Source organism: Dunckerocampus dactyliophorus, chromosome 12 (assembly GCF_027744805.1).
Source record: "Dunckerocampus dactyliophorus isolate RoL2022-P2 chromosome 12, RoL_Ddac_1.1, whole genome shotgun sequence".
NCBI lineage: Eukaryota > Metazoa > Chordata > Actinopteri > Syngnathiformes > Syngnathidae > Dunckerocampus > Dunckerocampus dactyliophorus.
In genome coordinates, this window is record NC_072830.1 from 20,940,199 (window position 1) to 21,084,377 (window position 144,179).

Genomic DNA, 144,179 nt, shown 5'->3' on the forward strand with positions numbered 1-144,179 from the left:
TAATGTGAACAGCAGATCCTTTCCTGGCCTGTTGCTGCGTATCCTCCGAGTTGGCACCTATGATCCCGCCAAAGTGAGAATCCTCCTGGAGGACGAAGCGAGCCTGTAACTTCTGTTATCATCTGGATTCCCAGTGCTCGTCTCTGGACTTGCTCAACTGGTGCCCTGGACCAGGCACCTGGGGGGGGGGAGAAATAGCTGGGAGAAGAGGAGGCAGACAGATAGAGCAGTAGTGTGATGGAGAGAGGCAAAAACAGAGGAAGTGATACAGACAGAAACATGAACCCAGACACAAAAGAGCAGGACAAGATGCTTACAAACATGCATGTACACACACAAACACACAGTCTTATGCTCTTTTATGGTTACAAAAAAAGGGCCTGGTGGTGGTGGTGGTGGTGGGGTTTGCAGATAAGACTTGGACAGGCGACCCGAAGACAGAGCCACACTCGCCTCTGCGATGTGTTCCCTGGATTGAGTGACGGAAGGAGCAGGGCTGGCTGTCGTCAGCCTGGCCCAGAGCAGGAAGTGTGCTGGGGATAAGGCGGCCATGTGGCAGGATGTTATGGATTTCTAATTAGAGTAATTCATCTGTCAGCAGGAGCGCGCTTTCACTTGAGCTCGCTGCGGCCCCACTGTTGCCGGACCTCCACACTTCACGCTTCCACCAACTTGATCTGCACACATTCCTCAGCCGGGTTGAACATGAACACGAGCATGCATGTGCTCAGAGAGCGCACACTCACAGTTGGTCCAGGCTTGTAAACGGCTCCCAAAGGGATTGAGATGATGCCCAAAGAGGGCTCCCTCTAATGTGTTGTAAAAGGTGAAGAAAATGATTTTTCAGTGTCATGTTACAGTTGCTGTGTTTTAGTCAAAAGTGAACATAAGAAAAGGGTGGCTGATGAAGTGGGTCATCTAGCATCTAGTCATTCTAAGAGGCTAGTCAACATTGGCTGGTCATTAAATTTTGGGATTTTGACACAATTCTCCCAATCCTCAAACCTTAACCTGAACTGTAGAGCAAGTAGCATTTTAACAGCCTTACCAAGCAAATGTAAAAAATAGACACAATAAAACACTACAATCAAATGTTTAAATCTGCGCAGAGGCGCATTTTCTAAAAATTCTTTATTGTACGACCTTAGGGGCATTCAACGTTTGAGATTCCACGGTTTCCTTTGCAGCTGTTGTGTAAATGAACTATCCTGTGGATTGCATATACGTCTTTAAATTTGCCCTAGCAGCAATAGCAGCAATATAGCAACATATGCAGAACAATAAATAATTGGTGATATCTAGTTTAAGGCGGAGAGTTTTCGGAGATCGAACAGTTCTTTCCCTGCTTGCAAGGGTTTTCTCCGCATATTCCGACTTTCTACCACAATCCACATGCATACATGTTATTTGGAGACTCAGTTGTCCATAGCGGTGAATGTGAGTGTGAATGGCTGGTGACCAGTCCAGCGCCTTTCACATAACGTCAGCTCATCACCTGTGACTCTAATGAGGACAAGCAGTATAGAAATTGGATGGGATGCATGGATCTACCTTAATCAATATATAGAGATGAACATAGTATATAAAATCCTGATGTTTAATCAGTAGGAATCAGTACGAACAAATTTCCCAGTTTTCTTGAATGCAGCATTTGCAGATATACACCCAACCTGCTGCAGACATGCTGAACTAGAGGCTCGACAGGTCGCACAATGCAACAATAGGCCCTGCTATTGTGTTACGCCAGACATCCTGCTGCTGCTATTTTAGAGAGTGTCTCATAATAATACATAGAAACAAACAAATACGAGGTGTCAGTCTTACATGTGGACAAGTGCCGCTGAGTGGTATCATCAGTGCCTCACCATGAAGTCACGACTGGAGTCTTCTCAGGAGTTGTCTTCTAATCGCTCATAGGGTGTGGTTCAAGGGATGACTGAGGTCAGCCTCTCCTCCACTTTGGCTGAAATATGACCTGAAAAGGAAATATGGAGTACAGTTCTCCATAAACCACTTGACTGATTGCCATCATACTTCATACCGTTATTCATGGTCCCCTGAGGTTGACATCAGCATGTAGATGTGTGGTAAAAACACTTTTTTTTTTGACTGCTTGCAGGTGCTCATTTGTGATTTGGAGCAGAGGGCCAACATCAAATTTAGAGAGAAATCAGGAAGCCCACTTGGGAGGTGCTTTGAGATGTCAAAAAAGGCAGCAGTAACCCTCCACAAGCGTAACGTCCAAATATTGTATTCATCCTTCTGGCATAATGGGTTCCATTGCACCACTGTGAACCGTGGAGTGATGCATCATATCAGAAGATGCTTACACAACAATAAATTCCTACAAGTTTTTAGGGCGACACCAACATTACTGTCACTTCCCTTCCAACAATTCTGGAATCAAAAAGTCCTGGTTGACATAAATTCCATCATCACAGTGCCAGCATGCATGTCCTCGCAAACTTCTGATCTTGCGTTAACCAACAATAAAGTTGGTTTGTGGCTTAACAAGGAATGTGAAGCAGCAAAAACAATGGGAAAGGAAGAATCCATGATAAACTATAGAAGCTTGACATTTTATCGTAGAGCAGCAGTTCAATTAATCAATTTTACACAAAAAAAACTTTTTGAGCAAGCGAGTATAAACAAAAATGTAGATAAACAACATTTATTTTCCAGATCATGTCACATGTTGTATGGCCACTTGTTACTCGGCAATATTCATAGGGTTCAATCATAACTGCCCAATATGTTAATGCAAAAACGGTACGTGGCAGCCAGTCCCACTAGGCTGTTTTAATGTTATTCTCAGCTATGTAATTAGTATGAAATGTCAGAAAACATGAAAACTGGCTTCCTGGCAGTGATGAAAGCAATGTAAGCCCCTTTGACACTGCCCTTAAAATCCTTCTGTTTTTTTATGTCACATTAGAAGCAGACACCATCCTGTGTCACTTGGTTCTGTGTGAAATTCTCAGGGAAATCCATGTGAGACCAACTGCTATGTTTCATGCGGCAACTTTGTGGCATCTTTGTGTGAAAGAGGCTCTATACTCATGTCATGGTCATATGAAAAGAGGTCATAAATACAAATAACAACCAATCAATAAATCTGTTGTAACGCGGCAATTACATACCACAACAGCACATCTTATATGTTGCATCATCTCCTCCCGAAAGGAGTGGAAGATCCAAAACAAGTAGGGCCCTATGATTTCCGCGTTAACGGCCAATAAAAACGTAATTTACCGTTAAACATGGAATCTTGCGGAAAGTGAAATAATGTGAACAAAATGGTCTCATTGTGATGAGAAGGAACGTGCTTGTGGGGAAGTATTTACCGCTCAATCGTGGCAGGATCTCGTCACAATCACTAACTCGCCCCCTCTCGAACTAAACATGTCAAAACGGCGGTGAAAAAATTAGGAAAGTCCTCTCTTACGGCGCGTGAATGGAAGGTAGCGGGATTACCTTAGCAGAGCAAACTAGTGCAGCTGTGTGTGTGCGACTCAGGCTGGGTGAGTGTTTACACCGTGTTGTGTTTCACCACTTTAATGTAAGCTAGCATTTTACAATGGTCGCTAATGACGTGCAGGTTCTGCGATAAAAATACAAGAGGCACGTTTATTCTTGCACCCAGGTTGTCTTGGCTGTAAAGACACTTTCCCAACACACACAACACACTTCCGGCTTTGAAAATAAGACCACTGTTTGCCACATCTTGTCTAATTGTGTAAACAAAATAAGGGTGTCATAAAGATATCTTACATTGATAACGCAATTGAAATTACATTGGTAATTCCGGGCCGCACAGTGGCCGAATGGTTAGCATGTTGGCCACACAGTCAGGAGATCTGGAAGATCTGGGTTCAAATCTCCGTTGGACATCTCTGTGTGGAGTTTGCACGTTCTCCCCAAGTGTTTCCTCCCACATTCCAAAAACATGCATGTTAGTTTAATTGGAGACTCTAAATTGTCCATAGGTATGAATGTGAGTGTGAATGGTTGTTTGTCTATATATGCCCTGCAATTGGCTGGCGACCAGTCCAGGGTGTACCCCGCCTCTCGCCCAAAGTCAGCTGGGATAGCATACCAGCATACCCGTGACCCTAGTGAGGATAAACGGCATAGAAGATGGATAGATAATAATAACAAGCACGGACATTCCAGTTTGTTGAAGACTTTGTAGCAGTGTGTGCAGAGGTTGACATCCCATTTATTTATTTATTTGTATTATTTACTTGTATTAATGTCTCTTCTGTTGTTGTTGCTTAATTTATTGGTATATATGTTTATGTGTTTATGTTTCTTTTGTTCTTATTCTTTCATTTGTTTTCTTTCTTTTCTTGGGAGAATGAACAGAATAAGATTTTCATTGCATGGTATAACTGCTGTTTTACTATGCACATGACAATAAAACTCTCTTGAATCTTGAATCTCTTGAATCTTGAATCTTGAATTAGAAAAGTTAGCCAGGCTACAACCATTTCTCTTTTTCTCGGCAAAATTAGCCAATGATGTATTGTATCAATAAATGTAAGGATTTTTAAAATTTAATTAATGGACATTTTATTCAGTAACCCAAAACGTACAAACTCCATGCGGGTAAAATAAGTGTAAAAGGTAAAAAATGGAATTCAAAAAAATTTCAATAGAAAAAACGGAATTTGGGGAAAAAAATAAAATGGAATTTGGGAAAAAATAAAACAGATTTCATAGGGCCCTTGACAAGGTCAAATTAACGCAGCACAAATCAGTGAGACTAAGGTTAATGTACCTTCAAACATAGCATTAGCCATGTGTAAGGCTAGCTTCTCTTAATTATGACGACTGTCGAATGTGTGGCAGTCTATTACGATGGTAACGTGACTTCAGACAGGGTTGATTTCATCTGCAAAAGTACAGTGCTGTGATTTAAGAAGATGGAAAATAAAAACATTTTAGCTCACTAATCAGTAGTTGCTCATTTATATCAGACAATACTGTGAAATGAAACAAGGAAGTGCGTGTCTCACTCACTTAGTTGAGAGTAATGTGTTCCACTACAGAAGGTGTCTTCATTTTACTTTGAACACTGCAAAAACTCGATATGTAATAAAAAATATTTGTCTTATTTCTAGTCAGCCTGTCTAAGTTGAGGATTTATAAATGTACAGCCATCAGCATGACGTAATATGTAATTTAGTCTTAGTAATGTCTCAGTAAAGTAACTATTATTTCTCTCATTTGCCAGGAAATAGTTACAGTCTGGGATGGGTAAATTCATCCACAAAAGCACCATCATGTAGTCCATCAGACCCAAGAAAATACAGTTTGTTCCTATGAATAATGTGAATTTAAGTAATAAAACGGTCGAAAAATGAAGCCAATTGGTCATTCATTATTTAGTGAAATGTTTTCTTTTCTCTTGTGTATTTATTTATAATTGCCCTTTAATCAAGCAAAAATGTTTTTTCTGATTACTCGATTAATCAAAAACATTTTCAGTAGAATACTAGATTACTAAAATATTCGATAGCTGTAGCCCCGATGACATATTTGTCCTTCATTCTTTCTTCCTATTTTGAGGGTGAAAGGCGTAAAGAAACATCAACGGCGGCAACAGATGACAGTGATGGAAGAAGTCATAACAAGATAGAACACAATCAAACATAAGGAAGAAAAAGACAGTGGGACGGAGGAGAAGGAAGAGCGATGAAGCATGAGACCGACCATCGAGGGGGGTGGGGGTGGGGGGGTGGGGGGTAATGAAGGAGGAAGGGGGAGTGGGTGCAGTGTGAGGCCGGGAACATAGAGCAGCGGCCGGGGGGATGTTTAGATAGGTGCAGGCTGCCACTAGGAAGTCCACGCTCCAGTATAAACAGGCCGCCACACAAGCCAGCGCTCCCAACTGTGGGAGAAATCTGCCTCGAGTGGCGCTGGTCAAATGGAGCAGAGAAGGATGGAGGGAGTGGATGGTGGGAGGTGAGGGAAGATGGGTACATGGCCACTTTCAGATCCCCACTGAATATATACACAGCTGAGCCTGGCCTCTCTGGAACCATTTCCTCCTGCTTGCCTCTGAGAGATCCACATAAGGCTGGACTCCTGAGGCCGTTTTGGCTGTTTCTTATCTCGATGTGTACCACACATAACTCCCACTACCAAAATGGACGCCATTGCAATGTTTGGGACTGTTGTGGAACATTTAGGAAAAGGTGACTAAGAAGTCAGCCAAAGTGACTGAGAGCTGTGCTAATCTTGTTTGGAGTAACGTGGACTGAGCTCCATGGATTGCACAGGGCAGCATATCTGACTCGGGTGGGCTACGCTAAATGAGGTCAAATATTCTGGTTCTCTCCCGATTGGGCCCTTTTTTATACTGAAGAAGCATATACATACACATACTTCATGCTGGTTAGAGGGTTTTCAGGGGAATTTCCTTTGAACATGAAACCCCATGCAGCAAAGGAAGAGAAACATTCCACGAGCACCAACACACTGGCACACCCCTCAGTAACATGCAACCTCCCACAGACACGGGGTGCGGAAAATTCCCCCCTCAGAGTCACTTGTAAGAAGTGCAGGTGTGCACCAACAAGCATCACGTACTGTACATGCAACGCTGTAACTTCTGCACCTTGGCCACACAACATAAACAAAGCCAACTCAGCCATGTTTAATCTCATACATGACACCAGCAGACACCAAACGTAGTCATTAGACCAGGGGTTTGGATTGGCGGCACAGTGAGCCTCGCCTCAGAGGACATGCAGTTGTTGCCTCCCCTCCTCCTGCCACCATAGGAACTTAAAACCAATTCATTTTGCCTTCAAACATTAAACAACAACAGAGATGTGGGGTCTGTTGAAAAAAATACTCAACCTAAAAAATATTTTACAATTTTCTACATTCATCTTGTATAAGTAAGTAATTCAATAATATTCACAGTGGAGCCATAACTCCAATGTCTTAAAGGTAGTAAAATGTTAATAAATAATACGAATTTTACAAGTTTTGCACTGTCGATCACAGCTTTTGTCTTAAAGTGTGAAACAATGGGGTGCGACAACTTAAAGAGACTGTTTGCAAGTCACTCCAATTTACATTTTCCATCCATCCATGCCGCTTATCCTAATTAGGGTCGCGGGGGTATGTTGGAGCCTATCCCAGCTGACCTCATCAGTTACACATCAGTTGCTATACATTTGTTCAATGTACAACCGACTTTATCATAAGAAATTGATAACAGCTGATGAAATAGTTGACAGAGACTCAGTTTGACCTCTGCCTGATGCTTGCCTCTTTAGGCACACCCAAACAAGCATTTCCTGGGAGCCATTGCTCGACGTGCTAAAACCGTGAACAGAACAAAGCGGAGTGGGGATGCTCGGCATGCCAATATAAGGAAGTCCCGGTTGCATTGACGTCAATGGAACTCTGTGTTAAAAAAACTCTGTAAAACACAGCGTGCAGGGCCGTCCAAAACTACTTTCATGGCTCTCTTCCAAATGCACAAAATTATCTGACACATTGGCATCGTTTAACAAAAGAATACAACATTGTAACAACATTTATAGGACAGAAAAGAGGAAAAGCATAATAGGCCCTCTTTAAAATGCAGCAGATGGTGATTATCACTACAATGCTGTGAAGTGTACTTTATTTTATTGGACATTTTAGACAGAACTCCATCTGTTGTGGCACTATCATTGCTGAAATAATTGTGTGTATGGCAAATTGTCCTTGTTTAATTGCCTCCAAGACATGCATATATAGCAAAGAAGCTTTCAATGTGCGGGCGAAGCAGCTCAGTCAAACGCTATCACAATGTCCTTGCCATGTGAACATTCCCATGCCATTCTTCCAAATAACGGCATACTTGTGAAAGTTCTCTCACCAGCTTAAGGTCCGATCGGGTCTTGTCCCAAACTGCCATCACTGGCGGGAGCATAATAGCAGCAGTAGCGTCCTCCGAAACCCATAATGGCGCCTTAGTTCGTCAATGTAAAGCAAAAGTAGCCGTTTGTTTACTCTTAAACAAAGAAAAAGTCATTTCCGTATGCTTCAAAGCAGAAATGTAATGTGTGCCATTGCAAAAGTTCAGTTAAGTTTTTAAGGACAGAAACCTACCATTGCGTGTGGGTGACAGGCCAAAACGCGAAAAGAAAAGTACACGCTTTTAAAAAATCCGTATTTGCGTGGACATGGTCAAGAGGCAATTTACATTCATGTTGTGACTATGTATTCAATGATAGCTAACGTAAGTAGCTAAACTTAGCCAAATCGCTATCATTAGTTGACAACACATATTACTAGTGTGCATGTGTGTTTTTCGTTGGAAAGGTGAGGCGGGATATAATGGTTGCAGGGTGTTCAAATGTTGACACCTTCTGGCAGCTGGAGTAATCCACTGCATATAGCCCCTTTAATATCTCAACAAAAGTTACCGTAACTTCCTTAATATTGAAGTTACGGAAGTGAATTAGGTACCAAAATATTTATATTTAGTATTTTGGTGTTTTATCTGATTATGATCGATTAAATGCATGATACACAGCACACAATTTGTAATATACCAACAAAATGTGTTATTATTTAATTAGCACATCATACATACCTCACTAAACCTACCTCTGTGTGCACGTTTTGCGTATTCCTTGGCGTACAATATGTGGCTTTTTTGGCGACACATGCTCCAAAAGAAGGACAAGCCTCACTGAAATCTGTTACAAGAAGTACAACATTAGAAGGGAATAATGCGACTGATTAGCAGCTAATGTTATCCGCTAACAAGCTCAACAAAGTACAGTGTAGGAGGCTAATGCTAACTTGAGTGCTAACCTGGCAAGTCTAAATAAACTTACTGAATTCACTTTCTATCAGTGTTTAGTTCTGCACAAAAATCTCTTTCTGAATATTCTAAATCATCTGTTTCCATGCCAGTGTCACATTAAGCAGAATAATGCTCCTTAAAAGAGGCGTTGTCCTCTTGTTATCAGGCTCAAATCATGTTTTTCAGGCCATAAACTAGCTGAGACTGAATCAACAGCGCCATTGCTGGTTGTGGACAGTACTGCACCACATTTTACCTCTCTTCAAGACGCAATTAATTCACAATCAAGTCCACACAATCAAAATACGCTCAACCAGTAATTACTTGATGAATGTGTCTATCTCTAGGAACTGTAGAAAGAGTAGCGAGTGAAGATTTTGAAGCTGAAGGCACAGAACTACAGTAATGGTAAAAGTAGTATTAGAATGTGGCATCCTGATGAGCTGTAATGGTTTCTGAGAGCCTATCATCTCCCACATGCAAGGCAAATTCTCTGATAGAATCAGGCCACAGCCTTCAGCTCTGTGAGAGCTTCATGGCTCAGCACCACAATTTTGTAAATCTCCAAGTGTAAACTACGAGGGCAGCTAAGAAGGACGGCGTGAGTGGTCTAAGTGGAGCAACATCCAGGCCAGCACTCTGACGTAGGTCTACACACAAAATGACCTGCCAGTAAACAGCAACAAGCCGTGCATCTCGTCCTGGAACAGGCCCACGAAGCAGCTGTGAGTCCCAGCAGAGCCTGACACTCCCACTCAAGAAGGCCTCTCTCTCTCTGTCAGGCAAACACACCCACCTTTGCCCGTGCATACTCATGTCTAAATCACATACACACCCACACCCAAAAACCTCACTTACAAGCACTTTTCATGTCATACGTCACTTTGAGTTCCAGTTAAGGTCAAAGGATTACACAAAAAGCACATGAGGCTTTTTGGTGAAGCATTATCTATTAAAATCTTCTACACCTAAATAGTTGTAAGTGTTAAAACCAGAGTTTGACGGCATAATACACTCAATTTCACAGCAGCCCAAGTACACAGAAACCTCCAAAAATATGTAATATATGCTGGCTGCTCAGTACAATATGACTACCATAATAATGCAAGAATGTATCCTATTCCACGACTTGTCCCTATTCTAATGTTTTTGTTTTTAAGATCAGAGCTAATGACAAATAAACAGATCTCATTTGTGACTTTTTCCACCTCATCAAAACAGGCTAAAACACTCAGATAAACAAATAAACATGGCAGGTGTAAACCAACAGCACCTTCATTTATTTAGTGACACTTAAAGCAAAACAAACAAAGACTGGAATACGGTCGCTGTCAGCACATAACAGAAAAGTGCACCAAGAGTAGGAACAACATGGCTTGAAAAACAGCTGGCCAAAACTCCCAGTTAACAGTGGGGCTAAGAATCTCAGGGCACCTCACAATACGATATGATTTGCGATACATGGATCACGATAACGATAAATATCTCGATACGATGATAGGGTGAAACAAAACCCCAAAAATTTTTTTCATATTCATGAGTCATGATTTCATTCGGTTTATATTTTCCAGCCTTCCGCGGGGAAAGAGAGGTATAGAAAACGGATGGATGTTTTGCAGCATATTTGAACCAGAATACACTGTAGACACTGTAAGACAGGATTTTATTTTAGGTGTCTGACAAACAGTGACACTATTTTAAGCTCATTCCGAAAACCATGTCTCTCAAGTAGATCAAATCGATTAAGTAGAAGCACAACAAAATAGTAGTAATATAGTAGTAGAGACGTAATCACTGGAGAGAGACAGACATTGACCAGGGTAAGGTTGAGCAGAACGACAATGTTGACAATAAACAACGTAAACTAAACACACGTCTCTTGATTGAATAACATAACATTTAGCATTTGAATAGAAAAAACATTTATTTTACGAGGCACAATTTTATCCGCAAGCATGGTGGCGAATGAGGTGGCTGTGGGTGTCTGTTGTGCGGTCCGTGTGTCGTATTTTCATGAGACACTTACTGCATTGTATAAAATCAGCGTTGTCTCAGACATGCTCTAAAAGCCAGACAATTTGGATTTCAGCTATGCTGGTGCATCTTTCCGTAAAATGTTCACTTTCTGGTGTCATTTTTAACCTTTTCCCATTATGAACCAATAGGTCCTTTGATGATGATGGCCTTCCTAGCGTTTAAAGCTAGCGCTCACCTCAGCTACTTTGGATTGTGCCAGTGAAGCAGGTTATTTTGTTAATGCATAGTGAGTCTAGGTCTTCTATTGAACATACACGACATTTTCATTTCCTTATTAGCACAAATTAGGCTTTTTGTATCAAAAGAGGCTATGTAAAACAAAAACAAAGACATTCTTTGTAAAAATGTATGCTCAGCAGCAGCCACATTTTATATGACTCGACAGTGAGCTTGATAGTCGAAACAGACTCCCCCGAATCAAATTGTCCAATATTCACCCTTACAGTAAAGCACAGTAAAGGGAAAAACAGTGTTCAAAGTTCCTCCGGTACAGTATGTACTTTCATTATTCGGTTTAAATGACCCAAATTGCATAACTGTAATTTCACCTTGTGAGTTTTTTATTTTGCACAATATTGCAAGAGTACCAGCCTCCCCTTCCTGTAACCTTCAATCTCGTAGCATAATGACTTCATCATTTTGACCTATAGCAGAACACATCATTCACATTTCGGTACTTTTCAGTAACTTGATGTGAATTGGCCAAAATATAAAAAAGACAGCTTGGAATGTGAGCAGTTTCAACATACAGTAGAACTGAATGAACCTAACTCAGAAGTGCAGATCTCAGTCAAAATCAGTGTAACAAATGCACACACACACACAAAGCATTTTCTTACACTAGACCTCCTTAAAAAACTGAAAGTCTTCTTACTTTACCAAAGGTCTAGTTTGGTGAAAATGATCCTTGTAGTTTTTATTCTAAAACAACCAGGCACCAAAACATCCTTGGTAGAGATAGTTAGAGAGGCACAATGACTCTCTATGACCAACTCAGTTATTCTGGGGGCCACATTTTCAGAAAGCTAAGAAAGGTATGTTAGACAGCTTACTATACTGTCAGTAAAAGGATCTGTCATATTTACGTCAGTGCTGGTATTCATAAATAAAGTAATAAAGTTGTCAATTAAAACAGAAACCCTATGTTAAGGCTAGCAGAGATCCTCTACTTTATTACCTCTGACAACTACTTTAAAAAGCTAGTCGATGATACTTTATATGAACTATACCTACTGCAAAGACATGAGTAAATGATCCTCTATGGGACCCGTAGAAATAGTGTTGGTGGACAACATTGGGGTCGTGAGTTAATAGATAACATCCCTGCTCGCTAATCATGTACACTTTATTTTGTACCCTTATTGTGAATATGTTTATTTCCTAAAACCAAAGCAATATATCAGTGGCTAATTGACAAAGTCTTCTGCAGCGATTGTGTTTTGATCTGACAAATCTTAAGTAAGTTTGATGAAGTGTAGAATTACTACAGCTTCTGTTTGGACTGCTTGGACCGCGGCAGATGTCACATTCATCACCTGAGCTAATGAGTAATGCTGGGAACATCAAGTGTAGGTGGGACTGCAGGGTTTAAAGTGTGTTTTTCTTCATAGTGTGTCAAGAAATCCACTATCACCAGCCGGTTTCGAAAGGCTGGATTGCTACGTGATGCTCACGATGCTCAAGCTAAAGGCCTAAGGCCTCGAGATGAAAGCGACAGAGAGCGACATCGAAAGAGAAAGAGAGACTGACAAAGTGTGTGATGAAGGAATTATGAGGCTGTTCCATTCTGATGCTGAAAAGGACAACTTTAGTGGTTTTAGTTCCCAGGACGAGGATGAAGACGACGGTGAATGACTTTTCTAGTAGGCCACTGTTTAACTAGTCGTATTACACGCACTGTTCGCCAGTGTTTAAGTAGCTGTGTTACACGCAGTGTTCAGTGCTGTTTAGAAAAAAAGCATTTATTTAATCAGAAGTTTTTAAAAATTTCATTCCTGTAACATATTTCTGTGTACTATATATCCCATGTTATGACATGGACACCTGCATCTTATAGACTGGTGCAACCTATACATACATATACATATATATATATACAAATATTTTAGTGGGTGCGCTCTATAACTCGGAAATTACGGTACTGTCTAAAGTCGTCCCTTGCCACTTCATGGTTCGAATTTCGCAGCTTGACAAACATAAACATGGCTAAATGACTTAAAATACACATATAAGGTAATCAGCAGACGCATTCAATGGCACTGCGAATGATATGTAGTATTCTACACTGGCCACTAGCTGTCAGTAATGTAACTGCAATGTTCGGTGAGACACACAAACACAAGACTTGATTGGCACAATAGGCTTTCATGTTAATGATACATAACGTTGCATCAAGTGAATACAAGTAATGCTGGCCGACATATCCCATGCCATGCTCCCTAAGATTCCTTTAGCATGAGTGACAGCCCGCACTGACGCTGGACCACATTACCTGCCTTCCTGAAAAAACTGACACAATCCATACAGATTCATTTTGTGCAGAAGCTCTCTAAATTCCAAGCAGAATTGAACAAGTGCGCCCACTGAGCTGTGAAAACACTTCACTCTGAGCACATAAACTTAACAAACACAACGGCACTCAAGTCACCAGATTCTATGGTGTGATGGTGTCCTGTCTCTTTGAGCGTTCATGCAGCATTCTTCTTCTTATTATATTTTACACGTCAGCGGCAGTGAACTATTACATCTGTGTATATCACAGAGGCAGTGTAAGTAAAACAAAAGTTTAATCCAATATAAATTTTATAGACCAATATTATTAATCCAGTATTTATACTAATAATATTCAAATAAACTGCAAATGTTCTATTGTTAATGAGATTACCCTTTTTTTTAAGTTGGAGGAGACATTATTGCAGATTTAATTAAAATTAAACAATTAATTCTAATCAGTACTAAGCAGAGAGAGGGGACTTCCACCAAGTATTAATATTTGCTGCTAACAATAAATATCAATCAATAAGTGATAAATGGCTAAAACATTTTCTGAATCCAAGGGAACAAAACGTAATAATATATGACTCAAAAATCTGATTAAATGTGTTGCATAAAGAAGATCTAGACAACTATTGTATATTTAAATGTTTTGTTCATTATGAAAGGCTTTTTGCTTTTTTTTTAATATCTGGATTATCAGCAAAATGGGATAGAAACCCATCGTCCACGTTAATATGTCAAAAGCTGTAAACAGGATGTTGCACACAAACAAACCCATGTTATAGGTCATTAAAGTAATTAATTATATATGCATAAAAATACATGGGCGGGATTGCTGATAATATTGAACAAAGACGTCCAAATGTGTCTTTACGTCCTAAAATAACAGTCGTGTGGAGGAAGTGGACTAGGCTGCACTTTCAGTGACACACTTTTCCCAGGCTTCTCTGCAGCGTACGTCTTGTGTCACAACTTCTGGTCTCATGTGGTTTGGCTGTGGTTGCAAACTGCTCCATTTCACAGAGCAAGCAAGAGTGGAGCTTCTACAACAGCTCTCATGATCACAGATTCATCCTTACATGCTGTAATACACACAATGACAAGAAGAAGCAGTATAAAAACAGCAACAAAAAAAAAGATCCCTGAAAATTTCCTCAATGAAATCTTGGGCCACACAGAAGCATTGACTTCCATCTCAGTCAATGAGTGTTTAACAGCAGGGATGCTGGAATCACATTGATAATGTCTTATGGTGTCCAAACTGATGAGCAGCTGTAAGCCATTTCAGTGAATTATTCCTAAGGCCTGCCGTACAGCACCATAGTAAACCTCCATGGAGCTTTGCAAATCCCCACCTGGCTAGCATCGAAACAATGGTGTTGTGACCATGGACACAAGACAGAGAGGAAACTAAAATAGTGGAGCCTGCAGGATCTCAAGCATCTCCATTGGGTTTTAAAAAGCCTTACAGCTGCATGGCAGTGATGTCTTCTAGTCTATTTCTAATTGGTCTCACTGTGTTGGACGCGGCAGTAGGTTTGGAAAAACAGAACTTGTCTAAACAAGTCATTTGGCCGCAAGGAAATTGTGATGCATCGCTGAAGCAATTGCATCAAGGCTGTCCAAAGTCTGGCCATTCGTGATCATCAGTATGTTTTATATTGACCCATTGGATATTCTAAAAAAACAATACTATCAGTGTACAGCTTATATAGAATAGCGCAGTGGTCACCAGCCTTGTTGTGTCCAAGATCCCTTAGTCTCGGTTGTGAACCTTGGCCAGATCTACCCCCCGCCCCACTCTGATATTTATATATCAGACTATAAGCCGGACTATAAGCCGCTACTTTTTTCACACTCTTTTAAACCTGTGGCTTAAACAGTGATATGGATAATTTATGGCTCAAAGAGCTACAGTTCCCATGATGCTTAGCGTGCCAAAAAAGAAAGTAGTGCATTTCCGCAATAGAATTTAATATCACAAGATTTGAATTTTTGAGCTGACAAATCTTAAGTAAGTTTGATCAAGTTAAGAATCACTACAGCTTCTGCTTGGACTGTGAGCATCTCATGTCTCACCTGAGCTAATCAGTGACACTGGGATCAAAGAGTGTAGGTAGGACTGCAAGGTTTAAAGTGTGTCTTTCTGTATACATAACCATGTTATACTGTGGACATCTGTTGTTTACAGACATTTGCGCCCTTAAACATGTAAAAAAAGTGCTACATTTTTAAAGACAAAGGTTTGTGTTATTATTGGTTGTTGGTGTCAATATTGCAGCCCTTTCTCATTGTGCCTTTTGTTCTATTGGTGTATGCTGGCACCTCTGCCCGGGCTTTGGGGACCAAGTTCAAGGCTGGATGCGTGCCTGGAGAGCAGTAAGCCGTACAGGCGTGTTCATTAGTCAAAATGCGTTGGTCACTCTCCGGGAGGGGAGGGCACTTATGTGATAATGCATTCCTAATATTTCGCAATCGTAGTGGACAGTTAGGACTGTATGTGAGTTAAGCAAATTCGCTGGAGCACCTCATCCACATCGCTGCTCCAGTCAGAAATTACATTTGACGGGCTTTATTAATGCACAGTTCAGGTTTTCATCCAGCTGGCTGATTTTACATAATGCCTGATGTATTGTCTGATACCTTTTATCACCAACACAGACAGACATAAACATACATGTGCATCTCAACAGCAGCTGCCCGAATAGCTCGAATGTGCCATTGGTCCTAGGAAGGACCCTTAGCTGTCCTGCAAGGTTCCAGTGCCTACACTAAATACAAACGTATAATTAGGGAATTTACAACTGTGATCAAACAGGCAAGTCCAAAAGATCGACTGGTCGATCGCGATCGACAGGTTGACGACCCCTGGTATTGAGTAAAAATCAAATTGTGTCCAAAGTGTTTATCTAGGACAGGTGGGCCTCAATTTAAGGCATTCCGTGCTATGTCGTTTAATGGTTTTGCACTTTCGAGTGGCCGGCCAACCAAAATTAACCCAAGAGCGCAGACGACTCATCCAAGAGGTCACAAAAGATTTAAGAGTTTTATTGTCATATGCACAGTAAAACAGGTAGTTATACGACGCAATGAAATTCAAAACAACATCCAAAAAACTGCAGGCCTCACTTGCCTCAGTTAAGGTCAGTGTTCATGACTCCATCATAAGAAAGACACTAGGCAAAAACAACCTGAATGGCAAAGTTCCAAGACGAAAACCACTGCTGAACAAAAAGAACATTAAGGCTCGTCTTAATTTTGCCAGAAAACATCTTGATGATCCCCAAGACCTTTGGGAAAATACTCTGTGGTCTGACGAGACAAAAGTTGAACTTTTTGGAAAGTGTGTGTCCCATTACATCTGGCGTAAAAATAACGCCGCATTTCAGAAGAAGAACATCATACTAACAGTAAAATATGGTGGTGGTAGTGTGATGGTCTGGGGCTGTTTTGCTGCTTCAGGACCTGGAAGACTTGCTGTGATAAATGGAACCATAAATTCGGCTGTCTACCAAAAAATCCTGAAGGAGAATGTCCGGCCATCTGTTCGAAACCTCCAGCTGAAATGAAAACTTGCAGCAGGACAATGATCCAAAACACACCAGCAAGTCCACTTCTGAATGGCTGAAGAAAAACAAAATGAAGATTTTTGAGTGGCATTGTCAAAGTCCTGACCTGAATCTTATTGAGATGCTGTGGCATGACCTTCATAAGGCGCTTCATGATGGAAAGCCACAGCACTTTACGAGACTCACTGCAAGTTATCGCAAACACGAGATTGCAGTTGTTGCTGCTAAGGGTGGCCCAACCAGTTATTAGGTTTGGGGGATAATTACTCTTCCACACAGGGCCATGTAGGTTTGGATTTTTTTGCTCCTTTAAGAATAAAAAGTTTAAATTAAAAAATGTATTTTGTGTTCAGTTGTGTTGTCATTAACTATTTTTTGTATTTGTTTGATGATCTGAAACACTTAACAAGCAACATTTGACAAACATGCAAAAAATAAGAAATCAGGAAGGGGAAACACTTTCACACCACTGTAAATGCCAGGTCGCTAATCGTAAAGTGAGTAATAACAAAGCAGTGCAGTGGTCTTGAATTTGAAGGGTTGTTGGTGCTTTGGGTTTTATTATTTACTACCGTTTCATTTAATTGTACTTCATGTTTTATTATTGTATTTTATGTCCTAAATGGGTTCTGTGTCCAGTTTCAGTGACGTAGGAGGTAAATTAGGTAGAATTTAGGTGTAAGATGGAACTTAAACCAACTCGGAACTTGTATGGAACCCGAAGACCACCTATGCTGCCTTAATCCTCTTGGGCATGGAATTGACCAGAGCTGCACAGGTAGTTACTGGAATCCTCTCCACCTTCCTTTCATTTGAGGATGCCCCACAGTACGTCGGCAGCACTCATGTAGTGCCAGACCATGGCACTACCACCACCATGCTTGACTGTGGGCAGGACACAAATTTATTTTCTAGTTGCAAGTTTCATTTCTATAGTGCTGTCCATTGAAAAGAAACAATAAAATCATTGCTGAAATGTGAGGATTGTGCTCACTTGTGTGAAGGTCGGGAGTATGCATACTTGGTCTTCAATTAATTTCCTGCATTTAAAATGCCTCAGTAGACAAGTGGCTGCAGTGAGGCATTAGCTTGTCTCTCAAGGAGACAGGTTGAATAATAAAGCTAGCCAGTCATGCACAGTCACAGTCAAGCACCATCTGCTCAGACGGTCCAAACACTCTTGGAGGGTTCGTAAACTCTCCACTTGATGACTCCTCTGCTATACCTGCGTGTGCATGACACACACTTGAGATGAACCAAGAGGGAGTAAATGAACGTTGCACCTCTGTCTTCTGTAAACACGTCCTCCAAAGAGGGCGCCCGGTCAGCCAGGATGAGCTATAGCAGGCCCATCCACTAAACCCAGTGTCTGTCCCGAGTTGTAAAGGCAGCAGTGAGCCTGGCCAGTGACTGCTGGTTTATAATCAGTCAAACAGCAGCATGTCAGCGCTGCACCCCGCTACTCGTTGCAGTGCACTCAGCTCACCGTGCTCCTTTCCTTCGTCTAAATTGAGTGAGTTCTCTGTCCCGACCGGTGGCAAATCAACGTGACCCATTTTATGAGGCGGCTCTTGTCAGGGAGCCACTTCTGGTGCATCAGGTGGGAACACAGGCCCGGAGGACAGATGACGGGTTGGAATTTAAACATGTCAAACCATGGAACACAAAGAGTGTTCATTTTTCTCACAAGCAGAGGCTCATGGGACTGTGCACATTCATCATGGGGACAGAAGGCCGGCAGGACTCATGCGGCAGTGGCGAGGAGCTCATCAGCACTTTGGGATGACAGTCGGCAGACAAAATGCTGGAATGTTTGACTGCTTCTCACGTTTGTAGTACAAATCTTGTATTGGATGTTAAAAAAAAACAATCAACAGTCTTACGAGGTACACGATGTGCTACAGACAGCTGCAGCCAAAGACACTCGCATACTTTGTGCTGTAGATGATAACTTTTACTCTATTTTGACAGCTTCCGGCCCAATTCAAACACACAAATACGTGTTAAGCGGGCCAAGTTGCAAGAAATAGGGAAAGCTACAAATGTGCGGAAAGCAATTATTACTAGTACTTAGTACTAATACTACAAAATTACATTAAACGTCCTGTATTCATTACGGTAAACCTGTATTCCATGTTGTTGCAGATAGTGTGTGTGTGTTTGAATGTGGGGGCTTATTTCACAGGAATGGGTGGAAAAAAAAAAGTACCATACAGCGTGACTGTGATATTCTTATAAAAGCATACACATCTTGGAAGCTGCAGTAGTTACTCAAGTGGGAAGGAAATGTGCACGGAGACACATGCACACACATGTTGCAATGTGTGTGTATGTGTGTCTGTGTTCTGTGTCTGATTGATAGTATGGGTTGTGTTGTGCATCCATGTGTGCACTATGAAGAGAAAGGAAAGGTTTTTGCAGGTGGTTTGCTGCGGTGTTCTGCCAAGAAAAGAGAATACCCTGGAGGAGGGTGGAATAAATGAGGAGAGGGGAGCAAAGGGGAAGTAGGGGAGCTTGATTTAAAATGGTGCTTATCATAATCGATAAAAAAGTGTTTTCTCTTCTCTTTCTCTCAGCGCCCCACGTCTCTGGCCCTGGACTCGGGTGGGGCTTCCAGAGAAGGGCCAGGCCAGATGACTTCATTGCCATATGGTATCTAACCTCTCAGTCACACTCATTTACAACAATACTGCACATAGCCAGTCTCCAAACACTCCCTTTGTTATGCAGCCTTGAGTCATTGTGATAAAGCCGTGGCGATACACAGACAGAGACACACACACTCATCCTGCAGCCAGTATGATGGAACCGCAGCGAGCCTCTTTGGTGCACACATTTGGCTTTACTCTGACGGAAGACACAAGAATACTCACTTTCGATTCAAAAGAAGGCCATAATTTTGGTATCTTAAGTGACTGGGAGCGTTGAGAGACAATGAGAGCGCTATTTATCATTTAGGTCAAGCCCATAGTTTGTTAACATATTCAGGGCAAGGTTGGGCTTCATTGTATGGCTGCACTTTAGAGAAGGTGATGCCAACAATGATCACTGTGATCAAAGTGCAAAGCTGGCAGTGGCAACACCTCTAAATAGAGACAAAACTTGAAAAGTATATAAATATAACTTTGTGAAGGTCACCCTTAGCAGCCAGTGCATTGCAACATTTGAACCCTCGTTGAATTGTGACTCCTTAATAAGTTATGTATTGTAATCTTAATTCAAAGAGGCTGCATTTATTCTTACATCGGACACTTCATTTCCACCTGCAGAATATTACTGTACACCACAGGTGTCAAACACAAGGCCCGGGGGCCAGATGTGGCCCGCCACATCATTTTATGCGGCCCGCGAAACCCTTGGAATAATGCATGTCAATAATGCACTTCACCTCTGCCCTTCTAAATGTATTTGATCTGTCATTTTGACATGAAAATTGTACTGCATGCGGTTCTTCTAAACGTCAGTATTATCTAATCATGCAGCAAGATATTCCAAGCTTTTTTCACAAACAAATACTTGAATGTCTGCTTGTCACCATGACATTCTCACTTCACGTCTCATTTCGAAGCAAGTTATCCATCAATTTGTTAGTAAAAATATAATAATCTAATGCATGGGCAACTGTGTAATAATATTATGAGGTTATATTCATATTTAGATTCATATATACTGACAGTTACAAGTGGCCCTCTGAGGGCAGCCGTAACTGCAATGTGGCCCTCAATGAAAATGAGTTTGACACCCCTGCTGTACACCATTGCAAACCACAATCAAAGTACTAAATAAATGAATACGTCTTTGACCGTGCCAGTCAAAACTGACCAATTAGGCAGCGATATGCGGTCAGGGGAGGCAACTTCAATTCTAGTATTTGTTCTATGAAATCATATTCATTTATTCCAGTCTATTAACTTCATTTAGTAATGTGTTTCTTGGCTGCACTGCTTCCAGTAGCGTCTGTATATGTTAGATGTTTTTTCCCAATCAGATTTCACTTTCTGTGTTGCCATATCAATGAAGTCTGCCCAAGGCCTTCAGAATCAGGAGTCCTGGTCCATGTCATACACACGATTAGCAATGGGGCTAGTTTTTTTTTTTTTTTTTTTAGCCAATCAGACTTCAGATTTCCGTCTCAGGGCCAGCAGGCTGGCCCACAGTGACAGCAGCAATTTTCTGTCGTCTGATTGGTTGGTCAGAGCAAAACTGTTCTACAAGCCAAGTTACGCCCACAATGGCTGACTGAGGAGGAAAACTTGAAAACTCTGATGAGTAGATGTCTGAAACTTGTTGTCTCAACCTTTAATCAACAAGTTGACATTTGGCTGAGCGCCAGCTTTACAAGCACCGGTATACTGCTGATTACGGGGGGAAATTAGTCACTAACTCAAAGTAATGGTAATGGAAGTCAGGCGTATTGCTGGCAGTGTATTTGAAGATAAGGGGATTTATATTATTATTAATAGAAAATTGGTGTTGCGGCGGTCGTGGCTTATTTTTTGGTACTGGCTCTCATGGTGTTTGGCAAAAAAAATTCTGGCCGGCCCACTGAAGGCCCAGGTACCAAATGCACTGCCTGCCACTGTGTTATCTAATATCACGCCACAGGAAAAATCACTCTGAGTTACACGCAGCGCTGTAAAGCAAAAATAATCCTGAAAAGCGGCCCAAAAAAACCCTGACAAAATACCCAGCTACAACCAGTTAATAATTTGCACTTTTGCATTTCTCATAGAAATGTGACGCTTTCCAAATGGTATCTTTGCTGTTGATAGAAGGCGGACATGTTACAGTAGTTGACAGTTGGTGATGACTTTTTCACTATTTTGTTGGGGCAAAATGTTGAAAATGTGTCTTTATGAATGCATCCAGTTCCATCCATCTATCCATTTCATATGCCGCTTCTCCTCATTAGGGTCGCGGGGCCTGCTGGAGCCTATCCCAGCTCACTTTGGGCGACAGGCGGGGTACACCCTGGACCCAGCCAATCGCAGGGCACATATAGACAAACAAACAAACATTCATACCTATGAACAATTTAGAGTCGCCAATTAATCTAACATGCGTGTTTTTGGAATGTTGGACCAAACCGGAGTACCCGGAGAAAACCCAGGCACACACGCACGGGGAGAACATGCAAACTCCACACAGAAAATGCCCAATGGAGATTTGAACCCAGATCTTCCTGATCTCCAGACTGTGACTGTGTGGCCAACATGCTAACCACTAGACCACCGTGCGGCCTTACATCCTGTTCCATCCCAATAAAAGAAGTGTTCATTCTTTATACAACATTAGTTTGAGAGAAGCAGTGGCGGAGCTACGAGGTGGCCACCCTTGGTCACTCTCCGGCCACCCCACTGGTCATCTAGACAATTCAGGTATCAACTTATTGCCACTCTTACAGTATGTGAGTAATGGTCTCACCTTGGTCACCCCAATGAAATATTTCTGGCTCTGCCACTGGACAGAAGAAAAGCCGACAATATCGGTATTGATTGGTACTGTTATCATTAATGGAGTGCTTGACAATATTGGTATATTAATGCCTTAAAGAAAATCCTTTCCATTAAAGCAAATGTGTAATGTGTCATCATAGAATTTGAGGTCCCAGTGGGTCACAAGCTCACTGAGGGGAGGAGAAAAACAAAAGAAGACAGTACAGTACAGCAGGGAGGCAGTAAACGCTTGCTGATAGTGGCACAAGATATGGAATGCATTACGGAAGTGACAGAGTGGAAGACTGAAATAAACACATAAATCCGCCTGGAAAAGACACACAGACAATTGCGGGGACGGTCGGGCCTCTTTTGCCAGCGCTATCTCTGCTTGTGCTCTGACTCATCCTTCTTTTCTCTGCCTCACAATATTCACCCTCACTTCCATGGCACCCTTTGAGCCCAAAATCATCCATCAAGCTGTCCTCTAGGTTCCAGTGCCCAGTACCCTTATCCGTCGTCATCCTCTTGTTTTCCAGGCTGTGGGGAATATTTTGATAGTATTCCAGCCTTGAGTCTCTCTCTTTCTGGCAGCGCTACAAAGGTTAGTGTGAGTGTAGTGTGGCTCTTGGTGCTTGGGGGTGAGTTATGGGCACTCGAGCCAGGGGGACCCAGAAAGAACATAATGAGCGTACTTTTGGGAGAGGGATGAAAGAGTGAGGAGGGGGAAAGGGAGGGATGGAGGGAGGGCAATGTTCAGTGCTCCAAATGCCAAATGCTGATGTGTTTGTTTTCCATCATGACTCTTTTGGGCAATGACAAAGAGCCAAAGCAAAAAAAGGCTAATGTTGATAAATCACAAGCAGACTTTGAACTCTTGAACGACTATCCCACTAAGGAAGTGCCGTTATCTCCTCTCTGCATTGGGGGCTGTGCCTAACCAGATGGCGCTGTTTTCTTTAATACACAGCAAGGCTATGATTGCAAAATAATAATAATAATAATTATTATTATTATTATAATAGGATGGTAATTTGGAAAAAGATGCAGCAGGTTTTCTCCACATGAGAGCTTTTCTTCCTTTCACACACACAGACATGCACATACTGCTGGAAAAACCAGCATAGACCAGCTACCAGTATGACCAGCATAGACCAGCATATGTTGTGTTTTCATCATAGACCAGCATGGTGCACCAGCGTAGACCAGCGTAGACCAGCACTGACCAGCAAGGTCCACCAGCTAAACCAGCACCAAACCAGCATAGACCAGCATATGTTGTGTTTTCATCCTAGACCAGCATGGTGCACCAGCGTAGACCAGCGTAGACCAGCATTGACCAGCATTGACCAGCACTGACCAGCAAGGTCCACCAGCTAAACCAGCACCAAACCAGCATAGACCAGCATGGTGCACCAGCGTAGACCAGCGTAGACCAGCATTGACCAGCACTGACCAGCAAGGTCCACCAGCTAAACCAGCACCAAACCAGCATAGACCAGCTTCCAGTATGACCATCATAGACCAGCATGGTGCACCAGCGTAGACCAGCATTGACCAGCACTGACCAGCAAGGTCCACCAGCTAAACCAGCACCAAACCAGCATAGACCAGCACGGAAATTATGCTGGTCTATGCTGTTTTTTTTCAGCAGGGCACACCAGTGACCCTGATAAATGCAGCCGTGACACAAAGACCGTGTGGATAAAAGTGTCTCGAAGGCTGTTAGCAAGCAACAGAGGAGGTGCTGTGATGCAGATTTTAAGATAATGGTGATCAATGAAACAAAATCGTCAAACAACTCTTGAGCACCTAAGAAATATGTCAAAAATATAGGCAGTGGAACTTCGATTCGATAGCATATGATAGCATATGTTTCGGTTTACACCAAAAATGTACCTAAAAACTTTGCCTCGGTTTGTGTTCTGATTCGTGGGCAGTATGGCAAGCATCTTGTCATGTTACTAATACACTGTATGAGTCCAACTATGTTCAGAAAGTATCTTATCACAAAACGCCCCTCTTGGCATTACTATTAGCATGGAACCGGAACCGGAAGTCATTGTCCACCAGCTTTGTTGCCCGTTGATGTCAACAGCATTTAACTCTTTGGTTCTTTGCTAACTAATACAGTTACGCCACAATTGTCTGTGCTTCTTATTGATCACGGCTGCAAAATAACCCACGATGGACCCAAACAAAGTTGCAAGTGCCAGCATTTTGGTAAAGAAGCTGAGAAACACTATTGAATTCAAGAAATAACTCGGCAAAACAGGAAGATGGCGTTCATGTGGATCATGCTGCCTCATAGCCGTCTTTGGCCATAAAGGTAAAAGCGACGTTAAATGGTCATTTATTCCTTTCATTCTTCATTTATATGCATTTCGATTTGTTTTCTGCATGTAAACCTAGAATTGTAAAACTATATTTTGTGTTAACATTTTTGGGTGTCCGGAAGTCGACTATTCAACAATTCGGGTCTGATTTGACTACCCAACTTGCCGTTGAATCCTATAAAAATGTCATGTGATCAAGACTTTTGCATTCTGGCTACATGGGGGTTGGACACGGCTACTGCTGAGCATATATTTTTTACAAAGAACACCTTTGTTTTTGTTATGAATAGCCTATTTTGAACACAGAATACTTTGTGCTGATAAAGAACTGAAAATGATGATGTGTTTAACAGAAGACCTGTACTTACCATGTATTAATAAAAATCACCCGCTTCAGGGGCACAAACCAACGAAACTGAAGTGAGCACTAGCTCTGAACTCTAGGAAGATCGACCAACTGATTGGCTCATAACGGCTACTAAAAAGTCATCCAAATTGTGGAAGTATTTTGAAAAGGTTAAAGACGACTCCGGAAAGTGAAGTGCAAGTTGTGTTGGCAGCTTCTTATATATCACACAACCAGCAACATCACTGGATCATCACTCAACATGATTTAATATCATTAAAGTAAGCCTGTCACACCAACTATATTTTATATCCCGACAGTAAATTTTAAGGCAAGAAATTAAACTGCAAACTTGTTGTTTTTTAAGCCATGTTGTCCCTATTCTCTGTGTACTTTTCTGATGTGTGCCAACTGCGACCGTTCGTCTTGCTTGCAGTGTCACTAAATAAATGACTATGTTTACTTTTTATCTGAGTGTTTTAGCCTGTTTCAGTCACTAATGAGACCTGTTTATTTATAAAGATCTCCATTAGCCTTGCTCTTGGAAAAAAAAAAAAGAACATTTGAATATTAGTCGAGTATGGACAAAATCTAATGACTCAGATTCGACTATGAAAATCGTTAGTCAAAGACAGCCCAAGTGACCGGAACGAATTAATTGGACTGACATGATTTCGTATGGGAAAAATGGATTTCACTTTGAGTTGGACCTTCTGGAATGGATTAATGACACTAACTGAGTTCCAATGTACTGTATATTCATATTGTAAGATACCTTATTGCAATCTACCAGTTATTTTTTGTGTCTTGCGGTAACTGAAATCTTGTTTCATTAGTCTTCCACAGCAGTGGTTCGCACACCACAATTATAAAAAAGACAATTGATTTACAAAACTCCACAAAGGATGCACTTCACTCATAACAGTGGGCCTCAGATGGGGGTACTTGAAGGCACTCCAGGGGGTACTTGAGGTTTAAATATATATATATATATATACAGTAGGGAAAATAAGTACTGATAGTTGTAAACAGTGCAGAAAGTTTACAATCGCGGTTATTGTAAATGTATTTTTATTTCTAATTCTTTCGAACAACACCACTACAGATGAGCACTGTTTTGGATACTGATGCTACAGGTTTTATCTTAACATTGGTTAGGGGATGAGAAATAAGGAAATATTCCACAGGGGGTACTTCCCTGAAAAAAGGATTGAGAGCCACTGCTCTATAACTAACGGTCACAAGTATTTACTTTCTAGCTGACGAGACGCAACCCAAACGGAAAAAGTTTCTCCCTTTCATGGCGAGTGTTCAAATGTACGACTTTTCACTGCATCATTTCAGTGGCGTCTGTCTACTTTTACACTGTGCAGCACTTTGCACTAAGTGTGAATACCTGTCTTTATAAGGCAGTGTGTTGCCGCTTGTGGCTTGCAGGGACAGGTTGAGGCATGCCGATCGTCGAAGCCCATCACGGCGAGGTTACAAATGGGACACATCGGAGGACAGTAAGGAGGGACCGGCGGTGTTAGGACTGGGGGTAAAGTAACGGCGGCTACCCTCCATCTTGGCCTGACAAGCTTGTGGAGATACGCAACATGCCGCTGGAAGAAAGAAAGGTAGAAGAAAATCAGCAATATTTTGGAGAAGTTATCTATCCAGTTAAACCCATCACATTTCACCAACCACATTATTATATCTTCTCCAAAGATAATGCTATAGAAATTGAACTGAGATATAATTTAGAGTAGTCAATGTACAGCTTGTATGGCAGTGTAGATTTGCTATCCTCTGAAAATAAGCCAACACTGCCATTATTGTCTAAATAGTTGATAATAAAAGAGAGTACACCTCATAGTAAACATGTGAAAATTGTGTCTAACCTATCAATATGGTCTGGCGCTGCCTTAATCCTCTTGAGTATGAAATTCACCAGCACTGCACAGGTTGTTACAGTGGGGCACAGCTCTTCCACTCCTTAAAGAAAAGCTGCACTTTTTAATAATATTTTGCCCATCATCCACAATCCTTACGTGAGACATGAACACGTCTTTCTCTTTTCTGTGCGTTCTAAAGATATAAAAACAGATAAAAAAGGGACTGCTGAGCTGTCTCTTTTACTCCATGTAATAGGATCCACCAATGCCGTCTATACAGCCCGCTATTAAAACACCTCCAAAATGTTTTTTTTAATGATTTTATGTATCTGCTTTGACCATGTAGCAACAGGTACATTCATGATCACATGTAATACAGTATTTTGCATATTTTGTTCATTACCGTAACTTCCTTTGTCGGTGCATTGATTTCACATAGCAGCATAGAAACGAACACCTACAGCTAGCGTTAACTTAACAAACTCAAAAAGAAAAACACAACAGCACGGGCGGCATCTCGAATATGTAGCCTTACCTTTTGGTAGTAGTCTGAGGCCTTGTGAGCTTGGCGCTGACGTGCTGCGGGCGAGTCTGTTGTGAAGTTCGTCGCTACTCGGTGTGGTATGGCGACGTGTCAATGCGCCATTAACATAGTTCGATCTCAACAATGTTAATAATAATAATAATAATAATAACAATGTCGCTGTAGCTTGGTTAATGTGCATGTCACATTATATGTAAATGGAGCGTTGTTGGCGCTTTTTGGAGACTTTTTCAGACAACTTTATTGGCAGAATAAGTAAGTCCCATATGTGCAGATATGAGCTGTCTCTTTTTATCTGTGTTTATATCGTTCACAGAAAAGGGAAAGCCATACAGTCATGGAAAAAGTGATTAGACCACCCTTGTTTCTTCAGTTTACTGATCCATTTTAATGCCTGGTACAACTAGAGGTACATTTGTTTGGACAAATATAATGATGACAACAAATATAGCTCATAAGAGTTTCATTTAAGAGCTGATATCTAGCAAATTCCATGGTTTTCTTGATAAAAAACAAAATCGCTTAAGTTCTTCGATGAATAGTTATAGCATTGTACTGCCAAAAACTTTAACTCCTATGAGCTATTTTCGTTTTCATCATTATATTTGCCCAAACAAAGGTACCTTTAGTTGTACCAGGCATTAAAATCAACAAGAAACTGAACAAACAAGGGTGGTCTAATCACTTTTTCCATGACTGTATGTGTTCATGTCTCACATAAGGATTGTGGATGATGGGCCAAATTGCAAAAAAAGTGCAGTTTTCCTTTAATGATGATATCACTGGCGGAGCAGGCAGATGTAAGACACCTTACACTCCCACCTTCCTTCCATTTGAGGATGCTCAATTGAGTTGACGTCTGGATCTTGGAGATGTGACTGGTTCATTATCATGTTGGAACACTGCAATATGACCCAGTTTCCCAAGGGAGGAGATCATGTGGTGCTTCACAGTGTCACAGTACATGCTGGAATTCATGTTCCCCTCAATGAACCGCAACTCCCCAATGCCGGCAGCACTTATGCAGGCCCAGACAATGACACTGCCACCGCCATGCTCGAATAAGTAAGTAAGCAGTATCACAATATGTGTGAACTTGTCTGACATGGCAGAATGAGATGATTGGATGATTATGGGATGTACGGGGATAAAGACTCAAGAAACAGAGGAAGGGGAAGACCCCCACAGCCCACACAGACCCATTCTATGTGGTGCCTGACCCAGCCGGCTTCTTATGAATGGAAGGAAATTGTCTCTGTCAAAAAGAAAAAAAAAACACTTACAAAATCGGAGTCATAATAATAGAATCGGCTTGTGAACACACAAAATTAAACAGAGCAGCGAGAGGAGATAATATGAGAGACAGAAAAGGTAGAAAGACAAGTAAGTTTATTTTATTAACCTTTAATAAATATCGGACAGATTTCCTGAGGAAATATCTGGGATCACATGTAAAATAGTTTAAGACTGATGTCAACTGCAGCAACATATGAAATCTATTAGTGAGGAGCCACAGCAGACATGGAGAGAGAGAAAGGGAGTGAGGGAGGAATCAGGAGAAAGTGAGAGACAAAGGCAGCGCTGCTCTAAGTCAAGCAGGAGGAGAGGAAGAAGATGAAAAAAAAACTGCTCACTGCCTTTCCAAATTCTTAGAGAGGTAAAAAAGTCAGCCAAGACGCAAAATCAGAATAAGGGGAGGGAAAAAAGAAAAAAAAATCAGAAACACACACACGCACACACACACACATGAACGGTGATCTCCACATCCTGCTGGGTTCAGGGCCAAGCGGTGAAATGAGTGCCCAGACGGCGCTGCCAGCCCCGGGGAGGGATGGAGACAAACTCCCTCGCAGAAAAACACAGAGAAGCAGAAAGAAAAGAAAAACGTTGGCAAGAAGGGTCGACTGCCATCTGCACAACAAAACACTTTTTTATGAAACACTATTGTGAAAAAGTCTTAGGCCAATACTAGCGTCGTTTTTTTGATGACCTTTTCCGTTGCAGTCATTTTGACATGATAAAACGGTACGACCGATTAAGATCAGGATTACTCAAAAAAATTCAAAAATGATTTCAACAAAATACTGTAGAGAGGCCAAGAATGAAGCCATTGCATTTGGCCAAATATTTGGATAAAAGTGCACGTACAGGAATTTATTTTCGTTATTTCACATTAGTATGCCGTCAATGGAACTGTTTACCCAGAAAAACATCAGAAGTTTCCGTCTGTTTATCTCCCTTGAAGCAAGGAGCCTGCTAACAAACACAGATACAAAATGCTGACACTTTTGATTCTTCATAGAATCGATGCACTGTAATTGTGCGACACAAGTAGACTGTGTGCAATTTTTTTTCACTGAGTAAAACAGTTCTGAGGTGTCTTAAATGGCACCCTTTTTTGCCCAGCATCCGCAATCCGTATGTGAAACATCAACACGTATTTCTTTCCCTTTTCTGTGCGTTCTAACGAGAAAAGAAGTTAGCGTGAGCCAGCTAACACTGCACGTCATGGGAGCAATTTTCCTGCACATTTTTCAAGTGTCTGAGCATACACACAAACCACCTGAGCATTCCTTGGACCTCTGTGAGCGCCATCAGACATGCACACTTGTAGCATCACACCTGTCCAGAACCTGAGAACCTAAGGCAGTCCAACTTCCACTCTGTGGTATTTTGTATATGAGTGGGTTCACAAGGTCAGCAAGGAGAATTTCACAATGCAGCTTTCTTTTTTTGTCCACCGTGGAATATGAATCTTGTAGAAAACACCGAGTTTATCATCTCCATTTCTTTTCTTTTTTACCATTTATTTTATTAACTATGTATACTTTTATTTCCTTATTTCCATTTGTTTTACAGCAGCCGGTTCTGGCACTGTTTGATTCTGGAAATGTACTTGAAAGTGATGCCACATTTGCTGTAACTGTTTACTTATGTCTAAATAAAAACTTAACATTCAAAAATCTCAACAGAAGAACACAATCACCGGCATCACTCGGGCAAGCTCTGCGTAACACTTCCTGTATTTGGTCATCAAGTCCGGCGATCAAAATAAAAGCCAGCCCGACTGCCACATCCCAGCTAGCCATTTTTGGTTCCCAAAAGCATTATGAAAACGTAGCATTTTTGTTGCAGATATGTTTTTTTGGTTTGGATCTGTTGGTTTGCTCCTTTGCTGCAGTGAAAAGATTTTGTTACGTTTTTTTGAGCATTGCGCGGTGGTTACATGGTTGGTTCCCTCAATGTTCCTCAATGCACGATCAAGCCACTCATTTAGTCCACACTTTTCAGAAAATTGCCTCAGAGCAGCGCTTTCTCATTCGAAAAAGAAAAAAAATCTCACCCATACTCAACTCTTGTTCTCATTTCTGTTCCCACATACTCCGACAGCCAGCCCACCTTAAAAGACCTTTTTTTAACTTTAGCTTGGTGAGTGGATGTAGCGCTTCCCGTTCGTTTCGCCATAATACGGGTTTGTCAAGCAGCCTTAAGCTCTGTTAACTCTGCTGCACAGCTATGAACTAACCTGCAAAACGCGATGTTAATGAATTGATTGGCTGCGTAAGTAAATACGAGCAAACAGGCTTTATCATTGGCTGGACAGGGTTCGTCATTGTGTTACATGTCTTTACCGCTGGTTGTTGCCTGGCACTCGCGGAGTTGCATTGCAAAATTGTACAGAATAAATTATGTTTATTTTATTTACAGTTCAGGTTGGATTTTATGTTTTTGCTCAGCAAGGATTTCCTCTGCGCAGAGAACACAAGAGCAGGGCGCGATTGCGCACGCGCGCAGCTTAGAGGGAACATTGCATGGGAAGCAGCTATTTTGACTTTAAAACCCTAAAAAAATAAAAAAAAAATTAAAAAAATGGCAACAGTGTTCCATTTACACAACTGACCTGTATATTAACCAAGCTAGAGCGATATCGTTATTGTAGCAGCTAACACGAAGAATTATATTTCTGGCGGAGTAACACATCGCCAAACTATGACGCCTCAAGCCACTCTCGGGAGGTGCTGGTGCTGCTACTGTGTTGTTAGTTTTGAAAAGTTAACGCTAGGCTATAAGTCATGCCTCGCACGTGTATTGTTGAAGGCAATATGCTGAAAAGTACTGACTGGGAAACAAGAACAAGCACATGAACAGCTACGAATAGACAACTGACGTGTAAAGTATGAGCCCACATTCCATGTTTTGTGTGTACACGGCTATATGGACTGTGATATCAATCCCTATGTGCTCCATGTATCACAATCAGTATGGTGACTTACTTGGTGGACAGTTGTCTGTCTGGTCCAGCTGGTCTGGGGCGTCTTTTCCAGTTGATTTTGGGTAGGTGGAAAAAAGTTTCGATCACTGCAGGGTTTGTTAGCGCTAACAATTTTTCCTTCGTTGTGATGCAATGTCTTGGAGCGATGCTCTCCTCACCATATACACAAAGCCCAAGATCCACATTTACACCACCATTTTTTAGAGGGCGTCAGTCAAAATATGTACCTCCCTTGACGTGCAAAGTTAGCTGGCGATCATGCTAACTCTTTTTCTCTTTTTAGAACACAAATAAAAGGGAAAGAAATATGTGTTCATGTTTCACATAAGGATTGTGGATGATGGGCAATTTTTTTTTTTTTAAAGTGCAGTTTTCCTTTTAAAAACAGCCCTGTTGAGAGGAGCTGGTTTAGGGGGACTGTCCTGTCTCATGCAAATTATCCACTCACAACTAAAGTCTGGATCCCCAACAGGAAGGACTAACAATCGTAAATAAAATGTATTCACTTTGCTGTGATGTCCTTATGTGTGACAATCTGTGCATCCAACAACACTGCAGCTCTGCTTAGCCTATGGCTTTTACATAAGTTCGGTTCTGTGCAGACGCTTGTCATTGTTGTAAGTCCTGGGTGGAAAAACTCGATGTGAGGGCGGTCTTATGTGATTTATGTCACAATAGAGCCTAAATCTGAACGGATTTTTGAAAGACACATTCTCTGACATAGGCAGCTAATATAAAAATGACTTGGCTTCGTACTCCAGAGACGCAAATATGTGTATGCGAACAACTAACAAGTCAGTTTTTCATAATACATCCCCTTTATATACTTTCCAGGAAAGGCTTGATGTAACATTCTATCATAGCTTCGTCGTCCAGTGAAAAGCATGTGTTTGTTGTTGTGTTAAGTTAGAAGCATGCTGTTAGAAAAACACTTTCATTGGTTGTTTTGATACATTAACAGGACATGCAGGACTGCTAAAAATGTCAAGATCATCATAAAGTGGAGATAGAGGATTTTTTAACGGACAGTGAAGTATACACTGTATTTACAGTGTATACACTGAAATGTGTTCTCTTCCCTGAGGACTAGATCCAAATCTTGAGTCAGAGTGTCAGAGAAACATCTATTGCACAAGTCAGACAGACATACTAAAAATGTGATTACATGTGTGAGAAAACTCATTAGTTACACACACACACACACGCACGCACACACCCACACACACAGTAGTGGTGGTTCTTTATTTTGAAAAGGGGAACTAGCATTGGCTCTGTGGTGCCAGTATGTCTGTGGCAGTGTGGCAGCCATAGTGTTCCGCCACCCTCACCCTCACCCTCCACCAAGAGACCCAAACCACAAACCATAGAGCCCTGGATGACTATACCCACCACACACACACGCGCATGCACACACACACACGCACACACACACACACACACAGAGTCAAGCAACCAACCACAAATACCAAGTAAAGAGGTACTGTTCTGGAAAATAAGAACGAGTGAGGTTTCGGTCTTCTCTCTGTCCTCCCACCCTCCCGCTTTTTTTTTTTTTTTTTTAAATCATCGGGGCCTGAGAGGGCACTCAGAGTTCAGCAACAGAGATGAGCAACACACAACCCATAGCGTCTGTATAACCCCAGGTGACACAGGCAATGACGTCTGGGAAATATGAGGGTACTGCAAGTTACAGGTTGGAGGAAATGGGGACATGCACGCACAGCGTTTTCAAGTTCAGCATTTTGAGAGATCTATTGAGGCTTGAATTTATGATGACATACATCTGTGATTGTTTCGATGCCACACTCAGCCTGGCACAACACATCTACTGTACTATATGTAGTTTAGATACAATACCATTATGAAGTTATTAAACGGAACATTTATATTAATTTTCCACTATTTTCCACTAATCATTCTGCTATAAAAAGGAAGTTTGATAGTTCATGAGTGTACATAAAGTCATCGGCCATGTCATTAGATAGATAACAGAGCCGTATCAACAAGCCTTCCTTTAAAAAGATGCTCACTTTTAGGTACGAGGTATTCATTTCTACTACCGCTGTCATGCAGCTAATTAATATAACCATTCTATACATCACCATAGTTGCCGATCTACACTAAACCATTTTTTAACTTTAAGTTATTAACATCATTTATTGTCACACAAGTGTAAAAGCAAAGAAAATATTCTTACCGTACATTTGATGACTTCTGGTGTATATTCCTCCTGTTTTCCCCACATTCTTCTTCTCTTGATATCCCGTGTTGAGGTTGGTAACGAAAAGTCAAAGAAAATCTAAAAAAAAAAAAAAAATTGCAGAATGAATGAGCTGCTGCTCGCTGAACTAATATTTTGTGACTTGTACTTGCAATGAATGTAATACTAGTAGTTACACAATAGAGCGGCTCGATACTGTTTATGCTCTAAAATCGATTCGCAATACTTTTGATACTTCTGTCATTTGAGGTGATGTTTGTCTGAAACGTTTGTTGAAACGGCTGATCGTAAACGGAGCCATGTGTGAATTGTGAATAAAGTTTTCATTCTTACAGTAGTTCTTAATAATTAATCATTTATTTAAGTTTTTAAATTTTACTCATTTTCTTTATTATTCTTTAAAATACCATTTTCACGTATTCTGTATGATTTTGTCCTCCGTTTTTTTCTGTTGTTGTATATTAGCTCGGCCCCCGCCGTCTCGATATGCTTCAAGGTTTAAAATAAAAAAACTAACTAATTATTATAACTGATTATTAAATGTATTTAATCAATAATTTAATTAAATGTCTTGTATCATTTATGGTATGATACGAAATACACAACTCTACACATTAAGTGAGTTTCCACAAAGTATTGGTATTGGATCGGTATGGCCTATACCAACCTGAATTTGACTCAGTATCATATCGGAAACGAAATGAGTGGTATCGCACATCACTAGTTACAAAGGATAAATATAGCACTACTGCACACCAAAAAGAATACAACACAATGTGTAAAATATATATTCAATATATAATAAGAGAAAAAAATACATGAATAAACCTAAATAAATTAATATTAATGAAGATTCGCTAGAAAAGATTACGAGCATGTTTATGTTCTTGTGGAAATTTTGACATTCACTCATTAAGATTTTGCATTATTTTCACACTATTATGACTTTTTGATTAGATTTTTTTTTCTTGTAACACAACAACATTATTTTGTATTATTGTCTACTATGATTTTATTCATTTTAACGTGCTTTTATCCCCTTAAAAATCATTTTCCTTGTAATATTCCGTTATGACGTTTTTAGGATAAAATGTAACTTTCTTCTTGTAATGGTCCAACTTTATTGTTGTAACATTGTGACTTTTTTGTTGAAAAAAAAAATTATTTGTTGTAAAATTGGGACTTTTTTTAAACTAACATTTTTTTTGCAATATTACAACTTTGTTTATGTTTCTCAAAATAGTCTCAGAACGTCTTGCTAGTGTAGCCCTAACACTTCTTACATCTCTTAAAATAGTATTGAAGATTTACATGTAAAAATGTTGTAAGTCTAAATATTGCTACCTTATAGTCAGTGTGTTAAATGGTAGTCCAATTAGATGAATTATTGAATCTACTACGGCTTATCTACTACTAGTAACGTAATGATCATCCCTGGCGCTTGTTAAATGACAGTAGACACCGTAACAGCATCATTTCACTGTGTGAGTGTGGATCAAGAGTGTACATTGGCCTGGGTGTCCATTGAAATCCCACACCCAGAGCGCCACATCTCACCGCCTGGATGTGTGTGTGTCCAAGTGTTGGAGCTCAGGGTTCCTGCGTATGTTCCCCTGCTCGTGTAATGGCCCAGCGGAGTCGAAAGTGATGAGAAGCTGGTGCTGGAGCCCAACTCCAGCCCTTATATGGAGCTCTGGAGCTGTTTTCTCTCCTGGCTGCTGTCTCGCCTCCTCTCCCAAAGTGCTACAAGGTCGAAGAGGAGAGGACATCATTGCAAGTTAACATATTTACATATTTTCACCGATGTGGGGATATGCAGCCGAGTGCTGGCAGGCGAGGCAGTGGTCAGTGGGGACAGCGAGCTGAGAGTGGACATCTGGGCCCGGGATTTGGCGGGCGCGCTCACTCCCTCTCTTCCTTATTGTTTCACGCAGACGAAATATTATCCCTCTGACAGCTCTGCACTGCTCGTTATTGGACAAACAAGATGTTGAAGTTGGGAAAGCGTACTGGTGTAAAAGCAGACATAAGTCATGTTCATCATTAAAGTCCTGTTTCATCTGCATGGTGGTGACGAGGCACGTCTCGTCACATCGTGTTCATCTTTTGGCAAGAGCCCAGCCAATTACCCAAGGGAACCCCTCGTCTTCATCACACACACACTAAAAGCGCACACACCGGCCCCGTCCCTCCTCTCATCCCTCATAGCTCCTGCATGCACTACAGCGCCGTGTTTCTCTTGGCAGAACTCTTCAGGCTGTCCCTGCGTGCCTGAAAACCAACGTTCTCCCCCTCGTCCCTCGCAGCCAACATTCACATTTCTCACATTTTCTGCCTCTCCACTCTCCGCTGCAGCCTCCTCACACGGCCCAAGGCTCCCAAGCCTAGGACAGGACAGGGTGGGACAAAGATGTCCTCTCGCTAACATTACATCCACATGCACGCCCACCCCCTCCCCGACCTGTCTATTTTTCTCCAATGTCTCCCTATAATTCACTTTTTCTCCGTCCAGATCTTCTCTCTCTGGTGGTTACTTGCCCTTTTTGCTCTGACCGAGCGAGCCAACAAAGCGCAGGTGTGCGGGACTGTGAGTTTATGCCTTCTTTCCACCAAGCAATTCAATACTGTACGCCTTTGAGTCCATATAAAAATGTGAAGCTCCACAAACTACCAAATAACCTCTACCAAACGGTTTTTGAGACCCTTCAGATGTGGTATCAAGCAAAGCGGTACAGTATGCAAAAGGTGGAGCTAGTCACCTTCTACTTGAAATAATCAGATGGTTGTCCACGAGATGCTAGGAGGTACTACAGTACTTTCATGAGCATGGCATTATTTACCTCTGCCAAGGAAGAAAACTGCAGATCCCTCAATCTCTAGCAAAATATTAGTTCTTATTCCTAAAACTGTGACACCAATGGGATTCCCCGCCAACTAGTCAGCGTTCAACCTTGGCAAAGGTCTGCCGTCTGCAGAGTCCCTTTGTTTTATACAAGATTGCACTACATAACCGATTTCAATAACATTTTGTGGAGGAATGTGACATGGCCCACTAGAAACCATTTTCAGTACTGTATAGCGGATTCTACATTTTTAATATGAACTTACTTTTCATTGTTAAAATGCTGATAAGATGGCACAAATTGTCACAAGAAACAGAACACTTGCGTTCTACCTTGTAGAGTATTGAGTTCCATTTTACCATATTTGTTTATTTTTTCCTAAATTTAATGGAGGAGTGGGACCGGCGGTGCTGTGGATCCATAGTTTATTGAATCACTTTGGTCTCACAGCTGGCGTGGGAGTGTATCGGTGTCCCCTCGGTGGAGTTGGAAGAAGTGGCCGGGGACCAGGAAGTCTGGGCTTCCCTACTGAGACTGCTGACCACACGACCTGGACCCGAATAAGCGGAAGAAAGTGGATGGATGGATGGACTTTGGTTTTGGCAGGAGTCAGCGCACTAGGACTAATGCAAGTACAAAAATGTTTAATGGAATTGAAGGCAAATTTTAAAGTAATATTTTAACATGCAGTTGCAACTTGACAGACAGTTGGCAAAAATCTTGATTTCTTGATTTCTTATTTTTTTGCATGTTTGTCACAATTAAATGTTTAAAATCATCAAACACATTTAAATACAAGTCAATGACAACACAACTGAACACAAAATGCAGTTTTTAAATGAAACTTTTTATTATTAAGGGAGAAAAAATATCCAAACCTACAAAGCCATGTGTGAAATCGCCCCTTAAAACATGACTTAACTGTGATTAATTGAGATCTATCCATCTGGAAAAGGTTATACAGCCGTTTCTAAAGTTTGGGATTCCAGCGAACCACAGTGAGAGCCATTGTCCACAAATGGCGAAAACATGGAACAACAACAACAACAAAATTACCCCATGAGCGCAGCTCAACTCGTCCAAGAGGTCACAAAAGACCTCTCAACAACATCCAAAGAACTGCAGGCCTCACTTGCCTCAGTTGAGGTCAGTGTTGACTCCATCATAAGAAAGACACTGGGCAAAAACAGCCTGCATGGCAGAGTTTTAAGAAGAAAACCACTGCTGAACAAAAAGAACATTAACATCTTGATGATCCCCAAGACCTTTGGGAAAACTGTCTGTTAATAATCTAAAGTTAAATTTAAAAACTGCATTTTGTGTTCCGTTGTGTTGTCATTGACTTATATTTAAATTTGTTTGATGATCACACACACACAAACACAGTATGTGCCGTATAGGCCGGAAATTATAGTAGTTTTTGCCTAAATTAAGCATGTTCAAGCATAAAAATGGCTAAACGAACTAAAATACAAATATTAAGCTACTTTTCTCAGATGACGCCTAGTATATTTGGTAATATGAGTGTAAAGGTGACTATAGGGGTGTTATTTCATGTCTAGAGGACTCTAATAATGTTGAAAACTGTATTTCGATGATTGTAAACAGGTCCTTTATGCTCTAACTATACACATTTTTGATTTATAAATAAGAAATCCTTCACAGAAATTCACTTATCACGGTCGGGTCTGGAACCAACGACTGCGATAAATGACAGATTACTGGAGTAATTACATTTTTCTTGCTTCAAGCAGCTCCGCAAAGTTCACAAACTATTGATTGTTGCGATTGACAGTGGCGGTTTTAGACATGGCCACATGGGCCATATAACATAACTCTACGGGGCGGATGAGGGCGGGAAAAAGATTTATATTTATTTGACATTACTGCATATTATTTCATATTTATTTGTGCTCAGTGCTCATTTGGTCATCATGTCAGGATATACATGTATATCTCGCCCTGTACAGGCGAGATACCGGCGCCCTTCCATACAGATCACATGAAGCAGATAAAAAACAAGGAGACACGATGAAAGATTATCACCACAAGTCGACATCTCTGTCAAAGTAAACACGGAAGAGAGGATGTGAGTGCGTGATGCTGGGACGCATTTTAATGGTTAAGACAGTTGCGGTGCGTGTTTGAGCGCTAATCAGGAACGAATTCAAGTGGCGTCAAGTTGCCGTCGAGTTGTGGGTATTGGGGATTGAAGTTGCAAAAGCGGGTCTCACACAGGACATCTTTTAAGCTACAACTGCCACTGGTGCTTGAGGTTTACGGTCCAAATGTGTGGTTGTATTGTGAATTGTCCACAGGGCCATTGGACTTTTGGGGTTCTTTTGTTGAAGAATATAATGGGGATGAAGGCTGATGTGTAACAGGCAACAAGTGTCAGTTTAGATGTCTCAGAGAGATAAGAAAAAGACCCCGCTGTGCAGGTGCAAGATGCGAGCACTAAAAGTGGCCTTTTGGAGAGAGCGTGTGTGTGATGTAATGTGGCTGACTGCATGCACATGAACACATAAACTAGGCCTGACTCACAACAGCTGGAAATGAATCCACCGCAGAGGATGGACATTTCACCTCTGTCCCACACACCGCGGCCCTTTGGCAGCCAATCACCATTTGTATTTATTATTTCATTTATTTCTTCTAAACTTTAATTTAGGGGCTTTATTTCCTCTGACTCTCTGAGGCCGGGGTCTGGGCATTGCTACATCAATGAGCATTCTCAGAAAAAGGAGGAGGGAGGGGGAGAAGGAGGAGGGGAAAAAAGTGCAGGCTGTCTCTTGGGTGCCCTTTTTTGCCATCCCATTTCCTATGCATCTGGTCTGTGTTTGTGCGGCGAGGGAAAGGGGGGGGGCTAAGGAGGGTTGGAGGGGGCGAGCAGCCGTCTGGGGCCGATTAATATCCAGTGATTTATAGGAACTTTTATGGAATAAAACAATAAAAAATGCGTGTGTACGTGTGTGCGTGTACTGTATGTGCACTCGCCTAATTCTGGGGGAATCCACAACAAATTATTGAGGGGCCGTGCTCTGGATAAATTGGGCACAGATGGAGACAGAAAATCAAAATGTCTTGAAGAAGATGCTCGGCATTGGAGGGTGGTGGGGTTCACCGGCGGAGAAGGGTGACAGAGGTAGGGGCAGCACAGGGTGATGCATGGAGACGAAGGAGGGAGGGTGGTGGTGGTGGTGGTGGGGGAAAGAGAAGAGGGTGAGCTAAAGGCCATGGATGATGAGAGTGGGAGGATGGTGGTTGGTAAGGGAGGGCAAGGGAGGTGCGGGATCAGGGGAGTTCCCATGCCCTGTGCGGAGGAAGTGGCTTTAAGAGTGGGGGTGAGCATGTGTCCACACTGTATGAGTGTTTGAGGGGGCAATGAGATGAGCAGACCTCTCTCTGGCACAAAGCTGCATTTCCTTGCCAAAGCCCAAACTACCCCCCCCCCCCCAAATTCTTCCTCCCCATCCATTCACATTACTCATATGACTGACATACAGTATGCACACTCAAAAAGAGGCTGCAATAAGTGGCTGTTGGTGAAATGATGCTCTTGTCTCACTCAAATGGCTTTAACATTGATTGGAGCGGGTGCCGCACCACTAATAACAGGGGTGGGTGGGTAGTGGGTGGGTAGGAGTGAAGTATTTGCTCGTCGACTGCTTGTCTCGTGTGGGTTGTGTCTTCCCTTGTTGACTATCCACTTCCTACACTGTACGTACATCTTCTGACAAGTAAAGTGTGTCCTTATTTGTAGGGAATGTCCTCATACGCTTTGCAGTATATCACTGATTTCACAGCTAGATTTGAGATATTTTATACACAGCAGTAATTCACTTTAATTAAAATGCAAAAACTTTGACCCTTGATGCAAGCGTTTTGGCGAGTACAATTTTCCCGTTCTTTAGGCAGGTTATTTTGTTTTTTAGTACTTTCATATTGATTTTAGTACATCTTACTTAGCACATTGGACCAACATAACAAAAACTATCTTCCTTGATTTCAGATGTTTAATCTTGCTTAGTATCTCTTTTTGCAATACAAGACGTATTCTTTTGGGGTAGGAACCATATTTAACTTTAACTTGAGTGGCAATGGATGGCACACGCTTTACAGTAGAAAGATGTGATTCCTCACAGCCAATCAGCAAAGACTGGCAAAGCAAATAACTAAAACATTATAATTAAATATACATAATTAAAAGAACATTACTAGTGTATTGTTATTAGCATGATTTTTTAAAAAGCGAGTATTTCAATGACTCACTCTAGGGGTTAATAACTTTGCGTGTGTTGTAATTAACAAGACCGCCTTTTACTGTTTAATCGTGTTGAATGGAGGAGAAAAAGTAGCATTTTGCTGGCAATAGACAGCATTTTCTATCTATTCTATCTTCAGTGCGGCAAGTAAGCTATTTGGGAAGGTGTGTATTTTTTTTTGTCGTCCATTCAGTTTAGATGCACATTATGATTTGGTGCTAAAATGTTCTTGGAATTTCCAACTACAATCTCAAGACAACATTAAACCAGACTTTCATATTGTGACTCCACACTTACTTGGAAACTGACAGTATTCGTTTGTTTAATGTGCAGATAGACTAACTGGTGTGGCTGGCATTTGCACATTTTCATTAGCAATTATGATTGAGCCCCACAAACTCTGTCTTGTAACAGAGCGAATGTGTTCAGGAAACGAACAATTTTGTTGGTCTTGTGTGATGTTGCTGATTTCAGCTGTGAAGCTTTATAAGTCATGATGTACTTTTGGTATCTGCTCCATTTCTAACATTAGAGTTTGACAGAAAATTTGAATTGAAACAGCACATTAGACAATAAAGGCATTTACTTTTTAGTTGTTTTTTTTTAAAGAAACATTTGCAAAGATATGTCTGCCTGCCTGAATGAGAGCCGAAGTGTTCCTCCACAGTAACTGTAGACAGCTTCTAACAAGCACTTCTCAGTATGAATGACTTCCTGCACTGTTGGTCTGGACTGTGGCATCTGTCAGCCCTCCAGCTCGACTTGCTCCATCACTCTCAGGCCCCCCTAAAACTCCCCCTTCCTCCTCTCCCCTCTTTCGCCATCCCTTCGCCCACTTCCCACTCTGACCGCGTGCTGAATCCCACAGTTTCATTCCACTTTCTGGTAAATTCTCCCAAGTGCCCGCCAACCTCCCTCATCTTCAACAATCCCTTGGCACTGCTACCCACGCACCATTTCCTGTTGACCCCCCTCTTCTTCCCTCCTTACCTCCCCCAGGGTCTGACTCTGGTTGCCCCCAGGTAGCATCCAGGAAATAAGACAGGCGCTGTTGTTGCTTGTTGGCAAGGCAGCAGAAAACTGAGAAGAACTTCGCTGGAAACTCCATCAGGGGCTGAATCACTCTCAGCTGTGCTGCACTTTGAGCCCCGCTCTGTTTGTCTTACTGTCACATTTTAATAGTTTCTCAAGCCTTAAAAAGAACAAATGGTGCAGAAAGAAAACAGTTATTCCTTACATTAATGGGAATGATCGTCATAATTATTTTTAGAGAGGGCCTACTGCTCACCGTCTAGGCTCCAGTTATCCCTGCCATGTAAGAACAGAAACGACTGTCAAGCTATTACAACTTTAAATCAGATTAATCACGGGGCAACTGTGGATTCATACTGATTAATGCCTATTCATTATGTGTTTTGGGGGGCCAAAGTGACATAAGGCACATGTACAGTATGCACTTAGCATGTGTTTAATTATTTAAAGTGCTTATTGTAAAGACCCGACTGCCTACTGTAGTGCAACTGTCTTATTTTCATTTTTACCGGCTACAGGATGTCTTAGGCTGATGCTGCCCGAGTCTTGCCAGGCGGACAGGAAACTGTGCTACTCCTGCAGAACCAGAGAGGATTTTGTTTTCCTGTAAAAGTTCAAATTCAGGAAAAATTCAGGAAACTATTAAATGAACTATTAAATATCAGTGCATTACATTTAACAAACGGAATCCAATTAATCATAATAATGAATTAATCTGGATTAAGTCCTTGAATTTGACAACCCTATTAAAAAATATGTATATATTATTATTTTATATCATAAGAAAAATGCATGCATTCTAATTAACACTTTACTCCTAATAGAGGCCTGGTACATTTCACAGTTGAGTACATACAGTAAATGTTCCCAGCCTCAGCATGAGGAGTTGAGTTTGTGTGACCACGTAATGGCAATGTTTGATTAGATTTTAGGAAATGAGCGTCAAAACTGTCACCTTTTTCAGTTTCTGACAGCAACAAAAGCCAACTGCCACAGTGCACTGAAGTTTAAATTGGTATCGCAGTTTCACAATCACTCTTTCGCTGTACGGCCCGTGTGAAAGAACTGCTGAAGAGCTGCACTCAACATATTTCTGTTTCCCACTGTCTTCTTATACTACAAACCACAACAATACATGACAGTTGGTCTCCTATCGCCTCAACACATTTACTTGTGCTCACTTTATTGCCTCTCAAAACAGCAGCAGTGCTGCTGTGGCGCCAACGTGCCAAAGGATGGTCTACGTGCGGACCTGTGAGTGTGCATGTGAAAGTCAGACACTTCCGCCTGAAGTGTGCGCATTTGTGGCTGCACTGAAAGGAGAAAATGCAACACCGGCGTCAGAGATGCAAAACGATGATACATATACACAAATTTGTATACACAAGCACATATATGTATATGTACACAGTATATAAAGACACAACCACGACAGGCTGTCACAATGCCACACACCCACAGGTTTCACTTCTGCATAGTGTGGCAGCACTCTTGAAACACCACCAGTGCACCAGGGTTCAAGTGCAGGTCAGGGCACGCTGTCACACACACGCAAATGAACTGAATGCCTGCTCCGAAAAGGAGCCTGAGGGGCATCGAGTGAGCGAAAACACACAACACAGCAAGCCGTGCACGCAAATGAAAACCATCAGAGGAATGCAGCAGCACGGTGCCAGCGTGTTCATGTCGCGTTTGGGAGGCCGAGCTGGTGCTGAGACTTGCCCACGTCGCCACAGGGCGGGAAAAGCACTGGTGGAGAAACTGTGCGTGTGTGTGTGTGTGTGTGTGTGTGTGTGTTTGAAGACGACACATACACACACTCATAACAAGATGGGGAACTTGACCCTGGGAAAAGAGTGAGAGCTCATCTACATGATCATCCTGTTGAACATGCGAAAGCTAACCTTTGACGTTTGGTTTGGACCTAAAAGTGAGCCCATATCTCTGTTTGAGGATGTGACAGACAAAAGTGTGTGCGTGAGTGGCTGCAGAGTTAAGAGCGGCGGCGGTTAACTTGCAAATGTCTGAAGGGTGGTCAAGTTTTCTCATGGCCTCCGAGCCTTCCCTGGACGCCATTCTTGTCTTGTGATTGGTTAACTCCCAGACGCTGTCACAAAGATCAGATACACACACACACACACTCACGTAGCGAGTGAAACAGTCTGTCAAGACATCAAGTGACTTAATGGAACCTACTTAGTGTGAAAGGGTTAGTTTGTCACTCAATATCACGATTAACGCAACAATTTGTACAGGTATATGGCTAAATTCATACCAACCTTCTGCCTGTCACAGGAAGAGTCTGCCCCCTGCTGGCACCAATGCTGAACTACTCCTAATAGAGGCCTGCTGCACTTCACAGTTGAGTACATAAATGCACCCAGTATTTGCGTTTGGTATGACTGCCCCACAAAACGATAATGTTTGATTAGATTTTAGGAAATTAGTGTCAAAACGCAGACTTTCATTTCAAATACAAACATATATAATTATCGTAAAACAAGTACGTCCTTCAACAGATGCTGCAGTGCAGCCACAATGTTTGTGTACAACACAAAACCTTTCTTATTTGTTTGCTTGCTACTGTATCCCTGAATATTATCATGCTTTTAAAAAAGTTGTTTTTTTTTAAACCTGAAAACCAACAAAAGTACTTTGTTTTCAGGAAAAAAGCCACACATTATTCACTTTAAGACAGCAATTTATCACGACGACATTTTCCACCTCTCGTCTCTCAACAATCAAGAGTTGTGGTATCTGAAATTTGGGCAGAGGTTTTCTTTTATCTGGAGCAAAGTCATTTTTACAGATTAAAAAAAAGAACAATATCTTCACCGGATACTGATGATATTCTCACAGTTGATCACAGACCATCACCAGCTTTAACTTGGGTATGCTTCCTCTATAGCGACTGTGAACAATTAGCATTAGCACTGCTGCCTGGCTAACAAACACAAATGAACAAAGATGTACATAACAAAAACATCTGGATAACAGAAGCTATGCAAAACTACATAAAGTTTGCAGAGGGCCAATTTGCAGTATGATTAATAACATTGTATTAATTAAATTCTTACTAATATTAAATGTACTTAAAGAGGCATAATCCATATCTATTTGTGGTTCGAATTTCACCGCTTCACTCTATCGCAGTTTTTCAAAAATATATTAATTAATAAATCATGCTGTTCCGTAGTTGAATATATGGCCTGTTATTAGTGAAAACATACGCAACATTGGCATTTTCAAGCATAAAAATAGCTAAATGAAGTGAAATACAAATATAAGGCATTCAAAGATGTTGACGTAGTATTCTACACTAGTCACTAGGTGTCTGTAATGTTCCTGTAATGTCAATCACCAGACTTGATCGCCGGAGCAACAGGCTTTTATTGCGGGTTTGACTTATCAGGCACAATAATCCCTAATAAAAATCAAGGCTACTGTGTTGAAGCTGAAACGCAACTATGAACCACCGACATCACTTCCTGTCCCCCACACACTCTGCTCCCCTAGGGAACACATTTATAGCAATACACACGAGCACGAGTCATATTTATGTCTTGTTTACTGTCATTATGTCTTCTATATTGGGTCATATTAGTGTAAATATAAGGGGGTGCCTCACCAGCCATGAACCCCACCGCACGTCACTGTAAATAAGGACTTCTACTTTGTGGACATTCACTCATCGTAGTCGGCTCTGGAACCATTTAACCGATATAAAGGAGGGATTACTGTATGAAGCGTAGCATTAAGTGTAGCAATATAAACCCTTGAAGAGAGATGGAATAGCCACTGTTTGTTATTAGCTTTGTCAGCCGCTAGCAACTCCTGTACTTCGCTCCTCAGCCGGTTTGTTTTCTTGCTTATGTCCTCTTTCCTCACTCTGTCTGAAAATAGCTATTTAGTACAAGTATTCCGTTGGCTACGAATGAGTTCCATTCCTAGTTTGTGATGCAAGTTGAGTTTTGGTGTAAGTCGGATTTCATACTTCAATTCTACCTAAATTAACACGCAAGTCACTGACACCGTCCACAAGAAAGACTTTTAAACTACAGTAATAAAAAGATTAACTACAAGAATTACATGAAACAGTCATAAAATAGACAGCACAACGTAGATTTATTTGCGTGGTTGTCTTCCCCACAGGGGAGCATTGCAAGGAGGGAGAAACATGAAACGTGAAAGTCGAAATGATGAGACCACGATACTGCTTGATTATCACAGTCCATTTCATAGTAAAAGATCCTGTCACATGTTCAAGAATACTACCTTTTCCCAACATGATGGTCGCTGCGTTTTAGGGACATAGGCACGTAGCCAATGTCGATTTTTCTATGGAGCCTCTTACAATTAGGAATTTCACTTTCACTTTCCTTTTCTTTTACACGTTGCCACCAGACGAGCGTGCCTCACTGCCTTGGGAATCATAATGAAGGTTAAAGTTAAATAGTTAACTAAAAAGAACAAAAGTATCATTCGTTGTCCTTCCTCACAGTGTTACAGTGTTACGTGATACTTCGCCAGTCCTCCAATGTATTAATCTGCCCTGGTATTTCTCAGCAGCACGTACGTAACTTTTTCTCTTTTACTTTTTGAACTGTCACGGCAGTGTGAATGTAACCAGCAAACGTCAGAACGCCTTAACTGGTAAGCTATCCTACAAATTTGTCCTATAACTAAATATTTTGTGACAAGCACTGGTCAGCAAAGCCTGGCAGGCTAGCTAGCACAATTAACAAGCATACGACTACAGTATGGCCAGATACTTTGTACTTACCACATTTTAGCTACATTTACCAGCTATTTTGTATGTTGACTTGCAAAATAAAGACTCATTTGGGTTTTAACAAAATACTGCGCTTATCACTGCTTCGAGAGAACCTAGCAAGCATTTCTCTTATTACCAAAATACATCACAAGCTAGCTTGTATGCTAATTAATAAGCATACTGGGTGATTTACCCACATTTGGGTATTTGTACACTAGCTTTCAAGTTAGCCTCAAATCATCTATCTTTGATTATAATCAAACATTTTGCACATATCAATGATTTCAACAAAACTTTCCAATCTTTCTAGCTAGATTTGCTAACCTCCATCAATTTATTGTAACATGACTATGTGACAATGTGGGCCGCGTTTAAGGCCCACTGGCAAATAAACAAATAAAAGGTGCTATCCACCCTTGGCTCCAAATTACACTTTTTCCCACCCAATAAATATAAGAACACCATCACCGGCTATCATATATTAGTAACAGTGGCTTCAGAGAACAGATTGTACAAAACCATTGTCTATGTTGATCCCAATTACAAGTTAAAAAGGGAGAGTGGAGTTAATGGCTGTCACTCACCCATGGCTCAGGCACAGGCACATGCTCCTCGTGTGAGCGCACATACACGTACGTACACGCAGTCTCAGAGAAGATATCGACGATTTGCTGAAGCCAGAGTTTTTGAAAGTCTCCACTCTGGCCAGAGTTTTCCAAAAGCTTTGTTTTTAACGACTAGTGTGATGCCGAGAGGCCAAAATGCATAGAAAAATATGCATTTTTAAAATATCCGCATTCGTGTGGACATAGTCTTAGCTACATGTTGCGCAACTCAAACGGGGCATCAAGGGGCAATCTTCTGTACTGCAAGCTCGGTACCACTGCCTAGCGGCTAGGGATGAGCCAGATACTCGTTTTAGACGAGTATCCGTTACGGATAATGCATTTTTGCCGAGTACGAGCATGAAATGAGTGCAGCTGGTCATTATCCAGCAGTAATCGTGATGAAGGATAATCCTCATTGGGTAAATACTTATGTATTTACTCTTCACGCTCTGTGATTGGCCACTCACAGCGACCGCCCCTCCCTAGACAGACTCGCTCCAGCCAGAGAGAGGAGCCATGCCTTGTTTTGTTATGTAGGCCGTGCAATTGGCAAGACAGAGTTGAAAACGGCTTGCATCACGTTGGTTACTGCCTCCACTCCGGAGGTTTTTTTTTTTAGGGTTTCCTCAGCTGAGCTTGTATCTAAAGTTACTTGGTAAACGTGTTTCGTTATGTACACGGGCCATTGGACAAAACAGAGCTGTAAACCACTCATGTTGCGTCGTTTGTTTTTTTTCTCTGTCTGCTTGCTTCTAATTTAGCTGGTGACATAAAGTCAGTTGGAAAACTTTGCTCATAGTACTGAACGCCGTGCTTTTGAGAAAACGACAGTGAACAAGGCTGGCAGATTATTTCCCTGTTTGCCATCACTGGATGTTTGCATGGATCACCAACTTCACACAGACCATTAAAAAACAATGAAATAATAAAGTCTTACAGATCACTTACACACATACACAGTACACATATAGCTGAATAATAAACAATAAATATAGCAACTTCTGATGAATCCATGTCAATTCCAGACTTAAAATGATGTAACGATTTAAGCCCCACCCATTTCTGGTTAAACCACACCCACGTCCGGTTTATGCCCTTTGTTTGTTTATGCCCTTTGTTTTGTGACAGAACAAAGAACTCACGCGCCTTTAGTAAAGGCTGATATACGCTGACGGCTGTTTCCTCCCCCTCCAAATCCTCCAACGGAGCTTGATGTGTACCTTCCAAATATTCTAACCTTGTGGCAACGGCGATACAGACTGCAGAGCTGTGATTGCTTGGCTTTTTTTTTTAGTACATCATTTTCGGTTTGCATCGAAAGGTCGGTGAATGAAAAGAAACAATGGCGCAAATTGAAGACCGTCAGCGTCGGCACGTAATTCCAAACGAAGGAACATTTCCAAAAATCATCGACATCACTGCTTTGTTAACATGGCATTAGGATGTGACTTGGATACTTGGAACACTCTTCGTCTTTTGTCAGCTGATACAAAGCAGTAGCATCGACATAGCTTGTTTAAAGACATTCTCAGGCACAGGAGGAACGTCCATTAGTCTGTGGCTAATGTTGCTGTCTTTAATATGCAGATACTCATTAACAAGGCTCTGACTGGCAGCAGGAAGAATTAAAAGACAATAGTTTATAAAGTAGCCTATTGAGACTCACAAATCACCTGCAGTATCAACACAATGTTAAGAGTGTTTCCATAGATTATACACACTCACTTGTAGGTGTGTATACAAAGCACCGTTGACTGGTCTGCCACTGTAGTTAAGTGGTGAGGTCGTTTATCTCGGAGTGGACTGGGAGCTAATATCAGTATAAGTTCTTATTCTCATAGTTTTTCTTTAAATGTGTTTATCTGTGGCTACTTTGCTTTCAGTGCTGTCTTTGATTGCTACGCTAACAGAATTGTGCACGTCAGTCATTTGAAGAATATCAGCAACTCCGAATTGATACGACATTTTGTTCAGACATCCATCACCCTGAGGTGACACACAAATGACTTTGGCAATTCAGGATTTTCCTTCCCTGCGCCATGAGGTTTACATTTGTGGTTTTTGGTGAAATGTTCACGAGATGGATTGCTACGACATTCAAGGAGAATTTTTTTTTAATGACTTTGGTGATGGCTGAACTTTTTACATTGGTCGTTTGTCAAGTTGAAATATAAACTTAGGGTAGGTCAATCATACGGTGCTTTGGGGTTTAACCCAATAGTTGGTGCCCAGCAGTGGTGAAAAAATAGCAAGCTCGAGTATTTGTTTGTCTTTTTACCAAGACACTTTACAAGCTTACTGGAATGCTAAGTAACATGCTAACTTACAACTCCTGCTTAGAATTCGACCAAATGCTTTGTACTTTTGGTAAATTTAGCAAGCCCTTTTGTATACTAACTTCAAATAGCTCATTTGATTTGATTATATTGTTATTGCCGCTTGATTTGGTGAGCAGTAACTTCTAACTTAAACATATCCACTCGTGAGTATGGCAGGATACGTTGTCTTTAGCACTTTTTAGCTACATTTAGCAAGATATTTCACATGCTAACTCACAGGCTAACTGCCCACCATCAACTTAATTATTACCAAATATGCCACATTTAGCACTGGTCAGCAAAGGTTAGCCAGCCAGTTAAGGTGCTGTGCAGCGAGCTAAACTATGCCTACTGTATCTGCTTCACAGTACGGCTGAAGACATTTTAACTAGGGTGACCAAACGTCCTGGTTTCTCCTGAGGCAAGTGAGGCCTGCAGTTCTTTAGAGTTTGTTGTGGGGTCTTTTGTGACCTCTTGAATGAGTCAGTGCTGTGCTCTTGTGGTAATTTTGGTTGGCTGGCCACTCCTGGGAAGGTTCACCACTGTTCCATGTTTCCGCCGTTTGTGGATAATGGCTCTCACTGTAGTTCGCTGGAGTCCCAAAGCCTTAGAAATGGCTTTATAACCTTTTCCAGGAGTAAGTGACCATAAAAAGTTTGTGAACCACTGATATGAAGTTTCATTTAAAAACTACTTTTTGTGTTCATTTGTGTTGTCATTGTGTAAAATTTAAATTTTTTGATTATCTGAAACATTTAAGTGTGACATGCAAAAAAAAAAAAGAAATCAGGAAAGGTACAAACACTTCTTCACACCACTGTAGACGCTAGTATCACAGGTTTTGATCAAAGTCATATACAGCGATCGTGTTTTCAGCCTCATATGACTTAACATTTGATCAAATTTAAGAAAGTTTGATCAAACGAAGAATTAGCATAGCTTCTGCTAAGACATGACACCGCCACAGCTGTTGAACTCGATGAAAAAAGCACGAGTGATGCTGGGAACACCGAGGTAGGTTGGACTGCAAGGTATATAGTATGCATCGAGCACTTAATGTGCACTTCCAATCCTGTCTGCACTTCCACAATACGTGTATTATCATTCAAAACAGTGATGCCATCGTTCACAGACTGATTGGCTGCTCTTGCAAGACAGTTTTTCCATAAACGATATATAAAGTCACGTTTTAATCTCGCGAGATCTCATCACAGAAGTCCCTCAAAACATACGATATGCACAAACAGCACACTGACACACAATTTAGTGTAGCACAACAACAGTGTGGAACAGTTTGCTGTAATAAGAGGAACTGACTTGTGTGCACAAGAGCCTCAGTCATGCTATGACGAGAGGCAGTAACCCTAGCAACAAGTACCTTGGTGCTGCTATGCCCACAGATAACCATCACTATGGTCCTTATCAACAACACAATGCAACACTGATTACCCATAATGCCCCAAAGACGTACTAACATACTAACAGTTATTAGTGTATGCATTTATAAAACTTTTTTCTATTCAATGATAAACTGAATGTGTTTTTCTTTTGTCTGTCTGACGTTAATCACAAGTATCTGCACTCCCTGACTCATGACTCATTTTGACCTTTGACTCATGTCTGGCCATGCAGAAGCGGGCCATAGCAAATCTCAGTGTGCGTGTGCGTACGTCTGTGGCATTTCACACCGCATGTAATGTGTATTTTAGTTGGAGAATTAAACAAAAACGAAAAAACACAGAGGGCTGCTGTATGACCATTACACACAAGGACTTTTAAATAGGTAAGGATTGGGGAGACGGCATATTACAACTAAAACATTGTTATTTTTCTTGCAATTATGAAACAGATTCTTTTGAAATTCTGGACCCCCATAATATTTTGCACCCATGGGTGACAGCTTGTACAAATCTAATTATTTTTAACATTTCGATGCAAGAAATGTGCCAAAATTAAATAAATATAAAGACAATTTTTATATTTTAAATACGAAAGAATTAACATTACTGGCATGACAAGGAGATCCCACCTGAGATGTTTTCCACACGGCACAGTGGAGGGGGCGCCATTCCCTCAATGAAACAATGGAGCTTCAGGTTGTGCAGGGGCGTCAAACGACAAGTGTAGATGTCACAGGGGGCATCCCCCACGACTGAAGGCCCTCGTCTGTGTGGTAATGACTGGGTTTTGCAACAGGACAACGCTGCCCGCCTGACAAAGGACTTCTTCCAGAGGAATAACATCACTCTTTTGGACCATTCAGCATGTTCCCCTGATCTAAATCCAACTGAGAACATTTGAGGAGGGATGGCAAGGGAAGTTTACAAAAATGTAAATCAGTGCCCTCCGTGAAGCCATCTTCACCACCTGGAGCAACATTCCCACGAGCCTCCTGGAAACACTGGCATCAAGCACGCCCAAAGCCATTTTTGAGGTGATTAACAGGATTGGCGCAGCTTCTTGTTGCTGAGGTTTTTTTTGAAGCATTTTATTTATATTTTAGCGGGGTTTCAGGGTTTTTTGAGCTATGGTCTTAACATGGTCATAGAACAACGACATGAACGGAGTGAGCCCTTGTGCCAGTCATACAGTCTCTTTCTTTCGGTGGGTGGAGGCGGGGCCGCGAATTAGTAGATTGCAATATATTGTCATATCTTTTGTCACTGTACCTTTCTTAAAAGTAATGTTAAAATCTCGTACTGTCTCATCTCGTAGACCCAATCTCGTGTACCATCTCGCCTTGTGACACCCCTAATTCTTTGCAATAAATTGCTTAGGGAAAAATCATTTCTGTGCGAGTTCCACAACACCGAACTCAAGCAAGCATGCCTTTATTGACCTTGGTGTGTGCACTGGCGTACAGAAAAGGACCTTCACCAAACTGTTCCCACAAAGAGAATTAAGATTCAGCGGTGAACAAATTAAGAACCATTGATTGATTAATGCAGTACTTGATTAATGAGCCTTCATCTTCTGACATGTGATTTGAGAGTCTGTCAATTATCTCTGTTTAAAAGCCCCTTGAGATGAAGTTGTAATTTTTTACTCTCAAGTCCATGAAATTGATTTGACAATGGAAAACCTTACTGGTTTCCACCTCATAGCTCAACCTTGCTTGCACTGACTCACAACAAATTGGTACGTGATCCACATGGAAGCAATATCCAAACATGTACAAATACACAGCTTGAATCCATCCATCCCACCCTCTGTTCCACAGCTTACCTTCCTCTCTTGGGTCCAGCTGTGTGTGTCTGCATGTGGAGCATACAGGTGTTGTGTTGCTTTGCGAGCCAATCATATGCTCTGCGGCCTTCCAAGAGTCCGACGCGCAGAGGAAGATAAGGTCTGTTTGAAAGGCAAAAGACACTGTTGGGCAGCCAAGACTCAGTCAAGGCCAACAACAGCTGGCTGTGCACACCACATCATGTGTTTGATCTGGCCCCAGACCCTGACAGCACATCATAATCACATCCATTCACCATCCAATCAGCCTCTCTGGAACAATGCGAGTGAAAGGACAAAAAAAATAAATAAAACATACATGTATATACTGTATATATATAGATATATATATGTATGTGTATGCATCTTGGCTGAAGTTTATGTGTTTCTGGGATTGTTAAATGACTTCTTAAAGCAAATTATACATTTTATTGGCACACAAAATCCAATGGAAGTCATGACCGCCGGTGTAAAGTGCGTGCAGACGTGTGTGTGACAAGTCCAGAATAATACTAAACCATGGCTATGCACAAAAACGTAGCTGATCAGAATAATTCTTTGTTTTGTCCTTTAGATAACATGTCAGATTACTATTGCAACAACACATCATCAGTATGGTAAAACTACCCTCTCTCACGACGGTCTAATACTTTCAGATAACATGTCACCTTTCAAAGCTTTATAGGGCAAGGAGAATCATATTTGGTAAATTAGGTCACACTGTAAGGCAGTAGAACTAACCGATAATAGTAAAACCCGTGTACTAGTATATCATTAGAATAAACAAAGTTGTGTAATGTGCTACAATAATTTCTACAAAGGTATTTTCATGTCCTAAGACACGCTAATACTTCATGGCAAAGATTCCCAACTGGTGGGTTGGGACCCAAAATTAGGTCATCGACAACTAGTCAAAATAGCTACATTAAAATATTCAATAAACAGCCCTTTTTGGAATTGTTTAATTTGTATTTTGTAAATATCTTTTGAAAAGTATATATATTTTGATAGGTTTTCTTCGTCCACTCCATTCACATATAGTATATACGTGTATATATACATTTAGTGATCTTGGTGTACTTTGGATATTGCATTTTATCGACTTTTATGACGTTCCTCCGCATTGCTCTCTCGTCATAAATTGCTGTGAAATATATTTTACGAATGTAATTATGTCTATTTATATTTAAAAAGATGACATACATGTGTTTTTGATGGTTATTCAATTTTATTTAAATTCATATTATCATCAATATCATTATAAAAAATGATATAACAAGAAAAAAAAAACTGTGGGTAACATCATGCCAACAAAAACTATTATAAAATCTGCTTTAAATGTTTGGACATAAAAAAAATACTATACATTTCAATGAAAGATGATTTTTTTGTGTGTGTGTGCATACTTTACATTATTATTATCTTCAAACCACTTGAATACAAGTACAATATACTTGCAAAATCAGTATAATAGATTTATTATATTTAATTTAAGCACAAGTTTCTATGATTATCATCAGTACCTTTCCTAGAAGTTCTACTACTTTATAGTGAGGCTTGTGGCGTTCATTTCAACCTGGGTTTTAAGTTAGAAAATATGGTTAATTGACCTATAAATGGATAACAAAAAGAAGTCCCTTTCATGGAAACACATTTAAGCAATTAAAAACAGCCCTCAGTAAAATGCTGTGCAGTTGCATACTGTTGCAAATGACAACCACAACGATACACATATTGTTACATTAAAACCTGTCTGTCAGGATCAGACTTATTATCTGATTAGGATTCTGATTATCTTTTATGAATGCAGCTCTTGTGTAGACTGTGCGGTGACAGTGAACTGACACAATACATAATACTGTGCATGTCAAAAATAAAAAGGCACGAGCAGTTACCCTTAAAGAAATTATGAAATATGTTGTGGGGTTAAAAATGTTTCCAGAGCCGTACTGAATTGAGATGGTTTCTTCTTTGGCCCTTGCCCGAAGCCTGCACAAAATTTCACGGAAAGTAGTTTCTGTGTAATCCTGGTAACAAAGAGCAATGCAAACAGAGGGAGCACATGTCGCATGTGCAAATAGAGCGTAACATCAATGAAAGCGAAAGCTACAAAATAAGCTCTAGTATCATCGTTGACCTTCTTTTGCACGGTCGCTTCAAGTGACTTATAGTGCACAAGTGACTTTGCCCTGCCAGTGCACTTTGTGGGCCCCCCCCCACGCGCACACACACACACTCACAGCAAATGGGCCAGTCAGGCGCTAATTAAAAGCAAAACGAAATCAGCGGTGGCTGGATGATTTATGCCTCATTACATTCCATGGAACACTTGGCCACAACTGTAACTTATCACTGACAGGGCTCATTTTGGAGGAAGTGAAGATGCTAAATCTAGACTTCATAGCGCACAGAGAGCATAATATTGGATGCGCTAGGACAACACTCAGTGTGTTTACCACTGTTTCATTCTTTGTGTCTATACATGTTAAACATTTGCAGACACGTGCTCAGGTTCACAAACACCAAGTGTTTGTTCGCTAGTTGATGTGCAGCATGGTGCAAAAAAATATAACATAAATACAAAAAATACTGAACCAAAAAACACAAAACTTGCGGAAAGATAGAACAAGGAGGAACTTGGGTTGTGGATTTGGACAAAGACATGGATTTTGTTTTTAACATTGCATTTTTTTGGGGGGGATTTTCTTGATTTTTTAATGTGAATAATGTTGGAAGTCACTGGATCCTAAACCTTTTTTTATTTTTTTTTTTAAATCTTCCTTCAAAATCAACATCTTCTCACATTTTTTACTGTGATTGTGTAGATGTATGCGATATGTTATACGAGACTATAATTGCTTGTGTTCTTCAAGTAAATGCCCAGCTATGTTAAGCAATATACAGAGTTGTGGTGTACTCATCCTAGGAATGAATGTCACAGCAATTTTAGGCCCCTCATGATTTATTTGAACTGTTCTTTTTCACGGAATGATTACAGAATGTACAATTAATTTGAAAAACAATAACAACACGCGACTTTGAGTTTATGTTTTAATGTTTCTCAAATTTACACAGGGTCAAAAATTCTTACCAAAAAATAAATGAGAACTGGTATACATACAGAGCATTAAGCGCTCTTCAAGATTCCAGACCAACAACTGGTAGTTTCTGTTCGGCAGCGTACATTTATAGATTTGCAGTGTTCCTTCGTTTATCGCGGGCGCTAGGTTCCCAAAATAGCCCGCAATAAGTGAAATCTGCGAAGTAGCCAACTTAATTTTTTTTACAATCATAAATCCCCTCACCATACACTTTATACACTATTCCCAGACAGGCAGTAACATTTTCTCACATTTCTCTCCTGTTTAAACACTCTCATAGTTCAAATTTAATGTCAATTTTAATTCTCAACCTACTAGGTTGGACACAGGAAATTATTACTCACGCGTATTTCACTCCCATGCCTCTTCGTCCTGGCGCCATTCCACTGTAGCGTTTTTGTATCCTTGTTAAAACATATTTCTCCTGTCGTCATATTTTCCTCACACGGTTAGCTTCTTCTGTTTCTTCCAGCTCACATGGTTAGCTAGTTTGGTAGCCATAACCACAACAGGAGACGGCACGAAGGAGGTTGATTGACAATGGTCTACAGCCAATCAGGACGCTGAAGACAATTGGCTGTGGAGGTAGAAGAGAGAGAATAGACAGAGACACCGCTGCCTGTGCTAAAGCACAGAACTATAACACTCAACTTCCCACAATGCAGTTCTTCTTAAAGGGCCAGGCTCGGCTTCTAACAGTGTTCATTCACTGTAAAAAAAAAAAAAAAAAAAAAAAAAAAAAAAAAAAAAAGCACTAAAATTCCATCCATCCATCCATTTTCTATACTGCTTCTCCTCTTTAGGGTCACGGGGGCATGCTGGAGCCTATCCCAGCTGACTTCGGGCGACAGGCGGGGTACACTCTGGACTGGTCGCCAGCCAATCGCAGGGCACATAAATTGCACCAAAAAAAATCTGTGAAACAGCGAATCCGCAAAAGGTGAATCGCGATGGAGCAAGGGAACACTGTATATAAATTGATCAATTTTACACTTATTTCTAGCAGCCACTGGCTCAGAATAATGTGAAAGTCCAAGGAATTCAGTGGCATTCTAAGTAGGGGAATCATTGCACCCTGTAAAAAAAATAAAACGGTTCAAATAAATCTTGAAAGGCCCAAAATGAATATGAGATGCATGACCATGATGAGTGTATGTAAACTTCCAACCACACTATGTAGTGTATTTACATAGAGATTTGTCTTGAACAGTATAGGTAAAGGTAAAGGCATTTTTATTCTACAAACAGAAACTTAAAAATGTGCAAAATAATGCACTGGGATGAACATTAGTCTGTTTTTCAAATATTTTTTGCAGGGCTGAAAAGGAAAATGAGCAATGGAAATGTTGGGCAAAAACAAGAATTAGGATACACAAAAATATTGGTGACTTATTAGGAGTTGATTTCAAATCAGATGAAGTGAAACTCGTAGCAAGACTCAACACCGCAAAGGACAAAAGCCAAAGGTCGTGACCTAGGGTTCTGAGGACGAAACTAAAAAAAAAAAGTGTCGGTTATAGAGAAGCTCTTGATACATTGGGCCTGTGTGGCTTCCTCATCGGTCGCCACTTCCCCGTCTGCGAGGGAAGCGGGCCAGTGCCAGGGTCAAGAGTTTTATGGCCGCCACATTCCCACAAGCTCTGCTCCGACCGACGTGACTGTCAACATGCAAATAACCAACCGCAGGGAGCATGCTCCGTGCGTCACCGCGAGCACAGTACTGTGCAAAAGTCCTAGGCCACCATTAGACTTGCTGTTTTAGCAACACTGTAATGATGATATATAACTAGAAAGTCACTCAGTAGAGCACAGACAGACCTCCAGCAAGACACGACTGCTAAGAAAAGTGAAAAAAAAAAAGTGAGGTTGCTTTTTGTTTGTTATTTAGCACAATATTAACTACTTAGTTCATGGCGGGTGATGAACACATGTGGTCTAAAACCATGCATGCACTGTAAACAATTTAACGCTTCTATTCAATGAACTGCCAAGTCTCTTTGCTCCTTACCGTTACTACAACACTGGTTCTGTTGCAACTGTATTGTGCAACATACTTGCTCCTAAATTACCATTGGGTCAAACAGAGCTACATGTTCCTAGTTTTCCGTTCCACTTTCTTATGTTCTCTAAATCACTATTATAAAACTAAGTTGTTATACTGTACAATGAGCAGGGGTGTCTTAGAATGGTGGACTCGTTGCTGATTTGACTATCTATCTTGCAGTCAAATCGCATGAAAATGTCATGTGATCACAATTGTACCATTCGGACGACATGGGGGTGCCCAAGGCAGCTGTTGAGCATATATTTTTATCTTTTTATATATATTTATATAGAATGTCTTTGTTTGTGTTAAACATAACATATGTTGATACAAAATCAGCCTAATTTGCCCAAGAGTGGTTATGATTTAATTTATTTCAAACATGCATACAGTTTACACTGGCACGTCCGAAAAGGAGCAGGAAGAAGCAGAGCTTATTTAATCCGACCCCCTTTCCGTATCACATCAATTGCTAATACATATGTTCATCTTCCTGTATTCAACACACACTGATTCACTGTTCACCTATTCTTCCATACAATCAAAGCAGGTAATATAATAATAATTTTGATGATTATTATTACTACTATCATTATTATTATTTAAACAAAAAACAACAAAACAAACAAAGAAGTTGTTCCTTTTTCACGTGTTGATATCCGGATCCACTTCCTGCTGTCTTTGTGTTATACTGAGCGTGTCATTGAATACAAGGGCTCCTAATTCCAGTACTTTGTTGAGCAGGCACTTGCAATGATGATATCAAAAGTCCAATGTTATTGAATGCAAGAATTGAAAATGACATGTGTGTTTAACTTTAAACCAAGGACTTATCTTTATTAATAAAATCGCCCGCTGCAGTTGCACAATCCAATGGAGCTGAAATGAGCGCTAGGACGACCGTCAACGTCGACTTATTGGCCCGTAAATGCTGCTAAAAAGTGTGGAAGTATTTTGAAAAGGATAAAGATAGCCCCAAGAAAGTAGAGTGCAGCTTGTGTCAGCAGCTTCTTACATACCACGTGCCAACAACCAACGTGAGGTATCATTTAAAACGGCTAAGGTTTGATGATTAGTCGACTATGGCAAAAATGGAACGAATCAGATTTGACTATGAAAATCCTTTGTCAAAGACAGCCCTAATAAATGTTTACATTTTGGAAATGACAGCCTGAAAGATTAAATATCAGGAATGAAGGTGAAAAATGCTTATTTTAGGCCACGTCCCACGTTAGACCACTTTGCTGTGAACTTGCATTGACTTTTGAGGATGACTCATTGGTGGCATCTGATTCAGTTCTTTTTTCAAAATTATTTTACACTATTACGTTCAGTGTGCTTCACCCTTCATTTTTTTTTTTTTTTTTTTTGCTGTTGCATAACTTTTCATTTTGACGTCACTTCTGCTTTTAAGGGTGCCGCACTTACAGCCTTGCAACCTTGGCAGAGGTTTGATGCCCTGAGCAGCAAAGACTCTTTCCCCTTGAGCACCCACCTTCACACATTTCTCCACAGGTGCTGGAGATCTTCCCACCGCTCCAGTTCGTCACGAATACTGTAGGAAAGGAACACATTTAAAGCATGGTTTTAGTCAGCAGCCAAATCTATACAAGGAGAACAAGGAAAGGCTTAGCGCATGCAGCAGATATACTGTATGTCTCACCAAACTGTTTCACTTCCAGAGCTTTTTTTTTTATTTATTTATTTTTTTACAGCGCACAGGTGTTGTGTATTTCAGAAATCTTAAAAAATGGATTCATTTTTATGACTTGGGTCTTAAAATAGTTTATGCCATCACAGTAAATCCTGTGTAAGTTATTACATCTAGCTGCCCTGCTCAGATCACTATGATTGCTGCCTACTGTAATTTACAGTATCTACTGTATACTATACAGGGTCAGGCAAAATGATCTGACACATTTGTAGGTTAAATAAAAGGCAAATAAAGTAAAGAAACAAGAAAGTGTTTTTATTTTCGAAAAGCACATATAATGCCATTCTGTTTCATTATGTTTTAAAAAATAAATCAGTCAAATGGGATCCATTATTGTCCACACACTCAATGCAGAACCAGTAGCTCTGAAGTTGGTAGGCCATAACAAGATGGTGTTTCGAGCTGGTACGGGATCATGTCTACCAAGATTGAAGCGCAAACGGAACGCTCGGTGTGTTGCAGTTACAGATTCGTTTGTTTTGATAAACGTTTCCACAATGAAAGCGCGATGCTCACCAGTCCAACTCATGTCAGCAACTGAAAAAGAAACAAAAAACAACGGCATTATAAAGAAACAAAGCAAAATGGCATTATATGAAAAAAAATGGCATTATATGTAGTTTTCGAAAATAAAAACACTTTTTTGTTTCTTTTCTTTATTTGCCTTTTATTTAACCTACAAATGTGTCAGACCATTTTGCCTGACCCCGTATAAAAAGAACACCCAAATATTAGTAGCACCCGTCTAAACTATGTTTCAGATTTTGGAAAATGTAAAAACTCTTTTAGAAAATACCTCAACTAGCGGTTGAATGTCTTTTTCCTCTAAAGAAAAAAAAACAGTCTGAAAAAGACAATTTATTTTTAAAATTGATAATAATTGTAAGATAATGGTGATCAGTGAAGCAGAGTCATCAAACAACTGTGAAGTAGCTAAGTATCATATCTTATTTATTATAATCAGTGAGTTGATATTTCATTAATATTGAAAATGTGATTTTCGTGTCTTTCATAAAAAAAATTAAAAAAAAACTTTTCCCAAAATGTGTCTTGAAAAAGAGGGGTTGTCCTCTATGGGTTTACAATTAGTTGTACTCAGTGATGTGCAGTCACGGGAGGCAAAAATGAATAATGATAATACCTGTGATTGGCTGGCGACCAGTCCAGGGTGTACCCTGCCTGTCGCCGAAGTCAGCTGGGATAGGCTCCAGCATACCCCCGCGACCCTAATGAGGATAAGCGGCATAGAAAATGGATGGATGGATGGAATAATGATAATATAATATAAATATAAATATTTGGCCATTTAACTGTATTCTAAATGAATTTCTCTATGATTCCAATTGTTTTTAACATTTTCTTCAGTAAAAATCGCTGAATTTGCACATTTCCTGATCAAATACAGCACTGAAACCTTGTGAGGCTGCCGTGAGCGTCTCTTCTTGGCGTGGTGTGCTCCCGCCTACCGTCTGAGTGCACACTGAGTTGGAGCATGGCACCAGTTTCTGTTTGTCTGCATGTTGCCATTAATTTAATGCTGCAGAAACAGTTATTATACACCATTATCATCATTATTATTGCTCATCAGACAATAAACTACAGAGAAATGTCATACGCAGAAGCACTTGCAGTACCGCTTCATCCTGAGGGGTGGGGGCGTGTTTGAGCTGGAAGGTGCTTGTCACTGCCGTTCGTCCATGGAGATGAAAATCCAGCATTTATGCTCTGCTGAATGAATGAATGAATTAGTTGCCAAGATGGAGGATTATACGATTATGTGACCTGGCATGTGCTTGTCGCTGCCGTCCTTCTATAGAGAGGAAAAGCGCCGGTGTTTTTTTCCCCCCAAACTTTATTGAAATACCCGTACAGCAGCACCAGCTAGAGCTTGAGCCAGGAACAAGCCAAATGCAATAAAGATATTTTTTTTGCTCTGCTGAATGAATGAATGAATGAATGAATGAATGTGACTGCCAAGCTCAAAAACTTCTCCAAACTGGACTTTCAGACGAAACAGGAGATGATCAGACTTTTTCAAGAAGGTATCAGTGCTTTTCCTGGAGAAGGATAGGGCACATGTACTTCATATCCAAACAAAATGTAAGACCACTAATGTTTCATGGTATGTTTAAATAAAATGGCGTCACCAACCATGACCCTCCCCACATTGCCAGTGTGTTGACTTATTTTCAGTGGACAGTGAATGTGTACTGTTATACTAGCTGTGCACGGACTACTCTAAAGTTTCATTTCCAGAGTATTGTCCCTTGAGAAGATATAATAAAATAGTTGCTGTTAAATTCTAGTTAGCTACTGTATGGGTTGATGGACCACATGTTTAATCCCAGTAAAAACTGCACAAAAACCTACGTCAACCTGGACTACTTTGCAGTGCAGCAGGCCTGTACAAACCCCTGCAGGGCGCTCCACAAACATTGCGGTGACAATGTTATATTTTGACACTAGAGTGCAATATTTTACCACAAAAACACTGCATTTTGCCATCATTTCAACGCAATTGTGGTTTGGAGGTTAAGTTACATTATTTTCATAGCATACAACAACAAAGCTTTTTCAAGTAGCCCCAAAAATATGACAGTTTTCAGACAAATCAAATCACTTTTTCGCTCAAAATGCAACTGAATTCTCATAATAGCAGGCTCCACACAGTCGAGTGCCACCGACTGCAACAGAATGACCATTTCCAAGCAGGGCGCAAGCCGCAAATCCCCAAAATCTTACCCCCTTCATTCTGGAGTATGCCGCCCAAATTGAAAAGGACGCCATTCAGCGGGTTTCAAGTGTGTGTTGGCACATTGTGAGAGAGGTTGACCAGAGATAGATTACACACCCAGCGTGTGTGGTGGGCGGCGCTGCCGCCAAGCAGCAGCGGTTGACGTGCAGACTCTAAATCATTCCGTATGACGGCCTTGTCTGCTCCTCCCGTGGCAGTCGTGACCCACACAGTCACTGTAGGAATGTTAAGTGGCTCTCAGAGCACATTGAAATGAGTCGTCCACGATACCTCCAAATAGTTACGCTGCTGGCACAACACCTGCAATGTGAGGCTTTATGAAATATACATCAGCAGGCTTGTCAGTGTTGTGCATTATGCATTCATACATCACACTGCACTTGTGGAACATTCAGTCTTATTGAATGATAGATGTTGGCTAGCTTGTGTGCAAAAGAGGAATTAGGAGAGTCCTCTCGCGGGATTACTGAACAACTTGGTTCCTGATTCCTCTGCTTTCTACGGAACATTAGATGAACATTATGCTGGCATGATAAAAATCAACAGACAGAAGGTTGCAGCAAAGTTAGTCAGAGCGACACTGACATCTACTGGTGGACTGATCACATGGCATGCTGGATAGGTCAACGCCAGATGATAAGCCCAAAAATACTCCTACATGAATAAAATAGACAAAGGTATTGGGACATGCTGGTCATTCAGATATGACGCTAAGACAGGGGCTGATGGCTCAGCTCAAATTTTACTTCTAGTTGACCCCAAAGGACAAATTGGAACATTTTTCATTGATAACTAATTAATTAAGAGGTGTGTCGTGACAATTTTGTCCAGATAGATTTTTTTCAATCTTGGTGATGTGTCTGGCTTCGACAACATTCGGCCCTGTACGTTTTGGGCTGCCCTGTGCACTGAAAGGGAGCAGCGTGTACCATGACACCGACAAAGCCTGACAGGAGAGCAGGTCAATTCTGCAATTTTATTATCTATTTGGTGTCGTATCCTCGGCCTGACCTGATGCTCCTCCCGTGATGCACATCCTTTGCACTTTTGTTGAGAATGCTCCCCCTTGCGCAAAACTGACTCCCCTTCCCGTGAATTGTGGGGCCCTAGGCACAACGTGTGTTCTGCGTATAGGAAGGGGCGGCCCTGACAGTGCTAACTCGCCTTCTCTTGTGTTGTGCCGGCATTTTCCCAGGCTGGCCCAGAATTGTTAGTTACCATAGTTACCAACAGCAAAATAAATAAAGAAATAAATACATGGCCATCAATCGGCCCATTATTGACTGACCCACCGGGCAAATTCCTGTTCCTCTCGATGGCCAGTCTGCCCCCTGGTCACACTCAGTGAACCACAGCTCCCCTGTACCAGCAGCACTCATGCAGCCCCAGACCACGATGCTACCACCACCATACAACACCATTACTGTATCTCGGTTCTTACGTGTTGCTAGATATTTAGACAATAACGGCTGTGCGTTGACTCATTTTCAATGGATAATAAATCTACACAGTTTGACAAGCTGTACAATGACTACCGTAAAGTATATCCAAGTTTGCTTTCTATAGAATTGTCCCTTGAGAAGATATACTGTAGTAAACAAAGTTGCCGTGGCTGATGTTTCGCGCTTATACTCTTGGTCCACTTCCACCACGCGGTTCTTTGATTAAAAAAAGATGGAGATAGCATAAAGCAGATCCTCAAGTACGTATTTTAACACACACATACCTTTCTGCTGTATTCCTCTGTCAAGGTTATCCAGGGGAGATGATACAAAGACGTGTGAGTGTGTGGGGGAGGTGGCATGGCGGGGTGAGTCATCTGGATGAGTCATGTGCATTGTCTGTGGACAGCTCAAGGATGGATGGATGGATGGATGGATAAATGGGTGGATGGGGGAGTGTGTTTGTTGGTGGGTTCACCTTCTAAAGGCGGCTCCCCGTGCGAGTGAATACAGTCATGAGAACAGATGCGTTACATTTGTGATCCACCCAAAGACAAGAGCGCAGCGACTGTGTAAAAAGCTGCTCCATCTGATATCTGAATAATGGGAGCACAGGTTGATATTATTCATATGAGCCCAGCAGGTTTCACTTATAAGCAGCATACATACATATAAAGGAGTTGTACAGTAGAGGAGCAGACGGGTGGCAGCAGCGATGTCAGCATATCTTGTGAGGCTTATGGATTAGCGCCAGAACAGCGTTTTGCTTTTTATTTGGCTTTGTTGTGATGTCACCACAGCGCTAATAACACATTACACATTTAGCTGTATCATCATGCTACGTTAGCCTATTCACTGAAGAAAAACAGAATTGTAAAATGTAGAGCTCCCAGTAGCTGTAGCTGACTGTTGGATAGTTGGCAAAGCTCTAAGCTTTATTTTAAAGGGATAGTTTGGATTTTTTGACATGAAGTCAGCAGTGCATTACAGCAACATTTCCGTGACGAGGAACGTAATTTCGCTTAGTCGCTGGGACATTTAAGTAAGGAGTTTTGCTTCTCAATACAATCAGCGTTCAGAAGACTAATACATTTGTATTATAAAAATGCTACTCCGAAAAATCAGACCTCACAAATCGCTCGGCGTTATATTTGTCTCCCGCCGTATCCCTGCGCGCTGTCGCCTCTCCATTCTTGTGTATGTGACGAAGACGCTCGCATCTTCTTCCGCTGCGGAACACACACGTAAACAAGACGGCTGCGGCGCTCGGTCGCGGAATGAACATTCGAGTGTCTCGGTCACATACACAAGAATGGAGAGGCGACATTGAGAATGAAAATGATCTGGAATGGATTTTGTTTTTTGTATTATTTCAGAATTGAAATTGTTTCATCATAGTCAAACTGTAGCACGTATTGTAATCAAAGAACAATGTCGTGATTCACTGAAATACGCGATCACGCACACGGCCTCTTCTGCCTGACAAGTCACTTATTTCAACACCTGCGCTTCTGCTCTCACTTTGCATCCCATCCATCCCAACTCACCGTTCAGCACACACACACACACACACACACACACACACACACACACACACACACACACACACAGGGTTGACACAGTTACCCTGAAAAACAGAGGAGATGCCAACCAATGGCAGCCGAGTGAGGAAGGCTGCTGTTTTTACATCAGTGCAAGTCACCGTTTAGTTAGTTTCGAGCCGTGATCAGACTGATGACATTGTCCAAATCGATGTCATTTATCTCCAGTGAGTCAGTTAGTGGTGGACTTCAACATTCTACCTCCATCGAGCCTGCTGCGGCGCAAGCAATCGATGCAAAAATGTGACGTGACCTCTCCGGAAGTAAAGAAAAATATTTGATTTTATTTAGTTATTATTTAAGTAGGCTGCTATTTCCAAAATTTGAAAAACTCATAATAACTCAAATAACACCGTAATTCTTCACTTTTAATGATTTGGAGTGAATGAGAAAGTGGAAAGAAACAAGTTGTTCTTTAGTATATTGCACGACACAGCAACAGAACCAGCGACAGAACCACTGTTGTAATCTCGGTAAGGAGCTAACTGCTCAGCCAGATAAGTTCATTTTAAACGACAGCATGGCAAGTGTAACGTGCACGACAGCTGCGTAGCGTAACCAACATTTTAAAGCGCATGCAGAGGTAAAGAAGTCTGGTGGATGGTGACCACTCATGATACTTCAAATGCAGCTTGTGGAGTTAATAAAAAAATACATCAGAAGTTGCCTACACGTCAATATTTTTTGGACCCGATACTAATTTGAGACCCCAGTTTTTATTTGCTTTTGTGTACGATGCACCCATGGACTATAGCGGACTCTGCGCTTAACTGGAAAGAGGCGCTAAGTGGGACATTTACTGTATGTAAACATTTCTCATTGAGCTCGGTGGCACATAGGAGTGCACGCCACACAATTCTGCCTAGCAACAAGTTGTGTACTTCGCCTTCGGAAGGAAAATAGGAAGTAAAAAGAGCATACGAGACTGTGCAGGTGTGCCAAATGTTGTGGCTGGTGAGTGTCAGTGATGATACATGGATGAGGTGGCATGGCTGCAGGCCCACTGTCCTAACAAGCTGCACATGGTGGAATCCTGCTCCGTGCCGCACGTTGAATGTGTGCGTCTAAAAGGGCTGGAGAGAGTGGTACACAGAGGAAGGAAAGAGACAGAAGAGGGGAAGAGGAAGAATGATGAAGCAGAATACTGATTAGCGGAGCACTGTATGTGTGTGTGTGTGCGTATGTGAGCGTGAATGCTGACTCCCCCTGTCCTCACGATGGCTTGGCAGGAAAGGAAACACTAAAGGGAAAAATAGAGACAAGTGATAGCAATCCAAAGATTGCACATGAGTGAAGACCACTCGCATGGCTCGAGACCTTCCCTCGTCATCAGATGTCAGTGTCTCTCTCTAACTGCTGCAATTTTTAATCAAGTCAGGGATGAAATTGGGGGGGTGAGGGGGGGGGCTTGTTGGTGATGATAACCCCATACAACGTAAGTAAAAGAGAAGGAGTTGGGAAATACAGCCCGAGGGTGAAAACAGGGGTGGGTGGGGTAAGGAGGAGCCGTAGATAACGGGATGCAGTGTTTTTTTCTTTTTTACTCCCACTGACGTATTACGTTTTCATCATTTATTCATGGAAGCCCCATGAGGCGAGTGGTGTGCGTGTGTGTGTGAGAGAGAGAGCACTGACCAGTGCAGCGCTACCTTTGGTTCCTAATATGACTTATTCATGCTGGGCTCATTAGCTTTTGTAACCGTGTATGTGTGTGTGTGGAGGGGGGGCTCTGCGTTGAGTGAGTCGTGCCTCACGATTGTAGTGAGTAGGTGCAGCTTATAGAAATGCTTCACAGAATTTGCAGGCCAGGAGATCATTGAAATATGGATGAAATTCTATCAAAGTGGTGCCTCAGACAGTGAGTGGGATCTGTTTTGTTGTTCAAGCATGCGAGGTTGTTAGAATGGTGATACTAAACGAACAAGTTTAAAATGATCATTCCTTGAGGAGATTAGCATGGATGTTTCCATTAGCAGCAGTCAGTAAGGAACAGCATGTCCTCCTAATATGTTTTTAATAATAATAATCAGAAGCTTAACAAGGCACTGATGTGTCGCATCATTTGCAGGCTCTACATGAATTACAGTACAAACATATCCTCTCAAGGGACAATATAAAAGTATAAAAGAACTTGGATATTCATGAGCGTAGTCAGTGTACAGCTTGTATAGCAGTATAAATGTACTATCCACTGGAGATGATATTGGCTTTCTGACTGATATTGTCACTTCTCGCGTAATGAATGACCGCATAGTGCTCCTTTTACTGTGATACATTTCATAAATAAGCACTGTTTGTGCAAAATAAGACAACAAGACATTGAAATATGCAATGTAAGTTTTAAAAAAAAGGGCTTAATTTATTTTGAACCCAGCGACCAGTCCAGGGTGTACCCCGCCTGTCGCTCAAAGTCAGCTGGGATAGGCTCCAGCATGCTCCCGCGACCCTAAAGAGGAGAAGCGGTATAGAAAATGGATGGATGGATGGATGGATGGATGGATTTTGAACGGGGGATAGGTTCCCAAAATAGCCCGCAATAAGTGAAATCCGCAAAGTAGCCAGCTTTATTTATATATATACAATTATTATATATGTTTTAAGGGTGTAAAACCCCTCACAATACACTTTATAGACTTTTATCAGACAGGCAATAACATGTTATCACATTTCGCTCTTGTTTAAACACTCTCAAAAAAGTTCAAACCTTCGTTTGAAATTTTGATGTTCATCCTTCAACACAAGAAATTATGAAGTCACTCACGCATGTTCCCGTGCCTTTTCGTCCTGGCGCCGTTCCGCTGTACTGTAGCGTTTTTGTATCCTTGTTAAAACATATTCCTGCAGAGAACCGAAGATTCATATACAAGCTAGCAAGCAACAAAGCTAGCGATGACACAGGAGCCATGGCAGGACGGCACGAAGGAGATTGATTGACAATGGTCTGCAGCCAATCAGGACCCAGAAAACAATGGGATGTGCAAGACAGACCTAGTGAGGGAAGAGATAGACACTCAACTTCCCACAATGCAACTCTTCTTAAAGGGCCAGGCTTGGCCTGGAACAGCATTCATAGCTGTGATTAAAAAAAAAAAAAAGCACTAAAAAACATCAGCGAAACAGCGAATTGTGAGGGAACACTGTAATGATTAAAAAATAATGACTGATAGTCAAATAAGAATCCAATTAAATAATGCTGGCAATTTGGAAAGCTGCACATTTCTATGTGGCACAAACATCTGTATGAGAAAAAAGTAAAGTGCAAAGTATGAAACTCTGGACTGATTCAATCAGTGAAATTATAAACTGTACGCCACACGTGAACGCTGCAAGAATGAAACACATTTGATTATAAATATTCCAGGAATATGCCTTTCACAACCAGCGCTTTCATTGCAAATTGCATATTTACAATCCAAAGGCCCAACTTTGAAATAATTCCAGAGCGTGCATGTCATCACTCACACGCTGAAATAATTATCAGCAGGTATACCGCTACCGATATGAACCAACGTTTCATTTATATCCGCCTATACAGTCATCCCTCATTTATCGCGTGCCAGACCAGACCGCGATAACTGAATTTGAAGTAGGATTCAATACTAATAAGTTGAATATTGCAGTAGTTAGAGCATAGAAAACCTGTTTATGACTTTCTAAATACAAACGTTGCCATTATTAGAGCCCTGTAGACATGAAATAACAACCCCATAGTCACCTTTACACTACTATTAGGGATCACTGCAGGGACACAAGAGACGGCCATGGCTTTAAACATTAGCAAGCTAGCGGGCTAACTAGTTAGCCTCCGATTTATTGACTGTATTCTAAAAAGTGTTTAAAATGGAGTGGGAAGAAGGACAAAGAAGCCAAAAACATACCACTTCCACACTGAACGGGAGGAGAACTTCTTTTCACTCTGTCAAGTCGGACATGCCAAGGCTGACTCCACGCAGTGTGACAGTAATCTAATGGTATGTCTCAATAATAGAACATTAGTGATGCCTAGTGACCAGAATACTATATATACTTTTGTCTTTCAATATTGTTTGACTAATAATACTAATAATGACTAATAATAGTCAACCACAAAAAAGCTATCATTTATTAATGAATTAATTTTTTTAAAATGCAATAGAGCGAGGGAGCGATAATCGAACCGCAATTTTGTGAGGGACGACTGTAATATCAGTCAGCCGATATTATCGGACATCCCTACTATGCACTGAAAATGACTCAACACACAGTCATTATCATCTAAATATCTGGCAACACAAGTGAACACCAAGATAATCGTGTCTTGCCTACAGTCAAGCATGGTCGTGGTCGTCATAATCTGGGGCTGCAGGAGTGCTGCTGGCTCTGGGTGGCTGCGGTTCATTGAGGGAAACGTGAATTCCGACGTGCACTGCGACACTGTGAAGCACAGCATGGTGCTTATCTTTGGAACATGTATAACGTCAAATATGTGTTGAAATGTTTCAGCTGCCTGGCATTTTTTAATAAACCATCAGGCCTACATTAAAAGTTAAAAAACCTAAATGACTCACCCTTAATGGAGATGACACGTGATGACACGTGATGACACGTGCGGAGGGAAGGTTATGACATTATCCTGGGAGGTGGCTGTCTTCATATGGACAGTCCATTCTTCTTTTATTAATGATGTTGACTTCTGCTGGTTCTGGTGTTTGAATCCTGACCCGTGCTTGCGTGGGATTTCTCCAGGTATTCCAGTTCCCTTGTCTAATGCAAAAACATGCTTGTTAGGTTAATTGCAGTGTAAATGGTCCGTACAGGTGTGAATGTGAGTGTGAATGCTTGTTTGTCTATATGCTGCCATGGGAGTGACTGGTGACCAGTCGCCCAAAGCCGGCCGGGCTGGGCTGCAGCTCACGCGTGAACCTCAGCAGAATGAATTAATCAATGACCTCGTTGTTGTTGTCATATTTCGCCATGTAACAATAAGTTCCATTTCTTGTTCTATGGTCATCATCACGTTTCCTCTTTGCCGTCACTGGTGCGCCTCTGTGGTGGGATCACAAAACCCCCACAAAAAAACAAAAACAAACTTTAATCCTTTAACCGATCACTGAGCTGAAGTCTCGCACAATGATGGGTCGGCCTCCATCTTTCAGTCAGAGTTAATGCGGAGCGCTGCAAGTCAAGCCGACATCTGCCCTGCAGCTTTTATGACCACCGTATGATAAACCGAGACGTCGTGTAAGTGACAGCCAGTGTTTGCCTGCCTCTCAATCATTTTCTCCCACACTGTGAATATTTACCTTGTCGCCCGCTTGCGCTACAGGTGAATCATCACTGACGCTCCCTCCTTTATCCTTCATCGCCGTAGCGACTTGTACGCTTGCATCTTCACCAACGCAGGCGGCCATCAAAAGCAATAACACCGAGGAGAAGCATGACACGGGGACAAGTCACGATTCATCCTCTGGAATCACTTTTTGTTTAGTTTTTGTGTCATTTGTGCTTCTTCTCATTGATTATTAGAGAAATTTGACACTTGTTTTAAACACACATTTACAGGAGTACTGATCATTTTACATACTGTACATAGTGTGCATGGACACTAGTGCCTGTCAAAAACATATAAGGAGTGCAAATGATCATGTTGAGAACTATGGATTATTGAAATGTAATTACAAGTATATATTTGTTTTTCACTCAGTATGATGAACACCACCATAAAGTACAACCATAATAATAAAGTAATCAATTAAAATGGAGTATTAGTGTGTTGGTAAAGGTGGCATACCGTTATTGTATTGGATGTCATTAAATTGTGCAGGTGTACCTAATGAAGTGTCTGATTAGAGGTGGGGAGTCTGGAATTTTCAGAGCGTCAATAGAGGAGGAAGACGGTATGTGTGTGTGTGTGTGCGTGAGTGTGCGTGTGTGAGGTGATGACGGAGACTGAGTGGGTCGGAGAGACAAAAGAGAAAAAGGAGGCAGCATAGGAAAGTGAATGGAGCTGTTTTTTGGGACGGTTGGTGTTCTGTTAGTCATTTTCCGAAGCGACGCTGCAACAAAACGGCCTGATGGAATAGTCACAAAATGAGATGGATCGCCTTATTAAATATCAAGTATTGATCTCTTAAAACTAGTTTTCGAATCTCAATCTTTAGCCGATTTACGAGCATTCATTTTCTGTAGAGTTGTTCCTTGCCACTTTTGAGTTTTGAATTTCGCGGATTCACTCAATCACGGTTTTCCAAAGATATAAATCGTGCCGTTTCGTGGTTCAATTCGGCTTATTATTAGTCAAAACATATGCACGTGCAAGCTAATGTTACGTATTTTTTGCCTAAATTAAGCATTTTTAAGCATAAAAGTGTCTACATGAACTAAAATACAAATACTAGGCATCCAAAAGAAACATTCAAAGACGTCGCTGATATGTAGTATTCTATACTGGTCATTAGGTGTCAGTAATGTTCTTGTAATGTTTGGTGAGACACACGATCACCAGATTTGACTGCAGCAACAACAGGCTGATACTGCAGTTTTGAATTATCGCACAACAAGCACAATAACCCCTCATAAAAATCCCTCAAAAAAACACTGTACTGTTACGGCCATAATCCACAGCAAGATGAAACGCAACTTCGATCCCCCAACATCACTTCCTGTCCGTCACTCACTCTGCAAAATGAGTCTTAGTTACTCTTATTATGTCTACAATATTAAGTAATAGGAGTGTAAAGGTGATTATAGGGGTGTTATTTCATGTCTAGACAGCTCTAATAATGTTAAAAAGCATATTTGGAAGTTCATAAACTATGAAAATATTCCATTTCTAAATAAGGAATCCTACTTTGCAGAAATGAATTGATCATGGTCGGGTCTGGAACCAATTAACCGTGATAAACAAGGGATTACTGTACTGCTTATCCTATTCACGGGTGTGCTGGAGACTGCTTTGGGCGAGAGGTCACCAGTCAATCTCAGACCATCAAGAGACAAAAACCCTTTCACATTCACACCTACCGTCACCGACTGGGAATTGAACCCGTACTGGCTGCATGGAAGCGGGCTGAGGGAACCTTGATGCTAGGGACCACGTTGGGTTTAGAATTCTTAAACGCAGTCAGACGGTGACCTTTAGACTGCCAGGTCAAAAACACACACACTAATTATTCCAGTGATGTTAGAGGGTAATGTTATGTAACGCAAACAATTGCTGAAGTCTGTATTGAAAAAGTGGGAGTCATCATGGCATATTATTAGGTTGTAATATTCCCCGCTATGACACACCAAAGCATCTATCAGTGCCTAATTACATAACAGAGAAAAGAAATGCTCACACGTTTTTTTAGCAGCTCTATTTAGAAGAAATTACATCTTCTGTAACAGGGGGACAGTGAGCCTCCCCTCAGAGAATATAATACAGTGGGGCCTCCCCTACTCCCCCCCCAAAAAAAACTTTCTGGAGCATATTTAGTGAAGTTTTGCTCACCCGAGACACTCTACCCTCAAACTGTAAGAAGCAAAAATCACTTCCTTTTGTAAAACACAGCTGAAGTTAGCCTTGCACGTTTGAACGATATGTTTTTCTTTATGTTCTTAAGCTGTTGTGCCTCACACCATGAAAACCCCTGTGCTGAATGGATCAACGTGTTTGCAAACACACTATAGACCCTCAATGAGCCTTTTTTACACATACAAACATTTCAGTTAGAGATTTAACCTGATAAAGTTGACCGACTGACAAAATTACAGTCCAGTGTTGCTCATAAATCTGTCTAAGATCTATTTTTTCTGCCCTCACTGTCCATACGATGAAGTACACCCGTTCTATACCAGATCTATATCAAAACTAAAATACAGAGAGCTGTTTGTAATATACAGGGTGTCCCAAAAAATGTGACATTATTTTAAAAGCCGTCATTCTGACTTCTCAGTAACTAACTGCGAAATGAAAATTGAACAGTTTAGGAGCTGAACGTCATAAGTTTATCATGGGACCGATTGAATATGCGCACTGCCTGTGGCGCGGCTGCACAGTCTTGGGCGGGTGTGTGCGGGCATATTTCAAGACGCAAAATGATCGTTCAACCTGAAAACAGGACAACAATTTAAAACATCGAAAATAAAATCTTGATCTGTTTCTGTGTATGCCGTGAAAATGTGAGGTTATTTCAACAAGAATTGCCAAAAAAAATGATGTCAACTTTTTTGGGACACCCTGTATATTGGCCCTTCCATATAACTAAATAAGGTTACCAAAATATTAGACACACCTCTCTGTCGTAAAATAAAAAACAATCATAAATGATATACTGAACCTTAATCATGCATACTTTAAACAAGTTCCGGAAATGACTCTTTTTAATAAATGTAGAAATTGGTGCAGATAAAGAAAATACGTTTTTAAAACCACTGTCATATACACTCACTGGTCACTTCATTAGCCACACAGTTGCAGATTTGGTACAACACTTGCCTTGTATCCCATTAGCAGGTGTACCTAATGTAGTGTCCCGTGACTTTATTGTATAAAACCAGTTTAATCAGCACATCGACTTGTCTTCCCTACGTGGTCTCGTGGGATAAAATAAAAACCCACTTGCCTAATTTATCTGTGTGCGCCCCCATCCCTCCTTCCCCCTCCCCTTTGCTCGTTTCCTCGATGACGTAGCAGCCCACGTAGGTCGTTCATGTCGGTGATGCTTCTGAATGAATGAACGTCCCCTCCCCTCTCCATCACTAGTACTACAGCATGTCTATAAGAGCAGAACCGCGGAACAGCCTCAAGCTCGGTTTTCATCCGACAGAGACACTTGCAAGGGTCACGTACCACTTTTTATTTTGATTTGAAAGATGCGGTGAATACTGTTTGGTGTTTTCATGGAGATTCACTTCCATCAAGTCACACATGGACAAAAAGGTACGTCGTTTCCACATGTTCCCTCGAGTCTTACTTGAATTCGAAAGGTACAGCACGTGCGGCGATAAATGAAACCTGGACGAGAAAATAAACGTTTTTTTTATGTTTTGCGTGCGAACTGTTTGCGGGATTTACGGTAGCTGAGTGATGCTGGAAGTTACTGCAGTGTGAGTCACTTTGGCGCACATGGGCCGTCACAGATGTGTGTGTCTGTGTGTGTATGATGAAGGTTATATATATATATATATATATATATATATATATATATATATCCATCCGTCCTTTTTCTATGCTGTTTATCCTCATTAGGGTCGCGGGGGTATGCTGGAGCCTTTCCCAACCGACTATATATGTATATATATATATATATATATATATATATATAAATGTATAAATATATATGTATAAATATATATATATATGTATATATATATATATGTATAAATATATATATATATATATATATATATATGTGTGTGTGTGTGTGTGTGTTAACGAGGCTGCACAATCTTAACTTACTCCTGATTGCTTCCCCACACAAAACGCAAGCGGCACAACTTCTTATTGACATATGTCCGACCTTCATATTCGCGTTATTCGCGCACTCTCCCTCTCTTTCCCCACTTTCTTTTTTTTCCAGCTTGAGGGGGAAAAAGAAAAAAAAAAAAGGTGACATCGTGACGCGTTTGAGATGAAGTCAAGTTTGCGTCATTCCTGCGCACATGCACACGCCTACCAATGAGGCAACAGCAGCAGCATTTAAAGAGACAGTGAACGCCGCTGACGTCTGCACGATATGCAATCCAATGCAGGAGGAGGGGAGAGGAGAAGAGGAGGAGGGGGAGGAAGGAGGTGATGAAAACTCCCCAAGGTAACTCCTGAAGTGTGCACTGACCAGAATGACAATGAGCATGGGGGGTAGACCCTCCCACATCAGCACCACTATGAACGAGAGGACGCTATTGGACAACAGGCAAGTCCATGGTGCTGGATGACCATGTGCTTGTAAACAGCCGTCCATGTTTGTCCCGTATTTATCCATCTAGCCCTCCATTTGTCAAATCGACTTACCAAATACATCATCCATCTGTTTATCTGTGGTAATCCACCCATACTGTCAAAACCCATCCATTGATTTACCCACTATCATCAAGCAATCAACGCATCCGTCCAGCAATTAGTTTATCTACCCATCCATCTAACCAGCCAAACATAGAATTATTTGAAAGAAGAGCCAAAGAAGAAGTGAATCAAAAGTCAATCAGAGAGAGAGGCAGAAGCAGACGTGAGGTGTAGCAGCTTGAAAAAACAAAGCAAAATAAAATTATCTGTCATACCTGCCTGAAGGCAAATTGATTTTTAGTTTGCACACGGAGAAAGTGAAAGTGAAAGTGAACAGAGTCGAGGGTGAGCAGAAAAACAACAACAACAAATATGCGTCAGAAAATCAGCTTTTTTTGTGGATGTCGGGAAGGCCCCAAATGTATCATATTGTCTGTACCCCTGCAGTAAGATAAATATGTGATGAGGATTTGGTCCCATTAATCCCAAACAGCAAGGCGCGTGATAAAGAATTCACCCGTAACATCCTCAGTCTTACTTTGGTGCTTCCACCACTGATGGTGGAGGAAGAGACATTCATGAGTTTTATGGATGTGAACATGCTTGGATAACATCATGCTATGAGCTGACATGTCCTTTGATTCTTAAAAAAAACAAAAAACCAGCTGTGTTGACTTTCAGCACCATGGACAGTGACTAACACACTCTCCTCTTACATTGGCTGAGAAGTGACTGGGAAACTATCGTCTGTACCCTTCCTAAAGAAGCAGAGGCCAATGTGCTCGCAAAGGGCCTGTAGACATAAAGCATCAGACGAAGAGTGTTGACGTCAGTTGCCAGAGATGAGCTTGCATAAGCCGCCAAAGCCACGCCCGGAAGTCCATATCCTGTGTGTGACTCATGGATTATTGGCATGGAAGTCAATATGACAAAAAAAATAAAGTGGGCTGCGCTATACAATACTGTGTGGTGTTTCTAACAAAAGGACTTTTAAGTGCAAGTTCTCACCAGTGTGTTGTCTAACTCTCTGCAGTGCAACTCATCTGTCCTTCCTTGTGGTCAGCGCATCAACACCTTGGCTCTAGACTGCTTACTGCTAAAAGCTCCCCCCAGTACAGTAACAGTCTACAGTCATGGCTACTGATGCCTGGCGAGAGCTCAGTGGGATGACTCGTGTGAAGTTTTCCTACAATGGGGCGCCATCGACACCACACACACACACACACGTCAGTCGTGGGAGCGACCAATCACGTGCTCTCTCTCCCTCTCCTCTGTCTCCATGGTGACCGTGGCATTAGATTGTTACTGTAGCAACGGCACCAGTGGTAACAGTCTACAGCCATGGTCGCTAGGGGGCAACGACGCACACAAGGTGGGAAACAGGAAGAGGGGAACAGTCAAAGATCTTTTTTAAAGTCCGAAAGACATTGATGAATCCTGAATGAATAATAGAAATGTTTGTGACTTACTTATTCAGACAGTTGTAGCAGTACAGCCTATAAACTACTTTATTCATTTCAATCAATAAATAAAAACTCTTCATCTTGTGTTCTTTCTCATTAATGCACATGAATGTATGCAATGTGGCGGCCGGTCAGCAGGATGACCCACATTTATTTCTTTACAGTCTGTATTAACTTAACTTGACAGCTACAGTACATAATGAATCTATGGCGCATACGTGCACTATTTCCAGCAATACAGTATATTCTTTGCACACAATTCTGTACGTTGCACATGCGTGTAGGCTTGGTCGTCTACAGTATCGGTAGGCGGTCGGAGAGGCCGTAGGCGTGAATTGGCAGCCATGTTGCCGTCGGACTACCCCAGGGCAGCTGTGGATACAAATGTAGATGACCACCACCAGTGTGTGACTGAGGAGTGCATGAATAATGGGTTCACTTCATTGTGAACCACCTTGAAAAGCGTTATATCAAGTTGAATCCATTATTATTATGATATTTTCTATTATTCTTCATCAGGGCTGTCAAATGATTAGAGTGTTTAATCAGATTAATTACAGTTATCAAATTAATTATTCATGTTTAATCACATCTACGTCTGAAATTATTACTGTATCTTACTAACAGAAAGATAAATGACATGACATATTTGTATGTTGTGATATTTGGAGTTCAGAGTGCCTGTGAATGTACCTCGCAGTAGTGTGGTCAGAATGAGGAAGCGTTCTGAGGACGGAGAGATGTGTACATTTATGGTGTTGGAAATTGTTGTTTTTTTTTTCAGGTAATGGTCACACTTTGCAATAAGGTACACAAAAATACTACTAATGTAGAACTAATATGGAACTAATGAGTACAGCAGTTACTGAGGAACTCAGGCACATAAATTTAGGATAGTTACTGAGGAACTAATGAAGACCTCATGAGTAACTAATGAGTAGTGGCTAGGGATAGGCGGGTTCGTTCCTCATTAACTACTGTAATTTTGTGTGCCTAATTGTAAAGTGTTACCTACGTAATTAATTAAATAATTCAGTTGCCGCCTTTAAGGTGTTATTTTTGACTGCCCCATTGTTAATATTGTAAAACTTGCTTGTTTTCATCTCCTTGTGACACTATTTTTATGTACTTTCATGTGTGTGACACATGAACCCTGTTTAAAAATAGTATTCTAGTTAATAATACAAAACGGACATATTTTGTTTGTATTTTGCCCAGTACGGGGGTGTCCACAGTCCAGACTTGGGAGCATTTGTGGCAAACAACTTTTTTTTTTTTAACACACCCCTAGCATAGTCTAACAATGGAACAAAATATGGGTCACACTGAATAACAAATAAAATTATGAACTAAAGAGTGCAATTCACACTAATACTTTTTGTCACCAAGAACCAAAGCTGACATGCAGGCTGTTTGTTTCTTTAGTCGAGGGATTCTCAACTGGTGGGTTGTGACCCAAAACAGCCGTTTTCAGCGGTTCGCGGGGTCTTTGCCCCCCAGAAATTGTGTAATGACCCTTGCTGTGCCATCCCAAGGTGCGTGCCATGTTTATGGGCAACTTGGTCAAGCTTGAGCAGGAGGGGAAGAACATTGAGTGTGGACTTAAGGCGCCGTCCATCCAACACACAGCTAGGTAGCGACATCTCTACTGGAGAAGAGCGCGGCACAAAGCGAAAGCTCACATTGTGTTGCAACATGTTGAAATTCCGCCCACGATGAAGACTACTAGGTAGTCAGTAGACAGGCAGACAGTACTGTTTAATCCCCAATTGGATCTATTGGTCCAGGCAGAGGGGTTGAGTGTTGAATCAGAGCAACTAGACCTGCTTGATTTTTAACTTCTTGTTTCACTTCTCATCCAAGTCCGTGTGCAAATGCTCTGATTCATCTCCCTAGATGTCACATGTACTGAAAACCTTTACAAACACAAAACTAGTTCTGCGCTGGCACAGCGTGTTATTTCGCACTGCCTCAAACTCAAACTGCACTTGAATGTCTTTTCATTAAAGGTACTGTTTGCAACCGGCTTAAAGTGACACCACCAGCGCTTAGCAAAGGCTCCCGGGCATGTGTGCGTTACCTGGGGTGCAGCTTACCTGCTCGGAGCAGGAAGAGGGCGGGACATAATGCTTGCAACACGTTCAAAAGTTGGTGCCCTCCAGGCAGCCACGTAACCGTTGCCAACACTTTCACATTTAAAATTGAAATACATAAATGTGATTAATGAAATAAATCAGATATTTGAGAAGTTCACGTTCAAAAATTACTGTAATTTGCGTCGCCGCTTGTCATTGGAGGGTGATGGTGTACTAAAAGTGTGTACAAAAACTCCCATGCACATACGCATTTTTCTTTTTCAATTTTGTGGGTGCAGCTTATATTCCAGTGCACTCAAGTCCGTAAATTACTGTACTTAACTGTTTTGTATTCTTAGTTTAAACACTAGGTGGCGGTTTGGTCTTGAACAAGGCAGTGTCTCCACAAAAAAAAGATCACAGAATAAAAATTGCTCACGTTAACCAGAAATGGCGAAAACAAAGAGATGTAAGATTCCAAGCGAGTGCTATACGTAGGTTAGTACGTACAGTAGGTATACGTATGTTAAAATACTGTTAAACACAGAATCTCAACACAATTGCTGTCATCGTGTGGAGAAAGAACAACTGCTCATTCATGGCGCCATTTCCTCCCAAACACTAACCCGCAAGCGGCCGCCTGAAACGCTTGGAAAGTCATCCCTTACTCATCAGTAACCTTACTCGAGAAAAATACGCTCTCGTTGAAAGAGGAACGTATGCGCAGACAAAATGGGGACTGTCATCACCGCTGTCACTACTCCATCCGTACCGGAAACACGGCAGCTTGTCAACCTGCTTTTCGGCAGTCACACGTCAGGCAACGCATGCGCAAAACACCAGTTGAGAATCACTGCTCTATTTCACTGGAGCCCTCTGCTGTTTTTAAAGGACCTACTGCAGAAAAAAAAACATACTGTAGATCCTTTACATCAGTGGTCTCCAACTTTGTGGACCCACGGACTGGCTCGTGTTCCCACAAATCTCTGGCAGACCGCGGGTGGGGCGGTGTCTTATGTCACAGAGATCTATCCATCCATCCATCCATTTTCTATGCCGCTTATCCTATCAGGGTTGCGGGGGTATGCTGGAGCCTATCCCAGCTGACTTCAGGCGAGAGGCGGGATACACCCTGGACTGGTCGCCAGCCAATCACAGGGCACATATAGACAAACAACCATTCACACTCACATTCATACCTATGGACAATTTAGAGTTTCCAATTCACATAACATGCATGTTTTTTTGGAATGTGGGAGGAAACTGGAGTACCCGGAGAAAACCCACACACGCACGGAGAGAACATGCAAACTCCACACAGAGATGCCAAAGTGGATATTGGAACTCTGGATATTGGAACTGTGTAGCCAACATGCTAACCACTCTGTCACCGTGCGGCCCTACAGCGATCTAATTGAACTCATTTATTATGTGTTGTGTAAAACTAAGACAGGAACAACATCAAATTAAAAGCACAAAATGAATACAGACCCACCATCCACCAGTACAAGCCTGGAGGTGGTTTTCCAGAGAGAAGATTATATGTTGCTGTTTGATGTGTGTGGTAACAGGTACCGGTAGTGTGCTAGCATAAATTAACTTGAGGTTGTACACCAACAAATATGCACTCAGTAACGATATAAAATCTTACCATTATGCATTCCCACATACTATCAGCACTTGGCACCAAGCAGGAAAAATACAGTATAGTAGTCTGTCTGTGCAGCGTGGGAGAAAGTTAGATGGTGCGTTCAAGTGGGAAGGGTTGCCGCTTGCAACAAACATATACATGCAAAAACTTTGCAACTGTACATTATCTTTTGAATGTAATAATGGCCAATATTTCCAAAATTGATATCCACTTAAATGCAGTTATTTGCAAGCGTATTTTTTTAATGATCATTTATCAGTTTCCTGTGACCCGGTTCGGCCCCGCCCACGGACCAGTACCGGGTCTGGTTGGGGACCCCAGCTCTACATCACAGGAGCCTTCTGCTGTTTTTTGAGAGCCTACTGCGCAAAAACATAAAAACTCGCATCAAAGATCATCTATCTCACAGGAGCCCTCTGCTGTTTTTGAAGACCCACTGAAGAATAAAACCACACTAGTGACGTATGCTTGACTATGACTATGTTTGAGCACTGTTTTTTTTGGTGTTTTTTACGTGTTTGATCTTTTCGAGTTTGTATTTTTTGCAGGAAGCAGCCAATTTGCCCGCCTTCCCCGGAGCATATCCAGTAAATGTGTGCAGGTGTGCTTTGCTCACTCCCTGCTCTGATCGTGCTGCAGGCTCGTCGCCACTTCCTCGTCACGCTCCAGGGTCATTCAGCTGCTTCTCGCAGGCAGCTGCTGTGACGCTGAGCAGCATCCTGGGTTTTAATTTAGTTCGTTTTTAGTTTCTTGTTTGTCCTGGAGTGACCGGCTGTACTGGGCCTGTTGCACAAAACTAAGATAAGGGATTAATCCGGGATATCTTGGTTACCCTGGCTCAATTTATCTGCACAAAAGTGGGATAGTGGACCGTGGGATACATTATGACATAAGTTACCATGGAGATTTATTCTGTGGAGCAAGGCTGCTCCAGGCTAGGCTAAAGTCCAGGATCTATTTCATCTCATCCTTTATCTCCAGCAGTCACAAAAAATGCAATAATGCATGATATAGTTAATTGCATTAATAACGCAATAATGCCAAATCTGTTGCTTTAATTAAAAGTGAATCATGATCATTGACCTGTGCCAAAGAAGGCCTGTGATTCTGCTGATTTAAAGCCTTTTGTTACGGACGGATTTGTGTCGGTGGCAAGTGATGGTGGTGATCTGTGAAGCTATTGCGTGATACCGCAGCATCGCAGTTGTTCATTATTGAGGGGGTTTTGCCCTTAAATAATCAGACTGCTGTTGGCACTCACGTTCCTGTGCTTGGTTTCAATTTACAGGACATTGGTGTTCCTTTACACAACACTGTGGTACAGTCAGACGTGTGGTCTATTGTTGGCGTGCGTCCTGGGTTCCCAATAAAGGGCATATCAGTGATCATGGGGAATGATTTGGCTGGAGGTAGAGTGTTTCTTACACCAGAGAACACCTGTCCCTTCCATCCAGCCATTTTTTGTACCACTTGTCCTCACTAGGGTCGTGGGTATGCTGGAGCCGATCCCAGCTGACTTTGGGCAAGAGGCCGGGTACATCCTGGACTGGTCGCCAGTCAGTCGGATGGACAAATGGTTTGGATTTTTATCTATCCTATTCAGTGTCTTTGGGTGGGGGTTTTATGTTTGAGCACTGCTTGATCTTATTGGTTGTATTTTTTGCAGGAAGCAGCTGATCGACCCCACCCTCTCTGGAGCATACAAATGTGTGCAGGTAGGCTTTGCTCGCTCTCTGCTCCTTGCTCTGATCGTGCTGCCTTTGTCCGCTGCAGGCTCGTCTCTACCTCCTCCTCATGCTTCAGGGTCATTCAGATGCTTCTCGCTGGCTGCTGGTGTGATGCTGAGCAGGATCCTGGGTTTTTATTCCGTTAGTTTTTACAGTAGTTTGTTTGTCCTGGTGTGACCGGCTGTATGGTTTTTGGGCTATTTTGTTCATGGTTTTAGTTGTTTTTTCTTATTCCGGGGTAGCAGTAAGGTGACAGGACGACAACCCTATATGGGGTTGGCCTGTTCACCTCAGTGTCCTTTCGTTTGTTTGGGCTGGCACATCAGGACTTCTTTGGGTATGGGAGGGTTTGCTTTCTTCTTTTTAGTTTATTCATTAATAACTTTGGGTGACTTGATTTCCCCGCCTCCTGTGCCCTCATTAAATATGTTATGTTACCCAGGGTCATAACAACGCTCTATATCACAGGATCCAAAAACAGGATCCAAAAACTCTGAACTGAGCTTGCTGGTTGGTTAGATGTGATCCACAGGAATAAGTAAGCTTTGGAGATAATGTTGTTTAGAGTTGGAAATAAGAGCGAAATACTGTTTAATAATTGGGTCTTGTCTATAGCGGCCACTAGAGGGAGTCTGCAAAAGTGGCCGCTATAGGCAGGTGGCCGTTCTATAAAGGTGGCCGCTACGACAGGTTTGACTGTATTTCTATTGGCAGTAGTGTAGAACTGCACGTTATGACATTATTCAGGTTCATGTGCAACACATTTGGATATCTTTGAAAAGTTCATGAAACATGAAAAGTAAATTTTTGTCGTTCAATTCAAAAAGTGAAATTCTTATATTCTATAACTTCACAACAAAGAGTGAATGTTTCAAGAATGTATTTCTTAATCATTTTATTACTGTTTGCAGCTAATAAAAAAACCCAAATTCAGCATCTCAGAAAATTAAGTTCACTATTGTAAACTCCTGGTTCATGCTCTAATCTGCAAACGTTGAAATCAAATACATTTTGCACCATATTCTCGTGCGATGCACCTGCGCAAGAGAGGATCAAAATATTACTAACACCATCACTCCTGAGAGACGTTTTCGTATTTTGACCAAACACAAGAATACAGTATAATGCAGTGCAGCTCTAACACCAACAATATTGAACATGTGAGCACAATTGAATGTCTGAAGCTCTCGCATTGACTCTGCATGATACGCACATGGCAAAGTATATAAGGAACAGGATCTGGTGGTATGACGCATACGTTTCTATCCTCCAGAATTACACTTGCAGTGTATTGTGGGCAGAGGCAAAGCGTCCATTACTCACCAATGAGTCACATTTCCTCCTCGCTCTGTTGTTTGTTTCCCCCCCTCAGCCTTTTTAACAATGACTCAGCGACCTAATGAAAGTTCTTCTAAATCAGCATTGTCAATAAAAAGCCACTGTGGTTCATTGAGAGTCACAAGGTACACAGACGACAATAACCTACACTCGAATGGCTTCCTGGTCTTTGGGAGGGGAGCTGTTCTTATATTCATGTAAATAGAATAATAGGGATATTTTTCAACTCTCCAAGCGGGTCGCAGAGAGGGAACTTAGGGACAGTGGGCAGGCCTGAGTGGGCAGTTAGGGGGAGTGTAATGTACAGCGGCCCAGTGCGGTGTATGTGCACGTCTCAGTCCAAAGCATCACGGACATGCTGGGCTCCCACGCAGAATTAGTCATCTCTTTTACACCACTTATTTGTTTTGCACTCAAGACTTATTCAAGCTTCCTTCACGACACACACACACACACACACACACACACATCATTATTTATTGGTTTTCCCCCTGTGGCTCTGCAGCAATGAGGCTGCTAATTGCCCTGTCATGAACCAGACTAAATCCAAGTAGCATTGAGAACGACTGTTATATAAACATTTACACACAGCGTTTGGCCTGCCAACAACTTCAAGTGACAGGAGGCAATAATAAGTAATTAAGTATTTGAACAGGTCTTCTAGAACCCTAGCATGGTAATACTAACGCTCGGAGTCGTGGGCAGTAGTTGTATAAACTTTGCAGCACATTAAAACGATCAATGTTTAACTTAAGACATGTATTTAGGGGCATTTGTGTTATTTGGTTTGTTTTAAAATAATTTTGTCTGTGTTCAAAGAGTACACAGTGATGGAAAAAATGACAGTAAAACTAGGAGTTTTAATTTAAAAGCTGATATCTAGCCACCAAAACCACTTAAGTTCTTATGGCAATAGCTGTGGCATTGTACCGCCAAAAAATGTTACCTTTATGAGCTATTTTTATTATCAGTGTATTTGTCCAAACAGGTGTTCCTTTAGTTGTACCACACATTAAAATGAACAAGAAACTGAATAAACATGCAAATGATTGCTAGAGGATTCTCATATTTTACATATTTTAGAATGACTTATTTTTGAATTTGCCTAAAATGGCAAAGCTGTACAAAAATGATACATTTGTTCCTAATGACAAAGACTATCCCATTGAAAACACCATCCATCCATCCATTTTCTGTACTGCATCTCCACTGAAAACGCAATTTAAAAAAATCTCTTCACATAATGCAATCATTCACGTTAAGATTTCAATTTGGTCTAGTGGTTTTCAATTATTTTTTATTTTATCTGTCCACAAGATGACGCTGCATTTTGCCCATTCAAAGCATGCAGCAATATGTCTCTTGCTCTTTTCTTTTGCGTCTTCTTCTGAATCATTTATACAGCACAGTGCTATGATATGTATTGTACATATCATTGCTGTCTCATTACGAGATATTTTCACCCCTCAAAGGCCGCTGTAGTCAGGTGGATAGGGGTCTCTGGGGTGTGGCAAGTGAGCTAATAGTGACGCTTAAGAACAATTATACATGATATTATACATGATATTATACATTATAAAACCTCTGATTTGTTACACCACATTAACGAATGTAAATGATCAAATAAGATAACGTTACTTGGTGGCTATAGACCAGGGGTCACCAACGTGGTGCCCACGGGCACCAGGTAGCCCCCCACGACCACATGAGGTGCCCGCAAGCCTGCTTTTCATTCAGGTTTTCAGTTAATAAGGAAAGAACAGTAGAAAGAAATGCATCCTGAAATACAAAATGTGAGTTGTGGACACCAGCATTTTGTGAATGTTTTGGTAAAACAAGCATATTCGCTTTGTTTGGGTTTAAAATAAGCTCTGAAAATAAATGTTACAAAAATGAGCAGCTCTTGGCCATTTTCATTTTGTAAAAGTAGCTCTCACAAGGGAAAACGTTGGTGACCCCTGGTCTACAGTATCTTGCCTGTCAGCAGGGCTACTCCTGACAGAAAGGTGTGACTGTGCCTCTTACAGTAACTATAAATTAGCTATTACAACAATGACACCTAGTGGTCACACATGGCGAAGCAGCTGAACACACATTGGTTTAAGTTTACAGCAGCATCTAAATGTCAAATTCTCATGTTTTGTTTACACAAATTTTGTTTACAAAATAACTATTATCACAGTATGCTACAGCATTCAACAAATTATGATTGTATATGTACTGTATATAGGTGTGTTAAAGTTAACGTGTCAACGTGTATGCCACAAGTGGGAATAAATATTTAGCAGAAATGGACAAAGAAAAGAGTAAATTGAATGGTAAGTTTAGCTTCAAAGCCCTGGCAGATGGCTCTATCAACAAGACCTAAGTCATTACTATGTACTGTTGAGTGGTCAGTGAGTTGTCAGTGACTACTTCGACTGCCACAGAGAAGTGAGAAGGTACTGGAGCACCCCCGGTATTTTCTAAATTGTCATTTATACAGTGGAACCTTGGCATACGAGTGAGTTTTTTTTTTTTTTTTTTTAAAGATGCGAGCCGTCTCTCGGCTGATTTTTTTATTTGAGCTGCTAGCTAAAATTTGCATTACAAACTGCTAGTTACCGACAGGCATTGCCGAGGACAGCTATTTGGGGGCTTGTGTCATTATGACATGACCGACATGACTACCAATAGCATTAGCAGCGCGCAAGCTAGCCACCGGGGAAGATTTTCAACACATCAGCATAACAAACGTACAATATTGCAATCTGATTTATCTTATTATGTATTGTGTAAAACAATGACAGGAACAGCAAAATTAAAAGCACTAAATGAATACGGACCCACCGTCCACCAGTGCGAGCCTGGAGTTTGTTTTTCAGAGGTGCACATTAGCACTCAATAAGGTCATCAAATCTTACCTTTATGCATTCCCACATAGTATCAGCATTTTTGACCAAATATGAGGTGAAAGAAAAAGGGGAAAATATAGTATAGTAGTCTATCTTTGCGACATGGGAGAAAGTTAGGTGTGTTCAAGGACCGTCGAAGGAGGTGGGACACATTTCCGCCTGCATTAAACATGCAGAAACTGGGGGACCACTAACTGCACATTATTTTTTTAATCAAATAATGGCCCATATTTCCAAAATTGTTATCCCTTTACACAAAATTTGATGTAGTTATTTAGAAATTAAACTACTACTGAGAACCTGTAATATTAATTTATTTATCTGATGAGTTTATATTCCCTGCTTCCCACGCCACTCAGAATGATGGATTGATCTTCATCGCCTTCAAGTCCCTTTCGATGCAGTCTTTATAACTGAGTCTTTGACCACCCTGCAGCCGCTTCTCAAATCTTAGTTCACCGTAGAGAACTAGTTTTGGTAGGCATGAGTCGTCCAGATGACAAACCTGTCCACCTCGGTCTAAAAAGTGGTGCAGACAAAGAAACTCAGGAACAAAAGCTAAGCTGCAGTTGGCTTTTATGCATGCCCTTACGGTTCATTAAGTGAACTTTCCTTTGGTATTTGGTATCAAAAGTAATAATGTTTGATGTTTTTCCTCATTCAAAAATTTTGTTTAGTCATCAAAAAAATCCCAATTTGTGATTTTCTCTTGAGTCTCTCTGAGTTTGTATTATTTAAAGCCAAACAATTCCTCCAGCTATGAAATTAAAAGTGCCATGCTTTGGGAAGGGAAGCCAATTTATTAAACGTTCCCACTGTCCCCTGATGCACAAATCAAAACAAACAGTGTGACGGGCCATTAATGTATTCTTATTCCTGCACCTGTAGCCTCGACGTGAGGCACATGGCAAAGAGATGGACGTCTGCGGCACCCTGTTGCCAAGGAGACACCAGGAAAACTAGAGAAAGTTTCAGCATAAACACTAAAGCCCTGCCCGCTAGAGAGAAATGTGCAAAGCTCACAAGTTCTCAGGTTGTACAGAGAGGACGCCTCGTCGGGCTCCTGTCAGTCGGCTTTCTTCTGTTGCAGCAAATGCATGTTTATATATTTATTTATTGACAGAATCCCCCATCAATAAATAATGAGGACAGAGAGCAGTCGTGACTCACGTGGCATTCTCCCTCTAGCCTTGCATTTGGTGCACAAATCAAACAGTAATTGATTTTTTTTTCATTTATTGTGAGGCGATTGGACATAACACAAATAATCACAGTAATCTTGTGCTTAATCCTTTTGCAGAATGTAAATAAATAAGGTGCTTCATCCCATAGAGCAGATACCACAAGGCGGTGTGGGTTTGTGTGAAGCATAGTGTGAACAAGCGTGCTGCAACATACAACCTTTTATTCAAGGTCAAGGAGGTTGCATTGTATTCCAAAAAACGTCACCCACATAACCTGACTCTTGGTCATTGTCTCTCTGTCTCACAATCCCAAAAGATGTGTCTCCTTTACAGGAGGAGCTGCAGAGGCAGAAACCTAGCAGCTTCTTCACAGGGATGTGATTCATGCATTCATAAACATGCATGAGCTCTGCATTGGGAGCTCTCTGTGCCTGCGTTTTGGAATATATTCAGAAACAAAAAGTGAGGCAGAGCAATGTTTGATCTATTTTCTGTAAGCAATGAAGGATACTTTATGGCAGGTATGCTCTTTGTTTTTTTTTGTCTGCACTAAACTGTGATCCAATCAGCCTTGAGAAGAAATATAGTATGACTGTGGTCATTCCCCTTGGCACCCACAGGGAGCGCACTGCGTCGGGTTACACTTCTGGTTGGGCTGGGAGCTTGGTTTCTGCAGAGCAAATCCAAAAGAATGAATCATGTGTGGCTTGAAGAAGGAAATGAAGTTATTGTGAAAAATGAGGAGGGAATTTCAAGGTCAAAGCCAGGTTCATGTATTGTGAAGAACACTAGGTGTCAGTGTAGCGACATGTAGCTCACCCTCCGCAAGCAGCTCTCCTGATTTGTCTCACCTGAGCCTGTGTGCCAGGAGCCCGCACAGGCTGGTTGTCCTTGTGGTTGGGGGTCCAAGGCCCCAGGCTCTGATTGGAGTAGAAGTCCATGGGGTAGACCTCCTTCCATTCGCTCTCCTGGAGAGCCACTGCTGCCTGAGGGGATGGAAGGTGAGACTTGATAACACATACAAAAAAACCCCAGTGATTTTTACAGGGTAGAATTATGATATGATGTTTATTTACAACAGTGAAGTGAATTTTAGTTTTTAATAAACAGTGCAGGTATGCAGAGAGCTGGAAAGACACGGCAGATTGACAATACAGACGAGGCAGGTGTCAAAACATCGCGCTTTAGATAACAGGTGGAAGTGTATGCAGCTGCTGCACAGCGTAACAGCTGTGAGATGAGAGGAGGACCAAGAAGAAGAAGAAGGAGAGGAGGGAAGTAGCTTTTAACTGATTTTATTCCAATTTTGTGGTTGTTGATTAGCAGGATTATATAACTCGTAAACTAATAACCATAAAACTTTGAGGGTGCAGAAAACTTTGATGCAAATCAGGATAATGATGTAGATGCAGGATTTGTCCAATTTTCTCAGCGATTAAAGGCTGACAATGACAAAATTCAGGCATGTTATTCTGGTCCAAAAAAAACCTGTTATATGCCGATTTGAATTTAACATAATGACATTCCCTGTGTTCTCTGGCATGCCATTACAAGTGTGCTGCTAAACAACCGATGAAAGCTTGTAACACCGTGCTTATAACAGGTTTCTCCTTTGGCTGCCAAAGTACCTCCTTTATTCACTTTTTTGAGAAGATGAGCAAAGACGGTCAAGATGACAACCAATCATCGTTTTCGTTAGCTACTGGCAACCGTGCATAAATCTGTACAACAATAGTTTTATGATACCTGCAATGATTGTCATCAGACAGTGGCAATACAAGGTGTAGAATTCAGTGCGAATCCAGATTTGTGCCGCCCACACTGGTATATAAATGTGAATGAATGTTTGGTGGTGGTCAGAGAGGCCGCCGGTGCCAACGGCCAGCCACATTTCCGTCAGTTTACCCCAGGGCAGCTGTAGATACAGATGTAGAATACCACCACCGGTGTGTGACTACAGAGTGAGTGAATAATGGATTTTCACTGTAAAGTGCTTTGGGTATCTTGAAAGGCACGATATAAATCAAGTCCATCCATCCATTTTCTATGCCGCTTATTCTCATTTTGGGTTGCGGGGGTATGCTGGAGCCTATCCCAGCTGACTTCGAGCGACAGGCAGGGTACACACTGGACTGGTCGCCAGCCAATCGCAGGGCACATACAGTATAGACAAACAATCATTCACACCTATTTACAATTTAGAGTCACCAATTAACCTAATATGCATGTTTTTGGAATGTGGGAAGAAACGGGAGTACACGGAGAAAACCCACGCACGGACGTGAAGAACATACAAACTCCACACAGCGATGCACAAGAGAGTCGAACGCAGGTCTTCCCAATCTCCTGAGTGTGTGGCCAACATGCTAACCACTCGGCCACCATGCTGCTAAATCAAATCCATTATTATTAAAGAATTAAATTATTATAAATTAGTAATCAGATTAATCAGTTTTCAATTTAATTAATCATGATTAATCACCATTTGTGCCTATGACTAAAATATGCCCATTTTACTGTATTTTATTAATAGAAATATAAATGAATGGACACATTTGTATATTTTGCATGTATTAATGTTAAAAATGTTGACATAATTGTTATTTTGAATTCTTATTTATAATAAAATGATTCAATTACCGCCAATAAGAGTTTTTTTGACAGCCCTATTCTTTATGAAGGGAAGCAGGCGACAAAGGCCTCTCATATGACAGGTTTCTAGTTTATTAAAAAATTAAGAAAAAAAAAAGTGACACCAACCAACTCAAAGAATGACTGTTTTGTCATGTGATACTCATCCTTTTCCTCCTTGCTCATGTCAACACTCTTCTTCTCTGCCCTTATTTCAGCGCCCCGCCTCTCAGTGCTCTCCCTGCCCGCCTCCACGGATGCTAGCTTCTTCTGCTAATCCCTGCTCTGACAAGAGAGCCGAGTGTGTCTTATTGACTATAAATATAACATGAGAGGCCCTGAAAATAAATGCCCCCACCCAACCCCTCTTCTCCCGACTCACTCCGCCCTCCTGGCTCCTTTCCCCACCCCGCCATCATCGTCTTCACTCTAAATGCCACCACAGAACAGAACATTTAAAAACACTCACTGGCGAGGGACAGGATGGGGATTAAATCCTCACACAAGTGCAGCTTCAAATTATTTGAATGCTGATGTTCACAAATGGCTTGAGGGAAAGCAAAGTAGGTTGTGGAAAAACACAGTGCTGTGTAATAGAGAGAAAACAACAACCACTTCATATTCAAGACAGCGATTTCCCTCAGAGTCATTTCACAAGGATGAAAGAATTAATAGCTCACATTACCAAGCAGACACAAAATAACCCAAACCTATCACAAGCCCCCGTTTGTTTTTATTTGTTTCTCACTGCACCCGCTGGGCCAGCAGGGGGAGCTGCTCTGCTGCTCATATTGCTGCAAGGCCTTGGGAACAAACACACTACAGGTGGTCCTCCAGGTTACAAACGTGTTTTGTTCCTGACAAATTGTAAGTGGAGTTTTAATGTAAGTTGGAACTCAAACCTAAATTAACACCTAAGTCACTCACATGTCACAGAACACATGAAGGACATCAAATAAAAGTGAGAACAATTCCTTACCTTTATCCCTTTTATAATCTCAGCACCAGGAAACTCACATGCTACTTTGTCATCACACCCGCAGCTTCACCTTGAACCTTAAGGTTATGCAAATGAGCGCAAGCCTTAAACCGCATAAACCACCGCTTACTAGCCATAAACACTTCACTTACACTTCCTTCCTTCCCCCTTTTTACTTTCCAAGGTTCTAAACAATATTATCGTGTTCTTCTTTTTCTTTAGCACACTGCCACCAGAACAGCCATCCGATCAGTGTGGCTGTTTAAGAGGCGTGTGGGCGGGATTCTCTAACAAGTGGACAGCAAGAGTGAGTGGGTCATTTACCTCATAGGGAGACAACAGGGGTTTGGAGAAGGCCGAGCCCCAATCAATGGACAGCCGAGGACAAGCAATCTGGACCCATCTGTGAGAGAGAAGGCAGGTTTATGCACACACATGAACTCAACATATAGTTAGATCAATAAGTAAGTAAGTAAGTACAATAACAGAGATGTTAGTATTGTGTCTTCACAATACTCCTCCTCAACAGAATGAATGATTCACTTATTCCCTTGCTGAATAAAAAACATTTCCCAACATCAACAGAATGTGAAGAAGTTAGGTGCATAAAAAAAATCTACAATCAACAGACTATTCATGAATGCAAATTCTGAACATTTACAACAAGTTGCCAACATTCACTTGACCTTCCCAGTGAAATACATAAACGGACAAAAAGAAAGCAGTGTGCCAGCACTGTTCAGTAGACATGGGGAACAGGGCTACAAACTGGAACTGTTAATGCTGCATTTTAGGCAATAAGGAACTTTAAAGACATAAAAACAAAATAATTCTGTTCGAACTTACTTACTATCGCACATGTCTGCATAGTTGCACTTTCTGAAATAGAAAGTGTTTTTTGTTGGAGACTTTTTTTATATTGTGCAAAAGCAAACAATAGCTAATTCAGGTGCCCCTTTTGATGACAGTTCCAAATTAGGCTAATCAAATGGTTCGCTGCTGCTCTGAAGGAGAGCATCATGGGTGGCAAAAAGATGGGGAAAAAATGTACACTTAATGTATTTAAAAGAACAAAATCGGAGAGAGCATGCATGGCTGGAAACCTGACTCAGGTCTTACTGCACCGTTCTCCTTGCAGTTCAAGGATTGAGTCCAGCCAGCTCATAAATCACAAGTGCCGTAGTAAGCCTAGTGATTTACCTAGCACACAATGAGTCATCCAGCCACACGTGTCATTCTCCTCCGTTTAGGTTTTCTAGCAAGTTGATTGCTAGATGGCACAAGGGTTGCTAGCCCTTGTACTGAGAGCGCACTTGAGCAGTGCGGTAGAGGTTTGATCTTCTATTTTATAAGTCATACTGTACTCAAAATGAACCAAACCGACATGCATGTTTTTGGAATGTGGAAGGAAACTGAAGTACCCGGACAAAACCATGCATGCATGGGGAGAACATCCAAACTCCACACAGAGATGCCCAATGGAGATTTCCAGATCTCCTGACTGTGTGGCCAACATGCTAACCAGTAGGCCTAATATTGACCCTAAAAAGTACTATGCAAGCAACTGTAGACTACTTGAAGGCAAATATTCTCCAGTGGCATAGTACGTCACCTGATCTCAAGCCAGTAGTTTGGACTGAAGACAAACAAGACAGTGAGACCCACAAACAAAGCATCACCCGGGAAGAATGAATTTATCGATGTCCATGGGCTAGGGATTAGGGTTGGGGAGGGAGGCGGCTGCACAGCTCCTGGTTTGAGGGTGAAAACCAATGTGCCTAGAACCCCTGCACGTGATCTCCAGCATCTGTTTGGCATGTGTTGCATGTGTCCTGATTCACAAAAAGCTCCAAAAAAGGCAGCCATGCAGAGGTATTCAGTGAATGAGTGAGGCTGAAAAGTGGGAGTGAGAGGTGGGGACGTTGGGGAGGGGAAATGCAGTGACAGGAATAAGGAGGAGAGGTTAGGCGAGTGTGAATTAAAAAAAACAACGGTCTCCATGGAGGTAGCCTACATAACTGGCAGACAGGGTGGTGGGAGGGGAAGGGAGGAAGGGAGGATGGTGGGTGGGGTCTGTGTATGAGAGAGATGAGGAACACTGAGATAGTGTTGGGAGGAAGAGCAATAAAGATGGAACAGATGGAGATGAGGCGGCAAGTAGAGGAGAGAGGAGGAAGAAGATTGTCTGGAAAGAGAACTGTGTTTACACTTGAAAATGCATGAGGGATGTTTGGGTGTAGGAGTGGGGGGCGTGGACCGAAACAGCTGGAGTGGAGAAAAATGAACAATGGGGGAAAAATGAAGACAGAGTGAAGCGAGTTGGCCTAGGGATCTTGCAGGTTGGCTTTCGCAGATCAATCCTATCCACAGCTCCATCTCCACTGAGGCAGCCCACCCTTGTCCCTAATCCCAATGATGGAGCTCCAGCTATTGACGAGTATAGATGAAGCGGAGCATGTAAAGGCCAATGAGATAAAGCCAGATGTACTGTAGGTGCAAGCCAATAAAAAAATGATGCTGCTGAAAAAGAAAAAGAGAGGGAAGAGGAAAAAAGACTAATCACTTAAATCACTCACTTAAATGTCAAAGCTAGTCCTTGTCAAATTACCCATCTGTCTATTCTACTTTTTTCTAACTCAAGCAAAGTTTCTCAGCGGCAGAATTGATTGCACAGTTGACTCTGCTCGGCTCTGCTCTCAGTCACAGAAATATTCTGCACGCTCTGTTGGCAAACACATGCCGTTTTCTCATTTTCAAATTCTTTTTTTTTTTCCTCTAAATGCTGATCTGCTGAAGAACAAATTCTTTTCTATCCTTCTAATTTGAGAGCAGGCTGAGTCACACACACTTGCACCAATCTCCTCATGGCTAAAGACTGCAAAACCGACTGAGAATTGGAAATCAGATCCTCACCGTTTCCCCTCATATAATAAGACATTATTTTAGCTTTTAAATACAGTGGAACCTCAGTTTTCATCATTAATCCATTCTAAAATGTCAGACAAAAACAGATGCGTACAAAAACTGAAGCAATTTTTTCCAAAGGAAATAATGTAAATCCAATTAATCTGTCCCAGACACCCAGAAATGAACAAAAATTAATTATAGTTTTAGAGAATTATAGTTTTACATGCATGAAACAAAGTGAAATACATATAAATGATGAACAAAATGGATAACTCAACCTTTAATATCACTTTTACCTTGACTGAAGACTTGTTGATGAACACAGTGATGAGTGGATGGAGGAGGGGAGCGGACGGAAAAGCTACGCAGATGCTATGTCTACATGAATACAAATTTTATGTATATTTTTCTATGCGTTTTGGCCTTTCATCCACACGCAAATGTAGGTTTTTGTCCTTAAAAACTGAGCTTTTGGAAAACTCCAGCCAGGTTAAAGATGTTCAAAAACTTCAGCGTGCGTGTGTGGATGGCGATAAGAGTTTTTGGCCTGTTGCCGACAGGTGACGTAACAATTATGTGCTGTCATTTCCACACTAGATAAGTATATTATTTAATTTGTGTGTTGGAGTAAACATAGTCCTACTTTCGCTTTACATTGACCAAGGCTCCATTATGGGCTTCAAAGGACGCTGCCGCTGCTTCTTTGCTCTCCAATACTGCTACAAAGCACTCGCCAACAACGGTGGTTTGGGACAAGACCCAATTGGACCGCTAGCTGGTGGGACAACTTTGAGAAGCATGTCGTTATTTTGGAATAATGGCATGAGAATGTTCGCATGGCATGGACATTGTGATTGTGTTTGACTGAAATTGAAACATTGAAAGCTTTCCTGTTGTATATGACTGTTTTGTGCGACATAACTACTTCCACAGAGGCAATCAACAAGGACAATTAGCCACACACACAGGATTGATTCAGCAATGACGGTGTCACAGTTGATGGAAAGCGTTAGAATTCTGTCTTGAAAGATAAATGAAATGAAAGAAGTAAATGAATGTCCGGTAAACTGCTTTGGCCGCATGCTAACTGAGCCGGTGTACAAAAACCGAGACACATTTTTGGCAATACTTTGTCAAAAAAAAAAAAAAAAAGTAAAAGAAAAGATTCTTATGAAAACCGGGGCATTTGAAAACAGAAGTTCCAGTGTATTTGAAAGAATATCACGACTATGCTACTCTAAAAATTGTCCGTAGGTATGAATGTGAGTGTGAATGGTTGTTTGTCTATATGTGCCCTGCGATTGGCTGGCGACCAGTCCAGGGTGTACCCCACCTATCGCCTGAAGTCAGCTGGGATAGGCTCCAGCATACCCCCGCAACACTTATGCGCATGCTACGGGATCACTGCAGGGACACGAGATGGCCACCTCTTTAAGCATTAGCATGCTACTGCGCTAACTAGTTAGTCTCCAATTTATTTATTCTAAAGTTAAAGGGTTTCAAACCGAGTGGGGAATAAGGACAAAGTAAGAAGCCAAAAACATACCACTTCTACACAGAATGGGAGACCTTGTTTTCACTCCATCATGTCGGACACCCCAAGGCTAACTACAGTACATGCACTGTAATGTAAGGTCATGTGTCTTCAATGTAACTTTACCGACACCTAGTGACCAGACTACCATATGACTTGTCATTTAATATTTTTTGACTAATATGTCATAGTCAACCACAAAACAGCGATCATTTATTAATGAATTTATTTTGGGGAAAAAACAATATAGTGAGGGAGCGATGTTCGAGCCATGAAGTGGGGAGGGATGCCTGTATATTTACTCATTGCTATCATTCCTCTTTGTGCGCTCCTACAGCGTAGTAAAAATGGTGTACACCTTGGTTGGCGTAGTCGAGTAAATGTCGATGTGTAGTTTTTAATATCAAGTTAAAAGTACCACTTGGTGTTCTGTGCAGTGTTGCTGTGTATAAAGTCATCTTGGTTAGCAATTTAATTAACTGAGTGGTGCAGTTTAGTAAAATGCATAGAATAATACCAGGCAGCGCCTTTTAATGAAGCCCCAGTTGCATTATTTATGAGTCCCATAAGCTTTTTTTAATTTGATTTAGCTTTTTGCTACATCATCTTGGGGTATAAATCGCCAGAAGTCGTACACAAGGTAATATTGGCTTGATGATGTAATGATTTTGCCTTTTACGAGGATGTTCGGTTAAATTCAGACTCTAAATTGCCCCAAGGTGTGAGGGTGAGTGTGAATGTTTGTTTTTGTTTGCCCTGTGATTGACTGGTAACCAATCCAGTCCAGGGTGTATGTCGCCTCTTGTCCAAAATCCAGCTTCCCTGTCACTCTAAACAGGATACGTGGTAGAAAATGGATGGAAGCTTTTTTTCTTCTTCAAGTGATCCAAAAATAACACTCCTTTTCTCCTAAATACAGTGCAGATCAGAGGTGGTCTCCTGTTTCATCTGGAGAGCAACTTATAAAGGAAAGAGTGTGAGAGGGAATTATCAGAAAATTGAACTATTCTACTCATAGAGACAACCTATCATCTGAGCATTAAACCGTACAAACAACATTTAGCACTGCTGTTACCACATTGCACAGCCTCACTTCATTGTGACCCGCCGTGGGAACAATTAAGCCTTTGACACTGCAGGAGGAGGAAGGAAAGTGTTCACAGGAACAAGCTATTTAATTGTGGTGCTGTCAAAAACCCAAATGGAGCAGATAAAATGCTGCAATGCACTGGGTGGTATGCTGCGGTCTAGTCAAGATAAGCACGTGTGGCAAGCAGATATGTGTACAACAGAACAAAGCCTGATTGGGGAGAGTCTAATTACACATTTAAGAGAATATGATAATGGAGGCTCTCTTTATGAGACTGACTATGTGGGTGGCTAAAGGCAGAGAAAGCTTAAAGTGATGAGATGAGGGTGGTAGGGTACTTATGCATTGTATCTGAAATTGAACATGGCTGGTTTCAGCACACTGAGAAAAGCCTGTTGGTTTGCTGTGTCGATTGTAGGTCTCAGAGAAAGTGCAATATTCTGAGGGGACGACCCAGTAGGGGAGTAGTAAAAGCTGCTGAAAAATAGAAACAATTTCCAGCTGAGCACATCAGATAAGCAAAAAATAAACACAGACACAACCCACCTGCTGTTGTGTATATGAGTAAATACATACTGTATGTGTAATTATGGAATAATGCTGTCACTACCTTTTGTTAAAAAAAAACAAAACATTCACACAGGAATGAATAAGCTCCTACAGCGTTCAAACGGCTTTGAAAACGTATATGAGTTAAATGTTAAATGCCAGAAAATGGTGCAGAGCACTTAATCTTTTCTTTGAATCTTTTTTTCCACTTTTGTTTGTGTTTGACTTCTAATTATAGTGTGAATGTATAAATTACATTTCTCCCGTGACTACTGGGTATTTATTTTTACATGTTGATGAATAAATTTATCGTATGTTTGAGCAATTTGGTACTAAATTGATGACTTTATGCATTATCTGTCTAATCCATCTATCTATATACTGTATATTTTTTTAGAAATCTGACAGTAAAAAGCTTGTCTCATGAATATGATTTTCGGCAATAAAAAGTCAGCCAGCAATGCTATGAAGCTGATCTTGGTAAATACCGGACAGTTGCATGGAACTAAAAGATTAACTTCAACTTAATAAAATTCTACTAACATGATTGGACCTTCTACTGATACTCAGCTCTCGTCTTAAATAGATTATCATTAAGCTGCATACTGAAGCAGTGCTGATGGGCCCTGTACATAAATGGCAAACATCTAGGATCAATAAGAGTCACATTCCCCTTAATGGAGTTTGTTATGTTATACAGGTAGTTTGTGGTTTTGTTAAAATGCCTTAGTAATAATCGGAGTTGATTTGCCAATATACTGTATGAGCAAAAATATATCTCTTAATCAATTATTCCATGATTGGTTGTACAGACCTCTGTCTGAATCTCAGTTCTTCATGTTACTAAGTCATTATGGACTTTTCTGTTCCAGCATGACTGTGCCCCAGAACACAAAACAACTAGAACAGAGATTAGAGCGGAGACAGGCCCTCTCTCAGGTCCAACCCCAGTGATTTCTGACCTGCACAAATGTTCTTCTGGATGAATGGACAAGAAAATACAGAGAGTCCAACATCTTTGTAGGAAGTCTTGCTGGAAGAGTGGAAACTTGTTACAGGTGATGGCCAGCTGTCCCAGTACATGTGGCGATTTTGTTTATGTGGATGCATGAATCACCATGAATCACCACCTTATCATGGTTGAGGGGTTTGCGTGCGCAAGTGATTCTAGAAGCTATATTCCCCAAGGCTACATGTCCCTGGCAGGGTCTCCCAAGGCAAACAGGTCCTAGGTGATGGGCCAGGCAAAGAGACCTTATTATGAACAAACTCAAAGGGGGGCCGCACCTTGCCCGGACGTGGAATACTGGGGCCTCACCCTGGAGCCAGGCCCGGGAGAGGGGCTCGCAGGCAAGCGCCTGGTGCTCAGGCCTTCACCCGTGGGGCCTGGCCCGCCCCAGCCTGAAGAAGCCACATGGGATCGCCCCACCCGTAGACCTACCACCTGCGTGGGCAAGCATAGGAGCCCAGTGCTACTGTATGTGTTTTGGGTGGCGGTTGAGGGCGGGCGCCTGGGCAACCTGGCCTTTGATGGCCAAATCTGGTTTTTGGGACATGGAATATCACTTCTCTGGTGGGGAAGGAGCCCGAACTTGTGCAAGGCAAGGACATAGTCGAACTCACATCGACCCACACTTCGAGAGGGGCTGGACCTTGTTCTACTCTGGAGTTGCTGCAGGGAAGAGGCGGAGAGCTCGTGTGGGCTTACAGTATTAATAGCCCCCGGCTGGGTGCCTCCGTGTGGGTGCCTGTGTGCCTCCCTGGTGAACAACAGGGTCATTTCCCTACGCCTTCGTGTTGGGGAAAGTGTTGTTTGTGTGTACGCAAAAAAACGTCAGTTCAGAGTACCCAGCCTTCTTGGGAGTCCATCAGAGGGGTGTTGGAGAGCACCCCACCTGGTGACTCCATAGTTCTACTGGGAGACTTCAACGCCCAAGTGGGCAATGACAGTGTGACCGGGAGGGGCGTGATTCAAGATTCAAGATTCAAGATTCAAGAGAGTTTTATTGTCATGTGCATGGTAAAACAGCAGTTATACCATGCAATGAAAATCTTATTCTGTTCATTCTCCCAAGAAAAGAAAGAAAACAAATGAAAGAATAAGAACATAAGAAACATAAACACATAAACATATATACCAATAAATTAAGCAACAACAACAGACGAGACATTAATACAAGTAAATAATACAAATAAATAAATAATTAAAGTGCTATGAGTGTGTGCGTGTGTTGCGTGCGGCGTGTGCGAGTGCTTCGTTGAGGAGCCTGATGGCCTGTGGGTAAAAACTGTTTGCCAGCCTTGTGGTCCTGGACTTCAAACTCCTGTAGCGTCTGCCTGACGGTAGGAGTGTGAATAGTGAGTGTTGTGGATGTGTGCTGTCCTTGATGAGGTTGTGTGTTCTTCGTAGGACTCTAGATTTATAAATGTCTTGCAGTGTGGGGAGGGCTGCCCCAACAATGTTCTGTGAGGTCTTGATCACCCGCTGGAGTGCCTTCCTATCACGTGTTGTACAGTTACCGTACCAAACAGTGATGGAGGCGGTAAGGACACTTTCGATAGTGCATCTGTAGAAGCAACTCAGGATTGTGGTGGACATGCCAAATTTCCTCAGTCTTCTCAGGAAGTACAGTCTCCTTTGGGACTTCTTCAGAATTTGTTGGGTGTTGTGAGACCAGGTGAGGTCCTCGCTGATGTGTGTGCCAAGGAACTTGAAGGTTTTCACCCTCTCCACCTCAGTCTCATCAATAAACAGGGGTCTATGCGGCTCCTTTTCCCTTGTTCTTGGGTCGATGATCAACTCACAGATAAGCTCCTCACACTTGGCCTGTCTCCCTCCCTCTGTAACTGGGTGTTTAACTTTCTCACAGGCAGGCCCCAGTCAGTCAGAGTCCACAACCGCACATCCAGCTCAAGAATTGTGAGCACTGGGACCCCACAGGGGTGTGTGATTGGGAGGAACAGCCTCACTGATCTGAACCCGTGCGTTGTGATTTTATCGGACTTCTGTGCGAACCACAGCTTGTCCATAACAAACACCATGTTCGAACATAAGGATGTCCTCAAGTGCACTTGGCACCAGAACACCCTAGGCCGCAGGTCTACGATCGGCTTTGTAGTCTTATCATCAGACCTGCGTCCAAATGTTCTGGACAAGTGGGTGAAGAGAGGGGCAGACCTGTAAACTTATCACCGCCTGGTGATGAGTTGGATTCGATGGTGGGGGAAGATGTCTGACTGACCTGGTCTGGCAGAGTCTCTCCCGTTCGTCATGTCTTCAGATATTGACTCCAAATGGGTCGTATTCCGTGCCTCTATTGCTGAGGCAGCCGATCGGAGCTGCGGCCGCAAAGTGGTCAGTACCAGTCGTGGCGTCAAACCCCAAACCTGATGGTGGACACGAGAGGTCAGGGCTGCCGTCAAGCTGAAGGACACTCCCTGAAACAGCTGACAGGTATCGGCAGACCAAGCGGCCGGCGGCTTCGGAGGTTGTCGAGGCAAAAACTCGAGTGTGGGAGGAGTACGGTGAGCGGTGGAGCGCGACTTTCAGTCGGCCTCGAAGAGGTTCTGGCAAACCGTCCCACGCCTCAGAAAGCAGAAGCAGTGCCCGATCTACTCGGTTTACAGTGGGGACAGAAGCCTGCTGACCTCGACTGAGAATATTGTTGTACGGTGGAAAAAAATACTTTGAGGCCATTGTCAATCCCACTGACATACCTTCCATAGAGGAAGCAGAGTCTGAGGACACTAACGTGGACAGTTCCATCACCTCACCGTGGCAGAGGTATCTGGGGTAGTCAAAACACTCCCCTGTGGCAAAGCTCCGGGGGTGGACGAGTTTCGCCCTCAGTTCCTCAAGTCTCTGGATGTTGATGGACTGTCTTGACTGATGCATCGCTTCAACATTGCATGGAAGTCAGAAACAGTACCTCTGGATTGACAGACTGGGTTGGTGGTCCCCCTTTTCAAGAAGAGTGACTGCAGGATGTGTTCCAACTATAGGGGGATTAGACTCCTCAGCCTCCCTGGGAAAGTCTATTCCAAGGTGCTGGAGAGAAGGGTACGACCGTTAGCATGCATGGTGAGAACATGCAAGCTCCACACAGAGATGCCCAACGGAGATTCAAACCCAGGTCTTCCTGATCTCCTGACTGTGTGGCCAACATGCTAACAACTAGCCCACCGTGCATTTGTAAAATATTATACCTTTATTTATGTGTCCTACCACAACTATGCAGGCGACACTCAGATCTAGTATATGTGTCACTAACGACCGATGGTTGCGCTCCTGCCTCCTCCTGCCTCCACTCTCAAAAGGGACTCTTTGTTCCTCCCGCTTCTGGAAATAATTGTCTACCACAGCCATTTATTTCATTTTGCAAAATCTACCACCTGTTCCTATCCTTAACACCATACCTGCCCATCACCCTCTTATCTCCTCTATTTCTTTCACCAACATGGCCACTGAGGTCTGCACCAACTACCATCTCTCACCTCTGGGGACAATGCATCAACTTATCCATCCAGCTCCATAAATGTTCTTTCTCTTCTAACTCAGCACCAACTTTTAGGACGTACGCACTAACAATGTTCATCTTTACTCCCCCAATCTCAATATTCATCACCACAGCCCTGTCTGACACTCTTCTGACCTGCGCAGCAGTGTTTACATACTCTTCCTTCAGGATCACACCTACCCCATTTCTCTTCCCATCTACTCCATGGAAATCTCTTTCAGTGCTTCTAGTCTTGCTGCCTTTCTATCTGGTCTCTTGGAGACACAGAATATCAGTTTTTCTTTTCTCCATCATGTCGGCCATCTCCCTACCCTACAGTCCTTACACTCACTGCTATGCTGCTGCCTTTCCTCATCTCTCTGTCTTTCCTCATACGTCTTCGCTGTCAACCAACAGTAGCATAGATTTCCTCTGGCACCCTGTCTGTTTACAATGCCAGTGGCGCTCATTGTTCACCTGTGCAGCAACCGATCTGGCATGGAAAACTATGTCGCGATTTGCATATTAGTTTGGCAAAGTTTTACACTGGATACTCTTCCTGACATGACACTCACCATTTATCCGGGCTTGGGACCGGCAGTGCATTTGACTTCTTTGTGGTTGTTTTGACCATACAACTAAGACTAATAGAAAAAAAAACCTTTTCACCATGATGGCTTGCTTTCCAAGAAAAGACAGCCACCTCAACTCCATCTGCATTGCCCCATCACTCTGTATTCAACTCCCCCTTTCAATCTCTCTTAAATCTGCTGTCCTTTTCTCACCCTCTCCTCCCTCACACATCACACTTTTTCTCATTACTCCATGATGAGAGGGCTGGCTGGGGGAGTGCGAGCAGCAATGCGAGTGCAGGCGTGATTTGGACTCTTGCACGTATTGAGTCAACATTCACCTCTGTGGTTGTTGACGGATATATTAGATGTAACTCAAATGTAGAATGTTGTTTTATGAGTGTTTCAGAACTGATTTAAATCAGTGGCTGAGAGCTTATCATACATGGAGCCGCATCTATTATAGATGCCTAAGTATATCAACATTCTCAGTCTGCTCAGCTTGCACAGAATTCCTGTTTATTTAGGAATGGTGAAATCCTTTTTGACATAAACAGAAGATAAGTCACATACAAATGTCCCTTATATGCCTCGCCATTCTGCTAATGAAACTGGACATCAAGGCATTTCTACAATGGTAAAGCCAGGGCAAAGTCATCAATAAATGAAATGCCAATTATCACACACTGAGCGGCACATGACTGTCTTTCTTCTCTGGGTTGTTTTATATTCTTGATCGAGCAACAAGTAAACCAATTGGCGGCGCCAAATGATTTTGCCCCAAGAGAGTGAAGACATTTTCTTCTTGTCATTCACACTCACACCAGAGACCTAAAGCGATGCAGCCATGCCACAGAGACCAGGCATAAGTGTCTCAAAGGTTGGGCGAGTAAGCAAACAACAGTGGAAGGGTTATGATGCTAATGTTAAAAAGGTACTGTAATGGTAGCAGCTAATAAATATAATACCATATTTAATGCAACACACAAGTTGTTATTTCACTTATATTGCGTACATGAGTTAAAAAAAAAAAAAGATTATGTTCCTCTTTTTTTGTCTTAATTTTTTTTCCCAAAAAGGAGTGTAGAAAAAGACAAATCATTTAATAATCAGGGTTGGATTACTGTACATTCAAGTCATTATTGTATATTGATGTAGCTACCGTAACCCATTTGCCAGCTGCTTGAGAAAGAGGAGGAGATGATTCACTTCCCTGACTACATGAACAGTTCAGTCATGTTTACAGAAAGCATGTCAAATGTTGTTGATTGCAACTCTAAGGAGCTTATGTGACGCATAATAGCATTGCAGGGCTCTAACACTGAAAGATGACATTTGTTCGGTCTGTGTAGTCCGTGCATCAATGGCAGTGCCCAAGGTATTTGGTAATCTAGTCATTGCATTTTGTTACACCACCTCAGCCTACATACTGTCCATTGACATACACTTTACAATAATGTACAGGGGATATTTTAAGTAACATTAAAAGACTGAGAGGCAAAGAAAGCTTGAAAAACACAGGTTTATGATGTGATGCAAATCAAATGAAGGGAGAAACAAATAAGGTAAAAACAAATATCTAACTATTTTGGACACACAAGGAGGACATTTACTGCATTTGCTAAATGAAACCGTGACCTTTTCAAAAAGCACATATCAACTCCCCTGTGCATGCATCATGCTAATTGCACAAAGGGGAAGACGCCACATTGATTTTGCAAGCCTTACATAAACAACACAAACTATATACAGTCCTATTTAGTGGTATCACTGAAACAACTCCCTTTTTCCACCAAGTAATATTTTCTACAATAAGTGATCAAGCAGCCTTCCCTGAAACACTAGTACATGTGTCCTACTTTTGAAAGCACATTCAGTTGTGTGTGTGTTTGTCTCATTACTCACGCGTCGACATCAGGCAGCAGATCCAACTTGCTGGGGAAAATCTCGGACAAAAGAACTCGAGTGAAGTGCTTGCCCAGCGATTGCAGCCTTGATTCCAGGTGCTACAGAGAGCAACAAGTTAAAATGTGTGACAGAGCTTTGGTACTAGTATCAAAATAAGATTCTTGTGAGGCTAGTGAAACCCAACCATTTGAAACCTCAAAACAGCTAAGCTTATTATACACCAAACCAACACAGACACAACCATACAGTACAGGATGCTTCAAGCATTCCACAGGATAGGCCCGAGTTGTTCTTCCTTTGACAGTTGTTCTATTGCGCTACTGCGTAGGGAACCAAGCTCAGGGCTCCCACCGATTCTCCATTCTGTTGAGTTGTATAGTATTACTAGGGGTGTCAAATTAAAGCATTGATTGTGATCAATTCATTAATTACAGTCATGACTAGTGTGTTTTAAAAAAAATGCATTAATTGTTTTTAAAATCTATCTTTACTGTTTCTTTATGCAAGTTGCCTTTTAATAAAATCTGTTTTTATGCATTGGGCTTCTTGTGCTTGAGTTGTTGGGGGCGGAAAACAATGGTCAGTCACATCCTGAAGTGGACATTGCTTGGCTGTCATTGTGTTTGGTCTTGTTTAGCATCAGATAATCGCTCATTGTAGTTGAGAGGGCAAGGTGAGTAGCAGAAGGAGACATGAAAGTGGAGGAGCACATGAGATGTCGGTCCAATGAATGGGATGTTGCGATGGAAGAAGAGGTGTTAACAGGTGTTGCACACTGCGTCCAAGGACTCAACATACAAGCCACCGTGCAGGACTACAGTGAACACCAAAATCAGCAAGCTGTATGGCAGGAAAAAAAAAAACAAACTAAGATTTTGGTGGAGGATTCATCCAACTTTGTTGCTATAACCGAAGACCACTGGTTCGGGAGGTCTGTTACGATAACAAATTTTGCTCGTTGATAATTGTAACTTGTAGCTCCATTCCATTCCATTCCATTTTCCTCCGCTTATCCGGGTCCGGGTCGCGGGGGCAGCAGTCTCAGTAGGGAAGCCCAGACTTCCCGGTCCCCGACCACCTCCTCCAGCTCCACCGGGATGACACCGAGGCGTTCCCAGGCCAGCTGTGAGACATAATCCCTCCAACGTGTCCTAGGTCTTCCCCGGGGCCTTCTCCCGGCTGGGCATGCCCGAAACACCTCACCAGGGAGGCGTCCGGGAGGCATCCGGACTAGATGCCCGAGCCACCTCAGCTGGCTCCTCTCGATGTGAAGGAGCAGCGGGCTCTACTCTGAGCTCCTCTCGGATAACCGAGCTCCTCACCCTGTCTCTTAGGGTGAGTCCCGCTACCCTACGAAGAAAACTCATTTCAGCCGCTTGTATCCGCGATCTCGTTCTTTCGGTCATGACCCAAAGCTCATGACCATAGGTGAGGGTGGGAACATAGATCGATCGGTAAATTGAGAGCTTTGCCTTCCGGCTCAGCTCTCTCTTCACCACGACGGTCCGGTACAGCGACCGCATTACTGCAGACACTGCGCCGATCCGCCTATCGACCTCACGCTCCAACCTTCCCTCACTCGTGAACAAGACCCCGAGATACTTGAACTCCTCCACCTGGGGCAGGACCTCATTCCCAACCCGGAGGGAGCAATCCACCCTTTTCCGACTGAGAACCATGGCCTCGGATTTGGAGGTGCTGAGTCTCATCCCAGAAGCTTCACACTCAGATGCAAACCGTCCCAGTAAACGCTGCAGGTCACAGCTCGATGAGGCCATCAGGACCACATCGTCTGCAAATAGCAGAGATGAGATCCTAGTGCCCCCGACCTGGACTCCCTCGACACCTTGGCTGCGCCTAGAAATTCTGTCCATGAAAATTATGAACAGAATCGGTGACAAAGGGCAGCCTTGGCGGAGGCCAACGTTCACCGGAAACAGGCTTGACTTACTACTGGCAATGCGAACCAGGCTCCTGCTCCGGTTGTACAAGGACTGAATGGCACGTAGTAGCGCGCCACCAATCCCATACTCCCGGAGCACCCCCCACAGGACACCGCGAGGGACACGGTCGAATGCCTTTTCCAGGTCCACAAAGCACATGTAGACCGGTTGGGCAAACTCCCAAGTACCCTCCAGGACCCTTGCAAGGGTGTAGAGCTGGTCCAGTGTTCCGCGACCAGGACGAAAACCACATTGCACCTCCTGTAGCCGAGGTTCGATTAACGGTCGTACCCTTCTCTCCAGCACCCTGGAATAGACTTTCCCAGGGAGGCTGAGGAGTGTGATCCCCCTATAGTTGGAACACACCCTCCGGTCACCCTTCTTGAAAAGGGTGACCGGCTTTGTAGTCGTATCATCAGACCTGCGTCCGCATGTTTTGGACACACGGGTAAAGAGAGGGGCTGAGCTGTCAACTGATCACCACCTGGTGATGAGTTGGATTAGATGGCGGGGGAGGATGCCGGACTGACCCGGGAGACCCAAACGTGTAGTGAGGGTGTGCTGGGAACGTTTGGCAGAGTCTCCTGTTCGTCGAGTCTTCAGCTCTCACCTCCGGCAGAGCTTCTCCTGCATCCCGGGGGAGGACGAGGATATCGAGTCCGAATGGGCTCTATTCCGTGCCTCCATTGCTGAGGCAGCCGATCGGAGCTGCGGCCGCAAGGTGGTCGGTGCCAGTCGTGGCGGCAAGCCCCGAACCCGATGGTGGACACCAGAGGTCAGGGCTGCCGTCAAGCTGAAGAAGGAGTCCTATCGAGCATGGATGGCTTGTGGGACTCCTGAAGCAGCTGACGGGTACCGGCAGGCCAAGCGGCACGCGGCTTCGGCGGTGGTCGAGGCAAAAACTCGGGTGTGGGAGGAGTTCGGTGAGGCCATGGAACACGACTTTCGGTCGGCCTCGAAGAGGTTCTGGCAAACCGTCCGGCGCCTCAGAAAGGGGAAGCAGTGCCCGGTCCACACTGTTTACAGTGGGGACGGGAGCCTGCTGACCTCGACTGAGGATATAGTTGGGCGGTGGAAGGAATACTTTGAGGCCCTTCTCAATCCCACTGACATACCTTCCCTAGAGGAAGCAGAGACTGAGGATACGAACGCGGACAGTTCCATCACTGTGGCTGAGGTATCTGGGGTAGTTAAAATGCTCCCCAGTGGCAAAGCTCCGGGGGTGGACGAGTTTCGCCCTGAATTCCTCAAGGCTTTGGATGTTGCGGGACTGTCTTGGCTGACACGTCTCTTCAACATTGCGTGGAAGTCGGCAACAGTACCTCTGGATTGGCAGACTGGGGTGGTGGTCCCCCTTTCAACTTGTAGCTCGTAGCCCAAATTTTATCTAGCAGTATCTTATCTTAACGTTGATTGTCTGTTAAGCTCTTATACATCATCAAGTGTAGATATTTTGGATACCATTGCGCGTGTCAAGGTTAGAATGGTTAAAAGTAAGAAAAAGGCGCCATGGAGAAAAGAGAGTCTGTCATGGCACAGAAAAGAGTGCCGGAGAGCCAAACGGAAATGGCGCAAGTGAAAGCTCCAGGTTCATTATGAGGTTTACAAAGAAAATCTATGTGGTTTCAACCAAACCTTGTGTAGAACAAGGGAGAGTTATTTTTCTTACCAACTGTAGTAACAACTCTTGTGTACTGTTTGCTACACACAAACCCTCTAGTTTCACTGCCGTTACAACTCATTTCTACATCTAAGCGCAATGAGTTTGCAACATTCTTTCACGTCAAACTTCAAGGTATAAAAAAATGCAATCATTGTCACAACACAAATAACTTTTCTGCAGCCAGCTAGACATCTCGAGCTGACACATTTCATACCTGTCATTGACAAAACAGTCAAAGAGATCATCTGCAGTCTGGGTCCATCAACGTGCTGCCTTGATGAGTTACCCACTAGATTTCTAAAGTCTGTGCTGAGCAGTTTGCTACCACAACTCACGCATCTAGTTAACATCTCACTTCAGACTGGAACATTTCCAAAAGACCCTAAAAACTGCTGTCATTAAGCCTCTTCTGAAGAAGAGCAGTCTTTATGCCACAGTGCTGAACAACTATCGGCCCATATCAAACCTGCCATTCTTGGGAAAACTCTTAGAAAAGGTTGTATATCAACAGCTTACTGATTTTCTCCTCTCTAACAATGTGTTTGATACTTTGCAATCAGGTTTTAGGCCCCACCACAGCACTGAGAAAGCTCTGATCAAGGTGACAAATGAGATTCGTCTGAACACAGATGCAGGCAAAGTCTCACTTTTACTTCTGCTGGACCCGAGTGCTGCCTTTGACACAGTTGACCATGTGATCTTATTATAAAGGATAGAAAACATTTCTGCTCAATATTTGTTCCCTCTTCTGGCTTCACATCAGCCGCCACGCCGCTGCGTTTCCTCAAACTACGGTGCGGGCTGAGGGTCAAACAGAACATCTGCACGTGAATCGCTCGTCAAAAAAATAAGTGCCATTAAAGGAAATGTCCGTAACTTTCACAGCCCTAGTTTTTATTAGTTATTCGTATCAACATTTCAGCCTTTTGTAACTACACTATGCCTTTTTGGTCTATTTTTCAATTTTTGCTGTTTTTGTTTTGTTTATTTGACTTTTGTACTTCTGCAATGTGCCATGGGCCAATGGGAGGCAAGTAACAGTCCGCAAATGGCCCCTGGGCCACACTTTCGATACCACTGGTTTGCTGACTATAACAAAGTATAACAAAGTTGTTAAATTGGCGACACAGATCTCTTCACAGATCTACATCTTATTTTCTGGAAAAGGTGTGCATGAGGTGTGTTATGACGCAGGGTTACGATGCATACCCCCACAGTCATTATACTTTGTTTATGACCGAGGGAAGAGCCAGATCCATTCTGTGGTGGAGCAATTTTAATGAAGGAATGTCAGGGAAACCCTGACAACTTCTCTAGTGATCGATCTACAGAATGCACCTGCACAGAAGCTGTGGTTAGAAAAAACATACACAAAACAGTTCATGAGCACGGCCGCATATATTTAATACCTTCCTTTCAAAAATTCAATACATTCTATACTATTTAACAATAAGGCCTTGAAAAGTGAAAGTTGGATTTAAGACTTTTTAAGGACCCTATGGGATTACACCTATATTGTGTGGTTATTCAGCAAGTTTGTTTTTAAGTTAGTTGTTAGTTAAGACAAAAATGCATGTTTTCAATATCCAGTGCTCACATGAGAAGACATTTCAAGCCCAGGGGTCTTATCATACTGCCCCCCTTAAAATGTAATCAGACACTCCGCGTCTAAATCTCTGCAGATCAATATGGCATGTTGTAAATCCCTCTTCCAGTCCCATTTAGTAAAAAAATACTCTCCATGGTTGACAATGAGGATAGAACTGCCACCATACGCATTTGACTGTATACTAACAGGATTTATATGTAGGCCTATACGTAAAGGATATGTAGAAGCATATATGATACAGCAAATTAAACTTTGGCACAATCTGGATTGCTGACTGCCAACCGTGGCCCTGGCGTACTCCAACCATGAACCCTGCAGATACCATCAAACTCTGTAAAGCTTGATAATGATATCTTAATTTAAATTGGGTGTATTGGAGCAGGGAGACGTAGAAAACATGCAAGACAGAGGTTCCACGGATCAGAAACCTAAGCTGGGAACTACCGACGTTGATGAAATGTGGATATCGCTATCACTAGTAAAATTCATACTCTACAAAGGACACTGTCTTTAGACATTGATTATTGATGGTTGTTATTATACTTGAATTATTATATTTTTGTGCAATATTTCATTCTATTTTTGAAATAACATTTCCTTTTTCAGGGTGAGATTTCTAGTCCTGGAACCTCATGTTACTAAAAATGTCAACATGAAAAATAGTACAAACTATTACACAGAAGGCCTCAGGACAATACTGCTGAAACAAAAGGCAGACTCACTTCCATAACTTTCGGGCTTCCCTGACGACCCAGTGTGCTCAAAATGAGGCCCCATTTCTGGGCTGAGCGAGCCTCGTCGATGGCCTTTATCCTGAAGGCACGCATGGCCTCATGGTCATAGTACTCCCTGGAGAAGACCTTACTATAGGGATCGTATCTGCAAACAAACAAAAATAAAACAAATATTGGTAAGCACTATAAAACATGGAGTCCGACCACAAATATTGTTCCATATTGTATTGCAGGGTCCGAAATGCAAGACGAGATTACAATTCCAATCATGAATACGCATCAAGTATGACAGGAGTGTAAATCTGAGCTACTTCTGAGTGTCTAATCTTCTATCCTTGGATACGGTGGGTTCATTTGAGATTACAATCTTGTTTGTGGACGAGACCAGCGAGCTGTGCAGCTATGCATATACCTATAATACAGTTTCACGTTGCACACAAACAACAAGTTGTCGAAAAGCATTGTGCAGCCGTATGAAATGTCTTTTTTCTGCAAATGCCGATGAGATTAGTATTTATACTCAAATGAATCCAGAAGCAAATTTTATTTTCATTTAGGTTGAGTGCTCCATTAACAAAGACTCACTTTTGAATGACACAGCCAGCAAGATACTTCAACAAAATGTCTGTGATTTAATTGTATTTTGCAGTGGTGTAAAACTGCACATACTAAGGAGGGGGAATAATATTTTGATTAGTTTATTCAGCTTTTTACTTTGTTAAGGAAGAATTTTACATGCGTTTCAAGACTGCAGGCATTCGCAACTGGACTGTTCAGGTTGTTTTAGATGACATTTCGCCTCTCATCCGAGCAGGCTCCATCAAAGCAACAATCAAGATGAAGTGGGGCCTCTGTCAGTCGTTTGGGTGGAATCACCCTCATTAGCATTACATTCAGATGTAACGGGGACAACATGGCTAAAATAGAAGTGTGATTGTCTCCCAACCTGAAAGTTGCTACCTCGATCCTCTGTCCCCCCGTGACCATGTCCAAGTATTTTTGTTTGTTCTTGTCTGGGCATGCCTCTACCTTCCTTAGAGGATAAAAACGATAGATCCTGCACCAACCTATCAGACTATAACTGTCCTACCTAATAAGACAAAAGCTGTCCTACCTAGTCTTTTGAGCATGAACTGCTGAAGCCTTTTCAGATGAGAGGCAAAACATCTAAGATAACCTGAACAGTCCAGTTGCGATCGATTTAACGCCCTGAGAACACAATGGCTTGGATGAAAGAGAATATTCACAGCCAATACTGCAGGCATACCAAATGAAGTCTATGTAATTGCCTTTTTGATGTCATATTTAATTATAAATGAGTTCTACAAATCCAAGTCTGCATTATGTTTCATTTACAATACCTGTAGGCAGGGATATCCGGATTTGCAATCATGATTGACTCGAGGTGAAATCGTCCATCTCCCAGATAACTACAAAAACAAAAATATTATTTTCAGGCGATGATGAAGAAATTAAGACAAGAAATTAAGAAAAAAATTTGACTTTCTTGCTCCCCCCTTGTTCACTACCTTGTAACGGAAGACAAAAGATCTAGCAGGGCTAAGGCCTGAGGCTGGAGTGGAAGATCGACCCAGCTCAACTGTGCAGGAACATGACCCCAAAGATTGGAGCATGCTGTTTACAGAGAATGCAAGCCCTTGCAATTAACCCTTGGCCTTCTACTGGGGATTCGCGCAGGCAGAGATTACAAACAGAGAGAACACTGAGCCATGTATTGTAGGAGAAACACTAGGCAACATCTATTTATGTAACAGACTTTCCAAAGGGAATAGAAAGTGTTTTACAGAGCATGTAAGAATGGAATAAATGGAAAAATATTAAAAACAATAGCAAAAAAAGAATCATCTAGAGTAAACATGGTAATGAAGAACAAATGTTACTAGCACAACCGCATTCTCGCATTCCATCACACAATTGGAGCCTCCCTAAAGATGGTGGTCTGTTTACTCAGACCCATGGATTGAGAGTAGACTTTTAAAAGACAGTGATTTGACTTCAGTGCAGCAAGGTTTGGACTTTGGGGTAGTTCCTCCATGAATGGGACACATCTTGCCCTGAACCAGGACACTGCCTGAGGTAGCAACTCCCTAATACGAGTGGCACTGATTTGTGCCAGAGGGGCAGTACTTAGAAAAAGTGCTTAGCTCTTCAACACAGCTATTTTTTTTTTTAACTGTATCATGCCAGCAGGTGATGTTTAGACCGTGATGATGTTTAGCTATGAGCTGTTTGTTCATTAGCCACAGTAAGTCAGTATATTGCACAAAACAGCAGCAAAGGAAGCAACGTTGTAGCGATAGATAATGTTGGTAGATGCTGACCACTCATGATACTTCTGCCATCTTGAAGAGTTCCGTTAATTGGATTATTTAGAGCAACTGAGTCAACTTTAAGAAGGTGTCTTGAACAAATTATCCTATATACTAAACCAAAAACATGCTAAATTGAAGACGTCTCATCTGTTTACGCTGTGCCTGTTGTTGTCCGTCATTATCTGTAATCGTGATGAAAGAAAATCCTCATTATGTATTCATTCTTTACACTCTGTGATTCGCCAGTCACACACACAGCGACCGCCACTCCCGAGACAGACCGTCCATGCTGGAGCCACAGAGGAGTTGATCGGAGCCTCATTCACGTACACGGTGCAATTGGCAAGTTGAAAACGGCTTGTGTGGCGTTGCCTACTGCCTCCACTTTATTAGGTTTTCCTCAGCTTGCTTCTATTTCGGTTTGCATCTAAAGTTACTTGGTAACTTGGTTGTGTCGTAAAGTACACGGTGCACTTGGCAAGAGAGCGCTGTGTAGGCTTGTGTTGCGTCAGTCAATTATGCAACTCAATTGGGGTAGCATGACCGCTTGTCAGGGGTTGGGTTGCATTGTGGAGGGCTTTATGCGGCTTTCAGACAGGGATTGCACAGTGATACTTGTGCACAATTGGAGGTGGAGCTCCACTCCCGCTCGTCTGTGCGGCGGATATGTCACCTTTGTTGACCGCTTGTACTGTATTTAATTACCAAATAAATGCAACAAGAAACATTTCCTATCTTTCACTTTTAATGCACACCCCTACTCGCTAAATATGGCAATCATGTCACTAAATTGTCAGTGCTGATCTCTTCATGAGGTGTGTTATGAAGTGGAGTCAGTCGCCACATTACCATTATTAATGAAGCAAGACTCCCACTTAACCCTTTATCTTCCTCCTCAATATTGAATAAAGCAAAATTTCTGCTTGATCAAAAATCACTCCATGCTATTTACTGTTCTTTGGTATTACCATATCTAACTTATTGTGTGGCGATATGGGGTAATAACTATAAAAGTAATCTTAATTCGCTAAATGTACTGCAAAAAAGAGCCGTTAGGATAATCCATAATGCCACGTATAGTGAACATACAAATCCTCTATTTATAAAGTCACAAATATTAAAATTCGCTGATCTAGTAAACTGCTAAAATTATGCACAAAGCAAACAATAACCTGCTACCCAAAAATATCATACAAGAGGAGACATATGATCTCCGGGAAAAACTAAATTTAAAACACTTACTGAATATGCGACGCTAAAAACCCACAGCATTTCATTATGTGGAATCAAATTATGGAAGAGATTGAGTAAGGAACTCCAACAAAGCACCAAGATGAGCGATTTCAGGAAAGAATACAAACTGTTGATGTTTGCAAAATATAAGGAAGAAGAGTTTTGAACCACTGTGTACAAAATGCTATGTATAATCACTACAGCACTCATTAATCTTCATTCTTGTGAGTTGTCTTTATTTGTCAGTACTCACCTATTACACTCCCCTATTGTTACAGCTAAATTCAGTTATGCCTTTAAACTGATTATTATTTATTTACTATTATACTAATTAAGTGATTATTATTCATTATGATTGAAGAAAATCCTGACAATTTTCTTACTACACTCCTTCATTGCCTTATCATTTTGTATCATTTTCCCATGTATTAACTGGTAAAGACTACATCGGAATACAGGAAGTGAATAAAAGTATTGCAATTGATGTGAAATGGACGAGGGGTAGTATTAAGTAAGCTTTGCTTCTTCCTACTCCTTTTGGACATGTGAAACTGCAAATTGAACTATGTGATGTATTCTGTTGTAACTTGTATGCATGTTCAAATAAATTAAACCATTACCATCACCAACACATAGTCACCAATACGCCTGACTTTCATTGCTACTACTAACTTGGAGCATTACTAACTAACTTCCACTGGTGATCGCTGGTCAAGTCGTCAATCAAAACTTCAAGGCTCTTATGTGTGAGAAAAATCCTGCTTTAAAAAAAGGGCAGGCGCTTAGGTCAGTGCCCCTCATTACTGAACGTAGCGTACAATCTCAGAAGACCTCATGAGAACATGCAATAAACCCACTAATTGGTGAACATTTAAAACTGCTGGGAAAAGCCTATTAAAGCTTTGCCTTGCGGGCTACCTGGAAACATGAAGTACCATCATTTTATAGCTTTGTATGTATGTTTGTGTGTGGTAAGAGCACACACACTAAGAGTTCTCAGTGCATGTGTTACATCAACTAGACCATTGACTTTAAAATGCACTCTAGTAGTCCCACTATTCTACAGCTTCTCTTTGCTTGAAAAAATACAAAGCCCTTGTATGATTATATTCCAAACAATAAGCCAGCTGCACTTTTGCAACAGATGTCCTCAGTTCTCAGCAGCTTTTAGAGGTTGCTTTGCTTAAAACTCTCTCTCTCTTTCAACAATCACAGCCATTACATCCATAATGAATTATTCTCATTAAATGTGCTCTTGCTATTATGATAAATACTATGCTGTATGTCTTCACATTATGCAACACTCATCATCACATTCACATCTGCATATGGGCATATTAGAAGCAAGCGAGAGCAGAGGATGGAAGTGGTTGAAGAGCCCTGTGTGAATTGATCAATTATACATTTATTATGGTTCAATGTAAACAGTGGCTGGAAAAATAGTGAAAAATCAATTAAGTGAAAGCCCTTAAATTGGAAGAGATGCATGTTGATAAACTACATTCATTCATGGAAATAATACGTAAATGCAGCCATCTATCCAAGATAAAGGTACTTTGTTATATGCAGAATGTACTGCAATGTACCTCAATGTATATACTGTATGGCGTTAAGATTTAATTTGGGCGTTATAGGATTTAATTTGCATAATTTGCCATGACACAAAATCCAGCCAGAGTGGAGAATTTGAAAAATTCTGACTCCGTGTTTGTGTGGACAGGTAAAATTGAGCTTTTTGTTTTGTGTCTTAAGAAATGTGCGACATTACCTCATGTTTTTAAACCTTATATCACAAGGATACCATCGAACGACAAGCTCCACAGACAGTCCCATTATAAAGTGTTTGTGAGCGAGGGTGAACAGGGGGTGTGCCCTGGGTGGTCCAAATGTATGTATAGGATGAGGAACACTGTTCCTGGCGTCTGAAGTACGGTGTTTATTTGAAGGTGATTTGATATTTGAGATTATGTACAAATGCTTGTGTAAGGGTGGCGCAAGACATTCTGCTCTCCATTGACTGGTCCACTGAGATTTGTTACTTCCATGATACAATGTGTACAGAACGAGTAATGGCCTCACATTAGCCGTTCCTATCGCTGTGCACTTTTATTATTGATTCCTAGCAGGAAGGCAGTTTGAAAGCAGAAGTAATTGTTCCCTGCTTAAATTTTGAAACTGTGCTGCATTTTATAACCTTTGGAGGTCTGCAGCCGATGGTCTGATGAAGTGCCGTCAATGTTTAGTGGATGTGCAAATGTAGAAGACAAGGCAAAAGACAATAGCAAAGCACGAGACAAAATCTCTGACAAACGAATCCATTCTCCCTATCAGCACATATCAAAGAAAACACACATTGAATTAGTAGGTGAAGCACTGTAACCCTTTTACTTTCTTTTCCATCCCATGCCAAAAGACATGCACACACTCACATACACACACCTCTCTATCTTGCCCCCACGGGGCCTGGCTTATGTATATAGAGTCAAGCTTGGCCTTGTCCCGCTAGTTTAATCTCATGCACCGGGAGGCTTTAATCACATGGACCAACACACAGCAGGTGATCCACCTTGGCATTATCTCACCTAGGGAATGACCCGTGATCTCATTGAGCATGAGAGAAGTTGCATATTAACACTGCAAAAAGGTACAGTCCTGCATGATATGGTTTCTCTTTTAGAGGAGAAAGAAGAAAGAAGAATACAAGAACAGATAAAGGGGGGTTCATAACTACACTCAATTGACAATGAAATCACACAACGGAGCTTTATCATATTTGAAAGCAGTATTTTTGCTGCTCGTGTCGGTGTACCTAATGCTGCAGCTGGTGAGTGAAATGTATTGTGAGAAAGAAACTAATTGGAAAAGGTGCTTGTGTCTGGCTTGCTTCATTGCTGTGCAAACTGTGAAGTTATTTTTAACCTTGGTTGCTTCTGGCTGCCCATAAAATGAAAAATAGTCATAGAAATAAGCTTTCTATGACTGGTGTGATGTCATCCTGATTATTACTCGTAACAAGGCCATGGCGATGGCTGAGATATACAGTATCTACTAAATGGGGGAAACAAAAGACAAGAGTAACAAAAACGGGGTGAGAGGCAAAGAGAAAATATTTCTTACATTATGGCGTTGACATTGCGGTCCAAACGAGGAGAGGTGCAGCCCAAAATTTCTCCCGGTGACAGAGGTCGACACTGCGGGACCAGAACATCATAGTCTGATTTGAGGGCTGCACTCACAGCCTGTAGCATGGAGGAAAAAATGGAACTGAATTTAAAAACGCAGATTGTATTCAGCTCAACCTCACTGCAAGTTGCTCGGAATAACTTATGACATAGAGCACCGCATCGTTCACTGTACTCCCCTGCAAAGGGTGTATAATAATGTTGTCGTGACTATGTGAGACGATCACTTTTTCATTTTAGCACACACATCCCATTAATGTTATGCACAGTTTTACATTACGGCATATTCATCAAGTCGCTTAGCTTGCAGACATTTTCATATTTCTTCACACACGACAGGAGGCTTTTATCATTGTTCATCGAAGCCATTGATTGCCTTGTTTGTGCACATATTTTCTCGTGTTTCTGCAGATGACAGCACCCCCACCCCCTCATACCAGCAAAAAAAACACAGAAATAAGAGCAAGAGTCAGTGTGCAGCTGAGGCAGGGGAAGCAGAATATGTATGCAAATTATACAGGGGAATAAAGGTTGGGATTAAAATAGGGCAGTGACGCAAAAACGGAGAAAGAGGTCAAAAAAGATTACACTGGAGATGTGATCCCAAAGTCATCCTCGGCTGGTCATTAACGACTTCGCTTCTCGCTGTAACAGGACTGCCAATGTGATTTGAAACGTGGATTGGTCATGAAATAAATCGCTTCTCAGCGCTTCAACTGTACATTAATTGAGGCAAAGTGAGAAGCTGAGCGTGCCGAGAAGAAATTAGCTACAGTGCGAGGCGGATGACGGATGAATTGAACGATTAAAAGCTAATTTAAGGAAGTCAACAGGGAATAACAGTGAACTCTGAGCTTTTCCCGCCCATACTGTGAGACCTCAGCAAGCCTACACACTGTGAGGCACGAGTCAGTTGGAGGCGGATGTTCATACGGTGCAAGCTATACACACATGGGCCACTCAAACATATAATAAATATGACCCAAATGGGCAGGGCATGGTTTAAAATGACCCGTGGTTACTTCAGGGGAAGCCTTAAGTGTGATTCAACACAGCAGCATTATTGAACAAAGAGAAATAAAGTGGAGTTCAAGTTGTATGCTATACCTTCTGCCACTGCTTATATAAAAAGCAGCGAGCTGAACGGCCTTCATAGTGCACACCAGCCTTTAAATCCAAAATAACTTCTGTCGGATTTCTCAAACCCACACTTGAGCTGAACTTGAGTGCAGAGACCGCAATTCTCCTCGGATGTGCAGAAATATTTATGTGTCTGACAATGCAACGAAGACGCAAATACCTAAAGGTATTAATGAAATGGGAAAATTAAGATTATGTGCCTTAGCTAACACATCTCTCACTCACGGGGGTGAGAGATTATTAAAAAGTGTCCTTATTTTAGCAACATGAACATAAAAGTGCATAACTACATTGACTATTTTTGGTGAAAATTTCAGAGATCCATGACTACTTCTATTCCTTCAAGGTGTTTTTGTGATAAGGTTTCCACAAGTACCAGTGCATGAAGCAGGAATAGGCAGTACTAAACAATTATTGATTACTTCATTGATAAAAATAGCCCATCTTTTCACATTTGAATCCACATGACTATGTTCAGTTAAGATTAAAAACTCTGTAAAGCTTTCTACTATCCTCTAACATCCTGGAAATGTACTTGAAATTGATGCCATATTAATAAAAAAAAATGTAATTGAAAAATGTCAACTGAAAAAAAACAACCATCTTCCGGTCTCTTCGTCAACACTTGTCGCAAACTACGCTATAAAACTTCCTGTATCTGATAAATCTGTCCATTAAAATAAAAGCATGCTAGAACTGCATGCACGGTTAAGCTACACATCCAGTCTACACTTGCAACTTTAGCTTTGTAGCACGTTTTTCAGAGCAGCCCTTTCTCATTGGAAAAAAAAAAGCTCACCCAGATTCACCTCTTCCAGTCCACCTTAAAAATAACTGCTTTGGCTTGGTGTGGATGTGGTACTGTCCGCTCTTTTCGCCATAACACTGGTTAGCAAGAAGCCCGCAGCTCTCTTAACTCTGCTGCCCCATTAGCTATACGCTAATCTGGAAAACAGCAGCATATACTTCGTAACGCGGTGTTGTCTAATGAATCGATTGGCTGCATAAGTAAAAATAAACCTTATGATTGGCTGGACAGTGTTCGTCACTGTGTTATATGTTTGTTGTTGCCTGTGACTCACGGAGTTGCATTGCAAAATATTATTTGTTTATTTTATTTACAATTATGTCGGATTTTATTTCGTGCACTGCATGAATTTGCTTTGCGCTGAGAAAGCTTCAGCGGTGTGCGGCTGCCTCAATAGGTTGCTGATCAAAGAAGTGATCAAAGTTAGCTCCTGACTATTCCTGCATCTTGGCAACTTTGGCACCGTAGAAATGTAGGCCTGACTGTCACAAGTTGGAATGGAGCCTCAACAGGCCTCTTGGTGTTGTGCATACCAATATATAACAAATATATCAATTAACACGAACAATGGTCTCAAAATAATGGTGACAATAATATTGTTTATCAGCAATAATTTGTAGGACAATTCTTGTCCACCAATTTTTTTTTATCGTGACCTGCCTATGCATACATAGCTATAAATAGATCACAATCACAACATACAAGATAAAAAAAAATAAAATAATGTAATGATGTTAATAATCCTGAATCCTAATAAACTGAATGAGGGAATTGTCTTCAATTGTATACCTCTGGCATGAAGCCTCTCGCTTTGTTGCTCCAGTTGAGGCATAACAAACAAAATGAAAATTCGCACATAACAATAGGTCATGTGATCCATCACCTGTAGTGCAGCCACAAACTGAATGGTGCTGACAATCGCCAGAAACTGTCCAGGGGGGAAGTTCAACTTGACCGTGTCCAGGAAGTGTGCATTGTCCATCTGGATGTCCACAAACACGTAGAGCATCTTAATACCGGCGGTAGAGTCTATGGGCACTGAGGAAATGAAGACAAAAGAAAGACAGATGAATAATTTACTGGGTTGTGTCAGGTGAGCCTGCGGCACATCCACTACTGATGATGCCTTAAACATGAATGCGCAGCACATGTTCATGGGTACTGTATGTGTACAGGCACCATTGTGAATAAAGCGAAGCTCAATCTGCGTGTGAACCTGATGCAAAGAGTTCTATTATTTAGGTAAGGACAGAGACACTTGCGATTACTATTAATGTCATTAATTTCACAGACCATTTGTGGCGCAGCCGTGCCTTGAGGAGCTATCTTAGACACTCTTGGATGAGTTGGAAGCTGAATAAAGTAGGCTGGAGTCCAAGAAAATGAGAGGAAAGGGCATGAGTAAAACATCGGGATTATTCCCATTAGCACAGATCATCATAATTCTTGCTTTTGCACAACATGAAATGTGCAGATGAAGAGCAAAGGGGCGTTGTTCCGACTGAGCAAATGACCTATTACGTTGCATGTTGTATACGCTGGTATTTGATAGCCTAGATTAGTGCAACACGGGGGAGAGATGAGAGCAAAGCATGACAAAGGGGAAAAGGGGAGCAGCAGACACTAAAGGGCTGTGAGATATGAAACTACAAAGAAATGAAAGCAGGATAGGATAGAAGTGAGGAAGGATACATTCTTATTAACGTCTGCTGAAAAACACTAGAATCTAATTTGAGAGGGTGTGGTGGTGGTGGAAAATATACCAGACCGTATATATTCCAGATAACGCAGCAACAAATAGAAGAGTTAAACAGTAATTGTGTATGTTTGAAGGTTTTAAATTACCTGACAACAGATGTGATAAATAGGATTCCATCTCAGTGGGGAAGGAAGAGGAAGGGACGGATAAGAGTCATTTTGAGAGAATAGACCAGGCGTCTCATCTATAAAAGTGTGCGTGGAATTCTGACTAAAAGTCTCTGTACGCCAGAAACCCAAAATATGCATACAGACAAAAATGATGAGACTCATAAAAAGTGACACACAGACTTTTATGCTATTTGTGGTTTATAGATCTCATTGTAAGCAGAAGTGTGCGTACGCAACTCTGCCTCATGTCACGAACAGGGGTCACCAACCTGTCAATTACGCTCGACCAGTCGATCTTTGGGACTTAACGCCGTCGAATGCTGTTGTAATTTCCCAAATTATACATTTAGATTTCTGCAGGCACCGTTCAGGGCGGACTTCATGTTTTTTATGCCAGGCAACTCGCAGGGCAGCAATGGGTCCTGCTTAGGCCATTCGGGCAGCTGCAGGTATATATTTATGTCTATCTGTGTTGGTGATAAAAGGTACCAGACAATACATCAGACATTATATCAACGTCAAATCAGCCGGCTGGATGAAATTCTGCACTGTGTATTAATAAAGCCCAACGTTCCACTGCATCTGCCTCTCTGACCGGAGGGGCGGTGTGGATGAGGCACTCCAGCGAATTAGCTTATTTGCTCATCCGCAAATAATACCAACTTTAAGTCTTTTGTCACTTTACAAATGTCGTTGATATACAAATTTAACAGTTTTGGTCCCAATATGGACCCATGGGGTACCCCACATGTGATATTTAAACTTGCAGATGTGTATTCCCCTGTCTTTAAAAATTGCTTCCTGTTTGCTAGGTCGCTTTTAACCCAATTCAAAACTAATCCTCTGATTCCGTACCTCTCTCATTTTGTTGCTAAAATATTGTGATTAATTGTGTGGAAGGCTTTTGTAGGACCATGAATACTGCAGCTGCACACTTTCTGTGGTCTATAGGATTAGAAATTTGTCCAATTCGTCCATTTGTCCAAACAAATGTACCTTTAGTTTTACCAGGCATTAAAATGGATCAATAAACTGAAGAAACGAGGGCGGTCTAATCATTTTTTCCATGACTGTAGGCCTATGGGCTCCTGTACTGGCTGTCGTCGAGGCATCCAGCGCCGTCACCACACGGAAACACCAATATCGTGAAAGCAATATTGTGGATCACTACAATGTGTCAATTCCATGACAATAGATATGTGATGTTACATATATCAGTATCGGTTGATATCAGAATTGGAAATTGAGAGTTGGACAATATAGGCAAAAAAGCCAATATCGGACATATCTATCTATCTATATACTGTATGTAATGTCTAACACCGCCGCCACGAGTGGCTGCCTTTCAAGCAGATCGACGAGCAGGCAACAACGTCAACAACTATAAGGCGTGCAGCTTATTTGTGCTTCACTGAATGGCTAACAGCCAGCGTCCCGGATGGACATGCACTGTATGTGAACAAACTGTGGTGTCATCCTGGCCATGTGAAAATTAAAATGTCCATCAATACAACATTTTTTTTATATTGGTTTTCATTATCGGGAAAAAAACAGATACCGGTCTACCGATATCACATTTTTATGCTAATATTGGGCTGATGATATCGGTGTGTCAATATTATCGGACATCCCTAGTCACCACTCATGTGGTACTCACGAGCACATACAATATAGGATGTTAGATTTGACTGATAAAATATATCCGTTAGTGTTAAATTAACAGTAACAATAACAACACTTTCCACATGTTTTTTTTAAGTCAATAACAGCATGACTGTTGACGCAATGATTAATAAACATTTACTGGGTTCCACAGCATGTTTATTTCTTACATATGACTTCACTTCACCACTTAAAATGTGTTTTAACGTGTCTCCAAAAAGTACATAAAAGGTACAATGCTGGAATACTAGTGCACACATCTCATGTCAGTCACGTTTTTTTTTATAGATCACTTACTTTGCATGGAAAACGGCATACGCAAATTTTTGGGCCTGTTTTGTGCGTATGCAAGCTTCATAGATGCCACCATGGAACTTACATACTGTGTACAGTCCACCATGAGGGCTGGTGGGGTATAGGAGAAGTTGAGTGGAATGTACAATCGAGCTTACAGCTTTCAATTGTTTATGGGCACTCCCAAAACGTAAAGGGCAAACAATCGATTGGTACTGAGGTGAGGATGGCAACCGGCTCTTAAAACGCTGCAATTAGAGATACGGTCAATGAAATGGACAGAACTCACTGACCTCATCACTGTTGTTATTGAGGCTGCAAAATGTGTTAACTTTGTGATTGACTATGATTATCCAAACCCCTTAACTATACTTGTTTAATACGTCCTTTGAAGATGTGTTTTTTTTTGTTTTTTTTGTTAATCAACATTAGTCCCTGTCACTTCCTGCAAAGCCCAGACATTTTTGTGTATCTGTGGCACTGACATGGAATGAGAAGGCAATTTAGTCCTGCAAATAATCCGCCCTTCTTATAATTTGAGGTGTATAAACCTCTACTTTTTTCTGACACTTTGAACCCAGCGGCTTATACAGAGATGCGGCTAATATATAGTCACGTTGTACACGTTGACAATTTAAATGTCCATCCCTATTCTTTACACAAGGAGTTTATTAGTATCATTAGTAAAAATGTTGATGCATTAAATTGGATATTTTTTGTACCATTTTCTATTGAGTATTGATTAAAATAATCTGTCCTTTTGTATATTTTAATTCCAAAGCATTCAACTTTGTTTTGTTTTTCAGAATCTTTGACTACAGCTGCAGGAGTTTTATGATGACAAAACACAAAAGGTGACAGCGGCATACAAAAGCAAAAATAGGTCAGAAAATGAAAGTAGAAGACATATTCTCTATGAGTCACAACAGCATCTTTAATCTCTCACAGGTGTCTGACATGATGTCAAACAGAGCATATGATGTCTTCGTGATTGAGTGGCCAAGGTCAGGATGAAATACACACTGACAAAGAAATACACACTGGCTTTAGTCAAGCTGGACGAGCTTTGTACAGTTCCTAATGGCGGTCAATTTTGGTCAAAAACTGAATGAGCCCAAGCATAATACAAATCAACAATTACCACCAGAAGATTTAAGTTTTAGAAAAGGTCCACCCAGAGCCCAGACCTAACTAATTTGAAAATCGGACGGGTGAAATTGATATAAGAAACGCCCTCTGATACTTTTGGATCGCTTTGGCAAGGAAGAGCAGTGTTTCCCACGTGACTGCAATCTAGTTGTCGTGGTGGGTTGCGGAGTGGGGGTGCTAGATGACACCATCGTATAATTTGCATAATTGTCCATGACGCATATGCGTGTAATTGTAATGGACACTGTAGGAGAGAGGAATAACGTTGCAGGAAACAAAGTGAGTACAAAACATGATAAGTAGGGATGTCCCAATCCACATTTTTTGGCTTTTGATCCGATCCGATTTTTTTAATAGTCTTGCCAATCCGATCCGCTACCGATGTTTTTTTTCTTAATAATAAGCTTTTGTTCCGAACATGAAGTTGTGGAATTGAATCCATCTATTTTCTATGCCGCTTATCCTAATTAGGGTTGCATGGGTATGCTGGAGCCTATTCCAGCTGACTTTGGGCGATAGGCGGGGTACACCCTGGACTGGTCGCCAGCCAATCTCAGGGCACATACTGTATAGACAAACAATCATTCACACTCACATTCATACCTATGGACAATTTAGAGTAGAGTTTACTTTTTTATTACACTGCATGACCAACAATATTATTTGGCTTTTGTAACAAACCTCTGTGAGTCAGGTCCCTAATCCAATAAAAGATCCAATAAAAGTCCATCCAATAAATGATACAATTGGAAAAAATTTGCGTGCAAAATACTTTTAGGCTAGGACTAATCATTTGACATGGTTATAGGTCAATTTGTGGTGTGATTTAGAATATATGACATTCCGTCCGGGCATAGTGAGAGGGAACTACCGCTGTAGCGATGGAGCCGAATATCCAACGTCCAACGTGAAACTAACTTCACCACAGTACACTGCGGACATGTCTGTATATCGGTGTTGCGTTTTCTTCTTTTTGTGGGTGGCAACCAGCTTTGAAGCGCTTTACTGCACCTACCATGTTGAAATGTTACTCAGAGTTACAAACGTGATACGGCAACCGGATCGGCCGATCTCGATCCTGAAGATCGTATCGCGACATCCCTAATAATAAGCAAAACAAGTCTGTTTAAGATACAAATTCACTTTCATCAGTTGCTTCTTCTGTTACTGTTGTTTTTGTTTTTTAAATGTCACAAAGACAACAGAGATGCCTGTGAAAGCTTTTAGATGGGGGAGGGGTCCACAGCAGCAACCGATACATGCTTTGTCTCCGACAGTCTCCAATAAATAATAAAATAAGTCGGTAGATTTGTCGCTAGTCACGTTTTTAAAAAATAACATCTAGGTTTCTTAATACACTAAATATACCAAATATAGTGCTAAGCTGGCAACACTTATTCTCCCTGCAACGTCTTGTTATTCTCTGGCAAACCAGGTGGATAAAAGTTGTGTTAAGAAGTGGATTTTCTGTTTACTTTGGACTCTTGGACTTTCTGTTTCCTTTGGACTCTGGACAAATTTGGAGATGTGTTCCTTGGAATTATTATAATTATTATTTTTTGGAGCATATGTCTTGTTTTCTTTTGGAAAACAACAAAAAAAGAAGCAGACTTATGATGTATATCACTACCTACTGTACTGCTCGGAATTGTAACGATAATCTACATTCACAGACCAACTCATTATCATGTGTTTATGAGCAAGGGCGATCTAGTGGCGCCAAATCTATTTACGGTGGTCCAAATTTATTATTTGGTCAAATGTTGCCAAGTGAATATGTTTCATGCTGACTGAATGCTGTCATTAAAGCAAAAGGTATTAGCTTCAGAGTGCACACACTGATTCTTCTACTTTGTGGATCAGCTAGATGTTTAAAAAAATACTCTAATGATTTTGTTTACAGTTGAATTGTACAAGCTTTAGGCCACATTGTTTTTTTTTAAAAAAGTTTTAGATTCATCACACAAAAAAATGAAGCGTTTTGACGGGTGTGTTCCTAGTTCTACATCCACTCGATCAAATATCTGTATGTTTCCACAAATGTGTTTCTCATCTCTGTCGTAAACATCATGACTTGCACACAGAACACATTAGTGTATTTCACAAGTGAACATTAAAGTCAGTGTTATAAAATTCAGATGACTATTTGGAAGAGACCTAGCAGAAAGACACATTTTGGCATCTTCGTGTCCTGCAAGAGACAGATAGCAAGGTCCAAGAGATGCTTGAGGACACCTCTAATGCATGTTCTCCATTGATCTGCAGTGTCATTGCCATGTCTAGGCACCAGAGGTCTGATGCGCCTGCCATACTAAGCTACCATTGTATGTTTCTTTTGATCAATACTTTGTCTGTGCTGCAGGTGGTAGTTCAGTATAGTACCAGCCGCATGGAGAGACTCACACACAGAATAGACTCACCGAGACAGCTGTGGCCATAGTGCACCATGAAGTCGGCTCCCAAGGCCCGGGCGGTGAAGTCGTCTACGCAACAGGCCCCATATGTCACGTCCCCCATCACGATGGTGTCTGCTTCCGTGAACCTGGCATGCAGTCACAAGTGTATGCTAATTAGTGTAGCCCGCAGAATGCATATGCAACCTCCTGTTGCTCATAACCAGACCGATCGATGCACACTGCATGTGATGAAGAGAGCGCTGAATAAGATCAATTGCAATTCACTCACTAGTAGAAAGAAATGACCAAATTGTATTTGACATTAATCAATGACTGAGTCAGAGCTTGTCAGGGCCATTTTTTCTACCAGTCGATTGCATACAGTATGTGCAATTCAAGCTATCTGCTGGTTAAAATGGTTGAAGAAAATACTTTATTATGAGTAGCTAGTATTGCAATATATTCATGATGTGCTCATCCATTCCAGTTCCAATATGCCAATCAATAATGTGTTTCCATGGAGCGCATTGTATTGCATTAACTGATGATCAGCAATTCTCTCTTTACTATCCAGTGTGTGTGTCTTCATAGATACCCAGACAGATTCCTTTGTCATTGCAAATAAATACAAGGTGATACGTGACGCATAAAAACTATATTTAAAAAAAATCAATAAGTAATTGAATAAATACTACACACATGCATATAACAAAAAATAGTACCTAAAATAGTGCATAAAAGAGTCCCAATTTATTGCACAAGCCTTATGTTACATGTCAATAGTCACACACATACTAAATGCCTCAGCTAGACATTTAACCTTCAAAATAGACACATTTATATAAATTATTAGGGGTGTGACGAAATATCAATATATCCAATTATCACAATATTTAACCCTAAAATGGATTATCCATACACTCTCGCCGTGTATCATTTTATTACTACTAAAATGCAGCTGCTATAAACAGTTTTCACTGTTCCTCCTCAGTGAGTCAAGTCACTATTTTACATGTCATTCAGGAGGAGCAATACGGGTCAAAGTGCATTCCTTGTCGGCTCAATACAGGTGTTGTTAGCCCTACGTGACAGCACACATGCATGTCATGTCTGTTTAGTCATGACATGAATTGTCATGTCGCCGCCGCACAGCAATCGGTTTTTGTGGTCGACTTTGAAAGCCATTTATTGTCATATTCCGATCACGTGTTTTTTTTTTTATGGAAATCGGACGATACTAATCGGTGGCCCTTTGTATCGCAGCATCCCTAGCAAAAACACGGCAGATCAATTATTTGCATTCAGTAATTAATAAGGTACACAATAAATTGACTTATACAATTGACAATAAATTGTTAATTGATTGGCTGATGGAAAAGCTGGGTGTATGTATTGTCACTCAACTTAACGTTAATGTAATGTTTTATCGTTTACAGTGGTTCAGTTATTTTTACACTTGCATGAAAGTAAAGAAGGTGACAGAAATGAGCTATGTGAGGCACATCTGCAATGGAAGTCCTTGTCACCTGTATGAGTGGTAAAAATGATACAAGGAAATGGTTACTTAAGGATCCCATATTATGCAAAATTGACTATTTCATAATGTTGTAACAGCAATACAAGCCTGTTAATGAGCACCAAATGTGAGCGAAAAGGCGGTCAAATGGTCGTGTTCGAAATTTGAAGTTTTTATGACCAACAACTCTCTTTCGTCAAAAACACGACACAGTCTCTGACCCGCTCTTAGCTTCAGTAGATGAACCCTCCCATGTTTACACCTGCCACTTCATGGAGCACAGCTTTGAAAAAGCTGGCTTTGCTACACAGCCTAAAATAAGGTCAGCTCCAGATGTGTTAAAATGTGACGATAATGTGACGTTTGTGTCCCCCACTTCTTGATGTTACTGATATATGACATCTATTACGTGGGACAAGTGCATAGTTACAGTGTACTGTATAAAAAGTGGTTACATTTACAATAGTGCTTCTTGGAGCCACACACTTTGTCAGAGGTGTGAACAAACACGGCTCATTACCATTAATGCTATAGACACCAGGATTGGGTGATAATTTTTATATACCGGTGTACCTGTACAAATTCTTCCAATGATAAAAAAATGACTTATACCGGTATAAAACCTGGGTTCGATTCTCCTTTGGGCATTTCTGTGTGGAGTTTGCATGTTCTCCCCGTGCGTACATGGGTTTTCCCCACATTCCAAAAACATGCATGTTAGGTTCATTGGCGACTCTAAATTGTCCATAGGTATGAATGTGAGTGTGAATGGTTGTTTGTCTATATGTGCTCTGTGATTGGCTGGCGACCAGTCCAGGGTGTACCCCGCCTGTCACCCGAAGTCAGCTCGGATCGGCTCCAGCATGCCCCCGCAAACCTAATGAGAAGAAGCGGCATAGAAAATGGATGGATGGCTACCAGTATAAATGATAAAAGGAAAAAAGCAAAGTTGATGACGTGTTTTTCCTGCGACTGCATTTGACGCAGCGGCACCTCACGTGTACCACGGCATGTGGGGCCGCAGCATGATTACCGTGGAATTGGCCAATAAAAACAGAATTTACCGAAATCTCGAGGAAATTGACATAACGTGAATGAAGTGCTGTCATCGTGAGGAGAAGGGGCGTTCATGTGGGGAAGTATTTACTGCTTGGACCGCTTAATCGTGGCCGAATCATTCCAAAAACTAAACCGCCTCCTCCCAAACTAAACATGCTGAAATGGCGATAAACACTGGCGAAAGTTGACAGAACCTCCTCTTACGGGGCCTGAATGGAAACTAGCGGGGTTAGCTTAGTTTAGCATGCTTGTGTGGTTGCGTGTGTGCGACTCGGGCAGCGGTTTATTGTTGACAACCCTACTATTAAGATGGCGACAGTTGGAATCTAAAACGGATGGTTATTTCCTATTAAATAAGTGTTTTCAATTTGAAATTGAAAAATGTATTATAATTAGACCCACATTTGTGGGTCTAATTCCATCCCATTAAAATTCTATGTGACCTGGCGCTCTTTGCAAGTGTATTTACGGTATGAATAAAAAAAAAAACAAACATGTTACAGTAAAATGAGTGTTATTGCATTCAGCAGGACAATAAACTGTTCAGATTGCCTGCTGTGTGTGGCCATGGCCTTGAAAGGACAAATATCGGATTATACAGGTACCTAAGGACCAAGATCTATTGCGAATAAATAACCCATCTCACCAAAGAAAAATAAGGTCTCTTTTATTGCTCTTTATAGGCGAATAAAATGTGCAGCCAGACAATATAGGTTAAGCAAAATGAATAAAGTCTAAAAGGAAAAGGGTAGGGGAGGAAGCCTAAGGCCTTGTTAGAGGGGGAGACGAGGGGGTGGCTGTAAATGGAGGTAGTTGCCAGGTATTTGTGGCTTTATTCTGACAGATTTAGGTAAGACGGAGGGGGTAGAAGAGAGATGAGACAAGGGGGCCTGGGGAGCAGAGGGAAGCGATAAACAAACATGGCTGCACGGCCAACAATCTGTAGATACCGACAGACTCCTGATAATCAGGCTCCTACTGCCCAATCTTTCAAACCCACATCTACTTGGTGTGTTTATCCCCGGCTCTGCTCTTCACAAGGGGCTTCAGTCAAAGTTTCTATTTCGCTTTTCCTCCCTCATTTTCTCTGATGTAATCTGGTTTGCAGCCTCTCGGGGCTCCTCCTCATCATTCCAGAGTTTTCACTACCTATTTCAGTGTCCCTTCTCCCCTAATGGCTGCTCTCAAGTCAAGGGTGCCACAGGCCAGCTGAGCGCTGCTGGACAAAGACGGAGCGACTCATCTGAAGAATAAATATTTGTCTTCAAAGATGGGTATCGGTTACCCTCTCTGTTCTTGAGGTTTTGTCTGTGCTGTGTACATGAAGCCTCCTGCAAGAGGATAAATATGGTCATCAAACATTCTCATCCATTGCCATCTATTGTTCTGACGTCTGACTGTTAGCATTATAGCACTGTACAAAACAAAGAGATTCGCTGTGTCTCACACACTAGCCCCTTTCCCACCAAAGGTTCAAGGACTTTTAGTTCCAGAAACTAGAGTTACTAGACTAAAAGGATCCTGTGGCCCTGTGCAGTTTGCATTACCACCACATTTTAAAGTTCAGGGTACAATGGAACCTTGTCATTAATTTGTTCCAGAATGTCCGACTCTGACCAAAACTGACGCTAACCACGTACATTTTTCCTATAAGAAATAATGTAAATCCAATTCATCCGCATTCACGAGAATCAAGGGGTGTCCCAATTCTCCTTAAACCAAAGGGTAAGGGGTAAGTGCTAAGGGGTGTACACCCCTTGAAAAAGAGGGTGGTCGCTAACCACGCTTGAAACAAAGGGGTAGGCGGAGCTACAACACCCACTGAGAAGATGGAAGCACGGAGACCGAAAGAAACAAATGTAATTCAATCAATTGCTACTCCATGTAAATATTCGCCATGTTTTGAATTGGTTATGGTTTTCGCGAGTTATAACTAGCCGGCTAACATTGATATCTGACTTCACTGCAATCTACTACATTTCATAAATCTTTAGACAGTGATTAGATAGCGACCACATTAGCTTGTTGTATTTAGTTAGTTGTTAGTTAGTTGTATTTTAAAATAAATCTCTCGCTAGTGATGGGAATCTACATTAATGAACTGTCCGAAAGAGTGCCATGTTTGTGTCTGACTAAAGCGCTCCACGGCGGGTAGATATCCCTCGTTCTGTACTCCCGAGCTCCGTGGCAGCGCGGAGGCTGCTCGGCCATGACAGGTGGCTAGCGCCGCTCTTAAGTGTACAGTGACATTGGCGTTTTCCAATAATTTCTTAGTGGCTTCTTCTCCTTGGCCCTAGGTTGGAAGGGGTAAGACAAGAGGTAAGGGGAATGGCTTAAGTTCTAATCCCCTTATGACTTTTGTTCCATCACCATAAAAAAAGGCATCGGAAAAGACAAAAGACAGCCTGTTGCTGTCCACCTCTGGCCTTTGTGCAGTTGTGATTTTCATTGTCGACACTATTTTTCAGTATCCTGCAATCCCATCAAAATATGAAATTTATTTGACCAACTTATTTGGCAAGTTAAAAATCAGCACCTAAGAATTAGCAAAGCAAATGTTTCAAAATGCGGGCCACGGTAATCCATGGCAGATTTGATTCAATTCACAGTACAGGAGACTGCTGTATCTATCAGCCATCTATCTGCCAAAAATACCATTCTCATGTTATCTCCTCTGGCGATGCATATCTAGTCATTTCCATAGTGAATATACTAAACCTTCACGGTAATAAATGTTATGAATTCGATTAAGAGGCTGATACGAGTCACACGATGCCACTCGGACATAGTAGGGTAATTACCGAACTGTGCAATCCCACTGGGATTGAAGCGATGGAGTGAAAGACAGCGAGAGACAAAATGGAAAGTGCATCTGTGTTAATCATATCCCGTTTCAAATACATATCACACAGGAAATACTGCACGGCGGTTTGATACATATAGAGAACAAATTTGATGAAATCATCTTTTCCTTATCTCCGGTGTCAGATGCTTTTGAGTTGTATGTACGTCACTTTTACACATCTCCGATCCAACTGAAATGTCATTAAGATCTAATTAAGATGTCAGAGAAGCTTGTGAACTCCATAACACTTCTTACTAATTAGGTCTTTAGCATACGTCTCAATATGGATGAGAAACTGCCAAATGATTTGAATCTTTGCAATAAGCTCCACTGCTATGAAAACACAAGATGCGTGTATATCATGGATGCTCATGCGCTTCCGAGCACCAAGATTTAAGTCTGAGCAGATTGTGCAGTCCGGCTGCTTTAACAACAGCTAAGAAAGTTGATAGGCTGCCTATGAATAGCATGTCCCTGCGCTCTATTATTATTCTTGTGTGGCAGGGGATGCATTGAAAGCAGAGTAATGATTCTGGAAAGCTCCAACTTGCTGGCACCAGTGCTGCACTTTGAGGAGATGTCACAGCAGGCGAAAGAATAAAAAACCCTGGAACCATCCCATGGGCACCGGCACCACTCTCATCAATGACAACACTCGTGGGTACACCTGCACATTGAAATGATATCCAAGTGCTCATTGGCAACTCATCACTAGTCACTTTTTGTATTCCTGGTTCATGGAGCAAGATATCTGATGTTACAAATAAAAGTGATGCTCCATTTGCTCCATAGTGTCTTAAAAGGTGAAAAGTCCTTCCTTCAACTCTCCACCATGTTTTAAAGGGGACCTATTGTACTCATTTTCGGGCTTTTGTATTGAGTTCTGGACTCCAATAGAGCAGCTACACACAATAACCTGCAGAGAAAGCTTTCTAGATCTTCCAGACTCTGCACCTCTTCCTGCAGAGTTTTCTACCTCCCGCCCAAACCGTCTGTGTAATTTACTCCACCCCCAGCTCTCCTCGAGGTACGCCTCCCGCCGAGCCCACTCTGAGTGACTGGTCACTGGTCGCTCCCGAGGACTTCCGGACAGCTGCCGAACCCCTTTTATCCGATTACTTACACAAAATAAACACAGTTAGGACACTGATAAATTGTTACTTACAGCTTGCTGTTGTGACCAAGTAACGCTGGAAAGGCGTCGGACTTCAGCAACAGTTTGGCGGATAGTCCAGCTTCGTATTGGCCCATGTTCACAAAAGCGTCCCGTGTGAAGTGCCGTTGACAGATGAGCATATTTTTCAGAAACTCAAACCACTTCTGCCTGATGCTTGCCTCTTTAGGCACACCCGAACAAACACTTCCTGAGAGCCATTCGTGCTAACACAGTAAACAGAGCACAGCAAAGCAGAGCGGGGGGAGGGCAGGACTACAGCATTTGCCTGGGCATGCCCATATAAGGAAGTCCGGGTTGCACTGATGTCAATGGAACTCGGTGTTAAAAAAAACGTGCAGAGCCGTCCAAAATTGCGTTCAGGTCTTACTTCCAAATGCGCAAACCTCATTATCTGACATGTTGGCATTGTTTAACATGAGAGTACAACATTGTAACAACATTTATAGGTCAGAAAAGAGGAAAAGCATAATAGGTCCCCTTTGAAGTAATCAGTTTTGTTTCTGTGCAATCCTGGTAAACCAACCAACAACTTGTGACAAACTCTTATCTCAAGCATACTAAGTTGGGGTTCTGAAGCTTTTCTTTCATTTGCGGAACTGGACCAGCTACACACTAAAAGTGCTTTGGGATCCGAAGATAATCTGTTCACAAGTTTGGTGCGTGATTCGTACAATTGTGGTCTAGACCAAAAATCAATTCTTCAGATTCCTTCAAAAGTGAAACACCAAGGTTCCTTGAAATAATCCACAGTGTCCATCAAAAGTGAACATTATTATTATTATCTTTGTAAAGGCACAGCTTGGTTTGGATTGCATTACCTGTGGCTGTGGAGTACACATATTTTTTGTGGGGTCAAACAGCAAGGTTATCAACATGTTTTTACATTTCTGAAATGGTGTTGTATTTTTTATTTCTAAATTTGTGACACTTCTAAATATGTAAATTGGGATGCAATGTAATTGCATAATGAGCTTGACTGAACAAATACAGATATATAGATCACCTCACAACAACCCCATGTTGTTTTGGCAGTGAAATATTTGCTCAACGCTCTTACAAATAAGAGTCAAAGCCACTTTTATTGGCTTAACATGTTCTTCTAGTGGGCGTGCGACACACTCCAAGGCCTCTCTTATACACCAAACAAATGCAAATGGTTGAATCACGAATGTTTGAAAATTTGGAAATCCATTCAGCCGTTCACTGAGCGTGTGCTGGGACTGACTCCAGCATACGTTGGCCAGATGGCACAATCCATTGCTACCATGTGTTGCTTTAACAAATCAGACTTTAATGCGAGTCCAGTAATATCTTTACATTACATTTGCATTAAACATGCATTGACCTGGATATAAGACAGTATTTTTATCCTGGATAAAGTCTGAAAAAGATGTCTCATTTTATAACACTTGTTGGTTTGCATAGACCCTGGGGTCAATGCAAACCAACAAGTGTCGTCAAAAGAACTTCTCCCCAAGCAAGTCACAGAGACCCACCCACAAGTGCCTCCATGGTTGCAGAAGTTAGCAAACAACTGGCCAATTTTAAGATAATGGTGATCAATGAAAAAGAGTCATCAAACAACTGTCAATTAGCTAAGACATATGACATCCTTCTATATTTATCTTCCAGTTGTTATTTAACTGATACTAAAAACACAATTTGTTTTTGATTAGGTCTCGAAAAAAATTAAGAGGAGGATTAAAAGAAGGGGTCATCTTATACTGTATCAGGTCAATATGTCAGTTAACGTCTGCTGTATGACACTGTATGTTATTACAGCTCATAAAGGTTTTAAAATTGAGACACTTTTGACTGAAATAAATAAATCTCAATGGCGAAAACTGTTTTTAAATTCATCTAAGTTGACCTGCGCCACAGAATGGAATGTGTTTGTCACTCATGGTTATTTTTTTCAGTTGCTGGCCATTTCATAGACAGAATATTATATGAGTGTAAAAGAGGGACTAATCCGTGATAGCGACCATGTACTTTGTTGCTGCAATCTAAACGGTCAATCCACATAGAGGGTTACACACGCTGTTGTAGTTTGTCTGTCTGTGTTGGGCTGCCAGTAACATTTCCGACATTGCGAGGTCCAAAAAAACGAGCAGACGTGTGCTAAATGTAAATTACAATTAGGCCTTTCTTGGCATGTGTTACATAGCGTGACCAGAGCAGACTTGTCTACTCACTGTATTTTTATACTTGCTTGGCTTTGCATCTTTAGCTTATCACACCCTTTGCGCAAACACAGTATGAACCGGCTTCAACAAGTTAAGACCACGGGGTCACACAGAGACATACTGTACAACAGAAAGGCCTCCCACCCTGTGCGGGAGAAGGCTCAGCTAGGTAAAAGGACTTCCGTCCAGAAGTGACTCGTATCAGTCGTCCTGGTACATTAAACTGTTCAAATTGAGCTCTTGTTTCCGAGACTTATTTGGAAGCATTAAAGATAACGAACTAACAGCGAAAATCTTTCAGGTGACAGATTGTTCTTATCAGAAAGTGACAAGCGGGTCAGCAAGAGGTGCAGTAGCACTGCTCTTGCACAGTTGCCAATGATAGTTTGGGGGCTGACAGCTCAAATAAGCATGTGGTGGTGCATTTGCATACCAAGTCAATCTGCACACACACACACACACACACACACACACACACACACACACACACACACACACACACACACACACGCACGCACACAACCACGCGCACACAGCAACAGCGCACCATCCCCCGGCTCATCTTTTATTCCATTACATTTCAGGTATCAGCTCCTATCAGCCTATTCTGTGTCTGTGAGTGGGCTTTTGGCACCGGACACAGGCAAAGAGGATTGTGAGCACACAGGAACCACCATCATTTTCCCTTTAAATCAGTTTACATGTAGTATGGTATGAGGTATTGGGAGGGAAACATAATATATACTGTATATACATTATTACCCCCTCGGGTGTGTTCACGTAACCGTAAATGACATCTGCGGCACACCCTATGGGTTGTGATCTGCGACCACTCAAGACCTGCGACCACTCAATTAATCCAGATATCCTCCAAGTTTTATAATCATTCGAGAAATGGTCAATGACTCATGGATAACCACTTGCTAAGTCCCGCCGGTGCCCCTGCAAAGATGTGTTGCTTGATGGCGGCCATATTTTTCAACTAATCTTGTGGACATTTTGCAGACATTTGCTTGTCAGTCCCCTGAATGTGTGGACCATATGTGCATTAAGGTGCCTAAGAAATTTCAAGTCAGTCCAGTTATTGGGTTTAATAACAGTGCCACCATGTGAGCTTACATTAACAAATGCATACAGTACACTCAACACAAACATAAACATATGAGCTGAACTCAATTCAAGATTCTAAATATATTTCTTTAAATACAAAAAAGACCTCTCTTTCAAATATTGTTCACAAATCTAAATCTTCTAAATCTGTGTTGGTGAGCAATCATAATGCGTCCACCTCACTGGTGTGGTATATCACGATGCTTATTAGATAGCGTGATTATTGCAGGTGTACCTCTGGTTCGCCACAATAAAAGGCCACTCCAAAATGTGCAGTTTAACTGGCCAGCATACTCACCACACGTCATCCATTTAGCATGTTTGGGATGCTTTGAGCAAATTGTGGTCACACCAGATACTGACTGGTTTTTCGTTTTTTACGGACTATTTTTCATTCTCACGACTGGTCTTGTAGTTTTTCTGGTCACAAGTGCGCAAATGCCAACAGGGCAGACAGGCGATTATCAAAATAAAGTGCTGTGAAACAATTTTATGATATTTTAAATTGTTTTCAAACTAATTGTGGTCAATATGTGCATTGATAATAAGATGTATATGTATCTACATAGCATATACTGTACATCCATTCATTCAGTATATTACTTAACATTGGTTTCAACTTTTTAAGGTATGGCGGCTTTTACTTTGTTGTGGCGATGCACCACGATCAATTACATGTAGCGGAAACCTAGCCTTCCTCACATAGTGCCTCAGTCACTTAAAAACGCAGAATTTCCATCAACGACACTGAGAATGAACACTTTTCCATATATTGCTATATTGCACATGACTAGGCCTGTCACGATAACAAATTTAGCTGGACGATAATTGTTCCGCAAATTATTGCTGATAAACGATATTATTGTCAACATTATTTTGAGACCATTTTTTCATTAATGTAAGGATAACATATGGCATAATAATGCAAGTGTGCCATATCAAAATCAACCTTAATTTCTCAGGAGTATTTAACATTGTAATTGGAATTTCAAGATCTGTTTAATTTATTTTATTTACAAAACAAAAACCCGAATGAAAATAAAATGGACTATTAGTCTCTTCTAGCACTGAATTAATCTAACACAAAATTGCACCTCAATAAAAATCACAATATTTCTGATTTTCAATCATTCGTTATTGTGTGAATATTGACCAACGATGGTGAAACAACTCAGAAATACTCTGAAGTCCACATTGTGTGTCAATGCAGACATGAGCTCATTTGCATATACACTTCCTTGACTTTTATCAACATTGTGTGTGGAATACGCCGTTTACATTTAATAAGGTGAAGTTTGGTCAAAGTACATGTTTTAGATGTAGCAGAATGTGTTTGGTGCATAATAAGGTGTTATACTTCAGGAATCACTAAAACGCAAGTTCCACCCTTTTAGCAACAAAATGCTAATGCGCAAACGGGCTGAAATTGACATCAGATTATATTTGATAAACAACAGGCACGAAGAAAGTATTCAATCATGTAGCACATGACACACACAGCTAGCGAGTGCACACAGAGTGCTGCTGCTGTGTGTGCACCCGCTGGCAGCCCCGCCTCTCCTTACTGGGACCTGAATGACTGACAGGAGGGTTCACTCACTCCGCTCATTCCACTATAGAACCACTGTGCCCAGGTGTTGAGACAGATGCACAGTAAAAGAGTGTAAAACCTCCTGTCTTCCAGCCTGTTTGGGAGAGAGAAAGGAGTGAAAAAAAACACGCACGCAAATGTCAATATATCATCCATCCATCCATTTTCTATACCGCTTCTGTCAATGCGGCCTTTGTTTTTATCTATTGTGTGGTTAATTGATTTATTGATTATTGTGACAGGCCTACACCTAAAATTGTAAAACTGAGTCCACTATCAAATCACGTCGCTTTCTGACACAATCTTCAACAATCCCAGAATTTACTGTATAATTCAATTCGCCACAGAAGTCCTGTTTACACAGATCTCGAAATGGCGCTGTTAAAACCTACATAAAGAGCCTGTTATAGCGTTATTGTGTTGCCACACAGTATTGTGATGCTATCACTGTCATGGGAGACATATTACAACTTAGCGATTCGCAGTGCTATTTCCATACTTTGGTGCAATCATGGATGTGAAAACAGATGTCGGCGTAGGGGATGAACGAGAAAGGAAAAAAAAGAAAGTTGTGACACATCTTTTACATGACACAGACAGAATCTTCTTCCTGCTGACACATTGTAGAAAATGGCTAATAAATTGACATCCTCAACAAGTACTATATGAGCACTACTTCTTTCACTTCATGTTATCGTCACCCTGAGAGGGACGTCGCCTGTCTTACAGAGTGAATATTTGGATATGTAAAATGTGAAATGTGAAATGTGTCTCGCAGCAGTCACTGAACATCTGTCAGGAATGCATGCACGGAGAGACATGAAGCAGAGCCAGTGCAGGATGATACTTAGACAGATGTTTTCAGTAATACCACTGGATTATCCTTTAACTCCCCGAAAAACAAGATCATTACTGCCATGTTCTGTGAGTGTTTGGCATCTATTTGTCTTGGCATTTGTTCAGCAGGCTGAGCCATGGGTCATTATCGTAAAGATTACAGCTTTATCAACACAGGGCCACAAACTGCACATCAAAAGCTCTTAAAAGGGTACCAAGCAAAACAAGAAAGTGATAAGGTAACCATTATTACAACTAAGTGCTATTTTGCCGCTATATCTTGGTGGTGTGAAACCAAAGATGAACCTGGGAGAGATTTGAACATAAAACACAAAACTATTAACTGAAGCAACTTTAGTGTGGCACTGTGGTCATTAAAGCAACAAAAAATGTTTAAAAAAAAAAACAGATGCTCAAGATGGCAGCAGGTATGCACGCAGAACCGTGGATTTCTTGGTTGCCAATCCTTTTGTTTGTATTTGTCTTTTCACTGTTCCTTCGGAGACTTGAATCCTTAATTCAGTACGGAAATGCTGATATTGGGAAGCAGTTTGGACATTATGCACCCTCAAAGTTGGATATTATTCCACCAGTAATTCAGCAGACTACCCAAGCTTCCACCATCCCCACTCTGTGGAGCAGGAAACTGAGAAGACACCACAAACAAAAGCAAGGCCAGAGGAGCAGCCTGTGGCCCAGGCTACATGCTAAGTCACACAGACCGGTGTCAACAAATTGAACAAAATCAGACAACAGATCATCTCATGCAGACTGAACAGCTGTGTCACCATTGTTACTGAGACCTGGCTGGATCATAACATCCCAGGCTAATGCTAATTCCATAAATTCCTCCACTTTCCAACTAGAAACAATAATATTCTGGACCAGGTCTACTACAACATTTTGTTGGCATACAAGACTGAAGAAGCACCACATCTGGGCTTGTCAGACCACATGTACCTAGAACTGATTCCGCCATACAAATGATTGGACAAAATCAACCATCATTCTTATCCTCAGCATTACAAGACGTTTGAGCACAGACTGGCGAGTATTCGGGGAACAGCCTTGGAAGGGATACACAACATCTGTCCTGTCCTATGACCCACAAAGTCGATCAAGATTTCCCAAATCAAAAACCATGGCTGGACAGTGCAGTATGGCCTCCGCTCAAAGCTTGAGATGCTGCCCACAGGTCAGACGACAGGCTGGCTTACAACAGGGCCCAGAAGGAAATCAAGAAGGGCATCCAGCTGGCAAGACAAAAGGTACAAACAGCACATCGAGGAGCACGTTGATGACAACAAACCACAAAACATCGGGGATAAGGAACCAAAATGAACAGAAAATGATGTAATGTCACGAAATGAGCCAATGTTGTTAAACCATTGTCTCATGTCTTTTGCAGCTTTCAGTAAATTAATCTACTGACAGGATCAGGGAAAGCCCATAAATAAGCTTAAAGGGTGAAGGCCAACTGTTGCATAAGAATCGGATTAGAAGACATGAAAACGTGAAGGGCTCTTTGCGATGTAATCCTCAAAATTTTGTTGCTCAATTGATTCTTTTTCTTGCAGGTAGCTCAGGTTGTACAACCCAATGACTTTCCCCTAACATTTCAGCACCAGAAAGCTGCTACTTTTTTTTTAAAATGCTAACCATGGCCATTGCGCAGAACACTCTGTACACTTGATTCTTAGATCTTTGCTAATGGCTCGAAATAATCAGACCAAAAGTCCTGAACGATAACACAGACAGTGGAACCTCTGTAGTCAAATAAAAAACACTTAGAGACCATTAGAGACCATTAACCATTATTCCCAAATAATTTTGGAAATAGACATCCTTTCCAAGGTCAAACTGTTGCCTGTTTACAGTTATTTCCTGTCCAGACAATTGCATAATATAACATTCTAAGCAAGTGTTAACAAAAAAAAGTATAAATGAACTATAAATGTAAATACACCATGAACAACTATTTCATCCCTTTTTGGGAGTGTCACAAAAAGTAAAATATGAGTTAATGATTTGATGCTTGTTGAATTTACGTGTCTAATGTACACCTATCAGTCAATTCACTCAGTGGCTCTGACTTTTCAGCTGAATCTTTGATGTATATCCCATTGGTTGAGGCAACAGAAGTTATACTTGATGTCATGCATCACTATGGTTCAAATTCAGAGAATTTGGAAGCGTCTTGAAGAGTACCCCTGACGATTTCAGTACAACTGCAACACGTACATCATCAGGAGTGTATGACTTTATAGGTTCCAACTGTCTTTAATTTTTACATCACTTAATCAACCAATTTGTGTCTATATCCGAATACTGTTTCTTCAAAACTGCCACTGAAATCATGGTAAAAACAGTTGGCAAGATATATTAAGTAGAAGAAAACAATGCATTACACAATCTTGCATTTCTGCTTCGACAGCATTTTTATATCAAACACGGTGCTTCACTGCCTTTTAGGCCACACTCCTTACGACGCAAAGGGTAACGCTAACGATTACATATGAAACCCCTTTCAGGCTGCAATCGATGAGTCTACATCCATCTAATTCCCCCTTCATTTATCCCAAAGCATACCAGCATCATCTGTCACTCTGCTGTTTCAGCTGCTGGCTCTTCATTTTCTTGTCTTATGCTCCGTGTCAAAATTTCCCCATGTTTCTGTCTATCATTACATCTACAGTATCATTAAATGTTTGCAAGGAGCCACTCAGGTGAATTTCTGGCAGAGCTTGATTAAGTTGTCTTTTATTTAACAGCGGTGTGCAGTCAGGGCCAGCAAGGCTCTGCTGGCCTAACCATTAGCAGAAGCACTGACCTACATTTCGAACTTAAATTGTAATATTTGTTCCATTAAATTCTGATAACGTATTCCCAACAGTCTATTATCTTCATTTCATAGCATGTTTCTTTCAGCTCCTATGTAATGCGATATCAATGTAATCTGCCCAGGGCACTCAGATGTTGGCCCATGTCACATACACACTATTAGTGATGGGGCTGTTTTTTGGTCTTTTTTTTTTTTTTTTTTTTAAAGCCAATCAGACTTCTGATTTGACTCTCAGAGCCAGCTTACAGGCCTACAGCTCTGATTGGTTGATTGGAGCAAAGAGGCAGGCCCCCAGTGCTAATTGGCTGATAAGAGCAAAACTGTTCACAATGGCCACAATGGCTCATGAGGAGGTAGAAATTGACATCTCTGGTGAGTAGATGTATTTTACTTACTGTCATTTCCAGTGTATAAGCCACTACTTTTTTCTCACGCTTTGCAAAAGCATGTGCTTTTGAGCAGTCATTTTCCACTTGGTGTGCACACCCTCATCATCAGTGATGTGTGATACCACTGATTTCTTTTCCGATATTAAGTCAAATTTAGTCTGGTATAGGCGATGGCGATACTGATCTGACACTGATACTTTCTGCAAATATATCTAACATGTCGGGTAAATTTTAAAAAGTAGTGTATTTGAAATCATAGCATAGCTCATAAAGTAAGGAATATAAGAATATTAGCAATGTATTCATGTGTTTCATACAACTGCATATCATTTACACAAGGTCTTAATAGTTTCCTTAGTTTACTTAGTTTCCACTGTGTTCCTGGTAATGACGTACATTTTGATTTAAGAATCGACTTTAAAGCCTAAAAATCTGGTATCAGAAGTATCAATATCTTAGTATCGATCCACACATCACTACTCATCATGAAGAATCCATTGAGAGGTGCATGTGATGCGGCTTTCAGATTTAGTTGCCGTTCTTTGCTCGGGTGGATCTTGGCAGCGTGGAGCAGTGTCGGGAGGTCCACTGTTGCCGGCGGGTTTCGGGGGGCTGGACTGCTGCAAGCTGGGGAGGACAGCTCAGGCAGGGGTGATACTGGTAGCGAAAACGAAAGAAGGAGAGAGACTGGCGGCGTGTCTGCTGAGGGAATTGAAGAACTTGAAGAGGACAAGTTTCGTGGTTTTAGTTCACAGGAGGACGACGAGGACAGCGATGAATGACTTTTCTGGTAGGCTACTGTTTAAGCAGCCATATTACAAGCACTGTTCGGCACAGTTTGGAAAAAAAAAACATTTATTTAATTAAAAGTTAAAACAAAATTTCTGTGTTGTAAATATCCCATGTACAACGTGAACACCTTTCGGGTCATAGACTAATGCAGTCTATGTATGTACAAATATTTTTTTCCTCTTTCAATTTAGTAGGTGCATCTCATATAGTCCGGAAATTACGGTGAAAGGTTTTACATTTTTGTCATGTTATTATGTAAATATTGATTCATTGTGAACTGCTTCTGATGATGCTGTAGCATACAGTAGATATTTGGAGTTGTCTGAAGCTATTTATGCTCGTCACTCGGCCTGTCATGATAATTTTGCTAATATTGGTGACTGTATCCGAAGATAAAGAGTCGCGGTTATCTTAGCTAATGTGTTGAAGTTCCCCTCATTTTAATCCCTGTGTGGTGCATCACTAACAACTCTGTTGCTCCACATGGGCGACAGTGGTTGATACTGATACTTTTGATACTGACTCTGGTGGTGTCTGGCAAAAACAATTCTGGCCGGCCCACTGAAGGCCTAAGTACCAAATGCACCGCTCGGCACTGATATTTATAGTCTATGCGGCTGTGTTCTCTCCCTTGATCGCTCAATAGAAAGGGTACAATGTGAATCAATCAATCGCACAGCTCAGATTCTAACAGAATATGAATAGTCATGTTTTGTTGTTTTCCTCTGTCCAATTGTGCAGACTGCAGCAATGCGAGCAGACTGAGGACGGTGGAAAGGATGTTTTAGAAGAATATGCCATGGTCCAATCCATTTTAATGCCATAGTCCAAAACATTTTACAGGCTGTGTATGTTGTTCCTACTCTATCTAAAATGAGTCCAATTACAAGGACATGTCCCTGGGACCAAGTCAGAGTGATCAAGGCCGGCATGAATGGTGGTGTAGAAGAGAGGGAGAGAGAACAGAGGGAAGCGTGAGCTGTATAACCTTCAGAAGTGAGCACTACTTATCTGTACATACTGCTGAGAAGAGGGAAAATGTGTTTATATCATTGCTTCATAAATGAGAATTCAATCTTCTTACCCAGATGCTGTCTTCACCGGTGGAATGAACAACTGCCGCTTCCACCTGTGTGCACTCATTACAGTTGCCGCTTTTCATTTGGAAGCCAACGGGCAGACAT

General features: G+C 41.6%; 1 protein-coding gene and 2 long non-coding RNA genes across 7 annotated transcripts in view; all 3 read right to left on the reverse strand.

Moving 5' to 3' along the window:
- Positions 1–1,690: 1,690 nt before the first annotated feature.
- LOC129191235 (uncharacterized) lies at positions 1,691–42,482 on the reverse strand. Of its 3 annotated transcripts, XR_008573166.1 has the most exons (5): positions 42,349–42,482; positions 42,051–42,252; positions 35,510–35,695; positions 33,929–34,030; positions 1,691–1,975 (listed from the first exon to the last, which is right to left on the reverse strand). It is a non-coding gene; the product is annotated as an uncharacterized LOC129191235 (long non-coding RNA). The 3 variants fall into 3 exon arrangements; XR_008573163.1 differs by having other exon boundaries at positions 42,051–42,467; XR_008573165.1 differs by lacking the exon at positions 1,691–1,975 and adding an exon at positions 26,526–26,641 and having other exon boundaries at positions 42,051–42,467.
- Positions 42,483–56,917: 14,435 nt separating this feature from the next.
- Positions 56,918–68,854, reverse strand: LOC129191677 (uncharacterized). Its single transcript, XR_008573245.1, has 5 exons — positions 68,436–68,854; positions 61,511–61,601; positions 61,291–61,413; positions 61,018–61,102; positions 56,918–59,717 (listed from the first exon to the last, which is right to left on the reverse strand). It is a non-coding gene; the product is annotated as an uncharacterized LOC129191677 (long non-coding RNA).
- A 6,231-nt stretch (positions 68,855–75,085) lies between these two features.
- dph1 (diphthamide biosynthesis 1) overlaps positions 75,086–144,179 on the reverse strand; it is a 107,783-nt gene continuing 38,689 nt past the window's right edge. Inside the window, exons 5-13 of one of the 3 annotated variants that reach the window (XM_054794002.1) lie at positions 126,676–126,797; positions 120,165–120,319; positions 117,269–117,390; positions 111,947–112,015; positions 110,574–110,730; positions 104,634–104,734; positions 91,905–91,983; positions 88,790–88,956; positions 75,086–88,640 (exon numbers count right to left, since the gene is read on the reverse strand). In XM_054794002.1, the coding sequence (XP_054649977.1) occupies positions 88,520–88,640; positions 88,790–88,956; positions 91,905–91,983; positions 104,634–104,734; positions 110,574–110,730; positions 111,947–112,015; positions 117,269–117,390; positions 120,165–120,319; positions 126,676–126,797 (1,093 nt within the window). In that variant the 3' untranslated portion in view covers positions 75,086–88,519. The remainder of the gene's footprint in view (positions 88,641–88,789; positions 88,957–91,904; positions 91,984–104,633; positions 104,735–110,573; positions 110,731–111,946; positions 112,016–117,268; positions 117,391–120,164; positions 120,320–126,675; positions 126,798–144,179) is intronic. The other 2 variants (XM_054794004.1, XM_054794003.1) reach the window with 2 other exon arrangements.